The 144,179-nt window shown below is 31.2% G+C and overlaps 1 protein-coding gene and 1 long non-coding RNA gene across 2 annotated transcripts; both read left to right on the top strand.

Moving 5' to 3' along the window:
• The first annotated feature begins 3,803 nt into the window (after positions 1-3,803).
• LOC132742676 (uncharacterized) lies at positions 3,804-82,231 on the top strand. Its single transcript, XM_060731141.1, has 41 exons — positions 3,804-3,949; positions 21,071-21,175; positions 21,961-22,215; positions 24,497-24,577; positions 25,061-25,179; positions 28,147-28,213; positions 28,677-28,706; positions 28,974-29,024; positions 29,250-29,344; positions 30,939-31,048; positions 32,354-32,475; positions 34,427-34,593; positions 34,966-35,109; positions 37,532-37,688; positions 38,145-38,347; positions 42,467-42,659; positions 42,934-43,140; positions 43,590-43,826; positions 44,096-44,128; positions 46,589-46,807; positions 47,157-47,235; positions 51,425-51,576; positions 52,197-52,454; positions 52,957-53,103; positions 53,679-53,858; positions 58,479-58,583; positions 59,115-59,231; positions 59,410-59,589; positions 60,619-60,815; positions 62,027-62,211; positions 62,519-62,575; positions 63,362-63,564; positions 68,877-69,020; positions 69,873-69,989; positions 70,219-70,731; positions 71,404-73,303; positions 73,442-73,971; positions 74,731-74,858; positions 75,402-75,450; positions 76,254-76,501; positions 78,296-82,231. The coding sequence occupies exons 1-41, from the start codon at positions 3,898-3,900 to the stop codon at positions 78,497-78,499; spliced, it is 8,340 nt and encodes a 2,779-aa protein (XP_060587124.1). The 5' UTR covers positions 3,804-3,897; the 3' UTR covers positions 78,500-82,231.
• On the top strand, positions 55,513-57,091 carry LOC132742672 (uncharacterized). The gene is made up of 3 exons (XR_009627459.1): positions 55,513-55,722; positions 55,889-55,988; positions 56,671-57,091. It is a non-coding gene; the product is annotated as an uncharacterized LOC132742672 (long non-coding RNA).
• Positions 82,232-144,179: the final 61,948 nt, after the last annotated feature.

A 144,179-nucleotide genomic window follows, 5' to 3' on the forward strand; every position in this document is an offset into this window, starting at 1 on the left:
TTCATATACTGTACATCCGTCCAACACAACTGAGGCATATTCTAATATTGGACGCATGTATGAAATGTAGATTTTATTTATAATTGAGCGTTTCAGTTTTAATTTTAGTGCACGCATGGAAACGTAATAGGCTGATGTAGTAAAGTTAATTATATGCTGATGCCATTTTAAATATGATGAAAAAGTTTAAAATTATCATAGTTATCATTAAAAGGAGAGTAGGCTAGCCAGATGTATAAAATGAAAAGATATACCGTTTATTTGAATTTAAACATACAAACCAGTGTTTGGATCACTTATCGATAATTTTGATAAAGTAACAATTAATGACCGAAGTACTGTCGATCTTATAACATCATAACCAGTACAACAAAGCAAACTAATATTGAATAATAAGGTAACTGCTTGGAATCAGATTTAAAACTATAAATCAGGAATTATACCTAACAATGCATTGAGTCTTAAGGTAATTACCTGGTAGGTGACTTCAATACTGAACGTCTGGCAATAAGGCCAACATAATGTTATTGGCCTTTACCATATTCAGATACTATAAATCCGACAGGAAACAAACAAAGCAAAAACTCGTGGGCTCATTATGCTTCGGTAACGAATAAATTTCCTTTTTACGTCTTCAAAAGCGTAGAGCGAACATGAGTATAATAACAAATAAATAACGGGTTTTGAGTACATGTATATATAAAATGCTTGTTAACTGGTAAATGTGAAAATATTTGTCATAAAAGCAACAAAATGTAAGTAGTAATTTGACTTCCATACAAAGCACTTAGCCACTATAACTGCACATGTTGCAAAGTAGAAAGAAGAGAGAAAACAAATAGTCAGATATGAGTATCTTCTTGGAAAATTTAACATTAAAAAAAATAATAATACAAGTATTTGTTGACATAATGAGCCTTTAAGTCATAAAGTGTTTGCTTTGCAACTGAATAAAATACTGGTCGATACAGCCAAAAATTTTTTTTTAGGTCAATAATGATACAGTTTCGAAAGTTTCGAAAGTCTTGCATGATGTTTGTTCTTTTGCAAATGTACGGAAATGTGTTATTTCAGTCGATTATGTTTCTATTGACATTTACATCAATGGCTATGAAATGCCAACGTGCATACTTTGCACGAATTAATTTGTGATTATTATGCCTATCTTTATGGCATTCTAATATCTCATTGTATGTGTTATAATACCTATCAGCTCATTAAACATGCAATGAAGATAAATATCGTGGACTGCTGAGTTTGTTTTAGCGTTACATATTCTCATAAGTTTAATTGATCTTCTATATTAAGACTTTAAAAATTTTGTTGGAGCACCACATTAAATAACGAATTCCGATGTATGCCGGTCAAGCCGCTTAAGATATCGGCCTAGTAAATATTCGTACCCTTTGTTCTATAGTAAATCAGTTAATTTTGAGACTTTTTTTCTGGATTGCACTGGTCTTGATGAATCAAATACTGTCTTCAACTCTCAACAACAACACTTTGAAACAAATGCGGCCCGAAATATAATATGTTAGCCATCTACTTTTTATCTGCAATCTTCATTTTGTTGTAACTCGGTACAAAGTCACCACTTTAAAACTTCTGACCGCTGGCGGAAAGTACATCATTTATCATTCCGCCAAACAAATAGGTCCTTGAGAATAGGCCTACACAAAAACAAATTACAAAGTCATCAAATATCACACAAAAACGACACAGCCGCAAAAAATACACTTTAATTGCGACCAATAAAATTAGAGGTGACTAAAATTGGGCCACTTCTGAATAATATTTAAAAGAACTACTGTCTAGACTCCAACAGGTTTGTTCTAACTTCGTAGCGGGATGACACCTTAAAAATGGCACCACATTGAATAGTACTGTATTTCTGTTTATAGCGGATCAAGCGCTTGAATGATAAAATGCATTTTAACCAGCGAAAATGCACTCTACGATGTCTTAATCATGTTCAAACCGATTTATATAGGATATTGAATGAAAAAGGCAAGAATTAGCGAAAGAATCGACTTTGAAAATATAAATGAGGCTACAAGTGTACATTTTCGATTCGATTTGGATTCTTTGCGCTCGAAAACATGAAAAGATCCAATAATTATTTGTGGGAATTCAAAATGTGCTATCACTGTCATGTTACACATCAGTTTATACTCCTGTTTGCCTTGCATTTAGTTTAGGCAATATGTTTCATTCTGTGACATCCAGTGCACAATGCATTAAAATTACTTCAGTTAAAATGAAAGGTAATAATACGATAAGAAAACAAGGATAAGAAAACTCACACACATCTCAATTATAAATGGATCAACAATAGTAATATGATAAAAGCATTCAATTTAAGTACGTTTATTTGGAATCAAATTGAATTTTTCCGTAATTGCTGTCATTATTTTCCTTGTTTTCATATTATGCCTAGAATCCGTGACTTTAATTTAGTTCTGTGTGATAATAAAACAAGTACAGCATATTGTCTTCGTGAAAGGATATTTTTATACAGAAACGTTTAAGGCGTCCATTTAGTTCGATTATGAGGTGTAAATCGACTAATTTTTGTTCGATTGTAGCAGATGCTTTAACACAAATCTGTTTGATATATTCACAAAGACTAAACCATTTTTTGTCTTTCTTAATCAATTTTCTAAAATCGTTTGAAGTTTATTAGTCAAGGCGATTTATTGTTAAAAAATGTTTTGCAAAAGACGAAACGATACATTTTCTCCTGGACAAAAATTCAAGATATCGATAAAAGCTTTGGCGAAATAGACGTGTTTTAAACATTTTTTAATAAAATGAAATTGATTTTTGATAAAATGTCCAATTAAATCGAATTTAAATCAGTTGACTTACACATCATGATCTCAGTTATTGAAGGGCATTTAACGTTGATGTATTTTTACCAATTTAAGGTTTGTTTATCGTCATAATATGCCAAAGGTTATTGTTATTTAGTCTTACCTGTAATAAGACAGATTCAACAAAAAAGACACTTTTTGTACGAAACATTGTCTCTTCAATACATATACTGAGAACACGAGCGACTTGACATTATGATGTAACGTTTAAACATTCATAATATCATACACCCACAGTTTGTAATATGTTACATAATATAATGAAAATATAATGTAAACATGTTGTTTATTACCACCTTCTATAGATTACGACTGTAATTTTCTTTTTTTGGTGGTTTTCCATTTTGATTTTTAACGCAAAACTATTACTGAAATGCCCTTAGAAATGTACTTGGGGATTCACTACCTTTTCAGAATCATCTTAATGGTTGGTTTTTACACCGGTCAAAGTAGTATTTAATCTGTAAATTACCGCTATCACACTACCAACAGGACAGGAAGTATTGGGCGATACTTACGTTCGCCACACTAGAACAAAGCTAACAAAAAAAAACTACAGCATATTATTCCAATTTAATCGTTTCTTTTTACACCATACTGATAAAATCAACACAGCTTATCCCTAACCATCCAATTTAATAATTAACATGGGTTAAGCAGTTTCCGGTGTTTTTATGATAAAAAACCAGATAAATACCATAAAGGAAAGGTTATCTTGTTACTGAATTTATTGCGTTATTACGAAACAGCTTGTTGCGCTATAACAAAATTAACAACCTGACTTATCTGTAAATGCAATATTCCTGTATATAATAATTATTATGGGCAAGTCATTATAAATCCCCAATATGACCGAGGATAGGGCGGGAAATTAAATGTCAAACCTTATCCCAGACAGAACACTGGCACTAGTATTACTCTGTCAGTTGATCTTGTTCTTCCAAGGTGGAACAAACAAATAATGTAGTAGAATCAAATGACAATGATGATCATTTTTAGCTTAAGTTATCAGAGTTAAGTTATAATGAACGGAAAACTAATATTTTGTGTCTTCACAATATATGTTTTAAAATCAGGTAAGTTTAATTTATCATTTACTCAAATGGTATCAAGCTGTATCTAATGAAATATTTCTATAAAATTTATAAAAAGTAAAATTATGTAGCTTTCATAATCTTATGGTCGATTCTCGAGAAGGTTATAACTTGGATTGTCTGATAATTAACAAACCTGGATACTATACATTGAATTTAACATAATAAAATGTTCTTTAAAAAAACATAAATGATTATACAATTACAATTAAAGTCGAATCAAATAATCATAGGAAGTCGCATTATATATTTGAAGGAAGTCGAATTTTATACTTGAAAGAAAGGATTAAAACGGATGACAATGGCTTCCTTTCGTGAATTTATCAAGTGTATCAAGTTAAATACAGCTTAATTATTTTGAAGACAAATATACATAACTATGTTATAACGATAGAAAAAAATATGTATCACTTAATACTTTAAAGTAATGCCTACATGAACAGGTATAGCAGTACTTGAATGAATGAATAACAAAATAAATAAAATGAATGAATAAATAATAAATAAATGCACCAAAAAGTAAGATGATAAGAAAGAGAAACAAAAAGAAAATGTTATAATCTCACTGTCAAGTCTTAAAGCTTTTTGTTTCTAAAATATACGTACTAACGTTCCTGAAAGTAATGGCATTATAATCTGACTAATGTTCAGATCTATTAGTCTTCTTATTTCTTCCATGTAGATCTGAGGACATGTATGACTAAATATGTGTTGCCTTCTCTGCAATTCCGATTTCTCGAGAAAGCTATCTTTAGCTATGCAGTAAAACCGATTGTTTCCAGAAAGGCATTTGAAGAAGTATCAAAATACCAGTCCGATGATGTTAACACATTATTGATGCTTTTCGAAAAATATTTGAAGTAACTTCTTGAAAATTAACTTGAAATGATGAGTCAATTTTAATAGGCAAAATTGTTTTGCAAGTTTACCTAACGACTCTATGGACTTATGGACAACTTCATGTTTGTTTTCTTCCAAATAATTTGAAAGTTTCTGTTACTGTAATTAAATATGTCTGTTGTAGGTAGCTTATTACGTAATAAAAAATTATTTAACATTGAAAATGTCGTCGGCATTTTTGGTATACTTAATAAGTTATCAATAGTTTTTGCAGGTTATAATTTTAATAACAACAATAATAATATCTTTATTTAAAGAAGGTTACATATTAAGAACATACAATAGCAATGCTATGTATCTTATTTCCAATGTGGCCTTCTGAAATAGAAATCAACAACAACAACAACAGATCATGCATATGAAGAAAAATGAATGTATAATATGTATCTTTTAGGATCAGACAACTCATATACTTCGACAGACACTCAACAATTTGTTTAAACATATTCGTATAAATTGCATCATTTGTTCGTTCATTCATATGAATATCAAGATATGTTTTGAATTTTTCTTTAAAACATTTAAGGTTATTAACCCTTGTTAACCCATATTGTTAAAAATGGCCGTTTTCACTGAAAAGCCTCCTGTTAAAAGTTCAAACTGCAATGAAACTATGACAAATGCTTCAATACTAATCAGACTTGGCACAAATGTTGATTGGACCATTGCCTTTGTAACGATATGCTCAGTCTTAAATTTCCTGTTACCATGGCATCGAAGGGACATCACAAAATTGCCAAAAGTCACTATATTGCCTCGATTTTTTCCATCAAAATTCGTTTTAAAGTGCTGCAACTTCTCAAGGAATTGAGATAGAGTCAAAGGCTTTTCAGCGTTGGTTACACGTTACACTATGATTGACCTGGGGTCATTTAATTTTAAGCTTCTCGCAAGTCCAAAATTTTCTTGGCGATGAGGGGGACTCCGTCCCTTTCAATCCCCCAAACAGAAAGGGGCACATCCCCGTTCTGGCAACCCCCTGATGAATCTTTTGGATGGGGGCGGCGCCGAAAAATGCTCACTTTTTTTAGCAACAATCTCAAACAAAATCGTGTGTTTGGGGCCAAAATAGGGCATTTTTTTCACTATTTAAGGCCTAAAAAGGAAGGGGTCAAAAGAGCGTTGTTTCGCGTATATATGAGGTAAAGGGTTAACATTTCGTATATTTAAAGGTATACTGTTCAAAATGTCCATGCCGTTATAACAAAATGTGTCTTTAATATAATTTGTTTTAGGTCTTGTCCATAACACAATATCTTTTCGTGACCTAGATCTAAAGTTATATATTTTGGTGTCGGATAAAGTCATCAGTTCTGTCATATTAGTCGGTGCCATGTTATTTAAAGTTTTAAAAACAAGAACCGCCGTGTGTTATTTACATATGTCAAGCAACGATAACAAGTAAAGAGCTTCGAATAGCTTCATTGACAGAAATCTTTGTGGTTGCTGTAAAATGAAAATTTAGCAATTCGTTTTTGTGATTACAAACATTATTTATGTCGTTTGTGTTTCTTTTACCCGATTTTATACAACAATAGTCAATAATGGACAATATATAAAAAACACCAGAAAATCTTTGCACCACCGGGATAGTGGCAAACTTCACTACCATTTATACTTGCCCTAAACACTTAAAATCATTTCATCCGATAGATTTGATGTTAATTATAAATAATTGACTTCATTTGAAGCTATTTTAATTTTTTTTAAAATTTGTCCGGGCGGAAATTCATGTATTCCGCCCGGAATTATGCTGTCCGGCCGGAATTTAGTTATATTCCGATTGGAAGTTTTTCCAACATTATTATTTATTCTAACGGGAATTTCAATTTTTCCAGCAACGCTTAAACTATAAAAATAACCATTCATACATTCTATAATGACTTTCTGACTTGTTTTGAAGAACTTATTCTCTAAAATAAAAAAAATCCCGTTTTGAAAGCAGGAAAAAATTCCGACTGGGTTTTTACAGAATAATTTTAATAAGTATAAAAGCGATAATAATTAAAGGCAAATGATAGTTTTCGATAGAAATTAACATAATTAAACACGCTGAATGACCAATAAGGTGCTTTGAAACAAATGAAAATCCGATTGGATTTATTTCCAATTATTTTTGTTGGAAAAAATTCCAACTGGAATTTTTTCCGATAAAAGTTCATCAAATGATTCATTTTCAAATTATTTCACAGTTATCCATTTGATTTCCATTTAATAAGAGATTACGAATTATTTATATCTATGATGATAAATAATAATAATAATAATAATAATAATAATAAAAATAATAATAATAATAATAATAATAATGAAAACAAGGAAGAAGAATAAAATTCCATGATGCGATTATAATTTATATAATCATTACTTTTATTCATTATCATTATTATAATGATTATTATCATTATTTTATTATTATTATTATTATTATTATTATCATTATTATTATTATTATATTATGATATTGATTATTTTTATTTTTAGTATTACAATTATTATAATTATGATTATTATGATTATAATTATAATTATTATTATTATTAATATTATTATTATTAATATTATTATAATTATTATTATTATATATATTAAACATATATTTTTCTATTATTTATTATTGTTATTATTATTATTATTATTATTATTAATGAATATATATTTTTTATTATTTATTATTGTTTTAATTATAATTTTTATTTATATTATTGTTATAATTATTATAACTTTGTTATGATTCTTATGATTATTATTATCATTTCATTATAATATTATTATTATTATTTTTTATTATTATTTTTTTATTATTATTATTATTTTTTATTATTATTATTATTATTATTATTATTATTATTATATCATTATTATTATCATTATAATTATTATTCTAATCATATATAATGATAATTATTATTCTTATTATTATTATTATTATTACTATTTATTATTATTATTATTATTATTATTATTATTATTATTATTATTATTATTATTATTATCATTATTATTATTATTATTATTATTATTATTATTATTATTATTATTATTATTATTATTATTATTATTTTTATTATTGTTGTTGTTGTTGTTGTTGTTGTTATTATTCCATTCTTATGAACAAATTGTTTTTATATTCTATCACTATCTAATATGTGGCTGCAAAAAATAAATTTATATTGATCAACAAATTATAAAATCATTATTATTATTATTTTATTTAACAATGTATTTCTATTCACTATCATAGAAAAACGGAGAGATATATATAGGAATGCATTCATTTATCGTAATGTATATACGCCGTATGTTTCTCTACAATAGGATTTATGTTTAATGAAGATACTTTTCTGAATAAATTAACACATAAAAATTAAAGATTATGAAAAACACCGATTTGCTTGTATTGTCCGAAAAATCCCTGCATTTCTGAGGTATTGCATAGAACAACGGACAAATATATTTCTAATCACGTTTATTTATCTTAAAGAATACATGTGTCCTTACAATATGGAATGTGTTTCAAAAAGACATCTTAACAAATAAAGTCAAACTTGATTATTGAAAATTATGAAATACACTGATTTGTCTGAATTTTCCGACTTTTCTAAAATTCATGTATGTTAGTATGGCTATTTCAGCAAGCAAACTGACAGAGTTGTTTCCGCAACAGAAACATAGTAACTAACGTCCTTTGTAAGATTTGAATATCAAGAAAAACACTGTTTTTCTTTATTAGCCGCGCGAGTGCCCCCCCCCCCCTCGTTATGAATGTATCTCTGGACAATATCACGCTTAAACGGACAAATATATTAATGTTGCCTTTAGTTGACTTTAAGTTTCCAGATGTCCCTACACTATGGTATATGTTAATAAATAATGGCACACTTGATAATAAAAAAATGAAATACACCGATTTTATATGCATTGTTCAACTTTCCTGAAATATGTAAGTATGTGTATTATAGCAGACAAACTGGCAGAGTTGTTTTAAGATGTATTTCAGTATCTTGACATATACATTCGTCTCTTCAATATATTGAATAACTTATGCCTTTGTAGATAACGTCCTGCGTAGAATAAAATATCATGAAAAGAGTTTTTATTTGCAGCGCGCGTTTATCCAATTATTTATGTAATTCTTGACACTAGCATGGATAAACGGACAGATGTATCTAATAATACATTCATTTATCTTAAAGTACATATGTTAAACAATCTGGTAACTATATGTTTCATAAAGACATCTTTACAAATAAAGCCAAACTTGATTATTGAAAATTATGAAATACACCGATTTGTCTGAATTGTCCGACTTTTCTAAAATTTATGTATGTTAGTGTGGCTATTTTAGCAGGCAAACGGACAAAGTTATTTCCGCAACAGAAACATAGTAACTAACGTCCTTTGTAAGAATTGAATATCAAGAAAAACACTGTTTTTATTAGCCGCGCGAGTGCCCCCTCCCCCTTCGTTATGAATGTATTTCTGGACAATATCCAGCTTAAACGGACAAATATAGTAGTGTTGCCTTTAGTTGACTTTAGGTTTCCAGATGTCCCTACAATATGATACTAGTATATGTTTCATGACGATATCTTAATAAATAATGGCACACTTGATAATAAAAAAATGAAATATACCGATTTTATATGCATTGTCTGACTTTCCTGAAATATGTAAGTATGTGTATTATTGCAAATAAACTGGCAGAGTTGTTTTAAGATGTATTTCAGTATCTTGACATATACATTCGTCTCTACAATATACTGAATAACTTATGCCTTTGTAAATAATGTTCTGCGTAAGAATAAAACATCATGAAAAGCGTTTTATTTGCAGTGCGCGTTTTTTCAATTATTAATGTAATTCTGGACACTAGCATGGATAAACGGACAGATATATCTAATAATACATTCATTTATCTTTAAGTACATATGTTAAACAATCTGGTATATGTTTCATAAAAAATATCTTAACAAATAAAGTCAAACTTGATTATTGCAATTATGAAAAATAAAAGATTTAATTTGATTTGTGCGACACACATGTAAATTATATCTATTATAACAAACAAACGGACAGAGCAATCTATAAAAGCATTTATTGATCTTGAAGTTTACATTCTCCCTGCAAAATAGTGAATATTTCACAGAAATAGTTTACGTTAAAAGTAATCTATGAAACTTGTGAAAAAAAAACAGTTTTCATACGCCGCGTATAAGTCATATATGTGTATAAACTAATACGGACAAATGAAGAAGAAATAGCTTTGATTGCATTGTATATGTATGTCTCTGCAATATGAGATAGTTCACGTTAAAAGTAATCTATGAAACTTGTGAAAAAAACAGTTTTCATACGCAGCGTATCAGTCATATATGTGTAGAAACTAATACGGACAAATGAAGAAGAAATAGCTTTGAATGCATTGTATATAATTATATTTCTCTGCAATATGAGATATCTTCAGAACTCTTGCTATGCCAAAACACAAGATCTCAGCGATACCGTTTTTGATCGGTAATTAGCAGACGAATTGTCAGCGACTTTAATGATTATTGATCTAAGATGCTTTCGAATAACCTTACGTATTGGTATATAGGAAAAAGTAATAATGTAGACATATATGTATGTGTGTAAGATAAATAATTATTGTATCATAAATAGTGTAAAAAAAACGCATTCCTATAAACCCGGTTATTTTGAAGATGATGGTGATTTTTATTTTTAAATGTATGTCATATTCATTGAAATAATTTGTTTCAATACATTTAGTCTAAAAAATACGTTTTTTTGTACATTTTTATATTCTATGTAAATGTCTTTTATGTACACTGGTCAAACTAAAATAAATAAACGTGATATTATTGTAACTGGGGACTTTAATCTAAATATCCTTCAACATTCAACATCACAAAAAATTACAAATCTTTGTCAACAATTTAGCATTACTCAACTTATCGACGAGTCTACACATTTTACTGAAACGTCATCATCTGTTATTGATCTTCTTTTTACAAATAGAAATGAGGCAATTGTTCTTTCTGGTGTTGGCGATCCATTTCTGTCAACACAGGAGCTTCGCTTCCATTGCCCAATATTTGCAATTTTCAAATTTCATAAACCCTTGCCAAAGAAGTATAAACGCCATATATGGAGATACAATGACGGTGACTATGATGGTTTCCGTCAAGAGTTATCGGTGTTTGATTGGAACTCGATAAAAAATGAAAATGTTGATGAATTTACTTCTAATTTGACAAATGTTATATTGAATTTAGGGAAAAAGTATATTCCTAACAAATGTGTTTCTATAAACGATCATGATAAACCCTGGATAACAAATGATATCAAACATAAAATTCGTCAAAGAAGAAGAGCCTATAGAAAAGCAAAACTTACTAACACTACTGTTCATTGGAATAAATTCCGTAGGTTAAGAAACCAAGTTGTTTCTTCTATAAAACAGGCAAAAGATCAATATATAGATTCTCTTTCAAACAAATTAAAGAATTCTGCTCTTTCATCTAAAGATTTGTGGAAAATATTACGAGGTTTTATTTCTGATAAAAAGTCTGTGGGAATTCCCCCTTTAAGTGATGATGTTTTAAATGAACTTGTCTATGATGACAGAAAAAAGTCAAATATTTTGAATACTTATTTTACAAGACAATCATTAATTACTGGCTCTGACAAAGAAGTCCCAATCTTATCATCTGCTTCAGCTAATCCTCAATCATTGGAGTCAATTACAATTTCCACCTCTGAAGTTGAAGATGCAATTAAATGTCTAAAAATTGGAAAAGCTTCAGGACATGATGGTGTTGATAACATACTTCTAAAGGAGTCCGTTGAACACGTAAAATAACCTCTTTGTGAATTATTTAATTCGAGTTTACAAAATTGTTATGTTCCATCACCTTGGAAAATTGGTAATGTATGTGCAGTTTATAAAAAAGGAGATCGTTCACTTGTGTCAAATTACAGGCCTGTATCCTTGTTATCAACAATAGAAATTGGCTCGTGCAATTCAATCCTAATAAATCTGAGTCAATGGTAATTTCTAAAAAGATGAATAAACCACACCATCCTCCATTGTCTATGTCTAATGTAAGCATCCCTGTGGTTGAATCTCACAAGCATCTGGGCTGTTTTCTTTCAGAAGATGCTTCCTGGCATGAACATATTTCTTACATCAAAAACAAGGCTTGGTCACGAATAAATGTTATGAGACGTCTTAAGTATTTGCTTGATCGTAGATCATTGGAGGTTATATATTTTGCTTTTATTCGACCAGTTTTAGAATATTCTGATGTAGTTTGGGACAACTGTTCAAACTATGAAAAGGAAGAACTCGAAAAGATACAGCATGATGCTGCAAGAATTGTAAGTGGATGCACTAAACTTGTTTCCATATCGGAGCTCTATCACGAAATATGCTGGGAAAGTCTTGCTGAGCGCCGTCGTAAACATAAATTAATTTTATTCTTTAAGATGATAAATGGGATTTCTCCTGAATATCTGTGTAATCTTGTTCCTAATACAGTAGGTGAAACAAGTCAGTATAATCTTCGTAACTCAACAAATCTCCAAATTATACCTACAAGAACTTCTCTATACGCTAATTCTTTTGTTCCTTCAACATTAAAAGAATGGAATGAGTTACCACTCAATGTAAGAAATGCAAACTCATTAAACAACTTTAAGTCTCTCCTAAATCAAGAAAGTAGCAAAAGCAATTCTTTATTCTATTACGGTGACAGGAAATATCATATACTTCACACGCGGCTCCGGAGAAATTGCAGCTCTCTCAATCAACATTTATTTTTAAAGAATATTGTTCAATCGCCCCTTTGTCAGTGTGGTGAAATTGAGTCAACCTACTACTATTTTTATGAATGTCAAAGATTTGATAACATAAGACGTATTCTGTTTAATACAGTATCAAATATTATAGCTCCTTCATTAGAGATCATCTTGTTCGGAACGGAATCCAAATCAATTGAAGCAAATGAGATTATATTTTCTGCAGTTCATAAATATATCAAACTAAGTAAGAGGTTCGAAACATGATTTATTGAAACATCTTGTACTCATTATCACAGTCATTTTTTTACCATTAAATTTGTATTCTCCAGAACCAGCCAAAGCAAGTCAGTTCTTAATGTGCTAGGATAACGTTATAATTACAACTAATTCCCCCAATTTATTATATATGTCTGAATATGTATGTATCCTTAAGGTTTTTTTTTCTCTAACATATGTATATCTAATATATGTATATGAATTCATACACATTGTCTCAGTAGATTGATGACATCACTTTGTTGTTAATTCAAAATAGAGTCGGAGAAGAACTATATAAGATTTAATATCTTTCGTTCTAATCCATTTCATCATTGTATATATTGAATGATTGTATATTATGTACTGTGTATGATTATGAATAAAATATGTTTAAACTAAACGTGATTTTGATGCAAAATAGAAAGAAGTACGTAATTTCTATGCATCGAATACTGAAAAACTTCGTTAATGACGTTTACGAATATCACATTATATTTAAAATAAAGAAAATATTAAAACTGATTTTTGACTGCAATAAAAATTGCACTGTTAATTATTCGATATCAACCAAAGACCAGAGCAATGGCGGAAATGTTTCTGTTGAGGTTGTTAAGATGTGCGTTTACCGCGGGACCGGCAATATAGTTGTAGGAAATATCAGTCTTTCTATTCGCCATCATTTTCTGGAAAATATTTTGAAAGCTTCAGACAACTTAATCTTAAGAACCTATGGGGAAAATAATTTGCATTTGTTACAGCAAGTTTATTTTCCCAAATATCCTTTATTTTATGTGTTTAAGTTCACCGGAAAAAGATATAAAATATCCTTAAAGCCACAATAAAATTTATTTACTGCCTCGTTGCTCTCATTTGCATTAAGACGGGAATCGCTGGACCGTCGATATGCTACCAATCAGATAATTTTGACCATTTTAGAGGTTATCCAATGAAATCAGGTGATCACGCGCTGCCTTTTGCGACTGGTCAATTAGTACATCTTGACCACGCCTATCAGTTGATAATAATTAGTGGTGTGTATGTATTTTAATTAGTTTAAGACATTAACATAATCAATGCAATCTTTGATTATTATTATGCAAAAATTTCAAGTATAATGGCTTTAAAATTATTAACGTCTATGAAAACGCGCAGATAAATATAGTCGTGCACGCAAAGTAATAAATGAAAAAATAAATAATAAATAAATATATATATATATATATATATATATATATATATATATATATATATATATATATATATATATATATATATATATATATATATATATTAATTTATTTATTTATTTATTTATTTATTTATGTTAATACGTACTAATAAACTTTAACCTATACTTATTTAATATTGTATTGTAAAATTTGGTTCGTAAGAATAGCTATTTGTTTTAATACACCTTGAACAGAATGACGTTCGAAGACATTGCGCTGGCACCCTTACTTCACGATATGCAGACGATATTTTACTTCTGCTTACTTTATACATATATTTAAACTGCCACTTATACATATTATAAATGCATTGCAAACCAATTTTCAAACTAATTTCATATCAAATTTCAAAACACACGATATTGTTTTCAATAAAGTTGTTGTCTATGAAAATACCTGGGACTTTAAATTTTCAAGAACTATTTTATTCATGTTAAGATACAATTTTCTCATGATATTTACTTTTTATCTTGTTCCTATTGCCATACATTTTGTTTTATCTGAATTTAAGGCCATATTATTGATTTTCCACTATTTTTCAATGTTATTTAAATGATATTATAGTTTTACTTCTACTTTTGATATATTTTCTCCGGACTCTTAAAGAGTAGAATCGTTTGCGTATAAATCATTTTTTATATTATAACCAATGAAAGCTAGGTCATATATGTATGTTAGAAATAATGTAGGTCCTAATATTGAACCTTGTGGAATACCGGAAATTATTGTCATTGTCTGATATTGAATATTACCTATCTTAACCAGTTGTATTCTGTTTGAAAGATATGACTTAAAAAACTTAACGGCAGTTTTAGAAAAAAGATAAAGCTTAAAGTTTATGCAAAAGTATTTCATGATCAATCAAATTAAAGGCTTTCTTAAAATCTAAGAATACAGACCCATTAACTTTTCCACTGTCAACATCTTTTAACTAAGTATCTACTAAACTAATTAGTGCAGTATTACAAAAATAATTATTACGAAATCCTAACAAAAATGATTTTTACGAAATCTTAATTTTTTATTATGAATTATGTTTTTGTTTTCAAAGAATGAGTGTAATTGTTTGGCAAAATGGCGCTCAAATATTTTGGATATAGCTGATAAAATTGATATCGGTCGATAGTTATTTGCTTCATTCTTATCCCCCGATTTAATCAAGAGCCCGGTTTGAGCCGGGTGATACTCCCCGAATAGGTTGTGGACACAGGAAAGTACACCTCTTGTAGTTTCAGAGTTATGTCCCTGGAAAAAGTTCAAAGTGCAATAATTCCAAAATAAGGCAAGGCAAGGCAGAGTAACTGTTCTTTCCACTGCACTTCTACTCAATGTGATCTATCAACCTACAAAGTTTCTTGATGATATCTCTTATGATTTCCGGGTTTTGTCCCGGACAACTTCAAAAAGTAAAAATAAACAAAGGGCAATAACTCCAGAATTAGGCAAGGCAGAGTTATGATTATTGTGCACTGCACATCTACCCATATATATATATATATATATACCTACAAAGTTTCATGTTGATATCTCTTATAGTTTTACAGCTATGTCCTGAACAAATTTTTCTAAAAAGGGGAGATAATTTAAAAATGAGGCTTAACAGAGTTTTGGTTCTTTTGCACAGCACCTCTACTTGATGAGATCTATCTACTTACAATATTTCATCTTAATATCTCTTATAGTTATAGAGTTATGTTCCGAACAAAGTTCAAAGTGTTAAAATTATCAAAGGGCAATAACTCCAAAATTAGGACAAAAAGAGTTATTGTTCTTATGCACTGCACATAAACCCATTGAGATCTATTCACCTTCACAGTTTCACGTTGATTTCTTTTATAGTTTTAGAGTTATGCTCTGGACATGATTTTTCTATAAGGGGAGATACTTCAAAAAAACCGGACAAAATAGAGTTATGGTTCTTTGACACCGCACACCCCTCAATGCCCCTCTACCACTGTATGAAGTTTCAACAAATTATCTCCAAGGGTTTTCAAGTTATGCTCCGGACAAGACAACAGGCAGTCAGACGGACGGACGGACTGAAAGACGGACGGACGAACGGACAGACGGACAAGGCGCCGACTATATGCTCCCCCGAAATTTTTCGGGGAGCATAATAAAGGTTTAACTCTAGCTCTTTTTAAATCATGCTGGAAAATGTTAGCTTTAATACTATTATTGATTCAATTATTGGTGTAATATAATTTCCACAATGTTTGATAATGTTTGGCCCAATTCAATCTAATCCTGTAGATGTTTTAATATTCAAATTTTAAATAATAAATTTTACATCAAACATTAAATTCATTATCTTTTAGCTTTTGGTCTAAAGTTTCTTTCATGTTTGAAATATTTGTATTTGAAAACTTTGGTTTAGGTATGACTTTCGACATATGGACAAAATACTTGTTTAATTCATTTATAATATTTACATTTCCGTTAATTATTCTTCACCTGTCACTAGTCTGTCTGGTATTGTAATACAACCTTTTTATTTAGATTTGAATCGTCCTTTAATTTTTCCCCTAAAAATGCCGGGTCTTTGTTATTTTTGATAGCATTGTTAAAGGAGTCTCTATTACCTGTTTTTACTATTGATGATATTTTATTTCATCGCGTTCATATATTAGATATTTTATCTCATAAGTAAACCATTCCGGTCGTTGTTCCCGTTCGATACGTTTTTCTTTTATTGGTGCATGTTTTTACAATATAGTATTGAAAAAGGAGTATAATAAGCTTAGAGATTCAATCGGATTAACTATGTGCTCGACTAATTCAAACTCAGGTAAAGCAAGGTCTACCTGAAAATCAATTTCATTAAATTTCTTAAAACATCTATATTGAATTGAATTATGTTTATTTATCAATTGGGTACATGATTTCGTTGATCTTGAAACACATATCGGATAACGATCACTTAATGCGGTATCAGAAACAAACGATTCGACAACATATCTGCTACTGTTTGTACAACCATGATCTATAACTTTTTGGGTACGTTTTGTTATCCTAGCAGGATCTGTGATAAGTTGTTTCAAATCATATTTCGTTATCAAATCACCCCGTTTTGTATTGTTATATTTTTTCTTTTTATTCATTGGATAAAAGTTTATATTGACATTTCTAGAATATGATATTCTATATTTAATATATTTATTATGCTAAGTTGTTTCTCATAATCGTCAGTCCAAGATTGAGGTACATTTAGTGGGCGATATATAAAATTTAAAAGAAAAGGCTTGCAATTTGGGTAAATAATTTCCAACCAAACATATTCTAATAAGTCCGTTTCTATATCGTAACGTCGCCGATATGGCACCTTGTCAGCAAAATATAATACAAATCCCCCGCCTTTGTGACAACTTTTGCGGTCCTTTCATTCGTATGTGAAATTGTTTATATTTAATTCATCGTCTGTTGTATTATCACCAAGAAATTTCTCAGTAAAGCCGAAAATATCACGTGAATTTGATTTGTTTTATAGATTGTATTTTATTTCGTCCAATTTAGGCATTAAGTGATTTACGTTAAAGTGTGCTGTATTTCAAACATAGAATTGCACAATTTATTATCTGGAAAGTTGTTTGACTTATGGAGCGTGGGATCAGAATATACTGTATTTATTGTATGGAACTGATTGTTCAAGAGAAACAATTTGATTATAAGATGCATTAGTGTCTATAAATTTTCGTTGTATAACTATCAAAACGATAATTTTTCGCGTATTTAAACATATGTGTAAAATATGAATTGTATAATGCAACATAAAATCGTAGCACACATTATAAACAAGAATAAAATAAGGAGTGTACATGCCTCCAATCATAATACAAGTTTTCCTGCAACCTTATAGGAACATATCGCAACCGACGTTTTCTTTTAATTGAAGTAATTGAAAAGTTCTTGTTTTTGACTGAGATATATCAATATATCTATTTCTTATTTGAGATATACCAGATATGTTAATGTAATATTTATAAGAGAAATCAATGTCAAACAAGATATGTTTGTAAAACATGTATGCCCCCTATGGGCAGCCAATTAGTCATTTGATCAGGTTATTATGCATGACTTCTGACCCTGAGAACAAACAATTAATAACGGTTATCTAGAATCTACTGGTCATGACAAGTCACAAGGTAATAATTATTGTGACCCCATAGGCTATGTGCATCAATTTAAGTTATTACAAATCTTACCAAATGCATAAATTTTATGAATCATGTAGGCCTCATTAATGACAGCCAAGTTGTTATATTACATAAGACCTTCAAATGTGTATACCAAAAGCATTTTTAGTTTAATATAAAAATATCAACCAAGGCAACTTGAGTTGTTGAGTTATTGGTCAGAAACCGTCATTAAGCACAAAATCAATATGACATTGACCCCTTGACCCCAAAATCAATAGGGGTCATCTACTGGTCATGACCAATCATCATACAAAGTTTGAAGTTCCTAGGCTTAAGCGTTCTTAAGTTATTGATCGGAAACCGTTTTTACTTACAAGGTCAATGTGACCTTGACCTTTGACCCCTTGACCCAAATCAATAGGGGTCATCTGCTGGTCATGTCAAATCACCATACCAAATTTGAAGTTCCTAGACCTAAGGGTTCTTTAGTTATTGATCAGAAGCGGTTTCTACTTCCAAGGTCAATGTGACCTTTACCTTTGACCCCTTGACCAAAAACTCAATAGGGGTCATTTGCTGGTCACGACCAATCATCATACAAAGTAAGAAGTTCCTAGGCCTAAGCGTTTTTAGTTAGTTGATCGGAAACCGTTGTGACCTTGACCTTTGACCCGTTGACCCCAAAATCAAAAAGGGTAATCTACTGATCATGACCAATCACCATATCAAGTTTAAAGTCGTTAGGCTTAAGGGTTCTTTTTTAGTTATTGATCAGAAACTGTTTTTACCTACAAGGTCAATTTGACCTTGACCTTTGACCCCGTAACCCCCAAAACAATAAGGGTCATCTACTTGACATAACCAATCACCATACTAAGTTTGAAGTTCCTAGGCCTAAGGGTTCTTTAGTTATTGATCGGAAACCGTTTATACCCAAGAGGTCAATGTGACCTTGACCTTTGCGTAGGAAGGTATTATAGGAATGGCCTTCGTCTGTCTGTCCGTCCTTCTGTCAGTCCGTCCGTAATTATTTCGTGTCCGCTCCAAAACTTTTAAACAGCTGATTTTCTTTTTATAAATAAATTGGCACAAGTGATCACCATAATGAGACTATCAGCAGAGTGCAATAATTGGGATGCCTACCCAAAAGTTAAGGTAAAAATTAAATGTCAAGTGTTTAAAAGTCTTCATTTCATATTAAATTTCATTATTTCGTGACCGCTCAATAATTTTCAAACATCTGAAAATGTTTTGAAATAACATGTCACAACTGATCACCATCATAAGACGACGTGCAGCGCGCAATAATAGGCTTGCTACCCAAAAGGTGAAGAACACACTTTAATGAATTAAAAAGTATACATTTCGTGTCCGCTCTATAACTTTTTAATTACTTAAGTTAAAAAAGTAACTTGACACAATTGATCACCATTATAAGAACATGTACATAGCGCAATAATTTTAATTGCCACCTCAAGGTCAAGGTCACACTTAAAGGTCAAATGTATAAAAGTCCGCATTTCGTGCCCCTTCATAACTTTTAAACGTCTGTTTTTTAAAAAACTTGGCACAAGTGAACACCATTATGAGACAATGTGCAGAGCGCAAAAATATGGTTGCTATCGCCTAGGTCAAGGTCACACTTACAGGTGAGGTGTTAAAAGGTATCCAGTTCGTGTCTGTTCCATTACTACTTTTAAACCGGTGAAAAGTGATTTTTTTAAATAACTTGGCACGAATGATCAAAATTATGAGGCGATGTGCAGATCGCAATAATTGAATTGCTACACCATAGGTCAAAGTCACACTTACAGGTAAAATGTAAGAAAGTCTACATTTCTTGTTTGTCCATAACATTTAAACTGCTGCAATGTTTACAAGAAAGCAGAAATAATCAACATTATGACACCATTGGCAGAGCACAAACATCAAGTCAAACCCCTAAAGGCAAGCGTCACACTCAAAGGTCCATTGTAAAAACATCTATTTTTCATGTCCGCTCTATAATTTGTTGACAAAGGTTTTATAATTACTTGCCACATATGATCACCACAATATGCAATATGACACAATCTGAAGAGCTCAACATCCAGGTTGGTACTACCTATGTCAAGTTTATATGTTCATCATATTTTTATTACTTTATGGAAGATTTTAAATAACATGGCGCAAATAATCAGTATCACGAGACTATGTGCTTATGGTATTTATTGCATAACATCAAGGTCGTGGCTGGTAAAAATTCGATAAGTACACATTAATGTTCATTGCGGAAGGGGATTTAGCTGTCCTTCAGACCGCCTTGTTTATATTTTTTCGTGTCTTGAATTATTTGAATCTACGTGGTTTTACTGCTTTGTTGTTATCATTGTGATTTTCAGTGTTTTTTGTTTGTTTTTTACATGCTATATTAGAGGCCTCCGTGGCCGATTGGGTTAGGTCATTGAATTAGTACCACTTGTTCCTCTCTGGGGCAATTCCGACCCCCGCCGTTTATGTGTGAAAGCTATCAAGCAAATTAACGGAAAGTTATTGGTTCTTTTCAAGCACTCGTTTTGTTCCAGAAAAAAGTAAAAGGTGTTTCACAAGGTTGTTTTTAACCTGTAAAGCTTGAAAGTTGTTAAAAGATATTATAAGCGCCGATGTGATTAAAATCCTAACAACCTTTAGTATAATTTGCAGAGATCTTATGAATCAAAATGCGCAGATATTGTCTCCTATGACTTTAATTGTATCTAATCCATTCAAAGGTAATGTTAAGCTTTTCTTTACAGTTTTTGCACAGCCGAAGTATGTTGAGGAAAATACGAACTTTCAATATTCTAGATGCAAACAGATATCAGACACTATCCTGTGCGAGGCGCTTAACATAAGCAAAGGTAAAATAAAAATGTATATATTTGTGTATATTTATCTAATATACATATTAATTTAAATAGTCCGTATTTGTTTTGCATGTTTTGACCTTGTGTATGCATTAATATTTTTATAAAGTAGAGAAATACAGAATCCCTAAAGAAAGCAAAACACGACAATATTGAAAATGTTGCAGGCTCGGTTTGATTGAGCCTGTTCATGGACGGTACTGGAAAGTGCAAGTTACCGTCCACGCCCCTAGCACCGGCTTAAGCAGAAGACCGATAATTTGTTTTATATGATATTAGTTGTTCTCATGCTTATCCAAGTGGTGCTAGTTTTGTTATTAAAACAATGCAAGTGATATGTTAAGAATAAGATTGAACAATATGTGTTTTTAGGATTTTGAAAAGTATATGATGAGGTATGCGTTTGTGTTTATGATATATAACATATATTATATATCTAAAATATGTGGTGAAGCTTGTACTATTAAACCACATTAGCTGAATTGATATCCCGAACAGTATGATACAATCTTTTTTATAATTGTTTTTAATGCAAACCAGTTTGATAACTTAAGATCGATAGTTTTTATCAGTTGCTCAACCTTCTTCAGCAAATAAATCTAAATTCACACTAAAGGAAAGCATATGAGATATTCTGCTGCCAAAGCAATGACCATGGGAAACAGTATTTAATCTCTATCACTTTTTTTCATAATATTAAGATATGTTTCAATATACGGTATTACTAGTAACACATTATAGTCATGATAAGTAAATAAAATGACACTTCTGTAAAATAGGGATTCGGCAAAAGCCAAGTCTATGGCCTCCAGGTCCATTCGCAATACCTATGTCAAAATACGGATGTCCAGAGTCAGAAAGTCATGGATGGACAAAGGGGGTTTTAGATAAGAAACAGAAATGGACAAAACAGAAGAAGAATAAGAAAAAAATACAGTTATGTGTTAAAGTGCGTGATGATACTGAACTAGACAAGGAAAGTTGGATTCCTGGAAACTATACCATTTTCAAAATTGGAGAGAAATGCCCGACAGGTTTTCATTTTTGTTTATTTGTTTAAATTAATATGATCAATTTTATAGATTACGACGTTTCAAACACATAATTGTGTGAAAATGGTTTTATATGGATGAAATATTAAATGAAATTGAAAACAAATCCTGCATTTGGAGAAAACACCGTTTTAATTTCACGCTTTCGTTCAAAAATACGGGTAGAAAATAACCTTTATTTGTATTGTTTCTGATAGAAAGCAGTCGTTTTGTAGGGATATAAAATAAACGATCTTAACGGCTATATACAATTTGCTGTTCAGCTTTTGTATAATGCGATGGAATCCCTTACACATTGAATAATTCTTCGTCAAACAAGTTACACACGCAAGTCATGTATATGGATGGTGTTCGTTCGTTGCAACCAAATAACAAAAATATAGTAGATTTGTTGTGTTTCAAATGTCAAATAAACTGTTTGAAGTTAGCCATGACACCTGGCAATCAAATATTTTAGTATACGTATATTCGGCGTAAAATTTTGTGCACCTGGTTGGTTGTACGTCCGTCTGTCCATCTGTTAACTTGTTTTGTGTCCGGTGTATATCTTTTGAACTGATGAAAAGAAAGTATTCGGCAGAAATCCTAACCATAATGAGACGAAGTGCCGAGCACAGGTTTGACCTGTCTGTTGTCAAGTTCATACTTAGACATTTTCAAGATTATGTGTCCGCTCTGTATCTTTTAAACAGATAGAAAGAAATTAAAACTGTTTGGCAGTTATTACTTATAATGAGACAGTGTAAAGAAAACTGGCTCGGGCCTCCTAGATCAAATTTGGCTCCGGCCCGGGGATAAATTGATTTATATACTTATATAGAAGTTTTCTTATCTAGTCTGTATTTTTGAAACAGTGGAAGAAAATTTAAACTATTTAGGAGAAAAGCTTACCATATTGAGACCATGTTCAGAGAACATGTTTGACCTTCCTCAGGTCAAGGTCAAACTTAAAAGTGATGAACATTACTTAACTTATGCAATTTCACTGAAAAACAATAAGATATAAATGATTCATTATATGTCATATTATAAGGCATTTTATCAGACATGAATAATGTCTGCAGTACCGGCAGTTGTTCATTAACAATGCTACCACTGTTTTGCCTTATTGTGGGCCGTCTGTCTCTAATTCAAAGATTGGTGTAGGTTTAATGACTGTTATAACGTTGCTGTATCTGTGTTGTCTTACCTTAAAAAAATAAACGTTCAGAGGAAGAAATACTAATATTTAAATTGCAAAAATATATATCTCATGACTACCAGTGCATTTTTGAATGGGTGAATTTTAAAAGCTTTAATCAAAGGGAGGAAATAATAACACATTTTCATAAGCCCAACAATTCTATATTTATGTCAAAGCTTACTTATTGTGCATGAAGCAATGCCTTGTTAACATCTACAGTAGGTATAAAAACCATGCTCCTGATGGTCAATATTGGTCCTGCCCCAAAGGTCACAAAGATAGGAGAACTTATTTTCATGTGAGCACTCTTATGTAAAGCTCCAATGTCCAGACCATAGTTATTTGGCATGCATCATTACATAGAAAGCACTAAAATAGTTCCAAAAATCATTTCACTGATGTTAAAAAAGGGCTGTGTTCAGTGTTTTAAGGGGGGTGTAGATCTCACTTTTTTTGGCTTTTTGAAAGTAGTTTTGTACAAATAATGGCCATAAGATGGATGTTTCTTTGAATATTGATTTTGTACGAGTATATGTAAAGGGAGGTAATAAGAAATAGAAGAAACATATTTGTAAGCAAAGTTTTTTTTTAATTTTTGACTCATTATTAGGCATAATTCTTTGTGCTTTTGAATTTATGGTTAAATATTATGTGTTTGTTTGTTTTTTCATCACTACAAAACAAACATAAGTGTTGTTTTCAGTCAGATTATAAAGTGAGTGTCAATTGCATGGAAGTAAATTGTGACCACTCTGAGCTTCAAATTTAGCCCTTTAATGACATGACTGGTACTAGACAGCGAAAGCTGTAGCCTAATAATACAAATATCTCTATTCATTTTACAAAATCATTGATTTTAGTTTGCATGTATCAATATGAATCTTAATATTGATAACTTAAATAAAACATGTACCGGAAATAGTAAAAACGGGTCTCCTTGAGCTTTTACAAAAAACATGATTTAATTTACTTTATATTTTAATAACTTACACAAAATTGCACTGAGGCTTATATTGCTATGCATGTGCGTTGCTGTTATACGTAATTTTTTGTAATAATTACACTTGTAAATCATTTCAGGTTTTAAAGATAGCCAAAAAACAACAACGTTCTTTGAATATCGGTACGGAATATTTCCAAACATCTCTGTTATCAAGACAGGTATATTTTTTTTACAAATTTAGCATATAATCCGCATGAATGCTCTACATAAATTTATAGTAACCGATACCGTTGAACTAGTGGTTAAGGCGTCCGCCTTCGGATCGGGAGGTCGAAGGTTCGAGCCCGACGGGTAGCGTTAATTCAAGGATGAATGTTTCTCTTGGGACTTGTTCCGAAATGGCTGCTTCGTGAGCCGCGAGGCAGTTAAAATGAATGGTGACCAATTTCTATCCGCCTGGTACCTGGCATAGTGGTAGGAGTTGGGAGGGACATGGTATGCAACCAAAGATGTCTTATAGGTCAGAAATGGCTGGCCCTTTCAGTAGGGGTGACACTATTATAAACAAGACCATTAACAGCACATCAGCTATATAATCCAGTACTTTGTTAATTATCATAAAATGATAACATGTTCGTGTTCAAAGAAAAGCTGTTTTGTGAAGTGAGCCGTATATTTCTATCAAAATGATTTTATTACAGCCAAATCAAAGCGGAAGAAACTGAGTATAGAGACGTGTGACAAACTCTATACGGGATCAGATGATATCGGAAGCAACGTTACGTTTGGAATGTTGAAAACAAATTTCAAATTGATAAAGGTAACGCTAGTAAACGGATACAGACACTTACTTTGGGTATAAGTGCTTATCGATTTATAAGGGACAGGCAATGTAAGAATAAAAAAATGATATCAGAAAAATAATACTATTAATAGTAAATTTGGAATTTTTCTGAAATTAAACGCTTGATACCAAAATTTAAATCGCTTAATCACTGATTTCTATAAATCAGTAGGCGCGGATAGATTTGTGTATTGTCCATATAAACAGGTGCGCGTGATGCCAATACCCCATATCTATAGATTTACGATAGATAATTATCCTGTTGTATCGAAATATAATTACATTATAAAGTATTGACCAGACAAATTAATTAAAAACAGGATGAGTAAGGAACAATTTTGCTTTGGTTCAAAATAAGTGACAATAACAAGGAACAAAGATCAACGGTCTACTTGAGCACAGGTCGCACCACTTCGGACCAGTGATGCCCGTTACTTCAAACAATGGAACGTTCATTGAAGTCTCATTTTAATGTAATTAAACACTATTTCACAGATTTGTTAAATACATATCTTATTTTTAACAAATTTTCACAATCAATAATTGCAATTAAATAAACAAAAGCATCAAACGAATTATGGGTTGTTAATGACTTAACGGCGATAATGATCCTTATGATTATAAAAATCCTACTTAAAAGTATTCTTAATAGTAAATAAAGTCTTGCAGTTTGATTCTGAATTTCAAATAAAAATGTGTAAATATAAGCAACTGTTTTTCAAAGTAAACTGTGCACAGGTCTGTGATCAGATGTAAACGTTGCTGCGTGATATTTATTTACATCTGTAACTTTACATTGTAATCGATTTGTATTTATAATAATGTTTCTTAATATTGTGTCATATAGTTTTGTTAATTGTAGTTGATAAATTATCATAACAAAGGTTAATATGCATAAAATATAATGTATATTATTGGATTAAGTTGAGATAATACGCTGAAAAAAGATACATGATCGGCGACGTACCCGATATACACATACAAAGGACAGCTTGCCTGGCGAAAACTAAATTCCAAACAAAATAATTTATCGTCAATTTGAATGAGTTTCTTTCTCATTAACTTAAAGTACACAAATTAGAGTGAACAATACGCTCGTAAATATAATGGTTTATCAGTCATTGCCTAAATCATATGATCAGGAATCATCGGCAAGCTTGTTCATCGGGCAATTGTTTATGAATGTTGAGGCGTATTCAATAAGTTACTTAAAGCATTTCAGTTCAATACGATGTTTTCATACATTTTATAGATTACAGTATATAAAGAAAAAACTGAGTGGTAGTTAGTAAATTAACGTAACAACCATTATCGGAGAAAAATTCCGATTTGACAAAGCATCCATTTTGAATCCGAAATATTCGATAATTCCAATATCGGTATCTACATATACTTGTATCATAGTTTGGGAACCTTTCTGTTGAAAATTGTCAGAGTTACGAGGGGTGGGCAATATATTTTGTCCAATTATAAATAAAAAGACAAATACAGTACCAGGACACTTTATTTTTGTTTATTTCCTTCAAAGTATTCTCCTTTGTGAGAAACACACAACTTTAACCTTTTCAGCCACATTCGAAATGAATTTTCGAAGTCCTTTTTAGGGATGCGTAGCAGGCACTGATGAATAGCGGATCCTACGACACTTCTGCTTCTATATTTCCGACCTGAAAGCTTTCTTTTGAATCTTGGAAATAAAAAACAGTCGGCAGGGGCAAGGTCAGGAGAATACGGGGGGTGAGGAAGGATTTTCACTTTCTCTTTTGCCAAAAAATCCTTCACAATCGTTGGGGTATGTGCCGGCGCGTTGTCATGAAGTAGACAAATACCCCTGAGTCCAGTAGCTGGGCGACGTTTACGTAAGGATTTTCTCAATTTTTTCAAACTTTTTGTTTGTAGAACCTTCCTGTGACAGACTGCCCCCTTGGCACTGAAACTTGAAGTAAAATGTCATTGATGTCGAAGAATACTGCTTTCATAACTTTCTTGACACTCAGTGTTCTTTTTGCAATTGTTGGCCTTCGAGCGTTTCTGGTGGCCCAAATTTTATTGTCTATCTTTCTATGTGGCTCGAAAAAGTGTACCCATGTTTCGTCACCCGTTATAACATTATTCAAACGCCGACGGTTAAATTCTTGGAACATTTTTAACAATTTCTTGGCACAACTGATACGTTCCTGTTTTTGTTCATTGGTGAGTAAATGAGGTATCCATCTTGCGGTGATGCGGCTCATTCCTAATTCCTTCTTTAGAATTGTGCGCACTGACCCTTCTGATATCCCAACCATCTTAGCTATGTCACGAGAAGTGTGCCTAGCATCCGTTTCTAAAATTTGACTGACATTTCTAATGTTTTTAGGGGTCACCGCAGTTGGTTTTCTTCCAGATCTTACCGCGTCTTTGCTAGACTCAACACCAGTTTTAAACTTAGCAATCCAGTTTCTAACAAGTCTATAGGAAACTTCACTATCTCCATAAACTTGACAAATTTCATTGTAAATTGTTATCGGTTCAATTCCAAGTTGATGACGCACTTTGATATAACTCCGGATTTCAGAGGAATGCAAAGATCGTTTCCCAACCATTTTTTTCGTTAGTGGGTATGACTGACTGCAATGTTTTAAATCGCATGTATATCAAGTAAAATACATTAGAATAAGATAAACCGGATATGTATGTAAAGATAATGCATTGAAGCGTATGATAAGTATAATTTCATGAGAATTTCGTGCAGAAATTTAAAACAATCCGTTACTGGACAAAACTTATTGCGCACCCCTCGTAAATTGTATACATATGCATGCACAGTGCGTTAACTGGAGTGCAGGTATTAGTTACCCGCACTACAGATCATGCCCATTGATTGGCTCATATTGAAATTAGTCATTTATAAAACAATATTATGAAAGATCGATATACAGTGTATAAATATTTGTCTTTCAGAAAGGAACTCAGTGTCCTATGTCTACTTCTTCTAGACAGAAAAATAAATTCTGCAGCATTGGCTCAGGTTACAGCATTTCACGTATTTTTCTTAATTTTACATAACTGTTTATCTATGTAACGTTCAAAGCTTAACACGTGAATATATAGAATACTTACTCATTTTGTTAGGCTTAATGTTGTTGTCTAATGAGGAAGTAATACTAACACATTTAAAATGTAATTTTCTCATCTGTTTCTTACTTCACATTCAATGAAATAAAAAAAAACAAAAAAAAATAAAAGAAATTATCAGGTTTGGATAGCATGTGTATATTGTCATGCAATACTAGTATTCACAGTTAATTTAACATATAAAACAAAAACGTGATATAAAAGCACAACTGTTTATGTATCTTATGTTAACGTACTGTCGAGACAATGGATATTTTGAATGTACTCACCATCACGTCATAGCCGCTCTTGTTTTATATACTTTGATTGGTATCATATTATAAACTTTATGCTACATGAACATTTGTATATTTTAGTTGCTGATAATACAGTTGGAAGGGAGGCGCGTATGTATTTAATTGCTTGCTATCTTTCATTAGAAGTAGAAGAAAGGAATAAAATTTACTATTATGATGTTGATGTGAAATGATTGTACATGTCACATGTAACTTTATTTTATTGACTACAGTTATATGTTTTGTTTCAGTTATTAAGTAGATATATAATATATGTATATCTTCAAACTCAAAATCTTACTTTCGAAAGGATTTTAACAGCCACCTATATAATTTTTCTTATGAATGTGTGAGTAATTTATATTTCCTATTTCATAGTGTTGATTTCGGGCTTCAACTTGCACTTGGAAACTAAATCGAAACATGACGGTATGCTTTTATCAAATCAGTTAATTATTTTTTCAAGTCTAGTTATATACCATACTAGTTAAACAAAATAGTCCAGCGTTAGATATAAGTCAAAGTTCAGCATCAAACTATTTAAATAGCTAGTGTTAATTAAGCTACAGCTAATTCATTGCTATAACAATTAAAATATTCTGTTTTGTTAATGCACAATTGTGATGTCATTATTTTTTGATAAATTAAATGAAGATTTAACGACTACTTACCGGAAATGGTATCAAATTGATTTGCGGCGTTCTATGCATGTGTCCAAAGTTGAAATGACTTTCAATGAGGAACTCGAGGTGAGTTTCTGTTTCTTTAATTGTTTACAGCAATAATTTTATAGCACGTGCACTTTATATCAAACTTTTTTTTTTTTTTTTTTTTTTTTGGGGGGGGGGGGGCTGGGATTTACGTCGCACCAACACAGTAGAGGTATGGCTTTCTAGATTTTCTTGTGCCCTTCCTGGAATTATTTCAGGCACGAACGGGCACCTTGGAAGAACCACTGACGTTCCGTAATCTTGCCGGATGGCTTCCTCATTAAAAACAATCCAAAGTCCATGTTGGGATTTGAACCAAACGCGGTGAGGGAAAATTGATTTTAAGTCAACGGTCTTTACCAATCGGCCACGGAAGCCCCTCCATATCATTGTTAATTTCTATTTGTTACAAAACCATTGTTAAAAGACAATCGACTCATATTAGGGCTATGTCTGCTAATAGAATTACGATAATCAGGTATATGTTAATAACGTTATTTTCAGATTTGTGCACGGTCCAACCAAACACTTGGACAAAAATTTCTCTGTACGTGTGTACTGCTAAAAACGTGTATTCTTTTGTAAAAATGTATGTTTGATGTTGAAACTCGTAATATATGATATATCAAAATTGAAAAATGACATTGACTTCTTGAGTATAACTTGAAAATGAAAACAAGGATATATTACCACCTTGCCTTATATGATCAGTTTTAAATTTTAAGACATTTTAAAGTTTCATATTTTCTAAGGTTGTGTTTAACTTGATTGATTTGATAGAAAAAACTGTTATGGTCACATGTAACTTTCAGAGACATTCCTGTATTTATTTTTGGCTCAAGTCGTCTCATTTTATATGTGTTTCTCCGAGACATTCTATAACAGTATATTCATAACTTATTTTTTATATCGGTCTAAGCCGGAAAAACGTCAAAGTGATCTTCCATAGGAAAAGTTTCCTCAAGTATTCTTATTTTTGAAAATATCAATCGAACTCTATCATTTGGATATTCTTATAAAAAACAAGACTTGAAAAAATGTTGATGAATTTCTAAGTATCTCAGCATGAACATTCACATGTATATGTTATTTTTTCTAGAAAAATATTCATTATCTACTAATTAAAATATATGTATTATATCCGATCATTTATCTCATACTTGCCAACCACACCCATAGTCACAGTTTATTGTTATGCCTACCTCAAAACAAATACTATAAACGTAATTATTATAATTGCATACCTTTTATCATGGATCAATGCACATTAATTTTAAGGGCCAACATTTCTTTTCCTATTCCGTTTTACAGTAGTATACGATAAACATGTTTTGCTGTGCGTATTTATTCTCATATTCTCGAGTCAAACGATTTCATCACTTATTATGTACAAGACACGTTTAATGCGCATGCTATATCCAAAATGTGGAAGATAAACATGTGCGATGCTTATCACCTGAGAAATATGACGTTAACTTAGGTTTATGTGTGTCTTTACCATTTTATCCATACAGATTAAATTACATGAGAAAAACATGTATTTTATGATCACAAGTGCACATAATTGTACACAAATAAGAACATTTAATTTTGTTTCATATTCTATATTTTTATTTTCTCGTTTCTTATACAGAACTCGTTAAAGCAATGCTGGTATAGTCAGATGAATGCTGGATTTCTTTATGACGAAGCACTGAAGTGCATTCGTACAAACAAGAATGACAATGATCGCTTGGTCGTAAGGTGCTGTAAAGACCTACTGAGGATTTTTTTCTCTTTCACAGCTAATCCGCGGGTACAAACAAACTTAAACAGTTACGAGTTTAAATTTAGCGCAACAAGTCGACCGGTAGTTCACCATAAAGCCGAAACGGTAGAAATTTGTTTCTCGCCTATTATCGATATAAACTGAATATTGAATATATTGACCAAGTGTGTGTTAAAAGTTTCTTTGTACCACGGGATTAGAAGTGAAAAACAAACATGCATCGAGTATCTCTACTAATGCTTTAATCAAAATAGAGACACTAAGAAACCATAAAGAAAGCCAAACACGGCAACATTGAAGGTGTTACAGTCTTGATTTGATTGAGCCTGTTCATGGACGGTACTGTCAAGTGCAAACTACCTACCACGCACCCTAGCACCGGCTTAAGCATAATTCATCATTTAAAATGAACTGGTACATTCCATGAAAAGCGGCTTAAACTCAAGAAAAAAAGATGTGCTCTTAGCGAAAAAACTATGGGCGGAACTAAATAAAATTGAATTTGATAGGGGATCAAAGGTCATGAAGCCTGCATATCATAGATAAGACGTAAGGCAGATTAATAATTAAAAATAAATAGGGATTTTACTTTCGTTAGAAAGGTTAAATATGTTTTGTTATCTATTGATAAGATTTAGAGAATATTGTTTGCATCTTGCAGGCTTTATGTTAGTGCCAAAGTATAGTCTTTATTCGGTTTTAGCAGGTAAACGGCTAAATAAGACTTTCTTAGTATAACTAGATTCATCTATATATTAGGCGTCATTTTTCCGACCTCTCCCTTAAAAGAAATACAGAATGAAATAAAGACATAAAAGAGCGATTTTAAACATAAACATACTTTTTAAGATATCAACCTCATTTCATAATAAGAAATCAATGTTCAGAATGACGTCATTAAGATACAGTGACGATATTGTTGAAATGCTACATTTTGTAATATCGGCACTTACAATAAGCAATTTGCAATAATTCCCGAAGGTCCGTGTGAAACACTATCAGTTAATATGCAATTTCAATAGTCTCCGTTAATATGCAATTTCAATAGTCTCCGAAAACACAGTTATCACATAAAAGGTGGAGTATTAATGGGTCACCCAAAAAGGCTATCTAAACAGATTGTTTTTTTTATTCATTTATTTCATTTTTAGATTTTCTTCAACATTTAAGAAAAGAGTTTTCAATTTGTGGACTAGTTACACATTAAGTTGTTATCGCCTATATACCTGACCACTTAAAACAATACACCATTTAGGAAAATTGATATTCTTCTATTTCAGGCATATTCGTGGCCGTTACATAGCCTTTGATTTCCATTACCTTACTTTTGCATCGATGGAATCGAAATCACAACTGATGGATCACCTATCATTTAAGATCTATACAAAGGATTTGGAATCCAGTAAGATGTTCTTTATTAAATTATGATGGACATGCATTGGATATTATAGTTCCTAATACAAGGGCAAATTTATCCTCTAAAATGAATACATTGTCCACCTTAAGAAAGAATAGACATGTGTTAAGTAATAAATGAATAACGGATTTATAACATGTTGGATGTAGATAATTAACACATGAAGAAAGTACTATTGACCTTAAATTGTTCGTTATAAATGTAGCAAAATATAAACAATACGGAATTTTGACTTCCAAACACATTGACAAATCACTATAGCTGAACTGTTTGTCAAAATGTATCAGAAACAAAATATGGTCTAACGCCAATCAAAACCTTTTGGGGGAAATTATAACAGGTCACCAAATTCCAACACTTTATAATTATATAAAAACAAGCATTTCAGCGTATCAGCCCTTTTTTCTATGAAATGAGATGTTTTTCTTCTAATTTTACACTACATTTTGAGAATTTGTTGCAATTAATCCTTATGCATTAAGATCTTTGAAGCCTTCGTGATAGGCTATACCTGTATGCATAGCTTAAAGTCTTTTTAGTTATCACCTCTCCAAAACCAGGAGATGAGTCATTTAATTTACACTCTGAATATCATGTTATTAATAGTTAATTTTGAAAATTTCATTGCAATTATACTTTATTTAATTAAATCCTTATTATGTATCATACTTCATATATGATTTTTCATGACTTGTAGTGTTTGTAAATGACCATGTATGCGTACCTAGTAGTTTCATTATTTAGTTATCCCTTCTCAAAACAACATGTGAGGATTCCTTTTATTTTACACTCTGGATATCATGTTTTAAAGTGTGAATTTGAAAATTTCATTGTAATTATGATCTATTTAATTACACCCGTGGAATGTGTAACATTAACATTTTGTTTGCTTTACCATGACTTGAAGTGCTCATAAACGGTTGTGCATGTATGCATAGCTCACAGGTTTTTTTTAGTAGCCACTTCTATAAAACACCCACTGACAGTAAGACGCATAGACGATGAAATAGAAATAATATAGCGTTTATACTCCGCTAGTTTGCATATTTTTTTCAAATACTGATGTACTATCATCAGTTTAATCACTTTGATTCTCTTTCACAATACAATTGCACCAAGTCGACTGCCATTCTTTACGGAGTTGTTGAAACTTAATCTCTTTCAGTATCAAATGCTTATTTTACTCAAAGCTCATTTAGAATATGCTTGTTGTTAACGAAACAATCATATTGTCTTGATATGTTATCGATTTAGTTTTATCACACAAACTATACCACGGCGAGTGTGTAGTAAATCCATCAAAAACAAACAATAATTGTCTAGATTTGACTATTTCAATCCGTTAAATGCCAACTCTAACCAAACCAGAATAAAAAAATTATTACTAGACAATAACAAGATGTACGACAAATGAACTCAAAAAGGGGCATCTATGGTTTCCGCTATGTCATTTTTGTCGGGTTTTCTATAAGCTATCCTCACGTACAAAGCTCGAAGCAAATGTGTAGACTCCCGAGTAAACAATATTCAATTCCCTTACAGAAATTTTTGCTCAGTTGTGTATTTGCTGAAAAAATAATCAAATATTCGGCAAGCATTTTTGATTGAGTTTAATATCAGTGTAACGAAACGCTACATGCTTTTATCAGAAATAGAGCGTTTATGCTGTCGTTTCACTATATGCGCTTAAATGAAAAAACCTTTGAAATTGTTTCCTGTTTGGTATTTTATTTTAAATTACAGAATATAACGTTCTTTTAGATTCAGTTCCTACTTTATTGATCTTGTCAGTGGCTCGCATAATATGATAAATCCAAGTTGTTAAATGTAATAAGTATTGAAACTAAACGTATTTTATAGTTATAAGAGATGTATACATTCGCACTTAAAGGTAGATATGATAAATAACAAATTAGTGTTACACTTTTTTTTACAGTGGATGGAGTTTTGTGTAATGAAGACCTTGGAATGAGTGATTGGAGTATTCAAAGAAATCAAATATTTGCCTCATCATGGTTAGAACATCATGAACCGTTCGAGGCAAGACCTTCCTCAACTAGTTGGTGCACTAACAGAAGGCAGGACCAAATTCCCTGGATTATGGTTTGAAAATCTAAATTCCATTATATCGCTAACAATGAGGGTTTTGCTTTTTAAATTATATATATGCTGTCACTTTTTTACAAACATATTTTAAAAAGTCAAACGCTAGACTCATGTAAATATTTTATAATTGCTAATATCAAAAAGTTGTTGTAGATTGTATTTGTTGAAACGTACAGTACTTTATTACCAAAAAAAAAGATTAAAGCTACAATATTTCGCTGTTTGTCATCAAGTTCCAAACATATCTTGCACGTTTTGTTTAATAGTTTTTTTAGTTAAACGGTAACCTCAGCCATTTTCAAACTTTCTTTGTCAAGTGTAAATTTATTTGCATTAACATATAATGTGAAGTGTTTTGATGATTTTTAGGTCGATTTGAAATCCAGAACAAGAATTGAAGGAGTTACTATATATGCTTCAAATGAAACACACGATAATTCGACAGGAAGCTGGAACTCATTCACTCTACTGTATGGGAACTATAGAAATAATTTAGACATTTATCCCAAATTGGTAATGTATAAACCAAACTTGAGATATTTCACATTTTTGTCAAACTTAGTTAATTGCCCGGGAGATGGAAATTTGGAAAACAATCTAACCTCTTTTATCTCTTTTACCTCTTTATGTATGTTATTAAATCAACTATAATGACTTTATATGCAGCTACAGTCAGCATATAGATTTTTTGTAAAGTGTTTAGGATGAAATTTTTTTTTTTCAAAATTAGTTTACACATTTATTTTAGCCGTTTATATATTAAGAATATTTGACATATCATTTCGTTCCATATTACAGGTGATATGTTCCCTATATTTAATTTAAATAGACACTTTTTGTTCTTTTTTAAAATATATTGGCGTAAAGCTCATACAACACAAGAAACTTAATAATTAAAGACTAAGTAACGGATTAAGGCAAGTGATTTAGGATTACCAAAATTAATTTACGATACCTCTAACCTGTCTACGATGAATGTTCGGATATGAATGTCTCTGAAACGTTTACTGTTATATTGCTAAAACAAATAAAACAACTAGGAAATTAAGGTTATTAGTTAAATAAACATGTTAGGCATACATTGAGTTCATGTTTACTTTAGCTGTGTTTTAAAGCTCGGTATACATTGACTACTCGTAAAAAGTGATACAAAAATGGTTCTTAAAATACTAAAGTATGCCATCAAAAAAAGGTCTTAATTCAAAAAGTTTTGGCATAGAGTGTAAACACATGTTTTATGGACAACAGGAAATGCCCTTTTCATCTGTTATTCGTTGGTTTAATTAATTCAAATGTTGGTTTACTTCGACAGAAAATACACCCTATGACTGTCGGTCCCCAAAAAACAACGTTTGTCAAGATGTTTGCATAAGTGAAAGAAATAATATATACCAATATGAGATATATGATATATATACCAATGCAAATATTATTGCTGGAATCTCATTAGAAGTACATCATTAAGCCATTCTCAAACCTTATTAGTTTTTACAAATAAGAAAGATCATTTACAGATGAATTAACTGAAAGACGACCGGAAAATGACTCGCGTAGTATGTGCTGAAGTGTTGCCAAGACATTTTTCCAATTCAAATGCATGGTCTATTATAAATGCCAACACTTTTTACAAACATGTGAGCAAAAACAAAAATAATCAATAAATGATTTTGGCTGTGTCAAGTCTGGCTTTGCAAAGGACCATGTATTGCAAATAAGTCATCAATATTTAGAACGTAATGTATACAAGTGTCTTTAAGACGCTTGGTCCTGTCAATCAGGTCGTAGTTCCAAAAAGAAAACCAATTAATTCGAAATTTTACAAGACAAAATAAAATGATTCTTTGAAAACAAAAACAAATGATTTCGAAAAACGTTTGACCTGTACCAAATTGCTGCAAGGCAACTGACAATCGTATAAAGCGTTTAAAGTGCAAGATTTTAAAAAGCAAACAATGTTGTTATGCTCCCCATCCTCTGTTTTTACTAGGACATTGTGGTCGGGGTAATACAGATAAAATCAACGTCCAACAGAAAAAAAGATTTTCTTATCAAAGTTAATTTAATGATTTTATTTCCAGTTTAAAAAAAACAACCGTACATATAGAGGATATTTGTTTAGTTCAGAGTAAGATCGGAATATATTTCACCGAGTGAGCACCAAAAGGTATATTTCACGAGTGGCGCAGCCACGAGTGAAATATGAACTTTTGGTGTTCACAAGGTGAAATGTATTTCGATCTTACCCTAAACTAAACAAATTTTCTTTTTATTATATGCAAGGAAACGTTTTAAAAGACATTAAACCTAATACTGAATGAAAAGCGCGCCAAATAATAATACAACATGACGTCATTTACGACGTCACGTCATAAAGTTGGTTCCCAGTATTGTGCACGCTGGTATTTCACTGAAACATCGTAAGGGGCTTAAATTCAAAACAGTGAAATTATCAAAATTGTAATTTCACTGTTTCAAACAATGAATTACCAGTTTTATATCACTGATATATTTCTATAAACCACCGAAAATATATATTTACAATGTTAATGCATGCTGCTTAAATTAAGGTATTTTTGGCATTTTGGAAATACAGGGATGGTATAGGTATATTTCTACACCTGTCTTCATAGAAGAAAATGCCGTCAGAACTAGTGTATGAAAATGTGTACATCTGTTACAGATAAATCCGTTGAGAGAACAAAATTAAAGACAATATAATGAAACATGTTAAGAGTCAAATTTGACATGTTTAGATGCCATCAATTTTGAACATTCCTCGTATAAAAAACAGCAGTTTTTGGTAAAAAAAATTGTCCTCAAGAAGTTTGTCAAAGCGAAGATTTATGATGGAAAATCTATTTACGTGCTTGAGTGAAAAATGTATTTATGTGTCTATGCTTGCATAATTGTTTCCATTGTATGCTTTATTTTATAGCTTGGAACTGATTATGACCAATCAAAGCATCACGAGCATAGATCCTTTTTGCTTATAACCCCAGTTACAGCTCGTTATATCAAGTTGCTTTTACTTGAAGGTGACGCGGCGAACAAAATATGTCTTCGGTTTGAAATTCATGGATGTAAACTTTCAGGTATACATATTCTTTTTTATATCTTAATTCTTTATGTTTCCGCATGTTCAATCCAAAGATAATTGTCCAGTGATAATACCTTTTGATTGAATCAACCCCATCATGTTATTGCAGACTTAGCGCAAAGAGTCACCTTGAAGCTTTTTCTCAAATACACGCACTAGATCTGACATGATGTCAACCTAAAATGAGATCGGTACTGTATACAATACTCTTTTTGGACTTCGTTTGACTTATTTATTTATATATTACGATATTGTTTTCTTTCAAGTCCTACGGACACCCTTTTAATTGACATAAAGCTTTTACATTCAAACTTTCAGAGTACAATTGCAAGGATAAAGAAATTTTCTTTTAAATATCAAATATTTTTTACATTTTGTGACTTTGAAGATAATAAAGAAAAAACAAGAACAAAAAAGTAACCTAATATGGAATAACCTATGTTTTATTCAGGTGCTGTAGAACTGTTTCCAAGTTTTATAGAGGACAATGCAACGATAATAACAAACGCACTATATGTTCAAAAGGCTTCATTAATAATGTCTTTAGGATATCCTTTTCAAACAGAAAGTGGCTACTCTTATTCGTGGATAATAGATTTTAATCGCCAGCATTATGTGAGATTAATCTTCACAGAGATGAAGTTGAACAAAATGGTAAGACTTGATACTATGTATACATTTAGATGGTTCTCATACGTAAGAAAATTGATTTAACAAATTCTGTCAAGTCTTGACAACAGTTGAAATTTAACAAATGTTAATCTAGTCAAAACTATTTGTGACACATATGTTCCGAAGTGTGATAAACTATAACAATTATCTGCTAGAAGGCTTAAGGCTTCGCAAACAATTATTAGTACTGTAAAAACATGTATGCGACCTTTAATAAGAAATTTGTAATGTTAATCTCACCTGACCACAACGTGTTCCTGATGTGATAGTGTTATCCCCCAACGTCCATCGTGCGTCGTCACCAATTACTTTAAACAACATCTCCTCTGAAACCTATGACTGCACAAAAGCAAACCGTTACAGACATGATTATTGGGTAGTCCCAGTTCAGAGTTGTCCGAAGGGTTCCGGTCTGTTGAACAAGTAGGTCACTGGACCAGAAAAGAGTTTCAAAAATGCAAATTATAAAACATTCTTTTGTTTGAAATCATCATGCCATGAGCTTTGATATTTTGTATATGATATCAGCTTAAGGTCATTTACCAAAGTCGTTAAACTTGTTTTCCTAGTGTCAAAATTTGCCCTATCCGGTGGTCATAGGTGTTCCTTATATGTATATAGTAAAAACCTAAACAGTCTTCTCATGAATGACAACGGATAGAGGTTAGATATTTAACATTAAACATTGTATAGTGGATCCCTACCAAGAATTTCAAATCGTAGACTTGGGATAGAAATTAGCACGGCCAAAATGGGTCATTGATTTTCAAACAATACACATATAGTTAACACTTAAAACGTCATTTTGTCTGACGGTACACGGCTTAGAGCTTTGATATTTGGTATATTGTATCATCTGTAAATCCATTAATAAAGTTGTTCAAATTTTGCCCTATTTTTCCAAAATTGGCCACAACCCGTAGAGTCATATGTTTTCCTTATGTGTATGAAGTAAAAACAAAAGTAATCTTCTCTGAACTGACAAAGGCTAGATATTGTATATGATGGAACAAAACATAGTTTAGTGGACTCTACCAAGATTGTTGACTTAATACTTCTGGGTTTAAAATTTAAAACCCGGGGTTATTGATTTTCATTATGTATATTTAGTTAACACATTAAATGAAACAAAAATCTTAAAAGAAAAGAGCTTGAACTTAGATATTCGGAATGAAACATTGCCTGGTATACCTTATCAAGATTGTATGAAGAAAACCCTTTGCTCAAAGTTTAACCCTGCTCAAGGGAATCCAGTGACCCATTTTCTTGTACGTTGGTGTACATCCATGAAATATGTTGAACCAAGTGGACAGTTTGAGATGTAGAAATGAATTATAATATTAGCTGAAGTGACCAACTTTTGTCCGTTTTTATACAACTATGAAAGTCTGATCATGTGCACAGTTTTAAATGTTAAAATGATGTACAGCTTTGTAATTAGTACCACGTACACAGCTTTAGATGACAAACTAAACTGTGATATTAGCTGATCTTGATAATATGACCTCCTTTTTTGTCCTGTGATGTACATCTTTAAAATTAAGATCATTTGTACAGATTTGGATGTAACTTGAACTTTGATATCAGCTGACCTGCATTTTTTAGCAAAGTGACCTTCTTTCTTGTCCTTTGATGTACATCCATGAATTATTGACATTTGCACAATTTCAGATGTAGTATTGAACTTAGCTAACCTAGATCTTTTGTTTTTTTTAATATAAAGCTATACCATTTTGACCAGTTGCACAATTTCAGTCGTATAACTGAAAATCAAATGACCTATATATTGACTTAGTGTCTTGTTTTTGTGAACAGCTATGTAATTAGGACCACGTATAAAATATATTTTAAAAAATGCATGAAAAATGATATATTGACAAACTTTGTTCAAATTCTTGTAATGAAATCTACCTTTCACTTCTCCCACACAAACTGTCACTAGGAGAGCACTTTGGTACTAATGGCCCTTTGATTAGGAATATTTCCGACGGCCAACGAAATGCTCTTTGGTTATTTTGACCGTATCACCTTAACTGCGAAAGGGATGTCGGTCTGAAAAAATATAATTACAAAATTATATCTTAATAAACTAAATAATGCATTAAAGATTATTGACGATAAACTTGAACCGCTATATGAATTTTCGCCGTACAGTAAATACAATGCAAGCTGTGCAGAGCGAAGTTCTGCTGAATAATATTGCTCTAGAGAGGTTAATTGATTGTGAATATTTACGATAATGTTTCCTTTTAAAAAAACAAAAAACAAACTGTTGCTGTAATTGCTCTACAGTTGACTTACTTTGCATGTTGAAAATACAAGAATATATGTGGACTTAAAGCCATGATCACTAAATAATTGTTTAACCAAACTAAATTACACCTTTATAGTTATGTCAGTAGGAACCAGTTATGAAATGCCAAACATGTCAGATGTATGGTGATGTATATGTATCAGATTTTTCTTTTTCTTTACAAAACCAAGACCTGATGTTTTTTGTATTCTTTTGCAATTATCTCTTCAACATGTTATTCATTTTCACAAACATTAACATGACTAACTTACCTTTTTATACTTACAACAGCAAACACAAGACAGGCTGTTTGGCACACTAACATTCCATTTGCCTAATGTCTGTGTATATATATTTATCAAATCCTTCCTTAGAGTGTCAAGCACGAAAACCACTGAAGCCGGTGCTTGTGAATTTTAAACATTTTTCGTTTCTAACAAAGAAATATCTCCCCGTTTCAGAAGTGTGCACATTGTGTGACTGTTACAGAGATAATATTCTTATCAGCCCGATAGGCGCACTGCTTATCTTAAACAAAAAACAGCAGAATACAGTGTGTGACAGCTAATCTTTTACTTGAATCTAAAGCAATCTGTAACAGTTGTAATGACTAACCTTCTCAAATAATATAGAATGGCTTTAAATAGTAAAAGTAATTTAAAGTGAATAAATAACAATATTTTATTAAGCCTTCAAAATGTATACATTACAGTTTATGTTTAATACGCATTATTATACCCTAATGTTTTCTTTTAAACATGAAAACATTCTAGAAGACACGACAGACAAAACGAAAAGCTCAAACTGTCTGCATTAAAATTATATTGGTTATGATTGGCATGTACGTGTATTCATATGCCACAGTTACGTTTGTGATTATTCGCTTCCAAGCTTATTCAGTTCATTTTCTTAACATCATTTGCTTTTGTCCGTCATGAATTTCGTGTTTGAATATCAACGATAGGCTAAAGTTCTAAATGTATCGCTAAGAGGATATGGCTATGCGAATTAGCCAATCACGAGCCGAACAACTTGCGACGTGCGATCTTTTATGTAAATTATCGGAAGGATTGTCATTTTGTAGTTGTAATCGCTATGCAATTACCACAGACTATATGTAACGAAGTTAAAATAATGATTCAGAATCAGCCTTAAATCTTAATCTGTAGAATGCACAAAACGTTGTTAATTCGTTTGAGTGTAAGAAAATAAAATTCTAGACGTTTGCTCGTAAGTTTACTGTTTTATTTCTTTGACCTGATTATATTAAATCTTACCACATTTTATATGGGCTGCTCATTAAGTGAAACCATGAATTTCATTTCTTTTTTCGAAGACGTGTCATAATTTCCAAAATATGTGCACTTTATTTTCAATCTGTAATTGTGTTGTTATAGTTGTCCTTGAAGAAGATAACGTAAGAATCATAAAACGAACACCTGCAACACTTTTTGTTCTAAAAAAAGATATTTTAAGTATTTGTGTTAAAATTTCAAAAGGAAGTTTTTGTTTAAAAACTGTTTTGACACCTTTCTGGTCACACCTTGGCGGTCGGTTCAAGTAAACGATGAATCAATGGTTCAAGAAAAAGGACCATGGAGCTAATTATCGCGATGAAATTTCAATTGGCGACACCAGAATAACAGGACCGATGATATTTCTAACCGAGCGGACGCCATAAGTGCAAACAAGGTTTGAACAAAAAATACGATTTTAAAAGTGTAAAAAAAATGTAGATTAAATATAAATTAATAAGAGATGTAATGAATATAGAGTCACGGTCAATAATCATTTTCTTTTCACTTCAGGTGCAAAATGATGATGACAGCTGTGTCGACAAACTCATTCTAGGAAGTTATTTTAATGGGACTGAAATAAATAAAAAATTTAATGAAAGAGTATTTATTATTGAAACAAAAGAGACGTTTTTAATAATGACATTTCATCCATGTTTACATAAATACAAAGCAAGTAAATTTCGTGCAGTTGTTAGTAAAGAAGGTAGGTTACCTTATAATCAAATTGAAGTGAGGATCTTCGACACAATAAACATTAACAAGTATAATTATGTAGCTCAACTGTTATAAAATAGGATTATCATTTAGACAAACTTCAAGCAAAGTTTCATTTATTGGCTGGAACCTATGATTTTTTACTTTATTTTTAAAGATATGCAATTTATCTTTTTCATAATTTACTTTAGTACCTACTGTGACAATTATTATTCTTCGTTGTTTAGTATACATTAAACTAATTATTTGAATTGGTGTTCAAGATATTCCAGCTTGTTTATTCATCGGTCCGAGCGTAAATTGGAGCAAAGGAAGGAAAGAGATATGCAGACTTCCAGAAATGATACTCACGTCAATGTCTATTTTGAATATTCCGTTTGACAATGTTGAAGAAAAATATGAAATTCGGGCTAAAAATCATCATGGCATCGAGATTGAGTTTATAGACTTTTATATTGTATGTCCGACAGGTAAACGTCGTTTTCCTTAATTTAACTGCATGCAACATTTTTTACTGAATAAACTTTCTTCTCCTGATGATCTTCATAGCTTTACAATGGACCCATTGAAAGTTCGTGATATTGATTTTCTTGATCGCAAACAAATCTGTTGTCAAACTAATAAATACTTTGTAGAAAATGAAAGGGAATTTCTCGTTCTTCTGAAAAGATGTGTTGATGTTAGTAAAATCAATATAATCATACATTTCACAAACAATTTTCAGTAATCTTAGGAGAATATTTATCAAATATCTGCGTAATAGACTTAAAAAGCTGAAAAGACGGATAATGAATTATAAAAGCTGAATTATACGTTATGAAAACTAACTTCACTCGAATCTCTGTTAACAATACATCGTCAACACAATCGTTTGTTTATTGAACAATATGAACATTATGAACATCTTTTATTTTTTTAGAAATATCCGAGAGTCGCTCTCGCTTCACAGTAATTGAAAGAAATGGCGACAAAAAAAATACATACTGCAACACAAATAAACCTCCGGAAATAATCAGCTCCGAAGAAGGCACTTTGTTGATTGTATTTCGTAAATACGAAGACCCGACTAAAGTCTTTACAGGAAAGGAGGGATTTCGATTACATTATAGGACAAAAAGCTACTCTTTAGCCAACTGGACAGAAATTTCCGAAAAAGGTAGATTCATTTGAATGGACATATCTAATATATATATATTCAAGTAAAGTTATTCATATACATTTCAATAGTAATTATGTCACTTATTTCCATTTTCAATAATGAACTTCTTGAAGAATTATACATTGCGAGTAATACACATGTATTTACAAAGATAGCAGACGCGTCGTTACGTAAGAAGTTTAAACAATGTTTGTCTCGTACATATCTCATTAGTGTCATACAATGATTTCTTTAATCACTAAAAATACTATGACTTCACATTGTAGATGGCGACATGACGGGTTCAAATATATCAACAGGTAATTAACTACATTTGAGATCCATCTTGTCTAATTCCTCCTTTAATCTCATTTTGTCAAATGAGTTCGGTGGCACAAATGTGGCATGTGTGTGTTTTTATTTATTTCGTGGCCACATGATACTATGTCGTGGCCACGAGTTACTAAGTCGTGGCCACGAGATAGCTTAGTCGTGGCCACGAGATACTATGTCGTGGCCACGAGTAACTATGTCGTGGCCACGAGTTACTAAGTCGTGGCCACGAGATAGCTAAGTCGTGGCCACATGATACTATCTTGTGGCCACGAGTTACTTAGTCGTGGCCACGAGATAGCTAAGTCGTATTCGAGAGATAAATAACCAATCAGAAAGCACCATTTATATCAATTTCCCTTATTAACTAGATATGTGCTAAGTCGTGGCAACGAGATACTTTGTACTACTCATTTACGGTGGCACACATGTGACATGTGTGTGTACTATGTCATGGCCACGAGATAGCTAAGTCGTGGCCACGAGATACTATGTCGTGGCCACGAGATACTATGTCGTGACCACGAGATACTATGCGTGGCCACAAGATAGCAAGGTCGTGGCCACGAGATACTATGTCGTGGCCACGAGTTACTAAGTCGTGGCCACGAGATAGCTAAGTCGTGGCCGAGAGATAAATAACCAATCAGAAAGCACCATTTATATCAATTTCCCTTAATAACTAGACATGTGCTATAGTACAAGGATGTCCCTACTTCACCAGCCTGTAAAAGTGTCATTTATACAAATGAATGACTTGCCAATAATTTTACATTTAGCGTCACTGCGACCCTGATTTTTGACCCAATTACCTCGAAATTATTAGATGTCATCTTCTAATAAGGTGCAATGATCTTCTTGGGTTATATAAACCATGGCTTATCCCTTCTAAATTATTCATCAGACAAGGATTTATCTTATAGGCTAATATCTATCTACTGTCCATGGACAGTTTCCCTTCCAAATAAAAAAACCAGGACTTATTCCTTCTCATGATATCATATAAATAAGGTTAACAGGCCGAAGAACGTACAAACTGACCAATTCGATCACACAATTGTCCCAACAAAGAGCTCTAGTCAAAATTAATGTCTGATGGGCCTTGGAAGGTGACTTTCTAATATGATCCTAAAGACAAGTTCAAAGTGAATTTCTTCAGTATTTTCAAAGATTAATGTTGCATGTAAAAGTAAGTTATAAAGTTTATAAATTTCATAATATATATATAGTGTATTCTGATAAGTTAATTATCTCGTGGCCACGACTTAGCTACCTCGTGGACACGACATAGTAACTCGTGGCCACGACATAGTAACTTGTGGCCACGACATAGTAACTCGTGGCCACGACATAGTAACTCGTGGCCATGACGTAGCTATATCGTGGTCACGACTTAATAACTATTGGTCACGGCATAGTATCTCAAGGCCACGACTTAGCTATCTCGTGGCCACCACTTAGTCACTCGTGGCCACGACATAGTATCTCGTGGCAACGACTTGGCTTTCTCGTGGCCACGACTTAGTAACTCGTGGCCACGACATAGTAACTCGTGACCACGAGATAGTATCCCGTGGCCACAACTTAGCTATCTCGTGGCAACGACTAAGTAACTCGTCGCTACGACATAGTATCTTGTGGCCACGACTTAGCTATATCGTGGCCACGACTTAGTTATCTCGTGGCAACGACATAGTTACTCGTGGCCATAACATAGTACACACACATGTCACATGTGTGCCACCGTAAATGAGCTGGCTATTGTGTGTTTGAATACTCTAGTATCTCATGTGAGAAAATTATCCAATTTGCTTTGAAAAAGATCGGAAATTAATACCTTACCTGCTCATCAAACGGCAAGCCATATAGTTATCATAAAATATTGCGTGTCGTTACAAACATGCAACTAATTATAATAAATTAATCAATTTATGAGTGATCGTCCGAAAGGGCCAGTGTTAATGATAAGAACTCAATTAATATTGAAGCTGTATGTAATCTGAACTGTGTTATTTTTATTTAATACTTTGGAGAACTGTCATGCATAATTATTTCACTGTATAATAAGTTTGAGCATATGTTTTACTTAGTTTATTTGTTACATTGTTTTAGTGAAAAACTGTCATTGAAAAGCCACCATTACTTTTCAGTTGAAAACATTATTGTTATTTGTATATAAGTATTGAAATGGGAATAAGCAAAATAAGTAAAACTAAGTTTTCGGAAAATGAAAAGTTGATGAAGAATAAGAAAACATTATTTTAACATAAATCAAGGGCAAAGGGCAATAGTTTAATAAAGTCATTTTACATCGTGACTATCCCGTAACATAGGAATCTAGAATAACGTGGGAACTGTGAAGTAGTAGCTTATATTATACGAATTAATACTTAACATTTACGAAATGTGATAAGAAGTCGAAACGAAAGCTCATGTTACTTTTGCAGTTTGCTCGCGGAAATTTAAAAAGTGTTACAACATAGTTTCATCATCGATGTCCTGGTATGAAGCTGGTACTGCGTGTGGGGATAATGATCAGCTTCTTGTAACCATACAGTCACCAAAAGAATTACAGTACATAAACTACCTACTTCGTGAACAGAGGTACATTGATGGAAGAGCTGGGATTAGTGATTCAAAAGGTTCAAGCTATAAAGCACACATTGGTGAGTTGACTTTTGAAGCTATGACAACATTTTAATTTCTGGCTTCACTTACTCGGTTCATTTATGTTGTGTTGTGTTTTATGCATTTGTGACAGAATAAACTTAGTGCAAACAATTTATAGATTTTTTACGATTTGCCAGTTATAGCCATCACTATAATACATTTTATTCAATAGTGTACACGCACGCACGCCAATGCTTGAAACCTCTTTTACTATGTAAAGACATCCACCCTATGTTATGAGCACTCACTGCGTAACCAGTCGCAATGTGTACTTGAGTGATACGAAATACTATAAACCATGTTCTGTGTTGTGGTGATTGATATATAGATTTATTCATTTTTCAGGATTAAAGCGCAAAATGGTTACAGATAGACAAGAACAATTTGTTTGGTTGAACAATTATGAAGTAATTTTTTCGCCATGGTAACTATGTTATAATTATGCATAAACATAATGTGGCAGTGATATGTATAGATGTATTTTATTCCATTAAAAATACGTGTCATACAACAACTACAAATTCAATGTCAACATTAAAATATGCAAATGAACATGAAAATGTATACCTAGCAACTTTCGTTGAAACATTATTTCGCTTTTATTATATGGATGGCATTTTCGCGGCGACAAACTGTCGCGCAATAATAGTGGCCGCAAACTTTGCGAATATTAAAACCCTTATGTGAAGTTCAATTATCGTGTGATTACTGACTGGCCTTATGTATGAAAATTGAAAAAAAATATGTAGAGTAAATAGTGTTTTTTAATTTGTAAAAAAATGATATTTTAAACAGCACAAAGGACATTTTAACTTGAAATATGTATCAGTTAAGTATAGGTAAACAATATTGATTAGTCATTATAGTCCTTTATAATGACATGATGATAATTAGATAATTAGAATAATACCACATATATTACAAAGAAAGGAAACAAAGCTGACTTGTTTCCATTGTGGTCCTTGGAACTGATCATGTGACACCAGAGAGGCAAAACAATTACTATTACCAGATATTGCACATAAAAGTTCAATCACAAGTTGCTGAAGTTTCTTATACAAGTTATGATATAGTCACATCACAAATTGCGAAACACATATATTATTATCATAGTTATGACAGAACATGTCTGACAATGAATAGGTACTACTAAAATTATACACTGAACAAAAGTAATATAATAATAATTATGATAATAATAATAATAATAAAGTTAGAGTAAAATGACTGGATAAAAAGGACTAGACAGATATTGATTGCATAAAATGTTCCTTTAGTTTTTTATTGAAAAAGGTCATGACTTGTTATGGACCTAAGATGTGTTAATTACATGCCTCAGTCCGGATAACCATTATATACAAATATCTTCATTCCGAAACATTTTAATAATTATATGCATTATTATCGTGTATCTTATGTACATGACCAAGGATAAAAAATTCATCTTAAAATGTACTGGTAATCAACCAACATCCACAAACTTAACCGTTCCTATACGAGTACTGAGATTAAGTATAAATCTTACAATCTTATTTTGTGTGGCCTAAGGTTTATCTTTCAGATTTTGGCTCAGCCGCAAATACCAGGAGGCACACACATAATCAAAATGACATTGTATTAATGTAGAAACTTAAAGATATTTCATAAACCTATTTAAAAAGAACTTTTTCTGTACAAAAAATAATAATTTTTGCATTAGCCTTCTTAGTAACCTGATTTGCTAAAGACCGAACGGAAAGATTTATGATGAAGGTCAGCACCGCAATATTCAGCAGATTTGGTGGATGTAATTGTATGAAGGCTATTCGTGGCCAAAAATCAAGCCTTTGAAACTTGACAATGCAAACTTTGGTTATTCTAAACATATTAGTAAAAATCTAATTGTCGATCCGAGAGTTACATACTGCACTGGTATTAAGCATTTTAATTTTCTCGATTTGATAAAATTGAAGCTGTAAACATACAACTAAGATAAATTGCAAACTGTATTTATGAATGTATAATTTCAAATTTGCGACATGTAGAAATGTAAACGATAGAACATACATAACACCTTTAATGCTGTGCATCATGACGTTGAAAATGAAACTGCATCAGTTGACACACCCAGGTTACAAACACCACACTTTCCTTTTACATTCTAACACGATGAACATTTGTAAACGATTTTGCAACTTCCATATATGGAATTTCACGGAAATAAACGAAAATGAACAGGCGGGGCTAATTTTCACGAAAGCAGAAAATAAAGAGACGTAACTCTTGCTGGTTCAACAATATTTCAAATCATTTGGAATCTGTTATAAATTTCACATACATCAACTGCATTTCAGTTGACTTTGAACATCCTATGATTCTGTTAAAACGTATTTTAGTACAGGATATTCAAGTAATACAAATTGGTTAAGATACAATGTAACAATGTAAAAACGTTTATACTGATAATGGGCATAATAATATGCGAAAACTAAAAATGATGAATTAACGTAAAGGTATGTTTCCCATATATAAGGACACAAACCACATTTTTAGGCATCGATAGGGTTTGTGTGCCTTCAAACATTACAACAGTAGAACGCAAACGCATATATTTTACAATCAGCAAACAGTACCAAAATGCGATAAATGGAAGTCATTTTAGCAACACAAAAAGAAGAGCTGAACAACAAGCCTGTGCCTTCTTTCTCTTAAGTACTATATTGGGTTGTAGAAAATCCCAAATTGTTTACTTAGAACTATTTAAAGTTTACTATCGATAACTCCGTTGTATAACCATATACTTGTAAATTTGTCCCATTTTAATGATAAAATAAATTTTAAGTGTATCCTTGCATCGCTGTTTACCTCCATTGGGAGGTATTTTGAGCCATAGGATGTGATTTAGCCTTTATTTATTATAAAATATGTAAGCTGACGTAGGTTTAGGTCTTCTTATGCATTGTACTGAATCAATAACAGCCCAAAATCTGTGTATACATGCTGTCAATAGCTGCTACTTAGACTTGCTGTCTTTCTGATCAAAAGCAGAGAAATATATTTATGTACATAAAATATTACACAGAATATTTTTAAGTTTTGTAAGTGATGGCTTTCTTAGAGATAGAATAAACAAGGTATACATAAATTGCTAATCAACATACATACCTTTTGGACTCATTTAAATATTGTTATTGAAAATAATGGTAAAAGTGGGAAAATATATCTATCTATACAGTAAGGTTAAAATAAAAAGTTCTGCACGAAAGGGTACATACAACTTTGGTTTTAATTTTACTATTGTTAAAACAATTTTCTTGTCAAGTCATAAACCATGATTAAGGTTACTAATGTAATAGTAAATGCTACTGGTAGGAAAGACAATAGCCAGAATTTGGTCGGTATTAGTATTTAGTCAAATTCTCTATCAGATGTTGACTTGAAAATTTGAAAGCTTAACTGTCAATGTTACTCATTCCTATGCAAATTGTAATCCCCTCAGTAAAAATTATTTGTCATTGAATGTAGTCTTATCACTAGGTTTTACTTCATTGAAAAATATTTAACATCAGGCAGTATGTAACCTGTTGAGTAAAACAGTATAATAATTTAAAGTCCGCTGATGTTGATTGTATTAAGGCATAGAATGACAAACATGCAAGTGAATTATGTTTGGTGAATAACTTAACACCTAAAATGTGTTATTTACGGAAACTACGCCAGTGCGTGTCCTTGTTTCCTTCCTGTCGCTAACCGTAAATACCGAAAATGAGCGGATAAATACGTTTATTTACGATGATGTAGTGGGCAGAAAAATGGGCGGAGCTTATTTTATCTATTAATGAAAAACGTGCAAAGCGCTGGATTATGCTTATCAGGATTATGATGGCTTGACTTTTTAAAGCTAAGAAAGTAACTTCTTTTTTGGCGGCGTGTACACGAACAATGAGTTTTCTGCATGTTATGATGAATACTTTTTATTGCTACTCTCAGACTACCAGTTAATGTTTTGTCGTTTAACAAAATGTATTTTGTTGAAATACATGTTTACAATGTTAAATCGGCAAACTCAATCCAAGAATGCAACATTGGAGTTTACATACAATGAAATACAATTGAATTTTGCCAGTTAACAAACTGTTCAACTCAGATCAACAAGGCTGGATTTTTGGCAACGAATAGCCTCAATAGTAATTGTTGTATCATTACATACAATATCTAGTTAACCTATATCTAAAAACTAACTTTTTTCACATTCATCTTTGGTCATGTTTTAAATAGTTGTGTTCAATAAATTAACCTGTAAATGTTTAAGTTTTTTTCTGACAAAGAAAAAAAGAAAATTAAACAAACAGACACACAAACTCAATCAAATAATAAATATTAATACAACCTATCAAAACCGAATCAGCAGCAACAGCATCAACAACCACAGCACGACTATTAAACGCTTGTTGCACGTATTTATGCCAATTGTTTATCAAAGTTTTAAAAGCAATCAAAATTATTTTGTTTACACCAAATAAGTAACACGTTTTCTTCGATTCATGTTTTATTTTGTATTAGATGTATTTTCGTTTCAGTTAACTTGTGCTGAACATATTTTTGTTGAAAATGTCCTCGTTCAAACATTTCAGGGCAGTTGGTGGGCCAACAGTTGGAGACTGTACTTGCACAAACTTTCGGTCATTTATTATGAACAGAACATGGGAATCAGAAGATTGTCACAATGATCATGCAGATTATTTCATCTGTCAGTCGGATTATAATGAAAAAAGGAAAGCCAAATGTAATTTACTTTTGTTCATTTTCATAGGTCAATTTGTGCAAGCTTGCAAACAAATCGAGCATTTAACGTTGTTGCGTCATAAATAAAGGTCTAATATGATTATATCTTAGAATTTTTATTGGGTAAATGGGACAAAAGAAGTAATTGATCTTTTTTAATTGACGCCGTTCCTGTACATTATTATCATTTTGTATGTTTTTCTTTTGACTTTTCTCTGATTGAGTCATTAAATGTTTAAATGTTTAATGTCACCAAACAATTACGTATTGCGAATGCCAGACAATAAAGAATTAAAAAGGTTAATAAGAAATATATGTGTATGATTATTTCGCATTTGAACGTTTGAATGTACTTTAGCAAATAACATAAATAACATTGAATATTATATCAAAGAAATGTACATGTAACTCTTTTATTATCGTTTTGAAATTACTTATTGTTCCTTTTTTATTTATGTTTGTGAGTTTTAAGCAAGCAAGGTATTCATGTATTGGTGTGTATTGTTTCAGTAAAAAAAACTCAAACAACAAACATTCTATTTGTTATGTGCAGTTAAAATACATAAATGCTATAGCTTACCTGATTTTTAAATAAATATATTGTAACATATTTATTTACAGTTGTCTTAAAGAAAAGAAAGTGTAAGACTTTGTATAAAAGAAATAGAGGAAAAATAGATTACTCCTACTCTGGGAAGTTGTGTCAGAATTGGAGTAATCTAACGAATAATGCATTGATACATTTCAATAAAACATTTGGCAGACGAAAAGAAGTTTTAAAGAGAAATTCTACATTATGTCAAGATCCATCTCGCTCTGGATTAATGGGTTGCTACGTGAATGACAGCATGTCGACGTGGGAGCCATGTTTCTTTTCACGTATGCTTTTGTTGTTCTAAAATGGTGTTCAAAATGAGTTTAAGCCATAAAAAAGAACTCAGATTCTTAATCGCACTACAATAGATTGACCTTTGTCTGAACATTTTATGATTATTTAACATTCTCGGCAGCATATGATAAAAACCTTCATTCAAAAATACGTTTTCATGTAAACATTACAATGAAATATTCGATATATTGATTAATTTTTTGATTTACATATTTCGTTCCTGAAAATAAGAACTGATTCGAAACATGTCTTGCAGATATTGTGTTTTAAATATCAATCACAATCAACAATCGAAATCATGTTTTGATAATTTTCTTTGGAAGATATTTAAGTTATATCCATATATTAAGAACACGATCACGATTCTGTGATTTTCATGTACATTTCTTTTGAACCAAAACAATTTACGTATTAAGTTTTGCCTTTTTTTATATTAATTAACAAGTTTAAATTTACACATGTTTACCCAACAAGGACTTTTTCCAAATATAGAAACTGGTCTTGATTCTATGATAATGGACAGTCCTGATGATTTTTTTGTATGCAACTCTACGGGGCGCCGTATACCGTTCGTGAATAAATGTGATAAAATGTTTCATTGTGAAGACAGAACCGACGAAGTGAATTGCACCATGGAAGGTAGGAACAACGTTATAATTTAGGAGTGTTTATAATGTCTTGCGTCAGTTTCATTTAAAAAAATAGTGTAATATATTATGCACTTAATATAGTTATATATTATATACAATTAAACAGGGGATTAATATTGTGTTAAAGTACAATACGAAGGTGTCCTAGAAAACGCCCCAAACAGCAAATGTTGAAGACACTTATTTTTTCAGCGATCTTAAAACTTAGAAAGAGGAGACACATAATTTATAATTTCAGTTAAATATATTCAATATTTTGTGTGGACATGCTTAAACGTTGTATTCTTTGTGTAACGCATCATGCATTTCTCGTGGAATTTGAAAACAAAATCACAAAAGCCATGACAATACGTGTGTTTTTGCATACGTATTGTGTTTTTGCATATTGTTTGGCTCTGTGATATGATCAATTTGGTAGGAATCTGTCCATTTGGTGTCTTTACAATAATACGTTATACTGGCACAGACACTCGAGTTACGATAATACTTTGAGATAGTGGTCACAATAAATTGGCATTCATTTTCTCTATTGTATGTAACACTATTCGTTTTTTTACTATTTAGAACACGATCTAACACAAAACGTTGAATTACACTCCACAAATCTAAACGTAACGGACTACGAAGGAGAAAACTATCATCAATGTGGTAGTAAGGAATGGATTTCAATGGCTGCAAAATGTGATACTGTAATAGACTGTTTAGATGCATCTGATGAAGTTGACTGTATTCGACAAAGTACAGGTGACAAAGGCTTCTCTTAGTAATTATTTTAATTTGTTTGTTATGTAGGTAGTTTTACTCTTTAATTAGTTTAAAATGATTAAGTTAGAATAGTGTGGGTAAAAAAATGATGAATTGTTGTTATTGCGTTAAAAAAGAAGGTTATGGCTAAACAATTATACATATCAGTGACGATTCTTTAAAAGATTATTTTGTTCATGATCACTAGAAATATGTTAATCGCATAGATGTGAAATTCTATTTCATTATTATGTCACTTTTTGTTTACTTGTTCATGGCTTTTTATGTATTACATATATGAGCCGTGTCACGACAAAACCAACATAATGGGTTTGCAACCAGCATGGATCCAGACCAGCCTGCGCATGCGCGCAGTCTGATCAGGATCCATGCTGTTCGCTATCAGTTTCTGTACCTGTAACAGGGTTGGTAAGCGAACAACATGGATCCTGATCAGACTGCGCGGATGCGCAGGCTGGTCTGGATCCATGCTGGTCGCAAACCCATTATGTTGGTTTTGTCATGACGCGGCTCATATTTGTTTAAATGTGTTTATCCATAGCTATGCCGACCTTTATATTCCAATCAATCGAATGAAAGATTGCAACATAAGGAACACAAGATAGTGTTGATTGATCGCATCTATGTGTGCGAATATATATTTAGTCAAGATTCATTCCCAGCAGGCACTCGACGTTGTTTCAACGTTGAAACAACGTTGAAATATGGTCGTGACGTTGTTCAACCAATATTCAACTATGGACGACCATACGGATATATTGCCAATGTATATACAACGTTGATTCAACGTTGTTTATGGTCGAAGTTTTACATTTAGTTTAATCATTATATTAACTTTTATACCACTAATTTTGTGATATTATTCCTTTATTGGATTAGTCTGTAAGTGATTTTTGTCAGGAAAATTTGCGTTACAATCTTTTTCCGTATATTCAAAAGTAGCGCTTAAACAAATAAAGTTGGAAATAATTTTTCACTTTCTATTAACGCTTTTAATATTAGTTAATATGTTTTGTTGTTTGTTGTTTTGTTTTTTTAGTTCTTTATGAATAATATTAATTAATAAATTGATATTAGTCAAAACCCCGTTTATAAAATAACGCTGGTTAGGGGAAGTAATTGTTGCGGTCTATGATTTTGTTTGTTTTATTATGATTATCGTTCGTGCTAATGGTGGCGCTGTTTGGAAAATTTGAAAACACCAATTTATTTGGATTTCGAAGGTATAACCATTATGTTTTACTTTAGTTTACTGATTATTTTCAAAAATATTATTATTTATTCTTTAAATTCTACTTTAATTTACTTTATGAAATAAATGAGAGATATAAACACATGATTGACCTAATTGAATGATTTGGGTTCGGTAGGCCGTGTAAGCATGAAGTTATTGATGTCCTTGGAAATCTATGATTTTACAAATCTTGTCTTTCTTTAATTTATTTTTCATATTATTAAACATTTGTCTGTACTATATCCTATTTTAATTTAATCAATTTTAAAAATGAAACCTTTAAAGTAGTTCGGCCCACTTAATTTACGTCCCAAGACGATTCGTCAATATATATATTTAAACTATGTTTTTATTTTATTGATAGTATAATACAGTGTTAATTAGTTTGAAAAAAATACATTATAATGATTATTTTAAGTTAAATAACAAATTTGAGTGTTTAACTATAATGTTTAATAGTCGTAAATTTAAGGGGAATAATAAATCTATTTCTATTTAAAGTATTTTATTGTATATTATTTTATATTCTAGATTCTGCTCCTGGCTGAAATTTAAAGTATTGCAGCTGTAGCCTGTATACCATACATTCAACATGAAAAGGACTGTCAGGTTTGTTAAATTGAAATTTATTCTTATTAATTTATATATTTTAATTTCTTTACAATACAAAATATAAATTTTTCAACTACTGGATATTTATCTTGTCTTAAAATGTTTTTTTCGGAATATTCCTGTAACATTATTAATATAAAATTTAAATGTTTGTTGATTTCAGGATGCTGCATAAAATGGTCTTAGCTAGAGCCTAGAATGTTAATTTCTTGGGAATATGCTGCAAGGAACTGACGGGGAGCAGTTTTCCTTACTAATCATAGGTGAGACTTTTAATTAGCTTCTTTTTAAAAGATTTTGTTGTCTTATATACAACAACAACAACAACAACAACAACAACAACATTTTATTTGCATAAATGTTAGAACAACATTATAGCCATAAAGTATATACAGTGTTTTTTTCTTTATATAACTACTATTCTAAAACGGTACCATTCCCAATAGAAAATAGACATTAAAATTCCCAATTTCCAATGTTAAATTCCCAAAATGGCTGTTCAAAATGCCCACAAGGCCAAGTGATTTTTCTAAAATCATTTAAATCCAACATATTCATATAAATCACCACTCAATAGTTCTATCTGGACAGTAGAAGCTGTTAGCTATCTTTATTCATGATGTCTAATCTTATTTGTAGCTGAAAAAAATGCATTAAAACATCCCAATTTTAGTCAAAATAACGCATTTTTTCTTCCCAATCATTCTGGTACCGGCACCATTCCCAAGGTAGAGAAAAAAAAACGCTGATATATAATGTTTTTGGGTCAGTATTTGCTGTCAATATCAAACTTAGCTATGTTTCAATTTCTATGCTGTTTTATGATGCAAATCTTAGAGAAAAGCATTTTAAGATAAAAACAAATCACTAAGTTGAGTAATTATATGTATAATTTGAGATTGACCAAGTCACTTTTAACTACAAACTTCTTATTTTTATTTACAGAAGCAGTAAGAGACAGCCAAAGAATTCCTCAAACACTTGACATACCCAGAAAGATCTTGAAGAAAAGATTGGAACAGATTGTAGCTTAATTGTTAAAACTATTTAAGTGAATTTAAGCTGCACTTGAACTGCATTTTTGAAATAAAATATCTGAAGTATTTAATATTGTCTTGATATTTTGTTAAACCTGGTTACTTTGCTTTATATCCAAAAATCAAAGTATGGTGGGTTTTCAACGTTGAAATGACATTGAAACTTCAACGTTGTGCCAACGTTGAAGCTGCAACGTTGTATCAACGTTGAAATTTCAACGTTGTTTCAACTTTCAAATCCGAATATAAATCCAACCTTATTTCAACGTTGAAATCTGACCATAATTCAACGTTGAAACAACGTTGATGTGCCTGCTGGGTTATTATCAACAAATCAACTGTCGAAAAAATTGTAATGTTATTTTCTAATTAAGCTTTTTCTGGTACATGTTTAACCTCTGATTTCTCTAGTAATTTTATCTAATGTGTGTTGTGTTTTTATAGATTCGTACTACAGATAAAAATATGTTATTTTATCTCATATAATTGTACTTTTGTCTTATTTATACTTAGAGGATATATACAATAATACACGATTTAAAGTTTACATGAACAGTAGTATAAATTTACGAAGTAGGAAGCACTTAATGCTTCGTTTATTCTATTATATTGTCCTGTTTTTTTTCCAAAGCGTTTTGCGCAGCTGGATTTTGACTTTTTCGTCTCCTCGTCCTCGTCTTTGATAGGTTGTTATTAGTTCTCACGTGGATTACCGGGATAACCGTGATGAGTAGATAGGACACAGAAATGGATCATCCAAGGGGCATCCTGGTTTTTGTCGCGGACTCACCTGATTCTTATCTCGTTCATAATTGACATGTTTATTTCCGAACATTAGATAAATAAAACTGGGTTTGGCAGAAAGCCCCTTGAACATGATGAAAATAACCAGAGAATGTGGAATTTGTAATCGACTCCAACAAATTTTGATTTTAAGGTAGATCTGCAAAGAAATTGCCTTTATGTCTCTGTTTTGCTCATTTGCTAGATAACAATCACATTATGGTAAATCTGTTCTGTAAAACTTTTATCTGAAGATATTAAAAAGAGATGGATTATCGATGGCTTCAGCGAAGTTACATTTGAAAGTCTATGGGTTATAGCTAGGCTAGCATTTTGTTTGTAGTGTTCATTATCTCTAAGACGCATTTTGATTATCTTTCTAGAAGTATCCATCTATGGAAAGTGTCCTTCCTATTTATATTTTATAGGATCTTAAGTATTGAAAGATTATTAAAAGTGTGAATTCGCAATAAACATTAAATACGCGGGACCTATTTTAAACCAGGAGCATAATTAAATGTAAAATATATACATTTTCAAATTGAATATTTTGTATGTGCCTAATAACCTAAGCCTTTTAAAAGTAACATACTCAAAAGATTTTAAAACGTTATTTACATGTATTATACTAGTAGCTAGTTCTTGAAATTGAAAATTGGGTTTGATAGACTAGATTTTGACTGTTTAAGGGTATTTTTTGCAATATTTGTGTTATCTGAGGTCGTTTTACGGAAAAGTGTGACGAAAACAACATGGGAAAACATATTATAGTATATTATTAACATAATTACCTCGAAAAAGGGGGAAATTTATCAAATGACGTGTAGGTCAAAATTTACCTTCCTTGTTGATTTTCACCATGGCTCTCTGCAACAGTTTCATATTGCATATTTTCGCTTCAACTAATATGTAATCATTCAATCATTACTTTAGACTGCAGTGAGAACGAATTTACTTGTGCAGATGGAAGCTGTATAAAACATAGTTTGGTCTGTGATTTCAAACGAGATTGCACGAATGCAGAAGACGAATTTTGTGGTACGATTTTTATGATAAAGCATGTCTCAAACAAATTTACTTGTCATATTGTTAAAAATGTGGTTGGTCCGATGCATGGTAATCTTTTGTAAGAAAATGAAATTATGCATTTCATAAAAAAAATTTTTTTTATTCGTATACCAATTTATGTGAAAAAAATAAGCAGGCATTGATATCTAAAATGAGTATATTTAAAACTTTTATAATTGTAATTGCCTGAAATTTATTTATTTTCTTTTATTATATATTCAGATGATTGCTTAAAAAATAAAAGTATAACACAAATAAAGTATTGACGTTCAAAGACAATGCTATTAAACACTAGGACATGTAAAAAAAAAAAGAAATTGTGCTGGGACAATCGAAAATGTTTCATGATTTTTTTGTGAATAATTTATCTATATAAAGACTTATTAAATAGGATTTTCCAGAAAATTTAAATATACATATCACACATGTATATTACTTTATATATTTTACAATTTTATTCAAATAATATTACTTTTTTAGCTATTTTTTATTAATTTGCAGAACTTCGAAACTGTAGTCACAATGAATATGAATGTGGCAATAAGCAGTGTATACCGGACAGCAAAAGCTGCGACTCAATCCCGCACTGTATAGATGGTAGTGATGAAAAAGAATGTTGTAAGTTAAACTTTTAACACTTATATTATTCCAAACGAAATGTTTTTACATTCTTAAATTCATATGCATTGTGGCGCACACATAAATACATTCTTTTGATTCAGTATACATACACATATGCTGAAGGATGTTCTTTGTTTATCATATTACTAGTGTCATTTTCCCTCTTTATTTAAAGGGGAATGTCGGGAATCTTTTCACTGTGATGGTGATAGATGTATAGATAATAAACTGGTTTGTGACACAGTGTGGGATTGTAAAGACGGTAGTGATGAAAGTGATTGTACGACGGACGATGATTCATCGTGTGAGAAGTGGTGGTACAAAGGCTATTTTGAATCTGGTCAAAGAGTTATTGGTAACATTATTTATATTTCTTAAAGGAAACAACAAAGATTAAATGTATATGCTTATTGGGCATATGCTGTTGCCCTCCGTACTGTTAAAAGTTAATATATATGACTTGATGTAGTATTGAAGGTACGACCCACCTAATGCATTACCTCCACTTTGAAGGGTACTCAAATAGGCTAGAACTACTGTAAACTGCATTGAAACTGAGGGCGCGGGTTTAAGCCCCAGAAGAGGCAACTTTGTTTTCTTTCTTTTTGTTACTTTTAACATTATTTATGTGTCTCTTAGATCTCTTTTGAGAAGAATGAAGTGTTTCATTTAATTATAAAATTATTATTGGTATTTATTGGCTAAATTGTGCCAAATTTATTATCAAATACGGTACCCGATATTTTCAAAGAATAATAAAATAAAAACTAGACGGTAAAAGTATTATATATTTAACACGCGCAACCAATATACTTAAAAAAAAACATTTATGCTATTTTTGAAGACAGTCCCCGATTTGAGAAAATTTTAGGAATATAAGGCCCTCCAAGTAGAAAAATATCAAACAACTACTTAAAATGGGTGGGGAAGGGTAACATTTATATACATATTTTAAACATTTTGAGTAGAAACAATAATTTTGCTGGGTCATTTGTTAGCTGAATGCTATTATTTGTTTCTTAAAAATGTTCTTCAGGATAACATTTTTTTCATAATGATAATATAATAAATTTATCTGGAGTTTCTCGTGTCTGAAAAGAACCCTTCTAATAACCAAGTTTTACTAATAAGAAAAATCTCCATAACTCGTAAACGATACGGTAAACTATGTTTACATTTTGCAGTCTTGTGTTTTTTAAGGTAAATAACTGACCAATGTTGTCAATTTTATATTTTCTTATAGTGCCCATTAGGGGGCTCATACTTAAATCATCTGAATGAAAAACCTGCAATATACAACAAACTTAGGGTACCTAGATGTAATTTATTAATTAAATCTGAGGAGATGTCATAAAAATGTATTACCACGCCAAAAACATTTCAGATGGTATGAAAGTGTATTGTGACTATGGCTCGAGAGGAGGTCTTCCCAGAAAAATAACTACAGAAATTAGAGATTTAGATTTGGATGCAAGCAGCAACACTTTATACACAGAGTCTTCAAAGGCAAAACATCTTACTTTCACAAAATATAGTGAATTTTATGAGTTTGTAACAAGAATGAATACATGCACAGTCGATGTGAGTATTACATTTGTTTCCTATTTCAAAGTTTGTGCGGTAAATTGTGTGCAATTTGTTTTCAGGGTGCCGATCGAACGTAAATTCCACTTTGTCCAAAGTTTTCAACTCGAATCTTGTTCTGTTCTTTACTTTTTGTTGGCATGAAATATATATTTTTTGTAATATTCTTAATATTGTAACAACAAAATAGCACGGTAGCCCCTTTGTATTTTATGCTCTTTTAAGAGGAAAATAATGTTCGTTAGCATCGATCTACAGGTTTTTCATATATACAACATACATGTCTTGAACATTTAAGAGTATATGCTTTTATATGTCACTTAAAACAAAAAATTCAAAATTGTATGAACTATGCCAAATGTTAGTGTAGACAAAGCATGCAAACATTTCAGAGAAGGACTATCCATCGCTTTATTAGCTGGGCAAGGCACTGGCTTGTTCAGGCATACACTAAATCATATTTTATTAAAACCTCGCTTTGACTTAAAAAAATATAGCACCCGCGTATGGCGCATGTGACAACATAAAAGAGAAAATCAAAGTATGCATCTCAAATCCGTTTAAAGAATAATTTACCCCTTAAAAAGTGCTTTGCAGAATGCACCTACTTTCCTATTGATTCAAACCGAGGCAAACGTTCTTAGGAAACGGTATTACCGTACTTTTTATGGACACTAGGCTGCGTTTGTCTTGTATTTCTAGCAACTGATTAGTCATCCTATAACATGCTACTTGGATTGAAGTTACTGTACTTGCTAACCCCAACGACTGAAATATTACGATACTGGTTAACAAACATTGACTATTTTAGGATACTTGTAAATATATAAAACAGCTAACCAATACTTACTTTTCATACCTTTAACCGGTTAACCGAAACTAACGATTAATACACTATTCCTGAAGGCATATCCAATAAATGATTTACAAACCCGGCGTTGCAAATACGATATTTTGGAGGCTCCAGGTTTAAATAGCAGCCCACCATATCAAAAGTCATAGAGGAAGATTTCAGATTTTTGATCCTTTGTTAATGCACAAATGAATTACAACTAAATAATCAATTATTATGATTTGAAGGTAATGCCAATCGTTTATTTGAAAAAAATTGGCTAAATTCAAAAAGTGAATGTCAGTGTAGGCTCCATTGATTTCAAGTATTTGATCGTGTCAAGACTTTGTTTATTTGATCAAACTTTCATTTATAGGTGCAAAGTACTTGTCACCTTCCGGAAGACAGCGCTTTCATGTACGACGAAATGTATCCACACTTTACAAATACATCTTGTCAATGTTCTGTACAGACATTAAACCTAAGTAATGATGTAAATGATGACTATGGTGGCCCTGCTGATTATAAAATATCCGAACCTTCAAGTCAAACATTTCATGGGTAAAATTATCTTAGTTGGACATACTTTTCAATGAAAATAAGTAACAAATATATTTCAACTATAATTGAGTTTTTGTGAAATTAATTGACATGAATATAATGTACTTCTGTCTAGATTGCACATGGTAATAATCCCAAACAAAACCAAAATTGTTATGTTTCAAATTATTTGACAATTGGCAAATAGGCCGACATTAAAGTTCTTCATGGTTGTCATTTCACCTCAATGAAAATAGGCTCTTATCTTCACCAGTGTTTTTAATAATTCCTCCATACGCACTATTATCATAATTCATATCTTTCTCAGATTTGGCATACAAAAGAGTATAGACTTTGGACATGTACGTCCACAAGAACTCAGGAGGTAAGTGCCTAAGTATTCTGGTTTCGTTTCAGATGTTGATATTTGTTTAATAAAAGTTAATATACAAAACAGTTGCTGGCGGAAATTGCACACCTCGCACAGCGTTTACGCATTTTAGTACCTGTTCGCCCATTGTACTCATCACCAAAATAAAAATTTTCAACTTTCAGGCCTAATCAGAGATAGCTACAAAGTAACCAATAACAGAACAGTACGTGGTTTTATACAAGGGTTCCCTGCGGTCTAGTTTTACATATAAATTAACGTTAACTGTATGCCAAAATCAATTTCACTGCTTTAACCGAGCGTTTAAGTTGTCATTTTCTGAGCCAATTATACTATTTTGGTCACGTGATCATGCGTAGTGTGTAATTTTATTACTGTTAAATGTATTTGTACATTTAAGTAAAATTCAGTTGAAGATTGCATAGATGTGCTGTTGTTAAATGCATTGGTCGTAACATGCAGAACTGTTTACTATTTATAAGTTAAATTAAATCATATTGACTGTAAAGCTTTGCAGCATTTATGTAAAATGCATTTGTGCATGCAGTAAATGGCATCCATGTAAGATGTATTGTTTTAAAAGCATTGCTGTAAATCACATTGAAACATACCTGATTTTTTTTTGTAAAATGCATTGTTTTAAAAGAGCTATCTTAATGACATATTTAATTACTTACTAGATTTTCTAAAATATGATCAGTTATGCTTAATCAAAAGTGTGTTTACTTTTCAATAATGCATACATAGAATATTTTCATAGAAAGTTGTTCTTTTGTATAGATATCCAAATAAAGATTCAAATAAACAAATTCACACTAAAGAAGAACCACAACTCAAAGCTTGTAAAGAAGGTGGCATTGTACGGAGTGACCGTGCTTATTACTCATTTGACAAAAATAAACAACAGATAAATGTGGAATTTAATATGATTGAGAAAAAAGTTCCAGTTGACATCAGAATTAACAAAATTTCGTGTATTCAAGGTAAGACTTTTAAGTCTTTTATTTATTTTGCGAAAAAAATACTTTAAATGACGCCGTTGTTAGATTGTACAACTCCGACTTACATATCAATGATTGAAAAATATGAATTGATATTTATATCATTAAAACGAAAATATGCGGAACTAATATTATTAATAATTCAACGACCAGAAAACGCATACACAGGCTCTCTATTTAAGATATTAATTAGACGACTGTGACATCCGTATATAACTTGAACAGCAGGTATCAATAAGATTTTATTACTATTGTATAACCTAATATTACACAATTGGTAAAGTGCACTTCGAGGGGTGAAAGCGAAAAGGTTCGAAGTGCATTTTCCAAAATTGTAGAGGAGAAGCAAATAACTGTCTCAAATGTTTGTAAAATAGCAAAATTTCCATAACACTTTGATTTTAAACATAAAAATGTTTAAGAAACATGTCAATGATAATAAAAATTCTAGAAAAGACTTAAATATTTAATCAAATGTAGCTTAGAAGTGTTTCGCACTTAAAATTTCTCATATTTTGATTTTTATTTTTAAAGCAAAAAGGTGCCAAGTGACATTTTGATAAAACAAAAAACATGTTTTTTCTAATCTAATTTAAGATTGAGCAACATTTTGTCATTTCAAATTATCCAGAAAGAAATGGAGAATAATATGCCAGATAGAACTGTTTCGCATGTACCTTTTATTTTGATTTCATATTTTAGGTATGGGACATTCTCTTACTCCATTTTCAAGTTCATAAAATTTTAAGTGTGACTGTGTTTAAATTAGAAAAAGAAAAGAATGTGTTTAAATTAGAAAAAGAAAATAAAGGTCATAATTGATAGCGTACAAAACTTTTAAAAAACATGATGAGCATAAATTACACCTGAAAAACAAAAAACAAATGTCATTTATTTAATTTGAACAAGCTGAACAATACAAAGTATATGGACAGATGTCCTACTCGCCCCGGCGTCCACGTCCAGATTTCAGATTAAAGTTTTGGTGCAGTAAAATACTTACAGTGACATTATGCTCATATTTTCATAGTAAAGCTGAGCTGAACTGACTATATATTTCAAAAGACTGACTGATAAAATTGGTGACTGACCAACTGTTCATATTGGAAAATGTTTAGGATAAAATTTAAATCTGCTTAGAATATAAAAAGACTCCCCTGCTTTTTTATGAAATGAACGTTACAGGTAAATTATAATGGATATTTACGAAAATTTTGTTTGAATACATGCGTTGTTTATTGTCAATGTGAAATAAATTTTTATATTAAAAGGAATTATGGCAAAATGAAAAATTATTTTGACATTCGCTTGTTCTATCATTTATACTCTTGGATGGGCATAATATCACTTTAAGGTATCAACTTCAAACTTCAAATAATATTTCTACGGCCTAGGTCAATTCCTATGCATCAGAACTCCAAACAGGTGTTAAATAGACAATAAACACCGCTTAGACCGATATAATTTCTTAATCATTACACGTAGTGTGACATGGTACATAACTTTAGCGTCACTACTTCCAAAATCCCCCCCTTGAACTTTGAATTAATGCTAATAAATGTTATTTTTTTAATATGACTTCTTGTCATATAGATAAGAGTTATAACACGCAAGCTCCTGTATTCCCAGAATTATCACAATTTTAATTTTTGAAATTCATTTGTAAATTGATTTTTTAGTATTATCTTTGTTGTTATAAATGGTATCTACTCTAGACTTAAGATAAATAATTGTTCTTTGTCATTAGTTACATCATGCATGACAAGGCTCATAAATCTAGCTTCTTTTTTCAAGAGTTGTTTCAACCCTTTTTGCTTTAATCATTTTTGTTTTCGAAGGGATCGACTTCAGATTTCGAATTGCTGTCTTTCCATTAAAGAAACATTTATTTTATTGACAATGTCATTATGTTGTGCAAATTATAGAACATTTGACTACTTTCCTGATACTGATACAGAAATATATATTTATATCATAATTGATTTTTCCTTTCATAGTTTCTTCTTCCTTACTGTGTCCAGTATTTGAATGTCCAGCTTCGCTGTCTCCTGTGACAGCTCTTGTTTTCTTGCATTTTTTGTCACTCTTCAATATTCAAAATAAGACAGTTACATTCATATTCTTTCATATTTGAAATGGTTACCTTCAATAAGATATTTATTCATGGAAATTAATGTCATTTCACCCACAACTATTTTCTTACAATAGTGTATACATTAATTTTTAAATAACTTAAATATCATAAGAGGCTAAATGAGGTCATCCTTAGCACATAGTTCCATTCTAAAATGCGCCAAAATGACACTTTAATTCTTTTCATAAATAAAATGCGTTCAAATGAGGCAACTTGTCTGGCATCCCCATGTTGTATGGTTATTTAGAATATGAGTCTGATTCTAAATTTGATACGGAAATTCAGATTCAGCCAGTGAAAATGATATCACACCCAGTGAATATGATTTTATAATTTGTTCTGATTACCACTGTTTGAAGCAGTGAGATTACAGCCAATTTTACATCAAATAATAGTGAACACTATTCGCTAAAAACGTTTTGGACTTGTCTGAAACTTCATTCAAAGTGCAAGAATATCTTTGCAATAAACAGTTTCACAAACAGTCCCAGAATATATTTGAACTGAAAATATATTTTAAAAATTGTGCATTACATATGACTTGCACAATTTTTTTAATTATTTGCGTAAAACACTTCAGACACCCCCATGTAGCAACAATACATAAAATAGATGTAATGTCTCAAGGCCAAGTCCCAAAGGCCACTTTCATTAGCATAAGTGTGACCCATAACTAAACTATCATTAACATTGTTTATACATCAAAGTCACTCATAACTCCACCTAAATTAACATTTTTCAATATCTCAGAGGCACACATAGCTTCATTTTCATTCACATTACTTAAAGAGACACTATGCTTATAATTTCATAGTAAAGTTGAGCTGAATTGTCTTTATATTTCAAGAGATTGACTGTCAATATGGTGTTTGGCCAACAGTTGATATTGGAAATTGTTTATGATAAAATTATATATCTGTAAAAGACGGCCCCACTCTTTTTATAAACTAAGCGTTATAGGTAAACTCTACATTTAAAATATTTATTTACAGAAATTTCGTTTGGATCTGTGCGTTATATATTGTTTATGCGAACGTTATTATTTAATTGAAAGGAATTATGGCAAAATGAAAAGTTATTTTGATCTTAACCTGTTCAGTCACTATATACCCTTAGAGGGCATAATGTTACTTTAATATTTCAGTGTCACACATAGCACCAGATATATTTACACAACTCAGTTTTTTAGACTCACACATAGCTCCAAGTTCATTTGCATTGCCCAATATATCAAAAAATAGATAAATACAGAATCCCTAAAGAAAGCCCAACACGGCAAAATTGTAAATGTTGCAGGCTCGGTTTGATTGAGCCTGTTCATGGACGGTACTGGAAAGTGCAAGTTACCGCCCACGCCCCCTAGCACCGGCTTAAGCAGAATTCAACATTTAAACATGAAATAGTAAATTTTTGAACTTGGAAACATCCGCAGATGTTTTCACAATATCTTGTATTTTTATCTATAACCTTTCCTACTTTATCATACCCAGATTTCTGATTATCATCAAAAAGTCCCTTTTAACCATTCTTAATATCTCACTGTCACCTGTACACTGACTTTTAAGAAAATCACCTGATATCGTATCGTCATCTAAAGTTGTGGCCTCACTTACACCTGGCAGAGCCAAGGACCACACCGGTAAGTTACTGGGATGATCCAGGGTGAATTTTTTGTTGCAGTCTCACTTACCCTGGCAGCACTAAGGTAATTCCCGACTAACACCCAGGATGCACCCGCAGACCATCCATGCAGAGCCCGGGTGAAGCTATGGTTCAGGCCGGTGCTTACCTGGTCATTTGCACATTTGCATAAATACCAATATAATCAATGTCTTATTATTTTATGAAGTGACAAATATAGTGTGGCATTCAAAAACATGTATTACGAGGTACAGGTTAAAATGTTTTTTCACTCCCTCAATATTTTGGATAAATATGTGACAAAATTTTCATTTTGGCATCATCATCTAATCGGATAAAGGATGAAATCAGGTAAACTGGAACCTAAAAAGCATTACCACTTTAGATTACCTCTTTATTTGCTAATAAATTTAATTCTACATATTTCAAAACAATGATCTCAATGTCAGGTCCGTTGTCGTAGGGGGAATTCTTATAAACAATCATCTTTTCTATGCATTCAATGGGCATCTAAGCCATAAAGGCATTATTTATGTTTCTTAAGCTATTTTATATAATTTCCCTTTAATCTTAAACTTTTACTACATTTTTATGTAGGGCATGGACGAGAAAATGATACTTCCGGTCGATTTCTCATAGCAACGGATCGCGTCGCAAAAAGTCTAAATAAAAATATGAGTCACATTTAGGTGCGAATTAATGCTTATTTTAATACTCAAATTTGTTTGTGACGGCACTTCTGCGCCTGTTGTTCGTTTATTTAAGATATACTATGCTCAAATTTGATACGAAATAAATATTGATAATAGCTTTTTGTAAAATTTAATTAAACATGTTTTCACTTCACGCAAAGAAGATATTTTCGTTTAAATTTTTATACACTAGTTTGTCACAAAATGAACACACAGTGTCATTAAAAAAGGCAGTTTTTAAGGGGGCGAACTTTACTTGACCTGCAATATTGAATACAACTTCCCATACATAATTCATTTATTCGTTTTTTATTCGTTTATTCAAATTAGACATCTTAAATATGACTTTTTAAAGGTTTCAATAAATTCATGAATTTAAATATTTTACTCAATGATGAGCATATTATATCTTTGAAGAAAATAGCAGGGGCAAAGTCAATAAGCACAGTTTAGCATGTAACGATTTGGTGTCACTTTTGTTTGTTCATTTCATTTAGTTTTACGTCACACCGACATATTCTAGGTCATATAGCGACTTTTCAGCTTTACTGGTGAAGGAAGACCTCAAGTGCCATTCCTAGCATTATTTCGGGCACGAACAGGCACCTAAGTAGAACCACTGACGTTCCATAAACTAGCTGGATATCTACCTCAACTGAAAGAATCCAAAGACCCCGTCGGAATTCGAAACTACAGCGGTGAGAAGCAATTGGTTTGAAGTCAAGGACCGTAACAACATGGCTACAGACGCCCCTATATATCTGTAACAAGTTTTCATTTATGAAAAAACATTGATATGAATTTAAATATCAACACTTTTAAAACAGACTCTATGGATGCAGTCGATGATAATGTGTATGTTTGTTACGGGGACAACATGACGATACCAAAATCTGAGGTATGTAACTATGATGTAGATGCAGCCGGTTATATGACTGGATGTAGGTCAGGAATTCATCTGCAAGACTGCGGTAAGTCAAAGGCAACTTAGTATTAAATACAATTTATTTTGTTAACGGTATGTGAAAGTTTTTGTTACTTAAACCTACATTTGAATCACTGTTGTCAGTAAACTTTTAAGGTATACTCTACTTTTAACATCTGTGTCATCTTCTAAGAAATGCTTAGTAAAGCTTTGAATAAAATCTCATTCCATCTGCATAATTACAGTGAAATAGATATAAATATGATGTGATTCTACATTTCCGTACAAATCAGCAAAAATACCAACCAACTAAAGGTCAAAGCTCTTGAAATTGAAATCGCTTATCGTTTATCAAATGAAAGTTAAATGCCCAACAACCTAATTAATGATTCTACGTATTTACCAGACGTCCCATATTAGATTTTTTGGTCAGGCTTGTGTAACACAAAAAGTCCAATAATTTATGTAACGTATGTCAATACTGTCGGAAAATCCTTATTTGTTTTGTGATTTAAGCAAAGCTCTCAACTCTGTTCAATAGATAATAATGCCAATATACATAATTTATAAAGTGGAGTCAACTCTACGATGGCGAAAAGTCAATTTTGAATGTAACCTTGAAATGTTCTGGCATGCATAGTCGCCTATAAATTAAAAGACTAAATGGAAAGTGTGGTTACATAAAAGTTACAAGAAATAAATTATTGTTAATTGAAGCGCATCATGGTGCTCCCATTCTATGAGACTCTAGTTTTAACTAGGAAGAACACTTATTAACAAATACTTCCCATGAAATGAACTTATTTATGTACCATAATGGAATTTCAACAAATGATTAAGCATAAATTAATTGTCAATTATATTGTTTATCCAGTTACTAATGACATTATTGTTTCAGGGGATTTCGTTTGTCCTCCAAACACAGTAAAATGTCCAGATAGTTTTTGCATTGCTCTTCGATTTGTATGTGACGGGATTGCCCAGTGTCCTGGTGGACAGGACGAACACAATTGCTGTAAGTAATAAATGTTTATTCACAAACATTTTAGGTCTTGTTTTTGTTGGCTTATAATAACTGAGCAGTTTCAATTTTATGTCTATGTACTATCGTTTTATTGTGTCAAATTACACAGAGCTAAACCATAATCAAAAAAAAGTTGTTTTTTTATACAATATAGCATACACTTGATAACGGAACCAGCCCGCACAAATTGCATTACTGATTTTCTTTGTTGTTATTTCAGCATGTGTTAGTAGGGACAAAGAAGTAACTGTTGTCATGTTAATAGAGGATACAAAACAACAGACACAAAGTAAAAAAGCCGCAGAATTATTAGCAAAACAATTCAAGCATGGAGACATTAAAGTAAAATTACTTTACTACCAGGCGAAAACTGGATTAGACAACTTTCCTCTTATACATCGACTGTTAAAAGTACGTGAAAGAAACATTGACGAATTAAGTTCCGATTGCAAATATAAAACTATGGCTAGAAATCTTCTCCCATCTTTAAAGTTTGAAAACATTGAAACCAAGTTTGTTATATTTATTGAAGATAGTGTTGAGTCATCTACAGTCGCTGAGATCATGTTTTCTAACATATCTAGACCAGAATTTACCATCTACCGTGTGATCAGAAATTTAAGCTTTTTGACTAACATTAAACACACGTTCGAATTTGTAAAAGATGTGCGCATCAATAAATGGAGTTCATTACATTTGATAGGATACAGGCATTTTCCAGAAATATGCACAGGTAGGTATAATAATAAATGTTTAGGCGTTTATGCATAGGTCAACACTCAACAAATAATTGAGTTGTAAATTACGTCCTATTGATATATAGAATGGTAATATAATTTTCAGGCAACGTTCAACCATACCCATAATTTCGTTTGCTTTCCCCCAATCGAAATTTACAAAATATTTGTATGTACACCTTGAAAATCTTCAATTGTTGGCACATTTTTGTATTTAATATAATTTATCATAATGTCTTTCATTACAATGGCAATCTTAGAATAGGGCTCTGTTATAATTAATAAGGCAGCAATTATTTTAGATATGTTATGTACATAAGTTATTGATATATTTTCATTTTATACGCTACATTTTAACATACCGATTGCAATCCTTTTTTCCAGTCAACGCGCAATTAATACAAAATGAAAGGAAAGCCCGATTCAAAAAGAATGTCCAAAATGGCAAGATTGGAAATGTTGCAGGCTTGGTTTGATTGAGTCTGTAAATTGACAGTTGTTGCTATTGCAAATCAGTCTATACACCCTCTCACAAGCCATCATTAAGTATCATTGAATGTTTTTAAAAATGTGTTCATTCACTACCAAAAGCAAAATATATATCGAGTTACGAAATCGAGCATGCATTTTGGTATCAACATCAATTTTTCTTTTTTTTTTCTGTATAGATGTTTCACATGTACCGTGTGTTGGTGGATTTAGATGTTACTCTAGCAAGCAATGTATACCTCTCCACCAAGTATGTGACGGCATAGTTCACTGTTTGAATAATGATGACGAGCATTTGTGTGGTTTTAGATGTCATTATAAATGCAAGTGTGTAGACGGCGCTGTTGATTGCCGAAAAGCAAATTTGAATATTTCAGATATACGTGATATGGCAATCAAAACTCGAAGCGCCGACTTAAGCTTTAACCATGGAATAAAAGATATTTTATCGGATAAAAACATCCAGTTGCCTTTTATGTTGTTCCTTGATGTGTCAAACTGTCGTATAGAAGTTGTAAGCAGTATGGCATTTTCAGACATGAAAAATTTATTGAAACTCAACATTAGCCACAATAAAATAAAACAACTTTCCGACAACGTATTTAGAGATCTTCGTCACCTAGTCGAGCTAGATCTTGCTGGAAATTCGGAATTAGAAGAGATATCTGCTTCAGCATTTCAAGGTTTACAAAGTATAAAACTAATAAGAATATCGGGAACAAAATTAAAGAACATCGCAACATTTACATTCTCAAATTTGAAATTGGATAGTATTGATATATCAAATAATGAAATTCATAAAATTGAGAATTTTGCTTTTAGTAATACGTCGGTAAAAATGATAAATTTTGATGGAAATCCAGAATTGGAAGATATATCTTGTTCAGCATTTCAAAGTATACAACGTATAAAAACAATAAAAATATCGGGAACCAAACTGAAGAAAATCGCAACATTAACATTCTCAAATTTAAAATTGGACAGTATTGATATATCAAATAATGAAGTTCGTGAGATTGAAGATTTTGCTTTTAGTAATACGTCTGTACGAAAGATCAATTTTGACGGAAATCCAGAATTAGAAGAGATATCAAGTTCAGCATTTCAAGGTTTACAACGTATAAAAACAATAAAAATATCGGGAACCAAACTGAAGAAAATCGCAACATTAACATTCTCAAATTTAAAATTGGACAGTATTGATATATCAAATAATGAAGTTCGTGAAATTGAAAATTTTGCTTTTAGTAAAACGTCTGTAAGAAAGATCAATTTTGACGGAAATTCAGTATTAGAAGAGATATCAAGTTCAGCATTTCAAGGTTTACAAAGGATTAAAACAATAAGAATATCGGGAACAAAATTAAAGAACATCGCAACATTAACATTCTCAAATCTAAAATTGGACAGTATTGATATATCAAATAATGAAATTCGTAAAATCGAAAATTTTGCTTTTACTAATACGTCTGTAAAAAAGATCAATTTTGATGGAAATCCAGAATTAGAAGAGATATCAAGTTCAGCTTTTCAAGGTTTACAAAATATAAAAACAATTAGAATATCGGGAACGAAATTAAAGAAAATAGCAACCTTAACATTCTCAAATTTGAAACTGGACTGTATTGATATATCAAATAACGAAATTCGTGAAATCGAAAATTTTGCTTTTACTAATACGTCGGTTAAAAAGATCAACTTTGAAGGTAACAATATACTCGAATTCCATCAGTTCATTTTTTCAGATGTTTTTGCTTTGACTGAATTACGTACACCGGCGTATAAATTTTGTTGTAAACGTCCGTGTTATGTCAAAGAAAGTAACTGTTACCCGTCAAAGAATGAGTTTTCATCTTGTGACGACTTAATGAGACATCCAATTCTGCAGGCAGTTTTATGGCTGGTCGGGATAGCTTCATTACTCGGAAATCTTGCATCAATTGTGTACCGCGTTGTGTATGACCGAAAACGACTTAAAATTGGTTATGGAATATTTGTTACGAATTTGGCATCTGCAGATTTCCTAATGGGAATACACCTTATTGTAATAGCGTTTATTGATTCTATTTATAGAGGCAGGTAAGTTACATTTCTGCTATCATCTTTTTCATTTAAGGTATTTAAATTTTACATGATAAAACTAATATTTTGTATATCATTTATCATTTCCGTAGTCAAGTAGAAAATGTCAAATTAAACATCTAATCTCTTTAACAGGTATATTTACATAGACGATCAATGGCGAAACAGTAATTGGTGTACCCTTACCGGATTTTTGTCAACCGTATCTTCTGAAGCAAGCGTCTTCTTTTTATGTCTTATAACAATCGATAGACTTCTTGTTATCAAATATCCTTTTGGACACGTAAGGTTTACACCAAAAAAAGCTTATATTTGCTGTTTCATTTGCTGGGTCATTGCAATATTGCTCGCGGCTATTCCTATTTTCCACACAAGTTATTTCAAGGACAAGTTCTACTCCAGAACTGGAGTATGCATTGCATTACCCTTGTCACGTGATAAGCCTCCGGGCTGGATGTATTCCGTTTCAATATTTGTCGTCTTAAATTTCATCGCCTTCATCCTTGTTGCATTTGGTCAATTGTCAATCTTTTTGGAACTTCGGAAATCTAGCATAGGTGGCAAGAAAACACAGAAATCAAGAAAAAGGGATCTGCAAGTAGCGAAAAATCTTATCCTTGTTGCAACAACCGATTTCCTTTGCTGGTTTCCAATTGGATTAATGGGTAAATAAAAATATCAGTAACCTACAAATTGATTAAATATTCAACAACTTGAATAAGTTAATATCTGAAATGTAAAATAAAAGTGCATTCGTTTTCTTAAAGGATAACATCGGTTATATTGTTTAGTGATAATAATTTGAATGACATTCTTTATATCAAATATTGTTACAACATGTGGAATTATCATGTTTAGTTAAATTCATGTTCTCCCTGAAATGTATGCAGTAAACAAGCACGAATTAACATACCTTGACAGAATCCCCTTTGTCTACTTAATTTTAAAATGGAAATGTTATTTTGATTTTTCTTAATGTAGTGGATTCTCCACTTAATTTAACGTGACAAATGCTCATTGTTATTTGTTCGAAGAATATAGGCAAGGAAAACATTTTTTGTTTTTTTTTATAAAGGCGTCGGGGTCACACTCTGGTTTAGGTTGAAATTGGTGTTCTTAAACTACTGAATGAAATTTGTTTCAACTTGACACACGCTACTCTTAAACAAACGTAATAGCAGGTCACTCACTGTCCCACGCTCAAGTTCTGACACAGATTTTGACAGAAGTATGGCCCTTTCTTAACTTAGGAAATTCTATATTATACAGGATATTGTTATGTTATAAATCACTGATGATAGTCGTCTTGCTGACAGATGTTGTTGAACTTAAGTTAATGATGTAGATTCTCCCTTTTTTGTGTGTTAAGGTTAAGATTGCATTATATTATACAATTTAAATAAATATGACTTCTTTTATTTCAGGAATACTTTCATTGAATGGATATCCTATTTCTGGAGATGTATACGCATTTACTGTAGTGTTTATTCTTCCTTTTAACTCGGCATTGAATCCCTTTCTGTATACACTTTCAGCAATAATTGGCAAAAAAGTACGAAAAAACACACGATATATTCTTATAGATTAGCTGTATAGGGGTAATAGCATGTAATGCTTCCTTGGAAGGAAATGGTTCTAAAAGTCAGCAATATGACAATAATGAAGTTAATGACCATAAGCATTTCCTTTTTGGCCGGATTTATAAGAGTAGTTAAGCCGACAATGTTTAGGTGACTTGTCCAGCTATATTTCTGGAGGATTGTTTCCTTTTCGTGCAATATCGATTAGACACGAGCGGGCACATGCGTAAATACGCAGAATTTAAATAATCACACTTATGATCCATAATTACCACAACAGCAGTGAGAAGTAAGTGGTTCTGCATCAGCGGCCTTATCCTCTCGACAACAGTTGTCGCACTTACTCTAACATTATTGTCCATGCTTTTTGCTTTCTTTTGGTTAGGTATAATTCAGTCACAAATATACATATATAATATGCATGATTGCAAAATTTATACCTATGCATAATTTATTTTATAATGAAATGTCAAGTATTTAGCATGGCGTTTAATGAATACTTTATTCATTTTCAGAGCTTCAATCCAAGTCTTCATGAACAGAGTAATACAGAAAACCAGAAAGGTAAATATGTTTACAGTAATATATACTGTTTTTAAGTAGGAGAAACCAAATGTTTATGTACAGGGAATTTTAGTTTAATTGCTGTTGTATAGGTGTGCTGTTTTTGACAGTGTGAAGTATAATACTACCTTATATAAGTGATACTATGTATTCTTCCTTAATGTGTCTTAGACAACTATGATAAACTAAGAAAATTATATATAAATACTAAAAAAACATTATAAAGATATGAATAACAATAATTAAAATAACAGCAGAATCAATTACAACAAAAGCCACAATAGCATTAACATAAAATTGAAAAAGCACTAAATATCTGTTTGGTAACGACAAAGACTTTTTTATTTACTGAAAGGTGGATATTGAAAGAAATCATTTATATGTTTTTTTGTTTCTTGTCACGATACTTCCATGTCCACAATGTTATGATTATTCCAAAAAGCGAGTCGATCAATCAACCTACCAGTCCGTCTCCAGTCCGTCTCCAGCGCCTCGTTTAATATTTACAAAACAGCTATGTTACAATGAGTTCTGGGACATCTGACTTATCATATTAAGATATTTTGGCTGCAGGGATAATAGTGATATCATTTTATAAAATGATATAAATAAAAATAAATGACATGTAATAATTAATAACTTGAAAAGGAGAAGATCACTCAAGGGAACTTCAAATCCACGACATAACCAATATGAACACCAAAATATATCACGGAAATCATGTGAAGACTGAAAATCTTATTATCAAGGCCATTTAAACTCATTTACATTTGAATTTCCGATATTTTTTTTTCATTTTTCAGAAATAGGCTCAGCTATATTGCAGTACACAGATAATTGTCGATCAGTTAGAACTAAACGAGAAATTGTGCCAGGTGGAAAGATGAGAAGAATTAAGGATGTGCTTGACGATGATGAAAACATTTCTGTAGCAAGTGTAACTGCGATATCCTATCAACTCGCTAAATATCTCAGACTTCTACATGAATCATCTCTTGGTATTGAGAAACTTTCAGAAACTAACACTTTCATCCGATATGGAAAGAAACATGTAAGTGTAATAATACTGTATGCAACTCCAATTGTTTTTTTCTTAAACCAATGTTGAAATGTAAATTCATCTGGTCATAAATTTCCACTTTTTAATTAATGGTATGTTTTATGTCATTGTTTTGTTATAATTATCGTTTTGCCCGTCTGCAGGCATGTTTTAATATTTGTGTTTGTTTGTGAAAAAATAAATGGTTACCGAAATATCTGACAGTGTGTATTCTAGCCTGCAATGAATCTAGTAACTGTACACATTTTTATAATGTACATATTAAAGCAAATTCTTAAAAGCTTAACATGTCAAAGAGAGCGAGGAAAATTTCTTTAAAAATGAAAATATAGATACTTCAAATTTTCTAAAAGAAAAATATTCACCTCAATGTAATGCTGTAACTGACGTTAGATAAATATGACTCAAAATAACAAGAAGGTACCTAGCCAATTAAGTCTGCTTTTACAAGCATAGGTTATTTCGGCTGTTTTTGAATTCAGAAAGAAATGTTAGCCCTGTGCTTGTTTAATAATGACATTAGTAACGTGTCCAAATTCTTATTTGCTGTGAAAAATTTAATCACGATTTACATTTATTGGTTTGATCTAGGAAACACTGTTAAATGTGTTTCTAAATGAAACTGTCGTATTTCGGCCATTGCAATTCACTCTGAGGTATTCATGTGCACACATCATGTTCATAAGCTCAACACTGGTGAATTAGGGAGTGTTTATTGTTATTTAGTTATTGCAGGTTTTTTTATGAACGATTGATCTTCAATGTTATAATTACACTTGCATTTAATCACATATGTGATATAATACAGTCAACTAGGGACCTAATTATGCATCATTTAACCCCCGAAATTAGAGGAAAAAAGAACAATAAAAAGGCTTTACAAATTATATGTTTTTGTACTTTTCGCTTCCTTTGTAACAAATTGTAACTAACGTCAAATGTTAAAGGTCTCAACTATTACAGAAATTTAACTAGAAATTTGTTTCCGAAACTCTTGTATATTACATTGTGTATTTAGGAATAAAGACGTGTATACGTTTCAAAAAGATCCTTAAAAGTGTTTACATGTTTTAGACTGGCCAGTTAGTTTCTCTGCTTTCATTTTGTAAATTAAAAATGACCAAAAAGTCAAACTGTTCACCGACAAAAACAAACAAAAACTTAAAGTAAATAAAAGTTTGCCCCTTCACAATTATTTGGTTGTTACCGCCGTATTTAACCATAATCCGCTCAATAGTCACTTGACAATACTTGTACAGATCACAAATGTTCAATTGCACGCGTACTGACTTTAACATGTATCTGTGGTACTGCTAGTAATATCCATGATGCTTTGTCCACTGCACATGTGTTCAGTTTAACCATATTTATTTTAGTCGTTTAGTCGTTTGAACATTTTAGTGCTATTAATTTATATACAATTAAGTGCATTGGAATGAAATATAAACGCTCTGGTTTGTCATATACACTTTCGCACCAAATTGCTAAACAAACACGCAGAGTATTATATTTGATATAATTAATGATTCGAACATCTTATGCACAAATACTTAATACTTCTCCGGCAAAAATGACTTAGACATCTTTAAAATATGTACGACTGACGAAATGGTGTTTAAAAATTATAAAACGATAAGCATACACCTTGCAATATTTATTATTTGATACATATCGTAATGAGTGTAACCTTTTGAAAATTATGTTGTTTTTTTTCAGTCCTAGCATCTTATGCGTTTTATTCTTATCTATTAAAACCTTAAAAAATCATTTTTTCATTTTTCATAGGCTGAAAAACGAATTATTCTTGATACGAAAATGACACTTGTATCAGACGATCGAATAAAAGCTGAAAATATCTACCAATATGGATGTCTTTTACGAAAGATGATTACAAAATGTAAGGAAAACGACAGAAAAAATCCCAAACGAGGGAAAACTGCAGAACTTGTAAGCATTGACTTTAAGAAGAAGAAAATTAGTTTAGATTAGGTCAAATGTTGTATGAAGAATAAAAGTATGCGCCATTTTGACAAAAAAGAAGGAATTTCCTTCTCAATAAATAAAAATGATGTAAATAGTACATGTGCGTGATGTAAAAGCAATTGTGTTAGTATAAACTAATTTATGTAAAAAAAAAAGAAAAAAAAGTTTTAAATTTATTGTTAGTATAAATGTTGTAGTTTAAATTATATTGTTGTGATAAACGTGTATGCTGTTGTTAACAAAGAAATCATTGCTAGATATTGATGTCACTGTCATTTAACTTTGACAATAGCTTACAAGGAAACCTGCAGGTTATCATAAATTTTTTCTCGGAAGTGATCTTTTGTGTCTCAAATAGTGTTGATACTGTTGGTTATTGAGAAAACCTGTCTGCCGAAATATTTTGATTAAATTTATTCAAATATTAGTATTTTGATTATTCTTGAAATGTAGTTTTTTATATGATTTTTATACATTGTCTGTATATGTTTGATCTGTTATTTGTTTTATGATTAGGAATACTTTAAATGAATCATGCTAAATGCAAAATTTTTTTAATATAATAAAAACTGCTCTAAATGAAAAAAAAATGTTTTGGTAATTAAGTATAGACATACACAATATATGAATAACGAAAACAAATAAACGTAATGCGTTTGAATCTGAATAGCAAATAAGCCATTTTGAAATAATTGCTGTTATAGATTGATACTGTTGATTAAGCTGTTTTGCCATGATGGATGTTGATAGTACTTGTATTTGCATACAAATAACTCTTTTTTAATATTGTAAAGGTTAACAATATCTTAATGAGTATTAAAAACTGATGGTGACAACATAAACAGTAATCAGTATGTCTGTCATTTTTAACTTTTTTTATAGCTATCAAGCTTTAAATAAGGAGCTTGCCTGGAACAGAAATAGTGTTAGTTTATTTATGATCCACTTAAATATAGCTTTAATGTTTCCATAAATCTGTATATTGTTTTGTATTTTTTTTAATATAAATTTTACAAAGTTTTAACATATATATATATTGTCAGTGATAATTCAATATATTAGCTATGTATCATGTATATGTAGGAAGTAACTTTGATGACATTTCAGTTATTTAATTATTGTTCTAGAAACCAAGGTCATGTGACAACTGTTTTAGAATTATTCTAAATTTTAAATTTTGTTTAAGCTAATTGTTGTGATTAACGTTGTTAATATATGATTCATATGTTAATTGATTGTTTTAAAGTTTTTTCAATATTTTTTGGAGTATATATTATCGGTTAGCATTGTTGCTATTGTTTCTTTAAGGATCAAGTATCATCCAACAGAGATCGCTCGTTTAAATGTACATCTGTTTTTTGAGATAGTTATATATTCACTCATGTATTAGTATTGTCTGTGTTTTATGATGTTTTTGTCTAATCAGACATGTCAATAAACCACGTGCTGTTATTTACTACAATGTTTATTAAATGTAACGTAAATTGAATTAACATTGCATTGTTCAAATTTCAAGGTTATAATATTATGAATATTGTTTTTGTCTCTTTAAATAATGAATATTTGCTTATTTAGAAGAAATTATATTAGATTTACGGCTTTATGTCATTTTTCTATTTTTGTCTTTTATTGTTGAACGTATGGTTGGTATTGATGTATATCGTTTTGTTGTTTAAAGATGTTGTGTAGTAAAAAAGTTGTTACAATTGCAAATTTTGTACAAATTATGCATTCACATTGAAATGACATTAATGGGGTTATGAAAATGTTATTTCTCGGTCGGTGAATTTGTTGTGCATATGTTTGGAGCTATAAGTTAATGAATTTAAATCTGTCATGAGGTATCATTTATTTGAATAAAACTGTGCTGGTGACAGTTGCACTCAGATCGTATACAGAGACATTGTCGAGTTAAGCTGCAATATTTCTGCACTAGAATGGTAAAGAATAATATAGCATACTAGTCAGGAGAATCGAAAGTCGGATCCCCTTGCCGATTTGTAATGATCATCTTTGAAAAAAATATGAAGTTTTGAAAAATAAAAACTACGCGCACAGATGATACGAATGTTTTATGTAAGAATGGCTCCTATGCACCTTTTTCGTACGTTTACGTATTCATCCGCCATAGCATTTGTCGAAATGTCGCGATTAACCTGTACGTGGTGGGTAGATTTAATTAGTGTATTTTGATTTAAAGAAACACATGATATACCATTCACGAAAGTATAAATTTGACATCCTTTGGGAAATCGAATGTATTTGGTGTATTGTAAATTAAACCACATAATAAAATTCTATTTAAGAATACCAATTGACATACGATTATAACCAAATCTGAAATAATGCAACAGTATTGTTAATTTCGTAATTTATAACTATAAGCAAATAAATCATCTACGTTTTTTTCTGATATCTCTAACATTAATTTTACATTTAAATAATTAGCGTTTTATATGATGTTAAGAAAGTCACTGAACAAGTCCCTCCATTTGCTTACTATTTGTTTGCATACAAGTAGCATTGGTGTACTGCACCTGTTTTGCATCAGCATAGTATTGAAAAAAAAGAATGATTGTGTAAATTTATGTTGTTTATTATGTATCCTTTTAAATAGGTAAATTTTTAATTAAACACTAAATGAGCATTATGAGTATGATAAGTGTTCTTTGTTGATATGCGTTGTCTTATGACCAATTCTATACGAGGGCCGTCCCACAAGTCAGGAACTATGGCTGTAAAACAAAAATATTACGTCTAAGCCTGAAATAATTTTGCACATGTGGTTCTCGATCATTTTCTTATGAAAAACATTTTTTCAAAAAAGTATGCATACATTAACTATCGAAGTATTAATACAGGCCTTAGGTAGCATATGCGGCCCACGCCTAAAATCGTCATTTTACCATCCTAACACATAATCTTCAAAACAGAGTTAGTAGTAAATAACATAATAGATTTGTGTTATATTTTTACTATACAATTACTGTATGTCTGATGTGGTATGAAATCGTTAGACAAATATGTTTACAGTGCATCTTTTACTTATTATAGTGTTTTATAAGAGCATAATAACATGGCGACGTTTGACGCTGACGTGGCCCAGTAGATGACCATTTATTTTGCATTTGGTGCTTTATGAAATCTAGGGGTCATGTGAAAGCAATTAAAACCTATTAAAAAGGACCAGAAAGTTTTGCAATCGTTGATATTTAAGTATCATAACCTATGACAGGTGACGAAATAAAAGAAGCAAAAATGGTATACCCATAGTTATGTGATTATAAAAAATGGAGAAAATTGAAAAGATTATTAAAAAAGACAGACATCAAACAGTTTGCAGTGTGTTAGACATTCAAGGTTGTAAAAAATTAAATGTGCTGACATTTTAAGTATGTCTCATATAAGAAGGTGGATTTACATTTAAATGAATATCCCTGACATAGGTGATACTTTGAAAAAAGAAAACATTGACATAATGTCACGTAACGTTAATATGACGGTGGGGCGTGAGTCTATTGCGTTACTAGATAACCTTATAATTTGTGTGGCGTTATCAAATTATCTAATTTTTTGTGCATGTTAACTTAGCAATAGAATATTAAATATCAGTAAGGATCGTTAAGAAGTTTTTTTTTAGATTTTTGTATCTAAACGTTTTATGACTTATTTGGACAACCCTCGTATTTGTTGTAGTAATATGATTCACTTTGATTTTTAAATAAATATTACTTCGAAGCACTTGTCTTATCTTTTACTTAATTACACAAAAGAAGAAACTTAAAGTTCACTTCATGGTATTACATGTGTGATTATAGAAACAATACCGTGCAAATACGATCAGAGCCAACTATCCACACTACAAGGTCACTTGTTCGACTGTTTTATATCAGTTTAAGTTGAGGCCATTTGTTTCACATTGTTCAACGAACTTGCCCCTATTTGTTCAAGGTAAATTGCCCTTTTTGTAAACAATTAGTCAAAGTATTTATTCGAAATGGAGCAAACATCTTCATTTAGCATGTCTGAATGTTACTAATGTTATTTGTGCCACATTAGGAACATTAGGAAAATAATGCTTATCAAATAGTCGATATCATATAGAAAGGGGCGACACATGCCAAATAGATTAAGATCATGGTGTCTTACATAATTTTTTATTTTTCGATTTTTTTTCCATCCAGAAGTACACAAAAAGATGTATGAAGTGACTGAAACATCTTAGCGTTAGGATAATCGACTTGAACTTATAATATATATCATAACCGAAGATAACACATTATTGCCTATATATTAAGAGCCCAAAAATATCAGAGCTGAAAGACATAAAACGTCTTTTCATTTTATCAAGCCGTAACTCTTAAATTTGTGACTGAAACTTCTTCGGATTCTTTTTCTCTACATGAAAATTGAAATATAGGACAAACAAAACCCCAACAAAAGCACCAAATCATCGAGACATTTAAGTTGGAAAAAAGTTCAGTCATGATGTCGTTGCCGTTGCCATCTACAAACCACAAAATTTGCCACTATTCATTTCAATGATTGGATTCTTTATAAGACACAATCAAATTTGTGACAGAACTGGCAGGTTTTAAGCTTGACGTTTTAAATAACATTGAACGTCTAAGTAAAAATATTGCAATGTCCTTTGATAATTTTATCATTAATTCACAACTTAATTAATCATTTTATGACGGAAAAGAAAAGTTCAATAATACAAACATGAACATATACAGTCAAATGAAGCTGACAGTTGCGTTCTAATAATTGATTTTTGCTTGAATTGCGTTTGTGAATAGGGGTTAGTTGTACAAAATCAAACTTTGGACACAGACCAAAGGCAATATATAATTATCATTCTTACGTACTTGACATAGCATAAGGTGTCTCATTATTCCATGTGCCATTATACGCTAAAACAGCTAGATTTAAGAACAACATTAGATATAAAAAACTCCTGCAAAGTACACCATTTTAATATATTGATCAAGAGTAAATATATATGGAATCAAACAGAAGACTCCCAAAAACAAATTGTGAAAAAAATAAAGATCTAAAAGAGAGTTACAATTATTTTATTATTAACTTTAAATTACTTTTAGTATCAAGTCAATCTCGTGTACAATTACTCCTCACTCCACTTCTCATAGTAGCCTCATACATGTAGTTATATTTTGAGTTTCAAGTTAATGCCTTATAATTATATGAAATACTTAATGAGTAACTGTCTGGACAGAAAATAAGTATGAAAAATAACAAAGGGCAAAAACTGAAAAAATATGCACGGTAGAGTTATCATTCCTGTGCGCTGCACTTCTCTGCAATATGATATTCCACCTATAAAGTTTCAAATTGATACCTGTAATACTATTTGAGATAATCTCCGGACAAAAAGTAGGAAAAATTAAAAAGGCAATAACTCAACAATAATAAAGGGTAAAGTAATTATTCTTGTCCTCAATAAGATCTATCCACCTATGAAGTTTCCTGTTCATATCTCAAACATTTTTTGAGTTATGCTCCACTAAGGAAATAATAAGGATGAAAATAACAAAGGATGAAAATAACAAAGGGCAATTACTAAAACATATGAAGGGCAGAGTTATCGTTATGGTGCACTGCACACCTCCTGAATGAGATCTATCTACGTATTAAGTTTCATGTTGATATCCCAAAGGTGTTTTTAGTTATTCTCTAGACAAACATTAAATATGAAAATTAGCAAAGGGAAATAACTGAAAAATAATGCAAGGTAGGTAATCATTCTTTTGTGCTGCACTCCTCAAGGGGATCTATCAACCTATGAGGTTTTAAGTTTATACCTCTAACACTTTTTGATATATTGAGTTCCGGACAAAAAATATAAAAATAACAAAGGGCAATGACTCTAAAATTATAAGGGGTAGAGTTGTCATTCTTGCGCACAGCAATTCTTTCAAAACGAGATTTTTCCATCTATGAAGTTTCATGTTGACACCTCAAAGACTTTTGTAGTTATGCTCCACTCAGCTGAAAAAAGTATGAAAAATACCAAAGTCAATAACTAAAATTATGAAGAAGAGAGTTAGCACTCTTGTGCACTGCACACCTTTTGGGGGAGATCTATCCATCTATTAAGTTTCATGTTGATATCTTAAAGGCTTTTGAGTTATGCTCTGGACAATACTAAAGTTTGAACAATAACAAAGAGCAATAACTGAACAATTATGCACGGAAGAGTAATCATTTTTGTGCAATGCCCTTCTCCTCTTTATGATATATCCACCTATGAAGTTTCAAATTGATACCTCAAATACTTTTTGAGATATGGTCCTGACAAATATGCGGGAGGGACGGACGAAGGACACATAGGCGAGCTTAGACTTTTCCTATACTTCCAACGCTTTTCGGCGGGGGATAAAAACGTAGATTATCGCGACATCAACGACATTATTCCGTACCACATAAATTTGACATCAATTCAGACTCCGGATGAATTAAGTTGACTATGCAAGGGAGTAAACTTGTAAAACATTAAATTAATCGTGCTTTAAAAGTTAACCTTCTTGAATATGTCGCTTTTGTTAAATATTATGCAATGAGTGTAAATAAAGCATTTTATGTCAATTTTTACTACAAGAATATCAAAAAAATAAAAAAGTAGCGCTCAACAACTCTAGTTAAATGACTGTATTATAAAACAGAGAAAATAAGAATCCCTTAGGAAGCCCAACACGGCAAAATCTAAAATGTTTTAGGCTCGGTTTGATTGAGCCTGTTAGTGGACGGTACTGGAAAGAGAAAGTTACCGTCCACGCTCATAGCACGGCTTAAGCAAAATTCAACATTTAACATGACATTGTACAATTTATTTTGAATTTTGAAGCATCCGCAGATGTGTTATTATGGCGGTTATCATGGAACCTTCAATGTGACACGTAAGTGTTATTCTATGAAAAGCGGCGTATTGTCCCCAAGTAATAAAAAGCGTGTGCCCTAAACAGGAAAAAAACAGGCGGAACTAAATAAAATGGAATTTTGAAAGAGGACCAGAGGTTATGAAGCCTGCATATCACATATAAGACGTCAAAAGACAAATTAAAAAGAAGGCCGCATATCCCAAGAATTCAAGTAAGGAATACTGGAACCACCCAACAAAAAATAGCCGAATAGAAAGAACTAAATTACCACAAGCACAACAATGCCGTGTCGTGTTGAACGATCTTTAAGGATCGGAAATATAACACCTCTGATTTAATGTACGGGGCGACTTTTTACAGGATCCACACGGCACAAACAACGCTGATGTGGCGATAAAATAAAGAAAATAAATACTCCTAAAGAAAGTCCAACACGGCAAAACAGAAAATGTTGCAGGCTTTTTTTGATTGAGCCTGTTCATGGACGGTAATAACATCTAACACCTTAACTTGTACAATTTTGAATTATGACATCTGCTGATTTGTTCATATGGCGGTTATAACGGAACCTTCAAAGTTGATCAGTGGATTAAACACAATACAAGTTCAATGTGTATCCAGATGATGTAAATTCGAAAATGTGATTTATAAAGATGAGTGATTTTAACAGCAGTAAATAAAATACTGTTTTTTATGCATTTGCATCAGCTATATTTCAAGCTTTTGCAATGAATACTGATAAAGTCTTAAATTTTCCAAATTATCGCCATTCACTTTATAATCGATGCAAATGTCTTTTTTTTTCAGGACGCATGCGGGCTTTTTTCACATCTTAATAATTTGTTAAAAGATATGTAATATTTAAACATACACTAACACATGTACAAAACCAAATCTTTGTTTCCTTCGAAATAGATTAGGTATACATACATTTGAATGTCAAAACCTTATGATAACACTAAGAACTACTTTAACTAAGAACTACTAATAACTACTTTAATATGCCGTTATTTCTATAAGAAACCAGACAGGGGACACACATACGCATAAATGAATAGAAAATATTTAAGAAAGACACCTACATGTATTGTAAAACTTTATAACCTGTAATTCAATAAAAAAATGCGGAACAGATCAGACCTTATAAGTCTACTTTAATGATACAAAAGAATCGTATTGATATATCTGGATTCATAGAGACTAAGACATTACTAAATGGAATGAAACCTCACAATTTAAAATGCCAATTAAAGCAGCACACCTACATACAAACATAGAAAATGTTCCTAAACCCAATAAGTGTCTTTTTTTTCTTTTTGTTATAAGCCGTTCAAGATCAGCGACAGGGAAAGGTCACCAAAATGTAGAACCACCTTAGTAACCCTAAAAAGAATATTTGTTTCTGGATGTTTTTATTTAAAAGTTTTTTGCTCATTATTCAGTCTCTGAACTTAAAACATTTTCCAAATAGACATGTCGATGTATCAATTTAGACAAAAACAACATATATCTCAGTTGTTTAAATTTACTATTGACCCGATACAAATCTTTACAGACACATTAAATATGTTTATCTTGTAATGGAATAAACATTTCATTACATGGAATAACTGGTTTTGTACCAGATTCAATAATGGTCTTTGTCTACGAATACAAAGGTTTAATATGAAAAGTCGATGGAAAAACAGCGGACTTGACATTTCTTATATTTTGTGATACATTTTCTGTTGTGTAATTCTGATTCAAGCTGTTTAGTACTTTATTTTTTATTAAGAAGCAATAATTATATCAGTCTATAACGTTGTTTTTTTCCAAATTAAAAAAACGTTTTGCTTTTCATAGAATTGAAGTAAAAATGACACGGTGGAGTGCAGTATGTGTGTAAGAAATATCTAAGGATCAAACCTGAACATTATATGAGATCATCATTGAACAAGTAAATCGATTTGACAATGCGTATTCATTATTGTATCATAGTTTGGGGACCTTTCTGTTGAAAATGTGTCAGAGTTAAATCAAATACATAATTTATACGTACATACACAGTGCATTAACAGTTAACAGTGCGTATTAGTTATCTGCACTCTAAAGCATGCCCACTAATTGGCTAATTTTTGCTGGGGTTTGCTTATTGTGACGGCATAGGAAGGGAAAGCGACAGAAATATCATATCCAGATGCTCATTGATTGGTTTCTTTTTTTTGTTTTGGTTCTTATTGTGATAACAGGGAACGTGTGTTACTATGATACAAAAGTAAAAGAACATCAAAACACTAGGCAATCTGTTTAATACTGGGGGCTACGCCCCCTCGTACAAATTAGATAGTCTCGTGTTTCGATGCTCTTTCTATTACTAATCTTGGTGTTTTACATGTTTTATTCCCTTTCCCGCTCTTAGAACACAGTCCTCTTAAGATGCAATTTGCAATTTCAGAAGAGTAATTATATATGACAGGCGTAAGGCTGCTCTATTGATTGGGCATTTCCCAACAATTGAGCTTAATTTTATTTTTTAGAGATTTCAAACGTGTTAAATGTATACAATTGAAGTGAAATCGTATGGTTCTTTATAATTTAAATGTCTTGATACATATTTATACCTATTATTATTTTTTAATTTACTTATGTCATAAATGAAATTAGAAAAATCGAATCGCAAACAGTTTACAAGTTCTAGTTTCCTAATTATTCTAGTTTTTCAGAAGGTCAATGTTGTGTGATGCTCTGGGAACCAGAATACTATTTTCGCTTTTCCCGTGGTTCTTAATGACGAAGATAAACCTAAAATATAAGGTAGTGTTAGTGTTTTGCATAATACAATACATCTTTGATATTTACCAATTACATGTACTATATTTATCTCAGTATTAAACACATGAATGAATTATTAGTTAAGTAATTAACAATTTAATGTGTTTTCGGTTTTAGAGTAATATTTATTTGTACATACCGACTACTACTTCTACAGATATAATCAAGTCAACCTACCGAATTCTTAACATTTAACCTGAATTTTAAAAGGATTTCTTGTATACTTTCTGTTATTACGGCAATAAGAATTCTTAAAGAAAATATCGTCATGTATTTTGATATAACACATTTAAAGGGAATAGTTTAATACATTTTCCCCATTTCATCATTTTCTGTGATCAATCTACTTTGAAAAGTATTTAAATGTCAAAGCAATTAGACAATTTGCCAATTTGTATACTTTTAGTGGATGCAAACTATTACCGCCCGCCAATGGAAAAGATAAAAAATGAATGCAATGCAATGAAAAAGAGTTGAAGGTGGAAAAGGACAATTACTTACGTTTGTTCTGTATAATTATGTCAGCTCTAAATAGAGCACTTATATTGTGAAAAAATCAGTAATAAGGTATTTTTTTTTCATCAAAGCATTATTAATTATTGGCTATTAATTAAATATTGCAAAGTAATATATGAACGAGCCGAAAATGAATTAATTTATGAAACAAAAAGTTAACTGTTCACATACATTAATCATTTCATTGTTTACTTGGTTCACAAAAAGATATGTACTAATCAAGATAAATAAAGTAATATACAGCGCAATTACACAGAATTATACTTTATTCACTTTAAACTTGTTGTAAGAAAATATCATATGAAAATATCATAATTTACTTTAGAATTAGGCATTTAACACATAATAAATGCCCGTTACTTTTTTGAATGCCTTCATGACACATATAAAAGTCTGACAGTAAATCCACGCCTGTCATAGCATTCGGTAATTTACAATAATTATTGAAGTTTGTTTTCGTCATTTTTCTAGGAAATACTATATAGAATTTTTTTTTATCTAAATGTCCTCGACATCAAACCACTCGCCCCTCACCGCTGTGGCTTTGACAGGGACTTTGGATTCTTTCGTATGAGGAAGCTTACGGAACGTCGGTAGATCTACTCAGGTGCCCGTTCGCCAAATGACTTAAAACGGTGTCGGTGTGACGTAAAACCCAAACAAACAAACAAACATGAACACAGTTTTTGAACTACATTAATTTTGTTTCAATAATACTTACCTTTATAAAAGCATATATTAATATGAATGTCTGACGGAAAGAATGTACCGTTTGGATATATTTTGTTCGATTTGTATGGAATTAGAAATCATTTTGTGTTTCTTATGGTGAATTTAAGATAAGTATGCGTTCAAAATGACAAAATGATTACTTTCATTGTTGATACTTAGCATTGATATACGTGCAACGTGTATAAATCATATCTAGTATTTTATAATGTCAATTTATCACATTGTTTCCTTCTGTAATCTCAATGTATATCTAGGACATGTTTATGACAGATTGTATTGTTAAAATTTACTCAGAGAGTATTAACCTCAATTCAATAGTTGTTTTATAAACTATCGCGCTTTAGACTTGATTACTTATAGTGTTTGGCGCGATATGACTAGTAATTTAAATGTACATTTAAAACTAAGCAAAGAAACACTTAAACAAACAAACAAACATCACTTTTTACTTAATCAACCAGCTCATCAATATGGATGCAATATATGATTCAATGTTTAAGATGTACTTCAAACTTAAATCAAGTTAGCTCTGAATCGTAAAGTATATTTTTCTATAAAAAATATTGATCTTGAAAGAAATTGAAATAAAACATTTATCGCAAATTAACTTTCCCTGTTCAATCTCAATTTCATCTACGTTTAAAGTATGTTTTTGTTCGTGTTTAACATGGTAACATCAAATTTCAATTTGAGTTAACAAAATGCAGGTTAGATAGATAGTCCCAATGATGTTCCCTTTGAAATAGCAAATCAAGGTCAATGCTAACGCAGGTTATTGTTGTAAAACAAAGCTGGCACGTTAGATATTCCAAATACATGTTTACATTTTATCTGCTTGTACATGCATGCAGGACAATGCCATTTCATTTCTCGAGGATAAAAGCAACTCACAGCATGCCAACAGAAGTTCTTAAAATGATATTTTTAAAGGAAATGCAGATAGTCAGCACAATCGTAGACTTTAATATGAGATTATAAACAGAAATTTTGTGTTATAAACACTAAAGATTACTTTTTTATCTAACACATTTTGAATGCCTTACACCTGAAAAAAAGAAGCAGAATAATTGATCCAGCATCATTGTCAATGTGGAACCTATTTAGAAGCTATAGGAGGGTATCAAAACACACTTTCAAATGATTCTCAGAAATAAAATAATGGTATGTGTTGAGGTGTTAATTGAACTTAAACAGAAATAAACTTCCCTAGCATTAAACTTCCGAGTATAAGTGGCATAGACTAGCAACGTTTTCTACTTAATTATTTAGCCAGCTAAAAACATTTAAAACTAGAAAGTCATTTTTGTCTTTTCTTCACAAATATTAGAATATTTAATGGCCTCAGTAGAACAACCACGCAACAGAAGTACTTTTAAACAAATCCAGATTTGTAGGCACATTAACCAAAGGAAACTAATCTTCCCATGCGTTAATGTAAGCACTTACAACCTGTTGAGATAGACATTAATCACAAGTCCTTTTAGACATCTCAACAGCTTGATATGTAAATTATTCCATAGAGACGAATCGGTAAATAAATTGCACAGTTTAGTTTCAATGACTGTTGTCAAGCACATCTGTGCAAGGTAATTGTATGAATCTTTGTTTTCAAAAATTAAGTGGTTCGAATAGAAAAAAATACCTTTTAGTTTGAATCAAAAACAGTAACAATACATTATGTAATGTTCGAAGTATAATTATTATCTATATAATAAATGTTTCGTTGGATCATGAATCCCTTACTTATAAGAAGCATTCATGTATAGTCCTATTGGATTTGTCAAATGCGATATTATCAAAATAATAATAAATTCCCGCTATATATCAAGTAACATTATTGTAAACTTTTAACGAAGCTTATGTTAAATGTATAAAACTATCAGTGAGCATATCTATGTATTTCTTTGTTGTTGTCATTTTAAGTGTATTATTATCAAAATATGGTAAATCAGATCAACAAGGAAAGGTGGCGTTCAATGAATGCAACCACCACACGACCCAGCAACAAAGAGCAGCGGTCAGGAGTCCAGGGGGACCCTCAACAAATACAGGACAGGTTACAAGGCAGAGCATACATGATAATCACTTAAAACAATTTCAAAATGATAATACTATGATATAACAATTCGGAAAAAATGGTCTACTTTAAGAGTGAAATTTATTGTTTGAGTAAGATTGCAATTCAGTTTCTGCAAAATTCTTCAGGTCGTTGTTTATGACAATAGCTCGACAAGAATGACCGTTTCGTTTAACTAAAACTACTTCCACTAATAGAATTTCGGATGTTAAGGTCATCGTACAGCAATAACGTACATAATACCTCCACTGTGTACTACAAAATAACTAACAATAAAAGCTTGCGATTAACTGACGGATAAACTAATTTCATTAATGCGAAATTCTCCAGTTTGCTATTCATTGTACATATCGGGACATTTCATTTTTGGTAATCAAATACCCTATTACCAATCGGAATGATCGGCTATTATGGCCGAGGAAAAAGGCTAGTGAAGTTGCAATTTCGCTCTCACAAAACCTGATTTCACTCCATAAAGGATGTCGCATTTAGGCGCGGACGCCAAAATTTTTGCGAATGTTGTTAAATTTATAACTTTACATATTTGTGTATTCTGCTTAAGTCAGGTGTGAACGATAGCTTGCTCAAACGGCTGCCATCGATGAGCAAGCTCTATCAAAGTTTGTCTGCAACATACATATGTTTTGCCCCCCAAGACCATTCAGTTTATTTGTCCTGATATTTGTAGCCATATATATATATCTGACAAATGTAAAAGTTTAATATAAAAGAAATACACTCTGTAAATGGGTCATTTGCCACTTGGTACACACAGACTTTACATTTGAACTTTAAATCTCATCTTAATTGGGTAACAAAAAAAATCTAAAAAAATTTAGAAACACAATATAAGTATTGAACATGAACATTTCGGATGTTTTAGCAAGAAAAGTTAAATACATTACACAAATTTATTTGTCTGTTGTGTTAACAGGATCAGAAGCATATCAAACTGTATTTCATTACGGATACTGATGACTTATTTGTTTTCAGAAAGTTATCAGAATGAAATCTAACAAGAAAAGTTAAATACATTATACAAATTTATTTGTCTGTTGTGTTAACAGGATCAGAAGCATATCAAACTGTATTCTATTACGGATACTGATGACTTATCTGTTTTCAGAAACTTATCAGAATGAAATCAAGCATCATTCATTTAATTGATAAAGGAATAATTGTTTGATTTTTCCAAGCTGCGATATTTTAAGATTCCAGTTATTTTTCAGAATATGTATTTATTCAGTTGTATAAATATATATGACCGACATTTCCTGACAATAAGAAGGGTAACACATTCACATCGATCTGTTTTAAATATATAACCTACTTGAAATAAAAGTGAAGTTAAAGTAAAACGAAATGCATATTAAGTGACGTACAAGCAAAACGAATGTATATGAATCGACAATTCGTATGGTTTAACATGCTGAAAATTTAAGAGTTACATTTCTGTTGTAATGAAATTTCGCTACATGGCATTGTCTATAAGACACTTATGTCTATGAAAAATGGGTCAGTCGCTAATTGTATGACATTAAAGCAGTTTTAAATTACGGCAGCGTTACTTGAATTATACAAGTTCGTTGTTACTGCATAGTTGTGTTGCTTGCAACAAAGAAACTGCGAAACAGTGATCACTTATAGGTCGTCCGTCCGTCCATCTATCCGTCACTGTTTGGAGTTTGTATGAACTTCTCCCCTTATAACACTATAATTGCTATTTCAGTGAAACTTTACAGGATTGTTTGTTAGTTCTTTCAAGAATTTGCTGAAATTATACGGGTTTGCAGGTGATTTTTGACAGATTGATGGCCCTTGAATTAAAAAAGATGTGTTTGCCTGTAAATGATGTTCGTGTCTGCTACATAGTAGCTGCAACATGCACTTGGTTATCATCAGGCGACATAAGCGATCACCTTACTAGTTTGTGTCTTAAGCAAATAGAATATGAACTTCTGACAAAAAGTTATTTCAAACAAATAAGTCATGTGGCTGAATGTTCAAGCGTTACACACATGTTACTCAGAAAAGCAATTGCATTTTACGAAAAGATTGTATCTTGTAGTGCGATTATTTTAACAAGACAAGCTTTATACGGTATTACTATTTTAATTATAATAATAAGTAAACGTGAAAATGTCCATGGCTAAGAAAAAATAATTATTTTGCAAACGAATCATACCAATCGTTTGAAACAATTCAAAAGGCATCAACAACAACACAACTTAAAAAAAAAGAAACGTTCAACAAAGAGTCAACCTCAAAAAAAGTCATAAGGTTTCCTATAAGTTAATACTCCCAAGGAAAAACAGTAATACTTATTGAAATAATTCCATTCAATGTATAAGTATGATAGATTATTGCTTGATATTAAGTTAGTTTGGTTTAGTTTAAACATATTTTATTTCAAACAGTTTCACACAAACATATTTTACATATAATCATTGATATATAGATTATCTTTTTCTTCAAAAAAGTACAAGTAGGGTAGTTGTTACACCATATGTATGCGTGATATGTCGATATAAAACATATTTCATATTTATATTTTACTGATTTAGTCATCCAAGTTAAATTTCTTTTTTCAGACGATATGTTTATGACACAGGCCATAACTTAAAGGTTTTATGTTTGCTTCTGTTGTAGCAAGTGTTTTCGTTTCAAGGTTAATGGACTGTTATGGGTGTTTTTATATTCAAATAATATGTTATAGAATTATAGACTCTTTCATTAATTTCATTATAATAAATCAAAATTACTCCCTTAAACACTTAATACATACACTCCGGATTCATACCTTTTGCAAACGAAGTCTCTGGCGTGATTCGAAAGTAATAAAAAAAACGGGGAACAATCAGAGTAAATAAGTGTAGGTAAATAATCAATACATCAGAGTTAATATAATTGATTTATGTGGTTCTGTTCAAACGAAGAAAAGATCATTTTAAATGGACTTAAACCACAATCAAAATTAAAAAAACAAATTCAGAGCAGTACACAAACATAAGAATTCTATATTTAACAGTTATCTTTGAATTCAAAAATATTTTATTTCCCAAGATCAGCCATATGCAAATGCCATCCAAAATTAGAACCAGCTTAGTAAACCTTATGACAATATATATTTTTTCCGAACGTGATTTCTTTAGTTATTCAGTGTCCTAACCTAAAACATACTTAAACTAGACATGTCGATGTATCAGTTTAGACACAAACAACATATATCTTAGTTATTTCAATTTACTTTGACCCGCTAAAAATCTTTACAGACACATTTAACATGTTTGTCTTGTAATGAAATAACAAATAATGGGTTTGTACCAGATTCAATATTTATCCATGTCTACGGTTACTATAGCGTATTTCTGAAAGTAAATTACATTGTTTGATGTACAAGGTTGGCGTTAAACATAGAAACGAACATGTTAAATAAAGTCAAATTGATAGTTTAGTATATGTGTTAGAAATAAAGATACCTTAGGATCAAATTTGAACATATATATTATTAAATAAACCGATTCGATGTTTCTATATTCATTACAATCTCGGCTTTTTATTATCTTGGCCGCTCACATAGTTCTAGTCAAACGTAATTTGTAATGTCAGAAGAGTAATTTGATATGACAGGCGTAAAGCTGCTCTATTGATTGGGCATTTCTCGACATTTGAGAATTTTGTTGAGATTTCAAACGTGTTAAATGTGTTCAATTGAAGTGAAATTATATGCATTATTGGTATCTTATAAATTAAAATGCCTTGTTACTTATTTATGCCTATTGTTTTGTTTTATTATTATTATAGCTGTCATTCGTGAAATGAGGGAAATGAATCGCAAACAATTTTCAATTTTAGTACAATTCAAGTACTTTCGTAACAGTTGTAGTTAATCAGAAAATCAATATTTGTGGGATGTTTCGGAAATGAATACACTATTTTCGCTTTACAATGAAAATATAGGATAAAATATATAAACTATTTTAAGTATTTTTCACAATACAAAACATTTTCGATGTTGAGCATTAACTATATTTATCTCAATATAAAAACACAAGAAATGTTATTATGTATGTCAATTATAAAGAAACCCCGTAATTCCATATAATTAGATTGTATATTCATGCTCATTTTTATCGTATATAGAATCGGAAATAACAGTGTAGACGTGGTTTTTTTGTGACGGGATTCTAGGATCAAAGCATTGCTAAGCATTGGCTAAATTAAATAATGCAAAGTGATATTTGAATGAGGCAGAAGAAAAATAACGATAGGATAACATTTTCACTTGTAATTAATCATTGAGGTCAACATGATTAACCGAAAGAAATTAACCACATCTACTCAAGTTTGTATTTCAGCTAAATCAAAGACACTAAAAGCTTAAACGCATTTCCGGAGCTCAATGACACATATTTCAATATTATATACATGTTAAAATTGGTTTGGGAAATTACCATATGTTATATTAAGTTAATATCATTTTCTTAAGAATTAAGCAATTAACAAATTAAAACGACCCATTACTTCCAAATCAATTCATAAGGATTTTATGGGTTTTTTTATTTATCATATCAACTGAAGAAGCTCAATAAAGCAAAACATGTATTGATACACAGTGTTGGTTAATGAACCTTACTTTCCAATTTATGACACATAAAGTCTAGTAATAAATCTACGTCCGTCAAAGTAAATCAAATTTTACAACTGCATTGTGGCTGTGCTTAATGTTTGTAAAACACTGTACAGAAAAAAGCTTGATATTATCTCAATGAACTCGACATCAATTAAATTCTTGGTGTAACATTTTTTCAATATATTACTTTTGTTTTCATATTACTTTTGAAAATATATAATTAGAATTTGTATTTGACGGAAAGTGTACAATTTCGACATTTATAGTTTGATTCGTATTTATCTAGTATTCTTTTTTTGTGAAAAGTTCTAATTAGTAAGATTAAGATGTTTATGTGTTCAAAATGATTATTTACATTTGGTATAATTATTATTGCTACGTGTCAATGCATATTAGCCAAATTTACTATAATATAATATCAATTTATCCCAGTGCATCCTTGTTTAATGTCATATATATAGGAAAGGTTCATGAAACATTCTATTGTGTAAACTTACAAAAAGAACCTCAGGTCTGTACTTAATTTATAAATTCACGTAGGTTTAAAAATTAATAGTGGTTGGTGCGGTATGACCAGTAAGTTGTCAATGCGCCTTCTAACCCAAGAAAAAATAAACAAAAAAAAAACGTTGGTACTCTATCAACCAGCGCATCAATATAGATGAATTTGGTTTTTGAATCACTATTTTAGATGTACTTTAAAATGAATTAAGTTTATAATTAAGTTCATATCTAAAATATTTAATTGCCACAGTAGAACAATTAAGTAATAACGTTGAAACAAATCCAAACTTGTAAATGCATTAGCCAAGAAAACAACGAAAGCACTTAAAATCTGTTGATATAGACAATTATCACAAGTATCGTTGGACATCTATACAACTCGATATGTTAATTATCCTATAAAGTCATATCAATAAAATAAATGTCATCGTTTAGTTTCAATGACCGTTGTCTAGCACGATTCTACTAGGTAATTGCAAAGTTTTCGTTTCAAAAACCATTTGAATGCGCCAAATAAGTAATAGCTTGTATAAAAAAGATAATGTTTTGTGCAAGAACAATTAATTATTTGCTATATAAAAGTTATTTTTAATCGGATCATAAAACTCTAACTTATAAAAAAACATGTATGTATAGTTGTTTCGAGATTTGTCGTCAATTGCGATACTAAATTATATCAACATAATTATAAAAGGTATTACTTACTTTACACTATGGAAAAATTAACATAAATTTAAACTAGTAAATTTGACTTCTATTCTCAATTGTTTCTGTATCTATAATAAGTACTTAATAAAAGATATATCTTATCTTTATTATACCCCACCACAAAATGTGGGGTCGGGGCTATAACATATTCGCTTTGTCGCGTCGGTCGTTCGCTCCTTCGGTCGGTCGGTCCGTCCGTTTCCATTTTCGTTTCCGCTTTATAAATCCTATACCAATTGAAGGATTTTCTACAAACTCGGCTTAAATGTTTACCTCAACCTGTCACAATTGAAGGTAAAATATCAAACAACCAAAAATTAGACAGTATGTCGTGTCCGCTGTGTTAGTCCTACACTAATCAATATTGTCTTTAAACTTGGCGCAAATGTTCACCTTAACAAGAGTATGTGCAGAACCTATGTTGCCCGTGTGTCAGCTCAAGGTCAAGGTCACAATTGAAGGTCAAATATCAAACAATCAAATATTAGACAGTATGTCGTGTTACAGTGTAAGTCCTACACGAATTGAAAGATTTTCTTCAATCTTAGTTCAATTTAACAAGGTTATGTGCAGAATCCACGTAACTCTTTTGCCGGTTTAAGGTAAAGGTCACACTTGCAGGTCAAAAATTTACTCAGAAAATATTCTTAAATTCTAACATGTGTTTAAATATTTCTGAAACTAGAAAAGGTATTTGCTTGAAACTTAAAATATATATGAAGTGTCACAATTAAAATATGCTGGTCAAGTTTCATAACTCTGTATTGCATTTTACCAAAGTTATGCCCATTTTCAAGTCTTTAAATTTACATACAATCAAATATTAGACAAAATGGCGTGTCCGCTCTATAACTCCTATCCTAATGGAAGAATTTTCTTCAAACTTTACTTTAATGTTCACAAGGTAATGTGCAGAATCCATGTTACATTTGTGCCAGCTAAAGGTCAAGGTCACACTTGAATGTAAAAAATTGACTTAGAAAATGTTCTTAAATTAACATGTACTTGAATAAGGATATATAAGGTGTCATAAGTAAAATATGCAGGTCAAGTTCATAACTCTGTCTTAAATTTTGGCAAAGTAATGCCCCTTTTTAAGTCTTTGTAATTTACATACAAACAATACTAGAATCCACTCTATAAATACTATACTAATGGAAGAATTTCATTCACACTTTACTCAAATGTTCACCTCAACAAGGTTATGTGCAGAATTCATGTAAGCTTTGTTCCGGCTAAAGATCAAGGTCACACTTGAAGGTAAACATTTGACTTAGAAAATGTTAAGTACATTGGGAAAATGAAGGTTATTTGTAACTGTTTCGAACATGATTTGACAATATATATTTATACTAATACCTGTACAATCAGAGATAATTTCGTTTTATGTTTATGTATTTGTGTCACTAAAGTTATTCCCTTAACCACCTTTCCAAGTCGTCTTCTGTCAAGGACATTGGTGGGGGTATAAATCGCATTCAGCGAAAGTCCTAGTTATTTTTACATTCACCACATTCAATGAATTATTTTTTTAACTAAACCTTCCAAATGTTCATTATTATCTCGAATGACTCCTGTGTGAGTTTTTAATTTCAAGACAGATAAGCTTTGTATCATTTGTTTTCTGCTTTAAGTAGCTTTCACACGTAATTACAATAAGAACAGGCAAAGCGTTGCTCAACAGCTATTTAATATATATTCTAACTCCATTTACCATAAATGTGTTAGAATTCTTAGTGTCTGAAATAATGATATCAATGAACCGCCTTTAAGTCTAGAATGCTTTAGTCATTGGATATATATGTTTTTTATATTAGAAACGTAGATGTAGGTTTACGATAAGGTATTTGAATAGTTGCTTAATATATTTATAATACTATGTATTCTATACACTATTATAGTGTCACATGGGAACACATTGATTGTATTCTATAGCGATATAAACTGATTAAAAACCTTTCAAAAAATGAAAAATTGTTATTATATTAGCATATGTCATAAGAAAAAAAACACAGAGAGTCACCCGAACACCGACATCCATAAATCAATTTCATTGAAAATATTAGGCAGAAATTTGCTATAACGATTCATGTTGACGACTGCTCAAGCTCTACGGAAATTACTTCATGATTTGTGACAAGTATTAATCCCGACGAACAGTTTAGTGCGTGTCAAGGGAAAGCCTTTTTTGTGTTGAAAACAATGTCTAGTTATTGTCGTATGATGGAATGGAAATACATCTACATAGATTGCGTCAGCTTATCCATTGATAATGAGACAACTCGTAGCCGATATTTATATGTAATGAATCGTAGTAGAAAAAATGAATATGAGCAGATACTGGGCGTACATTTATAATTTCTTGCATTACGTATACGAACATTAATTGAATGGATTTATAAGGTATTTCTTTAGATTTATTTTTTTGTTCACTTTCTGTACATTGACAAAGAACATTTTAATTAGTAAAATCCTAGACATAGGCATTCCTTTTACTTTTGAAATTTTGATGTTGATCTTATCATTATTATTCATTTGTAAAATATATAATATTTGTTTATGTAAATAGTTTAAATTATCATTTATTTTGTTCATTGGTGTTTTCATATTGTATAATCCGGTGACACCACTGTACCATTCCTGGCTTGTTATAATCAAATCTTTATGTGTCCTGATCCTTTGGCTAATTTTGGAGAATTGTATGAAATTCTACGGACTGTTTCACATCACCCTTTGTGCGACTTTGTTAAAGGCATCACGACATGACTAAGTCATGGTTATACCGGCTTGTGTTTCATGAACATTTTTTTTTGTATTTGTGGCATTGATGCTTTTAAGGTTTTATAAAATGTTTGAAGAATATGCTACAAATGCTGTATAAAATTAAATTATAAATAAGTATAAGTATAAGTATTCACTGTAAAAAATAGAGAGAGCTTTATATCACCACTTTTGTGTTGTTGAATATACACAAATTGTATTTTGTAAATGTTCGTTTGGTTGAGAAGTCTAAAAAATCGATTTTGATTAACGAGCTACATATAACCATAGCTAAAGTATCTGAATCTAAATATGTTTCAAAATGTCAAAACTCTAAGACTGCATTTCATCCTTATATAGAATTTCCAAATTTAATCTCTCGGGAAAAGTGCATTTTACACTGCGACAAATTGTACCATATTTAAAACATTGTTATTTTGTTTAAGAGACAACTGCGGCAGACGATATCTTTACAAGGATGTAATTATCTAGTGCGAAAGTATCATTTCGTCTAACTTAATGGTGTAATATAGACGTTTAAATTGATACTGTAGTTTCTTTGAATATATTAAAGGGAATAAAATTCTCGATTAAAACAATTGCTGCTAAGCTTTTATTTTTAATTTCATTAGCATTGGGAAAAAAACACACTAAAATGTATCATATCTTACGAATATACGTAGTTAGTGTGTGCAAATACATATAAAAACGTACAAGACGATGTTACATGAACTATGTTGATTAATATCTGCTATTTTACTTATTTTCTCTATAAAGTTTATATCCGACACTAAAATGAAGAATAACCTATTTAAAGGAATGATAAAATTTAAACTTCATTTCACCATACTTATTCCTTAAACATATTGAGACTTTCAATGTGTCTGGTCCGTTAAGACATCGGGTGAACTTCCCTCTTCTGTGTGTTGCACAAGCTGGCATTTGAGTAAAACCACATACGATCTTTAAGGTAGTAAGATAGGTTTCTCACATGCACCGATCCAATGTCTTTGACGTGATGTGAATTTGTGGTGAAAAGGGTGAAATAATTCAACCTTGACGACCTTAACGTTCTTCCACTAGCGCCTCTTTAGGTAATTATTGAATTCCGTATGTCAATTAATCGATTATAAAAGCTACTTTCGGAAACGCCGGCAAGACTGCAAATTAAACAAGTAAAACTTAAAGTATATACTGATTGAAAAAAGAAATATTTGAAGAAAAAAAACTTCTAAAGTTTCCTGTACAATCGGATATTTTTTTATTTTTCGTCTGCAACTGTCAAGCATGCTGCTATATTATTTATAATTCTTTTAGTTTTTTCTATTTCATCTTCGCAATCATTGTGTTGTTCCGGTATTATATTTCCTAATATAATAAAACTTGTCTTTTGTTTTTGATACGCTGACTTAAAATGTTATGACCCCTTTGTTTTAAAGTTTATTTGCTTATTTTTTTGTGTTTTGATATTTTTGTTCCATTATGTTACCTGCACACTTTGAGACTATACCATTAAGTTACAAATTTTATATAATCTTGTACATTCCGGGCCTGAACGATTACTTGCAAATATGGCTGCCATCGATGAATCTGCTCATTCAAGTTCTAAACATTTTAAAGTTTGCCATGTCAGACGAATTTTAAGGTGACCGATTCATTCGTTTTTTTTTTTCAACTGTTACTTGAGCAGAAATACTTGTCCTTAAATATAGTTCACATTCACAAGTATTATTATTGAAATACTGTAAGCTAATGATAAAAAAATAATAACGTTCTGTCGGTTCCAGCAACACAATAATGCAAAATTATGATGCTTATACATATCTTAGCCTGCCTTTTACTGACAATACTGATGGAAAATAAACATTCATATTAAAGTTCAGACGAAGAGCCTAATAATAAGGACAATAGCACAGCTTAAGATGGAATTGCATTTATTGAATACATCAAACGCATTAATTGATATAAATAAAGATATGCTTCAAATAAATTGTGAATGTAAAGTTCAGTGAAATGTCTAGTAAGTAAAGTACAAACAGCATGAAGACGTATTAATCGACATTTCGTATGAACACAATTACTTCCTAATGGAATTCGCTTCATGGCTTCGTCTTTAACACAATTATGTCTTCAAATATTCGGTCAGTCGCTAAAGATGTGACATTAAATTAGTTTTAACAGCAGGGTTATATTGATTCCACAAGTGAGTTGTTACATTCTTTTGTGATGCTTGCTACAAAGTAGCAACGAAAAAGGTATCATAACTTCGTCGTCTGTTTATCTGTCAGACTAGCTGTTGGTCCGTCACATTTGCGCGCATGTGACAAGGACTTTTGCTGTTGGATTGTTATTGACTGAGTTATGGCCCTTGTCGAAAAATGTGTTTAGGCTGTTAATAATTTTTGTGTCTTCATGTCTCCTGCTTCACATTAGCTTCATGCAATTTGTAATCATTACGCGACAAATTTGACCACTGGTGTGTAATGATTCTTAAGTAAGGATATAAAGTCCCAAAAAATATTTCAAACAAGTAGTAAGTTGTGTTGCTGAAAGCTCAAACCTTGCACATATGTTATTAGTGTTGCGCTTTCAAATGCCAAGTGTGTCATTATTTTCACACGAGACAGTTGATCAGGCAATACCGCTCCACGCCCGTTATTATAAAATAAAGTAACGCTAATATTCGATTGATCAAATTTTATGAAGTTTTGTACTGACTTGATACAAAGTCTGATCTATTGCATGCTTTTTGTTCATCATTTACTAAGAAATATACAACTGCAAATCCGGTAAATGTAAAACTATTGTTTGCTATTGATTTCTTGTTCATCTTTGTAATACTGAAATATGTGCATATTATATTTTATTGTCAATCACAGGACGACTGTAATTTCAATTGACACGGCTTTAGTTATAATTAATTGCAATTAATGCAAACACTATTTAAAGTATGGAATCATGCAATCAGTTTAACGTCTCGAAAGCAAAATTCAAAGTAAAAAGTAAAGTAAATAAATCAACACCAATACAAATTGAAATCAAATGAGGGACAGTTTAGGAATATCACGTGTTTGGGTATGTAAGGTTCCCTTTGACATAATTCTTTAAACCAGTTGACGGGGAACAATTCTCCTCTTATACTCTACATTTTGCCAGACAGAAGAAAAAACAACATTATTATATTCTTATTGTTTATAAGTTTAACATGTTACCTTTTTGAACAGCAATAAATCTGATGTAGGTCAGCTGCTAATTATTACACATTTTTATGGCCGATATAGGCACGTATGAAAAGTGAAATATAGAAAAACAAAGGATTGCCGTTCCGGAGTTAAACAATTTTACAAAACGATTGAGTCTGTTTACGCCAATATGTAGTAAACTACTAAGACCAATAAATAATTTGTCTAATTATTAAAAGTATTAATTCATTAATTGTCAATCTTCAAAAAGAAAGTTTGTTTACTGGAAGAAGTGTCTCGTCATAATATTTAAATACAATATTTTTTTCTCGTGCAAATCTTTTTTCATCACGTAAATGTGTAAGTGGAAGATATATGCGTTTTCCTTGCATTGATATTATAGTATTAATTCTATCAGCCACACAACGCGGAACAAATGTAAAACGTGGGTTTCATACAGACAAAAAAAAAACTAAATGCAAGTACACCGCAAAATTAAAACAAAAACAACAAATCGAAGCAGAACACAGATCTTCTATTTTTATCTTGATACAAAGATCCCTTAACCCAATATTTTTATAAAACTTCCTAGATCAAATTAAGGCAAAGGTTATCAATATGCGGAACCAGCTTAGTAAACCTAAAGTGTGTATTTGCTTCCGAGTGTGATTATTTTTTTTTCTCGTTAAGTTGTTTCCTCGTTATTCAGTCTCTGAACATATCCAAATAGACATGTTGATGTATCAATCTAGACACCAGCAGCATATATCTATGTTATATCAATTTACTATTGACCCGATAAAAATCTTATCAGATACATTAAATATGTTGTCTTGTAATGAAATGGTTTCTTGTAATGAAATATGTATTTCTTTACAAGGATTAACGGGTTTTGTTCATGATTCAATATTATTATTTATCATTCTATGGATACAAAAAAATAAATATGAATAGTCGAGCAAAAAATAAAACAAGAGGGCCATGATGGCCCTAGATCGCTCACCTGACTTATCAAACTCATCCAAACAATTACCTAGACAAGCATTCTGACCAAGTCTCATGACAGGTGAGTCAAAAATGTGACTACTACAGTGTTAACAAGGATTATCCATATTTGAGCAGTGCGACCTAGTTTTTTACCCAGGTGACACATATTCAAACTTGACCTAGAAATCATCAAAACAAACTTTCAGACCAATTTCCAGGATACTTGGATCAAAACAGTAGCAACTAGTGTTAACAAGATTTTTCTATTTTTAGCTCCGGTGACCTAGTTCCACATGCGATTTCGAACTCATCCAAGCAATTACCTAGACAAGCATCCTGACCAAGTTTGATGATAATTGAGTCGAAAATGTGATCACTAGAATGTTAACAAGGTTTTTCCATATTTGGGCGGTGTGACCTAGTTTTTCATCCAAGATGACCCATGTTCGAACTTGACTTAGAAATCATCAAAACAAACTTTCAGACCAATTAACAGAATATTTGGATCACAACAGTAGCCATTAGAGTGTTAACAAGATTTTTCTATTTTTAGCTCCGGTGACCTACTTTTTCATCCGAGATGACCCATGTTCAATTTATTCCCAGCAATGACCTAGACAAGTTTCCTGACCAAGTTTGATGACAAGTGAGTCAAAATTGTGACCACTAGAGTGTTAACAAGGTTTTTCTATTTTTAGGTCCTGTGACCTAGTTTTTCATCCGAGATGACCCATGTTCAAACTCATCCGAGCTATTACCTAGACAAGCATCTTGATCAAGTTTGATGATGATTGATGCAAAAATGTGACCGCTAGAGTGTTAACAAGGTTTTTCTATTTTTAGCTCCGGTGACCTACTTTTCATCCGAGATGACCCATGTTCGAACTCATCCGAGCTATCAAGTAGACAAGCATCCTGACCAAGTTTGATGATGATTGAGGCAAAATTGTGACCTCTAGAGTGTTAACATGGTTTTTCTATTTTTAGCTCCGGTGACCTAGTTTTTCATTCGAGATGACCCATGTTCGAACTCATCCGAGTTTTCACCTAGACAAGCATCTTGACCAAGTTTGATGATGACTGATGCAAAAATGTGACCGCTAGAGTGTTAACAAGGTTTTTCTATTTTTTAGCTCCGGTGACCTACTTTGTCATCCGAGATGACCCATGTTCGAACTCATCCGAGCTATCACCTAGACAAGCATCTTGACCAAGTTTGATGATGATTGATGCAAAAATGTGACCACTAGTGTGTTAACAAGGTTTTTCTATTTTTAGCTCCGGTGACCTACTTTTTCATCCGAGATGACCCATGTTCGAATTCATCTGAGCTATCACCTAGACAAGCCTCTTGACCAAGTTTGATGATGATTGATGCAAAAATGTGCACGCTAGAGTGTTAACAAGGTTTTTCTATTTTTAGCTCCGGTGACCTACTTTTTCATCCGAGATGACCCATGTTCGAACTCATCCGAGCTATCAACTAGATAAGCATCCTGACCAAGTGTGATGATGATTGAGGCAAAAATGCGACCGCTAGAGTGTTAACAACTAAATGTGAACGGACGACGGACGGACGACGGACGGACGGACGACGGACAATCATCGATCCTAAAAGCTCACCCTGAGCATGCTCAGGTGAGCTAAAAAATGACTTGTACTTACTATAATAGTTGTGATACACTTTCTGTTATGTAAATCTGTTATGTAAATACATTTATCTGATGTATAAGGTTAGCGTTATACGTAGATACTAGCCTGTTGAAGTTTAGAGTATGTGTAAGAAATACTAATATCTCATTAGTTGTATAACAATATCGGCTGTTTTTATTCCTTGGAACTCAATTCTCGTAAAACGCAATTTGTAATTTAAGAAGAGAAATTTGATATGACAGGCGTAAAGCTGCTCTATTGATTAGGCATTCCCTATCAATTGAGAATGTTGAAGAGATTTCAAAAGTGTTAGATGTGTTTAATCAAAGTGAAATATATTGTATTATTCGTATCTTATCATTTAAATGTCTTGATACTTATTTAAACATATTATTTTCGCAAACAATTTTCAATTTTTAGTCAAATAAACTACTTTCTAAATCGTTCTAGTTAATAAGGAAAACAATTTGTGCGTTATGATTCGGGAACGAGTGCACTATTTCCGCTTTTCCCCAGGTTTAAGTTATATTTAGTTGTGCATACCGATTCTAACCTAAACATGTTAAATCCAGTTGACCTAGCGAGTATTTTACATTGCTCTTAAATTTTAAAACAATCTCTTGTATACATTTGTTATTTTGGTAATTAGAAATCTTGAAGCAATGCATTCACTAAATTTTATCATATATTTCTAAATTTAACATTTTATGAAAATATTCCACATTTTATCTTTTGCTCTGATAACTCTTCTTTGGAGAGTATTTAATGTCAGAACAATTAAGCAATGTGTCATTTGCTTGGGCTCTTTAGTCGATGTCGACTATAGCCGCAAAGGAAAATTGATAAAAGTATTCAGTGCAAAAACGAACGTATAATATTTGAAGTTGGAAAAAAACACAATTACTAACGTTTTGTCTGCATATGCCAATTCTAAAGATACTATCCCACACGTTGTGTTTTAAATAAAATATCATCTAAAAGATGATATTTCATCACAGGCTCGTGCATTTATATGAAACTACATGATTTATACGTGTCTTGTCCAAAGGAAAAACCTAACCGTTTTTGCTATGTTTATGATACTGTAAATTTAAAATGCAGCAACGTTTTATTTTGTAAATATTTAATTTAATCATACACACACCTGTTTACTGGTTGCAAGTAGATCTGTTTATGGAGGGTAAAACAGTTTTGCCCTTGGTAATTATTAATCGGTCTTTCGATTTCTGCAAAATATATCATATAAATCATCCTTTAGTTATAAAAAGAGACAAAAAGAACACGTATCGATATATTCGTTTAAAAAATGACATATATAGAGTAAGTTCTAACTGCCGCAAGATGTCTTTCTAGCAACATGTTCACGGGTGTGATAATAGGGTTGTTTATCTCTCTCGAATGAAACATAACAAGAGTTATGTCGATTTATCTCGTGAAAACAGCAAATTTTAAAGCCATGCATATTTGATAACTGTAAACAAATATTTTGATGTTTTAGACTTGTTTTGTATTAAATATGAAAGAGTAGTTTAAAGAGAAACTGTTATGTCATATATTGATACTGTACATCCATTGTTCATTTGTACCATGTATAACATCGAACACAACAGTATAAATGTTGCATTTTTGTATTGCCACGAGATTCTAGGATAAAATGTTAATAATCTGTGACTGTATTTAACAATGAAAAGTAAATAGAATGCATTTTGTGAGCTAAATAGCACGACCTTTTCTTCATTCATGTTAAATTTGGTATGGGAAATGATCATGTCACAGTGTGAAAACAATGTGCACCTTAACCAGGACTTGAACCCCGGACCGTCGGAATACCATTCCGCGGTTCTACCGACTGAGCTATTCGGACGCTTGCATATTTTATTCCCTAAATAGTTAACAGTTCGGAACCTTGACATAATTTCCCGCTATTTTAAAATACATCCCAAAATGTATCAGGCTTACAGAGCAATGCTAATTAAACTCTGAGCTATATGCAGTCACGGCTTCACGTTGGGTGCCAAATATCACAGGGTGTGAATAATGTGCAGCCTAACCAGGACTTTAACCCGGGACCCTCGGAATACCGTTCGGCTGTTCTACCGACTGAGCTTATCGACCGCTTACACATGTTCTCTAAATAGTGAGCACTTCTGAACCGTGGACTAAGTTAACATTTGCTTAAGTATTAAGCATATAGCAAATTATGAACGGCCCGTTTCTTCGTTTTAATCACGGCGCATAAGCAATATTTTTACTGCAAATGTGTATTTCAATCATGTTAAAATCTGCAAAAGCCATACTGAAATTACTTTTTTGAGTTTGCTTTTATGAAAGGCTTTATATTATTTATTTGTGAAGAGGTAAAGTGTACCGTGTGGACATATTTAGCTTGTTTCGTATTTGATAAGATTGTTTTGGTTTGTGTAAAGCTCTAGTGCTAAGGTAAAGATTTGAATGTGTTTAAAGTGGTTACTTTCATTAGCTATTAAACCAAAGAGCAAGCAAGCAAACAAGCACTCACTAGCCCATCAATATAGATACATTCCATAAATGATTCAATATTGAAGATGTTCTTCTAACTTAGTTAGCTCTGAATCGTAAAATTCAGTGCTCTGTAAAAAGAAATCTTGAAGAAATTTCGAATATCAACTTACCTACTTGATCTAAAAATCGTCTTTTTCAGAAATATGTTATCGTTCGTGTGGATACATGGTAATATAAAATTTCAAACTTAATTCACAAAATGCAGTTTAGATAAAGAGTCTAAAATCTACAGTAATTATTTTCCGTTTAGTTAATCAAGTTCGCTAAGAAGCAAAGTTATTGTTCTATATGCGACTTGATTATTAAAGATTTCAAATATATGTGTTCCTAGTGTATATGATCACATATGTAATTAAACAGGCAAATGCACTGTCATTTTATTTATTGAGCATGAAAGCAACTTTTTGCATGAAATCAAAGGACTTTGTTTTATTATATCTTTAAACGGAACATATTTGGTTTCTGCAACTCTTTTCTTGGCACATTCAAGTAACTTTAGTGTTTAACCTTCTTCTTTGTTTTGTAAAACTAATCCTTAACTAAATAACAAAATAATGAGCATTATCTGAAAAATACATATTGTTTCAGACTACTGAGTGTCAATGTCTGAATAGTTCTTGCAATGCTACTGATCCTCGAAACAGTGTGTGCAAAACACTTCTATCCAATTAAATACTGTATTTTACAGCCAGTATGACATAATTACAGAACAGTCTGTTAGATTTTTGACGTGCTGTTCTAAATATGGGCTATGTTGATTATGCCAATGAATTTTTAATAATACTTAGTACATACATCTTCGTAAGACTACTTTGTCTAAAGTTGTAATTTACTTGTTGAAAAATATTATAGATATATTTCATTATTAGTTTGTTTGTATTTTGTTTAATACCGAAAACGAGCAATTTATGTATACACCGTATAATCTCGTGTTATTTATTTATTTATTTATAAGTTTTTGTAATTTTATTGTATTTATTTTTTTCAAGGAGGTTTAGGATTTTAAATTTAGAGGCATTTCTAAATGTATTCATATCCAGACATTATTGTCTTTTTTTTCGAAAATATTGAAATATTTAATAGCCACAGTATAACCATAACGTGACAAAAGTTATGACTTTTAAACAAATCCAGATTTGTAGATTTTTATATTTGAAGACGCATTAGCCAAAGAAACTAATCTCTCTATGCGTTAATGTAAGCACTTACAACCTATTGATACATACATTAATCACAATTCCTTTTAGATATCTCAACATATTGATATGTAAATTATCCCTGTAGACTCGAATCGTTAAAATAAATGTCATCGTTTAGTTTCAATAACCGTCGTCTAGCACATTTCTCTTAGGTAATTGTATACTAAGTAAGTTTTCGTTTATAAAACTAACTCGAGTGGTTCATAATTGAAAATATCTAACTTTTAGTTTGCATCATGGAAATCAATACTGTTTATACTAGAACAATCTATTATTTGCTATTATACAAAATATGTTTTGCATCGGATCACGAATCAGAAGCTCCATGTATTATAGTTATTTCTTAGTTTGTTGTCACGTGCCATTTTTGAAGAGCATAATAGCATAATTATAAAAGGGTAAAAGATACTCTATGAACAAATTAGCATGAACCTAAACTAGTAAATTGAAATTCTCGATTAATTATGCTTCGTTTTCTGTATATGTGTCAAGTGGTTATTAGCATTAGATATATTTTATATTGAGCCCGTATGATTTACATTAGCTGTAATTCTATAGTTCTAGTAATTTTACATTTCACCTGCAGTTATATTAAATCTTGTGTATTGTATTAAGGTAATGCTTAACGGCAATAAGTATGTTTCAAAAGTTAGTATTTCAACATTTGTCACATTTTATGCAAAAATGTTTTACTGAATCCAAATGGCTATAATTCTCTCTTATAACTCCTTTGTGAGTATTTGATATTAAGACAAACAAGTTCTGTGTCATTTGTATCAGGCTTTAAGTAGCTTTCATCTATAATCGCCCATAAGAGACAAGAAACAAAACAAGGAAGGACAGCTTAAAATGATACTGATTCGGATAAAATTCATATTTTCTTAAGAGTTATTGGTTGAAAAAAAGCGTAAGCCCCGTAACTGTCGATCCATTTTGTTTGTTTTTGATCTAAACATCCCTTTTAATGTCGATTCCTGTAGTTCCTATCTCATTTTTTAATGTTCTTTATTATTCAATGTACTTATAATAAACACGATCTACCCAACTTGTTATTTCAAAATAAGATGATGTTCATAAGCGACATAGATTACTGAGAGACAGAAAAAATGGTTTCCTTATACACCAATTCTATGTGCCTTCCCGTCATTAAAGCTTAAAGCTAAAATACAAAAGTCAATGGATATATTTTTTTATAATTTTGATTTAAGAAACATGATGGTAAAATTATAATAAGATACTGGAATTGTTGCTTACATTTATAAAAATATATATTTATTTCATTTTGATATAGTCCACATAGGATTGGATGTTACATTTATTATATAAAATAGCGTTATAAAATTGTACTACGTGAGATTTCTTTTAACTAGCATGAGAAAAAAGACACAGTTACCTCATGTCAGAGAGTTACCGTAACACGAACAACCATAAATCAATTTCAAGAAACATTAGAAGAAATTCGTTGTTACGATTGACTTCTGCAGAAGCCATACGGAAATTACTGCTCAATTTATGACAAATAATTGTTTAATGCTTATCGGCGAAAAGCCGTTTTTGTGTTGCAGAAAATTGTCGTATTATGTTTAAGTGAAAAACATGTATATCTAGATAGAAAATGTTATAGCGCATCAAAAAATAATGAGACATATCATGGCCGATATTTATTCTTAACAAATGGTAGCAGAAACAACACATTTGAGCAGTTGCTATGCGTACATGTATAATTCTATGCATGGGGTCAATATTCGAAATTAAATGAAGGGATAGGTATGAAGTGTACGTGTGTTATGGTTCATATTACACGCTTTTTAATTTTCAGATTATCTTTTTGTCCTCTTTCTGTGTATAAACAATTGAGAATATGATGGTATGTACATGAATGTACAATGACTATCAACCAGTGTAGCAAAAAAAAAACATTTAAGAGGGAATCGGTTACATATAAGTTTTGAAAGAAAGACCTAAATATTCACGTTATGAAGACATATGAAATAGAAAAATTATCAAATATGTATTTTGTTAGTTAGGTATACTACTGAAATATATTAGCCAAATTCAATTATTACTTACTTATAAGTATCCTACAAACAATAAATTAATGGAGAATTATAGTAAATTATAAATGCTTGTAAGCCATGATCCAAACAAGTCAAACTTCAGATACACAGATACACAATAAATGTAAATTTTTCAATTGATCTGATAGAAATTCAAAAAAAGTAAATATGGGTTTCAAACAGTCATAGGAACGGTACGCTCAAAAGCATCTCATACATTAAATGGAAAGACCATTCAAACATTGTTGCTCCTTCTTTGATAAAAAACTATAAACATTTTGTCTTAGACTAGCCGCTAGGCGATGATTATATTGCAAAACTAAAATTAATGTGCGGTCGCATAACATGTCAATAATCATTGTACCGGCTTTATAAAACTGTGAAATAAACTTTATTACAGTTTACATTAAATTAATTCTTAAGGTTGCAGCCGTGTATAAAGATAATATAAACGTCAAAAATATACAATGAAAAACGGCATTGCAGACGCCCAGTATTATGAAACACCATGTATCTATCGAGATATCGACAACATATTGTCATTACTCAAATATGCTCGTGACCTGAAAGTAGACTCATCAATTACAGATACTAATGCATCTGTCTGGTAATTTGAATAGAACATTTTATATCAAGCATTAATATGATTCATTTTTATATCGATCTATGCCTAAAGAAACATGAACAAGTTTGACTATACAAAGCCTATTGTAATTTCAGCAATTTAAACAAACTTGTGGTTAAGTGCACATCGCATAAACTGATTACACATTGAAAAAAGATATATAGAATACCACGTTTCGTTCAAATTGTATTTTATTTCCAATCTCAATCTCTGCTATATCAGATTGTTTATGTCTGTACTGGTGAGGAAATTTTAATTGAAAAAAAAAAAAAAAAAAAAAAAAAACTCAATCACATTTAATAGACTTAAAAATGGAATACATTGAAATAAGAAAGCTTTCATTAAGCATGCCAAAGAAAGACAAATTGCTTTTCTGGACAGCCATCTATATAGGTAAATTGTAAAACATTATTTTAATGTCATACTTTATATTATGACAATTATTACAATTTCTTTCTCTGTTTTTTGTTTTCCTTTTTTTCCCAAAACGATCAATACAACAAAGAAAAATGAATATGGCAACGTTTTGCAAATACAACAACAGTCTCGACTTCATTATTTTTATTACAAGTAAAACTACATACTAATCTTTCTTGTCAAAGCATTGCGTATTTTGGTGTGTGTATTGTTTATGTCACTTGTGGATAACTTGTGAAATACTGGTAAGTTATCAGGAAAAGTCGGTTATGAGGACAAACCACCGATGATTAAAGAACTTTGATTTACAAATCAAAAGGCTGAAAAACAAACAGTAAACCACCGATGATTAAAGAACTTTGATTTACAAATCAAAAGGCTGAAAAACAAACAGTAAACCACCGATGATTAAAGAACTTTGATTTACAAATCAAAAGGCTGAAAAACAAACAGTAAACCACCGATGATTAAAGAACTTTGATTTACAAATCAAAAGGCTGAAAAACAAATAGTTTCTTTTTTAGAATTATATATCTTTTATATCTCTGCTTTGACGTAAAGTGTACCGCTATGACATATATTTTTATACGTGAATCTATAAATTGGTCATTGATAAATGAAATTGCTATTGGTTTAACACAATCAAGTAGGTATTTCTAACGAACGTTATGTATATTCAGCGTTAATCGAAACAAACCCTAGACTAAGTCGATCAACAGAACAGTACCGTGACATGTTTATTGAATCACTATAAATTATGGACATATAACTTGGATCATATTAAAGAAATCATTGCCTAAAACGGATAAAACGGTAATTATTTTATTATTTTGAAACTTTACATGTAAATGTCTGATCTATTTCATTTATGTATTTATTAGTAAATAAATTAAAAAAACGAAAATCTTATAATTTGTGTACATGTAATAATTGTGTTATTATTTCATTGTCGTTATGATTTATTTGTTACAAGTATCAATTTCTGTAAAAGTATAAATTAAAAATTCAATTTCACATTGGTGTTTTCATTTTCTATAATCCGCTGACACCACCGTACAATCCATGGCTTGTTATAACCCAGGTATATATGTGTTGTGATGCTTGGTTTAATTTTGGAGAATTGTAAGAATTCTTCGGACTGTTAAATTTCATCATTTGGAAGTCTAAAAACTTTCTTATCACCCATTTTATGTTGTTAGATAATTAAACACAAATTGTATCGTATAAATGTTTATTCGGCTAAGAAATTTGACAAATCGATTGATTTCTTAGCTTAATATAAGCTTTGCAAAACATATAGATCTGAATATGTTAAACTCTAAAACGTAGATTTTCTTAGACTGTCATTTGGATCCCTTAATGGAATTTCCAAATTTAATCACATCGGAAATGTGCATTTAAGACTGCGACAAGATGTTTTATATCTAGCACATTTCATATTTGTTTAGAGACAAGTGCATCAGACGACGACTTATCGATGGCTTAATAATCGGTTGTGAACAAATCTTTCTGTTTTAAACAAAGGTGTGATGTAGACATCTTAATTGATACTGGAGTTGCTTTTTAAGTAATATATACTAGAAAATCTTCGAATTGAAAAGCTGTTGTCGGAATCTATAGGAAAATAATCGGAAATATACTTTTACTTTTGTCGGTTCCAGCAAAACAAAGATGCAATATTATCAATCTTGTTTCGGTCAAAGATGTGCCATTGTCTCTGTCTAGACATGATTGCTTCAAGGCCAGTTGATTGATATTTCCTGCTTCAGTGCATATGTATCTAATACATGCTATTGTTGACGACTTAAGTACGGTGTACATGCTTTTTTATAATACTGTGCAGTACAAGTGCAAATGTCAGTGATTATTTAATGTAAACGAAACACACCAAGTAATAAATAGGAGGAAATCCTCGGATTGGAAATGTTGTTTAACATTTATTTTCTATTTCCCAAGAATTGATACAAATATGTCTCAAAAGCACACACACACTGATAGCTTTTTCTAGAGCAGAGAGAGATAGCCTTATTATATTTTATCTTCTCAAGTAAATAAGACCAAAATACCATAGGATAATGATTGGTAACATATTTTTACTTTTTGACTGTTCCAGCAAAACAAATATGTAATATTATCAATCTTGTCTCAGTCAAAGAAGTAGCAATGTCTCTGTCCCCAAGGCCAGTTGATTAATATTTCCTGCTTTAGTGCAGATGTATCTGATAAGTGTTATTGGTTACGACTAAAATACGGTGTTCATGCTGTCTTATAAAATTGTACTCTTTTCTTGTGAGTGTCAGTGATTATTTAATGTAAACGAAACACACCATTCTCAAAAAAGGGTAATTTGCTACTTTGCTACACAAAGACTTTTACTCCGATGTTTGTTTGTAAAACAAATATCTAGAAAACAAACACGCGCACCATCATGTGATTTTCTTTTCAGTTATGCCGATTTCGGATGTTCTGACAAGAATAGTTAAAACACTATACAAATCGATCAGTTACAAGTGATTTACAGAATCAAAATCATATTAAAACGTATTCAGTACGGATGTTGGTGTCTAAATATTTTACAGAAACTTGTCAGAATGACATTCAGCTTTGTTGATTAAATGGATGAATGAATATTTGATTTTACTAAGCTGCTAAATTTATGTTGCAGAACTTCAAATGATAGATAGGATAAAAATTAATATGTATACTTATCTTTATACTTGATATGTATTGGCAATAAAAATGGGAACATATTAAGATCAAAGTTCAGATTATATCCTATTCATAAGATCAATAGCACACATATAATATAGATATGTATTTATTGAAAATATCAAGCGTATTTACTGTTCGACAGATATAATTTACTTGAAATAAATTGTGACGTTAAAGTCAAACGAAATTTCTAGTAAGTGGAGTACAAAGATAATGAACATTTCGTATGGTTTAACATGCTGGTTACTCTTAGAGTTACATTTCTTTTCTAACGGAATTCGCTACTTGACATCGTCTTAAAGACACTTATGTCTTCGAAAAGTTGGTCAGTCGCTAATGATGTGACATTAAAGCCGTTTCATCTCACGACAGGGATAGATCAATTGTATAAGTATATTGTAACATCATATTGGTGTTGCTTGCAACAGAGTAACGGCGAAACGAGGATCACTTCTCATTCGTCTGTCCATTCATCTGACCGTCACAAAACTGGAGTTTACTTGAACAATTCCTCTTGTACCACTATTGCAATTACAGTAAAACCTTACAGAATTGATCGTTAGTGTTTGTGGAAATTACACGTGTTTTGCAGTTGAATGAGTGTTGACTGAGTTATGGCACTTAAATTAAAAAAGATGATTTTGTTTGCTAATGATTTTCGTGTCTCCAGCTACACAGAAGCTGCAACATGCAATTAGTTATTTTGATCACCTTACCATTTTTTGTCTTTAGTTAAACAAATAGAATATGATATCCCGATAAAAAATTGTTTTTCAAACAAATAAGTCATGTGGCTGAACGTTCAAACGTAACACATGTTACATAGTGTTGCGCTTGTTACAAATGCCAAGTGTGTCAATAAAATGTGCCTATTTATGTTCTCTGCTATTTTCTTGATATTAAATACCTCATAAATTATAATATATTTGTTTCATAACAAAATGATTAAGAACAATACTTATCAGGTGAGAAGCATTATATCAGTACATGTTATGCAAAATGTATAATTGAAATGAGCAAAAAATCATAGGTTGAAACGTCAGAAATTAATTACATTTCAAGGAACGATTTTGCTGTATAACACGATTGTTCTAACAACAAAAGCTTTATACGGTGATACTATAATTACTATAATAATAAAAATAATAATAATAATAAGCCAAGGTGAACATTTACATAGATAAGAGAAATTGATTATTTTCTTTTTTGCAAATGAATCATAATACTCATTTGGAGGAATAAAAGTGATATACTGGAGGTTCACAAGGAGGCGTTAGTCTTAACGCCCGTCTCATTCATAATTTCATCCAAAATTGAATGTCTTCAGAACAAACAACAGATCAGCAGAAAATCATGTAGTTATACGACAAATATGAATGTAATCTCAGTGACGTAAAACATCAAACAAATCGGGACAAAACAGAGTTTCTATGTTGCGTCGTATCCGTGTGGACTATTTTGCAAGCGCAATGCAATTTCCATTAAATATACTGCAAATATAAATAATAACTCAAAGAATGGAAGCTTTATGAATCAAGTCACTGACCTCTCGTATAATAGGCAATCACTAAACAGCATTTGCTATCGCAACGATATATCCATTAAGCTGGGATGACATTGAAGGTTCCGTGATAACCGCCATATGAACACAAATGCGGATGTTTCAAAATTCTAAATTTTACCAGTTAATGTCAAATGTTGAGATCTGCTCTAACGGGTGCTAGGGAACATGGACAGTTATTTGAAGTACCGTCTATGAACAGGATCAATCAAACCGAGCTTTCGACATTTTCAATTGCCGTAGTGGCTTTCTTAATGTATTTGTATTCCTCTCTTTTGTATCGTCACATCAGCGTTGTTTGTGCCGTGTGGGTGCTGTAACATGTTGCCCCGTACATTTAATCAGGGATGTGATACTTCCGATCCTTAAAGATCGCTCAGCACGACATTATTGCTTTTTAGTTCTTTCTATGTTCTTGCTGGATGGTTCTAGTATTCCTAACCTACTGTTGAATCACCGTAAGGATATGTGGCCTGCTTTTTAAATTCGTCTTTTGACGTCATCGGTGATATGCAGGCTTCATAACCTCTGATTCCCTTTCAATATTCCATTTTGTTTAGTTCCGCCCAATTTATTTTCGTTTAGGGCACACGCATTTTTTACTTGGAAAACATATGCCGCTTTTCATTTAATGGCACTAACGTGTCACAAATTGAAGTTTCAATGATAAAATACTGCCGATGTTTCAAAATTCTATACTTTACCAGTTAATGTTAAATATTGAGTTCTGCTTGGGCCGGTGCTAGGGGGCATGGACGGTAACGTGCGCTTTCCAGTAGCGTCCTTTACAGGCTTAATCAATCCAAGCCTCCAACATTTTCAATTTTGCCGTGTTGGGCTTTCTTAAGGGTTTCTTATTCATCTCTATTTTTTCTCAGAAAATTAGTCATATACTCTATGTTAATTCTCATAAACTACACGGACAAAACCGGAATGGGTTCAAATACTTAAATGAGTGTTAAAATGTATTTATAAATGACAGGTCAATTAAATAAGTTTATATTTTCCTGTCCGTTCCGTTAACTAGTGTAACCACTTAAATGCAACACTGTGTAAGTACGATGTACTATGTGAGGCATACTGTATGTACACCGTTTATAAAGGATTTCCCCGTTCTATATTAGTAAGTTATTATGTATACGTTGTCTGACCTATCTGTGATATTATTTACAGAAGCTGATTTATAGTGTTTGCATGGACTTGACATGTTATATATAAATGATTTGTTTTTATATTTTTCAGACTTCATTGTGGTACGAAATTGGCCGAAACTTTGCACGAAGTTTATATTGCCTTCCAGATGTCTAGAATGTTACACTTTGAAGTATGTAGCAGGAACATTCGTGCTTTCCTTGGTGGGGTATTTCCACGTTACTTGGGAAAAGAAATCATATGGAACAATATTTTTTCATTTAATTTGAAACGGCAACATGTTTATTTTAGAAATTTTAGCAGACAAGTAATAGAAAGAACACCGAAACACGAGGCTATCTGATTTGTACGAGGGGGCGTAGCCCCCGAGTATAAATCAGATTGCCGAGTGTTTTGGTGTTCTTTCTCTTTTGTATCATAGTCAAACATGACAGCACGTTCCCTGTTGTCATAAAATGAAACCCCAGAAAAAATTAACCAATGAACGAGCATTTGAATATGATATTTCTGCCCCTTTCCCTTTCTCTGCCGTCACAATATGTAAACCCCAGCAAAAATGAACCAATCAACGGACATTATCTGGAGTGCGGGTAACTGATACCCGCACTCCAGTTACCGCAATGTGCATGTATATGTATACGATTTAACTCTGACACTTTTTCAACAGAAAGGTCCCCAAACTATGATACAAGTTCATATTACGGTAATCATAGAAACACCATATGTGCCATTCCATTAAGTGTTGCGCATTGTCCTCGAGTAAAAAAAAATGCGTGTGACCTACAGGAAAAATAACGGACAGAAAGAGAAAAATTACTAGTGTCATTCCTTTTACAGTTGCACATTGTCATCAGGTTAAAAATGAGAGTGACTAAAAAGAGAAAACAACGGGTTTAAAGGAAATCGTACCAAAAATTTAAGACTTTAAAATTAATTTTTTGTGTTTATAAAATTTTTAAGGAGACATTTAATCGGTAAAATTAAAGGGATTAAATTTTACATATTTCCTTAATTTGAGAAGTTCAATTACTTTTAAGAATTTTCGAAACAATTTTCAACATGATAGTCTTTATTTTAGACTGTAAATGTCTGTTACTACTACTGTCCATAAGATCTAAACTTATTGCAAGACAATAACGCTGTTTTATTACTTTAATTTGGTTGCCATTAAGTGCACGCAACATGAAGTTAAATTCTTGATTAATGTACCTAATCATGTACGTTACTTTTTCATATTTTACAACATACACAACAATGCCTACATGTATCCTTTTGTCAATAAGCAAGCAACTTAACTTTAGAATCTTATTTTAAAAAGTATATTGAAGAATGTTTGTGATATTCCGTTTAACTTTAATCAAGAACCTCATATAACATTTGAAATTATAATTCAACAGCATCAAGATTATATTCCAAACATGATCACATTTACTAGCTCGTAGAGAAATATTCTTAAAGAATGTGTCTGGCAATGAATTAGAATTTCCCCTTACTTACAAATTGGAATTAGTTTTCAATCTTAAATTTTGCCTATGTCTCAAATATCAGATTGTTCATTGTTTGCATACGATAATAAAAAGTGTGAAATTGAATTTGCAAAATTCTATGGAGAGGAATAAATTTAAAACTGGAAGAAATCATTGAATTGAACACTTGCATGTTTTATAACAGGTAGGAAGAAAATTGATTTCTTTTAAAATGCTCAAATGGCACTGAATTGTCAAAGACTCTAAATATTTTATATTTTATAAAATGTAAAACAATACGATGTACCGCATTTTGCTGGTTTCGATTCGACACCGATTAATAAAGCGCTCAAAGAATACATAAGGCAAACATTCCAAAAACAGATTTACAGTACTACCAATTATCCATCCATGCGCTTGGCTATAATATTGAGTAGTTTTCTTTCCGATATTAATATAAGTTTCACCTTTTCTAGTCTTCCAAATTTATGTATTTTATCTTATACATATTGCTTTAAAACATCTACGAAGTAATGCTAGTAATTAAGTATATCACATATTAATAAATCTAAGTATTTTAAAATATTGTGTTTGATAATTTCATGATTGCATCTTCTTGTTAAAAGTATGAAACTATTATATATTTATACCTAATTCTTTTAATCTATTAATCATGTTCAATAAATGTATTTAATTCATTTAAAAAAAATGAAATGTATATTTCAATACTTAATAAGAAGTCAATTCATAAAAAAACATCTTTTAATTGATCTGTTTATTTTATCGTTACTCTAAAGCTTGACTTTACGCAATCTTCGTATTACGCTAATGACGTTATACCGACATATATAGACATAATCTCGTTTATATATCTATGACAATTAACTGCACAATGCGGTTGGTCGTTTAAATCGTTCATGTTTCATTCAATAGACAATGTCATTGGACTCGAGTCGATGTTATATTTATTGAAACAAACGTCAACGACAATGAACGTTTCATTTGCAAATACATGTTTTGATTAACAGACAGCTTTTAAAGATTCACCAAATAAAGAATATTGTTTTTATTTTGACCAGTATACAAAATGGTAACTGTATGCAATTTTGGTAAACTCAAAGTTTGTCAACATTTGCCATCCGTATTTCAATTCTTAGAAAGCGCAAGAACCTTGATATCAGCTACTAAGGCCATACATCAAAATAATCTTCGCCTGACAACGTTGCTATAGAATATTCATGAATGTATACATTAGCCATAAAATAACCTCAGATCAATTTTCACTGTCACTGTTGTAAATGCATATTTGACAGGTAATTGCGCGGCCTGTCAAATAAGCTTGTCTATATTATTTGTATGCGTGTAGGTCAATACCCGTCAAAGAAGTGATAATTATGTAACGATAAAATAATCAAGTGCATAAAAAACTCATTATGACTACAACCCATTATGGCAGCAACATCTCAAGTGTGTTCCGTTGTTTAATCTGGAAGGAAATTTCACAAAACATGTGCTTATGTAACTTTACCTCAATAATGCCTGTACATTTTACCTTCAAAATTGTGTTAGCATTATGTATCTTTACATGTGTAATTATTATCAAATTATAAGTGTTGGGACTACTTAATGTTTTATATAACATTCATATTCGGGGCAAATCACGCCGACCTTTACTCGTGATAAGGTCGCAACGTGAGTTATCCATACAAAAAATACGTAATAGGAATTATACAATAAGGAAAACAAATGTAGATCTACCGTGACGATATATCTAGCATTTTCAAACGAAGAGTGTTGATCAATTGGTTAAATTATTCACGTATTATATGCAAGGACATGAAATAAAAACTTTTCAGCTAACGTAGAAAAATTAATAAATCAAGTTTATACAAGTACCAACAAAATGAATAAAACCCTAAACAAAAACGAATCGATTGAACAAATTATGCCCGTCCTAAATTTAATGCAGTGAGGACACAAAACGTCAGAAAATAAAAATGCTCTAAGTAAATAATAAAATATAAATGTTACAGAATAAAAAAAGCATGTAAAACAGTTGTGCGGTAGAAAGTAGAAAGTTATCAAAATGGAAGCAAAGGTAACCAACATAATTTCATCTTTTACTAAATAGATTTGTCCATAAGCTATATGTATTTTATTCTGTCTCTTACCAGACAACATGCTCCCAATAGACAATTCCATGTATCATTCTAGACATTGACACCATACATTTCAATGTTTTCAATGTATTGGTGAACTGATAAAGGTCTTTATAGACTCGTAATATTCAGTTACTTATGCATCTGCCTTGTAATGAAATATATCATTTCATTTCAAGCACTAATACGAGTATTTGTTGTATGTGGCTAACGAACTGGGGAGTTGTTGCACAATATCTAGGTAGTTGTAGCAATTCATGCAACATTATCATAAAATGTAGAAAGTTATGTGCACAACGCATGCACAAATATTTAATATAAAAGATGATATCAAAACAACTGTATTTTATGTAGGAGAAAAAAATAAGGCTTGAAAACATTTAATACATATATAGATATATTTGAAAAAAAAAACGTTTAAGAACATACTTTAGAAAACATGATCGAAATTGAACTGGCTCGTAGAGAAATATTCTTGAAGAAAGTGTATCGCAAAATATAAGAATATAAGTTATTTGACATTCAATAACCTTAAACCTGGAATAAATTTGAAATTTGAATTATTTAACCAAGCATGTCTTTCACAGTGTTAAAATGCCGTTTCTAAAAAAAACGCTTATATAATTGAATTTTTGAAAAATATTTGAATGTCTTATTTAAAATAGAGAAAAAAAGAATCCCTAAAGAAAGCCCAACACGGCAACATTGAAAATGTTGCAGGCTCGGTTTGATTGAGCTTGCTCATGGAAGGTATTGTCAAGTGCAAACTACCGTCCACGCCCTCTAGCCCCGGCGTAATCAGAATTCAACATTTAACATGAACTGGTACAATTTGGAATTTTGAAACATCCGCATATGTGTTCATATGGCGGTTTTCATGGAACCTTCAATGCGACACGTTTGTGCCATTCCATGAAGTGAGGCATATGTTCCCCAAGTAAAAATATGCGTTAAAACATGTACTACGATTTTCATCAGTTTTTTATACATGTATCTATATTAAATTACGGCTCATTAAGGAAAAAAATATGGCAACATTTGGCAAATATGGCACACAAATAACTCGAAACAGGCAAAAATATCGCAATGATGAAAAGTCGAAAGTAACAAGTAACAAGTCGAACGAACAAAATCACTGTGTTTTAACCATCGTACTTTCAACCTTGTGACATATGTGTTACACTTCCTGTTTTTGGAATAGGAATTCTCAATTTAGAAACCTTTGGTTTGCTTATAACATTTACCTTATAACTATATATAGACAGCGATCCAGAAGTAATATGTTCGCTTAAGAAGTGAACGGACTAGCATTCGCATTCCGTCCAGGCAACTCCATTTTTATGGTCTTCTTTGGTTATGATAACATTCTTCCCAATAGAAATGACAAAAACATAAATGCAAGTTGAAAAACAACACACGTGCTAGCGGATCATAAGGTCTTAAAAAAGGACTTCACATACTTTTTGAAATTGATATAAGCGTTGCACAATGTGAGAGGCAAAACATAAACAAGCAAATTAAAATACAATCTGTTGAATATCAGATTAAAGTTGCACATGTTTGCATGGTTTTTAACTAAAACAATGTCCAGTGTAAATATGCATATTTTTTCTTGACGTTTAATACATTTATTTTATATTTATCATAGGAAAGATCATTTATACTAAATTAATATAAGTGATATTTGTGAATTGATTGTCACTTGGATAACACCAAAAAATTTCAAGGAATTTATAAATACTTATGGATGGCACTATATAAATGTTATATAATAAATGTTACTGTGTACGCAAAAACGTGTTATGCTTTTATAAATATCACTCTTAAGTGTAAAAATACAAATTCGTTCACTTCAATTGAAAAAGAAAAATCGTTTAATGTAAAAGCAATACATTCATTATGTGTGCTTAGTAATTTGCAACAACTAAGCTACTTAGTACACAAAGAATTTACTTTTAAACTCAAAAGTTAAATTCTACGTTGGTAACAAACAATCTTAACTATTCTGAGTTTTTTCCAAGACGAATTTGATAGAATATACTAATTGAAAAATCTGTTGTTATTTATAGAATCAGAAGCATAATTATTATAATTTATCAAAATGCTTTTCATAATTGATTTTGGTGTCCACATTTTTAAAATTACCTGTCGGAATTCCAGCCAACATCATTGATTGAATGGTGTAAAGAGTTTTTGGTTTTATCCAGCTGCGCCCATTTTAAATTTTAATTTTATCTTCCTGAATTTTAATTTAAATGATAATGTATATTTAAATAAATATTTAAAACAAAAATGTATTGGTATAAAAATGGTAACACATTTAAATCAAAGTTTTGTCAGTTGAAGGGTTAATAGAACACTTTGAGTATTGATTTGCATGCACTGAAAAATAATTCGAACGTATTTAACGGATTTAGACATAAACATGCTTAGAAAAAACGCAAGTCAAAGGTCTCGCAAGTTAAGTACAACCGGCACGAAGACATATGAATCGATTTTGCGCACTGATAACTCGTATGGTTTCATTTCTTTTCTAATGTAATTCGCTACTTGACATCGTCTATATGGCACTTATGTCTACGAAAAGTCGGTCAGTCGCTAATGAAGTGACATTAAAGCACGACAGGGCTACATAGATGTTGTCACAGCATTTTTACTTAAGTAACGGAAATAAGATAAAAAACCCAAATATAAAATTATAATTTCAAACAAGTAAGACTTTCTGTTGAAAGTTCCAGCGTTGCACATATGTTTCTAAGTGTTGCGCTTGTTGCAGTTGCCAAGTGGAACAATAAAATGTGCCCATTTTGTGTCCTACGTTATGTATGAAAGACCTTAAGTAACAAACAATTTAATATTTCTGTTATATTGTTAGAGACAAGGTATGCAACATCCAAAGTACGAAAGATAATTATCAACAGATCCTCATTTACAAGCAGGTTACCAAAGTAAAGCCCGAAAATAAGAAATCACAAACGTTAGTAAGATACGACAAATGTTCACGCTTGAAATGCATAAACGGAAATACTTACAAGGAAAAGCACAAATGCAGACGTTTTATTTACTTACTTGTTTAATTGTTTAAATTGATCCCTTTTTGGTGTTTTTGAAAAATAAAAAAAGACCGTTTTTTAGAAGTAAAAAATTTCCCAACCTGGAAGTATTCTCGCAAAAAGGTGCACGGTTCTCCGTGGATATTACATTGCATAACAAATATATTTTAAGGTCAAAATCAAAGCGACTAGCGACTTTGATTTATTGGTGGCAACTCATTAAATATACTTTGAAGCAAACTTTTGTCTCTTATAAAAATATATAAAATATATAAATGTCACGAGCATTACTGCTATTTTATTTCTTTTCAAATGCATTGTTTAAAGATAATACTATGTCAACATTTTGTCTTCCGACACACACATAAAGGGAAAGGAATATTCATTTATTCGCCGGTTACATACTTAAGAGATAAATTGGTATGATGTCCACAAGGTTATTGAACTACAAAGGCATGCATTATCTATTGTTTGTTAATGTCAACTTCCAACTGTCAATATCAATATAGAATGTATACGATCCAGTGCATTAAAGACACTCGGATTTAATATTGAACTAATTATCTACATCTATATGCTCAATTAACGAATTTTGTGTAACAAAAGAAATTAATTACATTTGGTAAAATGTAAATTCAGATTAAAGTGTATGCTTAAATATTTGATATTATTATCATTTTTCAATAACTATAAGGACATACAAGGGCTGTCCGAAAGGTTCCTAGACTAGGCTATAAAATTATCATAAGCAGTCATATCAGTTTGATGACTTGATGTTGTGAGAAACAAACAAATATTGAAATTAACAACTTGTTAACGACGGTTAAAATCAGTAAAGATTCAACCAAACATCGTTCAAGGAAATTTGTGTTTAATTGCCAAGACAGATTAGGAAGCGAGGATGAAAATGTATCGGTTACGAATCGCTTCTGATGACCGAAAATAATAAGACTGAATTATCGTAGATGTCGTTATAAAAGTCTTTGAAAACGACAGACGTCTCACTGTAGAGGAAATTAAAGGTACCGTTGTATTTAAATAGAATGTGGTATTTGAAATACACGAGATAGTGGTAATTAAATAATGTAATCAAACGAAGGAGACATTCTTCATATTAGCCCTTTGCATGATAAGAAAAAAGTTGCCTGCTTTTAATGCCTTTTGGGTATTCTCTTAATTGTTTCGCAGAAGTATAGTGATAGTAATAAATGTCAAACACCAGTCCTATGTATCTTTTAGGAAGTTGAGGTTTCCTGCGTCTATTCTAGTATTTATTAACTAATTTTATGATAATGAGTACATACTTTGAGAAACATGCGTCCTTCTTTGATTTTGAGTTCGTATCACTGCACTATATATACCTAGTGACAGGATTTGGTCTATTTACAAGTTAGACTTGACGCCTGGTATTGACAAATTAATTTATTAATTTATTAATTAATTTTATGTAATTTAGGGCTTCATATTTGTCAAGATAATTACACATTCTGTCATGATGCCAATATTTCTATGTCGTTTTCTGCAAACCCGATTTCTAAATAATAAAGTTTGCTTCATTTATTCTTTTAAAATCTATATTTCATTTCTCAGTATTTTTTTCTGTTGTTGTTGTTGATTAACTCAAGGCGGAAAGGTCGTCATTGCAGTACAGATAATGTACAAATAGGTAAACGCATTCTATCAATGTTTTTTGATATATGATTGTACCCATTAGGAACATTCGGATAAGTTGTTTGAATACTGTGTTGATCATCATCACTGTTGTGCAGCGTTCACCCGAAATAACCTCTCAAGACATCGGACACGAAAGTAAAAAGGTTAACCTCGGGTTCATCTGAGGCAATGTTCATCTTTTTTCCCATCATAGCTATATCTATATCGACGTTTCCAAAATTAAACAGTTTTGTGAGGCTTAAAGTGTATGGTTTCCCCAAGACTACAATCAGTGTCACTTTCAGATTTATTAAGACATCAAAGTTGTCCCTTTTCTCTCATGATACTATATACTGTATCTAAAATATATTAGTTATCATTATATTTCAATATACTGTCTTTTTGTTTTAACGATGTTTACCTTTAAATAGCAGAGGGCTACTGTGGCAAATATCTGCAACAAATTATGACAGTTACTTATATTTAATTTAATGAAAAATACCATTATGTGTTACATGTACTGTTTTACAAAAAGTGATTTGAATCCGATCAAATTAATAAAATGCTCAAAGTCAAGCTAACTCACTTAATCTACCGCAATAATCGTATTTCTCTGTATTCATGCTTATTGAATTTTCTATTTGACGTTTACACATATCAATTATTGAATGATCCGTCATTTAAAGTAGACATTAAAAATATTTGTTGAAATAAGGTATAACCACTTTCCGTTGGAAGTAATCAGGTTAATACACTAAGGCATCGTTGTCTATTGAAAGAAGTTTCTTGTTTGGAATATTTTAGTGTTTGACCTAGTTGTTTATCTTCTCTTGCAAAGTTTTCTAATTTATATCTTGAAAACATAATCAATTTTATTCTGAATTTTAAATCACTTATTCTCAAATAAATACGGCAAATCTAATTATACTGATGTAAAGATATAAATTGAAACATAATTGAGCGTCTACAACTGCAAATAAAAAAGCCACTAGACAGAGAGGTGAATCCTTTTCGTTCGCCAAATTCCATTTGTTATTGTTTGTGTTTGTTATGATTCAAATTCTGATATAGGAAATGTAATAGTTTGTTTCATAATGCAAATATATATAATTATTATGTTTAAGTACAATGGAACAGAGCTTACTCCTTTCTCATTATTCAATTACAAGTATTTTAATGAAGCCGATGTTCACAAATATGAAACTACAATAACAAGAAAAAAAGGAAAACATTAAAACTGTTTGTGCGATATTAAAGGTTTTTAATATTGTTCGGATATTAGCATATATTGACGGAAGGCAAACCTATCCGGTATTCTTTGATAGTAATTATCAATTACCAGTGCCTGTTAACATATTACAAGCGGTGTAAAACAAATTACCATTACAAATGAAGTACTATATCGGTAAACGTGCAGACATATTGCTTTGCCCGAATATCGAACCAGCAACCTCCCGATAATAAATCCGATTAGTTTGGTTGTTTTGTTTTAATGCCGATTCAACACTCAAATGAGGTTTTTTGACACGACGGGACTGGAAATATGCTTTTCAGTTTCATGTTCCTTTTGATGTAATCTAGACTTATAACATGTGTGTGATATATTAGAATTATCCTGAATGTTTGTTCCGATTGTGAAAAAGGAGCAAAATTGAAAAGCGTTGCAACGCTTTCACTTAAATCGGGCTAAAATAGCCATAAATATGAGTTTCTATTTATTCTGAGTATATTTGAAATATATAAGTTGCATATATTTTTGAGTTATGCCCCAGTTTATCTTTGTAAGACATTTTAATATTTACGTTTTTAGTCTTTCAGTAGAGTTCCTTTAAGGTTAAGCTTAAGGTAAAATGTCTTTAGTCTCAGGTCACTCTGTTTTTATCACACAGGTTGCAGTAAGACACGTGTTTTGTGTATTTATTTGTATGGCGATATAAAAGGTACAAGTTTAAAATAAAACAGAATTGTCTGCTCTGTTTATAATTTTTCAATCTAAATGTATTAGGTTAAAATAATAATACACACTTCACGGATTGGCGACGCCTTTGTGAACACAAAAAAATCAGAGGTGGTGATTATTAAAATGCTATAACAACTCTAAACAAAATTGTCACTCCACAAAGTGACGTTTACGGTCGTTCATTTTTAAGTGATTATTATTTGATTGATTAAGCTAGTTTGCTTCACTTTATTAATTTAACATTATAGCTGTCAATCTATTAAGGGTACTTGCTAGTTACAAATTATGATTTTCTTTTATACCAATATGCATCGCAGATATATATTAGAATCCTGCAATGTGAATGCACTCCTACATGTACTTTTGGCTTGTTTGTCATTTTTGATCATTTGTGTGTCTTGAGCATGCATTTCTTCTTTTAAATTCTGACTCGTTCTGTTCAATGAAGTAAACAGACTTCGTTGAAGTCGTTCATTTTTTAACGGATAATAAGGGATATGATTCTAAATTCTTTTAAAATTTGGGGATGTCAGAAAAACATTCATGCATAATCGGATTGGTATTGTACATGTATAACAACGTTACTCCAATAAAAAATAAGAATTATAATCAGAAATTGAAGTAGTAGCACGTAGATTTATTTTGGTAAATCGTTAAAAACAAAATTCTAAATTTAAAAATTTGTAAACCGTCAACACGGATCTCGAAATGGTTTGAGTTATATCCAAAACACTAACAATAATATGATGTTTTATAATAACGTTGGTGGAATATAAAGTACATGTTGATTCTTTTTCTGCACAGGTTGAAAGAAATAAGTCGATGTTATAGAGGTTCATTGACATCTACTTGTTGCCAATTGTTGTAAATGTTGATAGGTCAATTGCCAATACGAAACGTTCAATGTTACACAATTATTCTCACACAGCTCAATGTAACCTAGAAATAACTTGTCGTGTGAATACAACGTCTGAAATGTGTTGAATGTACAAAACAAGATTGTTTTATCTCAGATTTTTTTTTCTCTTGCGTCAGTTGCCCAATTTATATTGTCACTTTTAATGATTAATATATGTGTTACATTTTTACAAGATACATGGCGTGAGAAGTATGGTAAAATAGGGTAAATAAATGAGTTTGTATTTATATCAAATGTTTTTTAATCGATTTTGTCTATTATAATGTGTATGCCATGTCCGAAACATTAGGCAAATTAGTATTGGGACAGTCGTTATCTGGCGGGTGTTCCTTTATTATTTCAAAACGTACATTTTATACTTTATCAAATGTGCCTATATTTGTTCCGATTCTAAATCTTATTTAATAGTTTCTGTTCATGCTAACAACATTATTTATTCCTATCAATGCGCACATTAAACACGTCAAATGTTGATCTAATCTAAACCGCGATTTGCTTTACAACATATTCTAAGATGAGAAATAAGGTAAACATTACAAATATTAATCTGCGGTATTAGGACAAGATGAAACTTAGCGCTTGAAAACGCTTCTGAACTTTGTTATTCCCATTACAAAGCATACACAAGCTTTCATTTAAAAACGGAAAAATCATAAGCGAATAATTGATTTAACATTCGTTCAAACTAAGAAAAGTGTATGTGATTCATGGTATTAAAATACCAGTAAAACCTGAAAGTCATTTTTAATATAGAAAACATTCACATGACCAGATTAGTCGATTAAAATAATAATACCATCGCGTGTATTCGTTAACAAAAGATAATGTACAAATGTTTTTTTTTTGTTAAATCTATTGACATTCAGATTAAATCCGACAGTAGGTATATATATATATATTAATTCCTCTACGAATCTAGACTTGTAAATTGTAAAAGGCAATTAAAGATATAATTTTATTGCATAGATGTTAGTTGAAAATACTTAGTCACTTTACAATTGTATATATTAAACTGGTTTTTGTCACGAAGATGAAATGCCGTAAATCTTATTGTATTTGCTTATTGACTTCCTGAAAGCGGAAGCGATGTCCTTATGTCAGTAGATCTGTAGCCGACACAATACAAATCTATTAATGTTATGTGAAACAAAACAAGTGGCACAACAATAATGATAAAGCAATGTTATAGCTAGAACTTCTAAATATAGTAATCAAAATGACAATTAAATTTTAACAAACTGATGATAGATAAATAGGTGACGAAAAAGGTTTTATTTAATTATGTTTGAAATTAGGCGGTAATTTGTTTTAAAATCTCATCAGATATTATTTTTAACTACTGTTACTATAAAACTGACTAGTAAAAGTGAGTATTCTATAAAGCTTTTGTTTCATGCTCATCAATTTCCCACTATGCAAATTTGTGTTTGTTAAATGCGCACTTACATGACTCTATAGTATTTTAAACAGAAAGCTTAAACTGAAATTGTGTAATGATAAATTGCAGAAAGAAATACAATGATTCATTTAATAAAGCATGTTTCGGAGTATTTCTTACAAGATATATCTTAATTTATGTTACTTTGTAACCAGTTATAAAGAAGAAAGGCTATCGTCATTCTAATTCCGATACTTATTTAGAGAAAAATGCTGTGATAACATTATTTCAACTCCTCTTTACTCTTCTTACAAAGTACCTGATATGACACTTTTTCTAATTGACCTTTCAGTGGGATTAAGTTGATGTACGATATCTACGAAAATGTTCAGAAGAATCCAATGGTCAGACAAATAAATCTAATCAAATAATGATATTGTCAGATTTCTAGACTACGTAAAATTACTTTATTCGTGATTTTGAATGATCTTTGTTAATTGCAGTTATGTAAGAGTTTTTTTGTTGTTTTTTTATTTGTTTTTGTTGTTGATTTTTTTTCTATTATTATTGTGCAACAATATTGACCTGGCACCTCATTAACTTTCGTAAAGGTCATTTGAATAAACACTGACCGGTATCTATCGAATATATCGACATATTTGCTTACTTCATTGGTCAGGGAGGCTTGGTGTATTGGTATAGGTGTCGGACTAATGATCTGAAGGTCACTGGTTCGAATCCTTACCAACACCATGTTATGATTTTTTTTTTTAATTTACTTGCAAAAAATTAATTTGAAATCGGTTTACTACAACTGGTTTTAGAATACATTTTAAGTGGGTTTTTTTTTTAAACACAGTCATATATTTTTATTGTATTATAGTATCTTTCAACGTTCCTTTTTTGACATTATGTAATCGTATATGCTTTAGCGCTTACATGCTATAAAGATACAACACAGATATTACACACAACAAAAACTTTTGCAATAGATCTAGTTTTAAGAAAATGGCAATTTTAAAATTAAAATAAAAAAAAATATTCGCTAAATTAGGATTCGAACCTTACCAGTTAACGTTTACATTCCTCAAGTGAAATACCTTTACCAACTGCGCTAAGAGGGATTTTTATTTGACAATATTGTAGCAATATGATATTTACATTTATATCGATTTACAAAGTAGATCGTAACGTTTACGGAATATACCGACTACAGGGTCAAATGCAAGAGTGCCAGGTCAATGTTGTTGGACAATACTAATATTATTATAATTATTATTATTATTACTTTTTTGTTTTTATTATTATCATCATTATTATAATTATAATTATTTTTATTATTATTATATTATTATCATCATTCTCCATGATTGGGCATGAATGTATCTTACCACATAAACCTAACAATTACATGTACAATGTTTATTAATAATTACTTTAATAAACAAAGCAGCTTGGTTATATATAAAAACATGTATCGTGTATCAGAACAGTCCAAATGAAGAACACTAATGCAATGTCAAATGCTTTAAAATTTCAATTTATTTCTACATCAAAGAAATTAATGCCTCGTGTGCATTCATCAACAAAGTTGTGTGACAGTGACAGCTAGGAATCACATTGTCACTTATACGTCATGGCTTCCTTTGACATTAGAAAGTTTTCGAGCGAAAGCAATTTATATTGTTTATTTATCGTCAAGCACCTCCTTTTTCGGTCATCGCCCTTGTTCCTTTTCCTAAATGATATAAATGGTATGATACTGGAGTTAGATCAGAGAAATTTTGCAGTGGTTTTTAAACTGTGTTCACTTGTTTTTCCAGAAACATTACTCTAACAGAAAATGTAACTACTTTATCGTTACTAAATATTCTTTTCACAATTACGTGAGTCGACGTACCATAGCTAAAGTCAATTGCTTTCATCTTTATTGCTCGCCATATTTCGATACAAATATACTAGTAACATTTTACTTGTAGACGAACATAAATATTTCGTAACTTATTTGAGGGGATTGATTTGAGGTACATGTTACGCTATTCTATATAAACATCTATTATCAATTTGAAATATTAATTTGCTTGTTTTCTGTGACATTAATGTATCACCGTATTTGGTTTGCAAAACAAAAATGTGATAAATAATCATTAAACATAGTAGTACACTCTTCAAGTGTTTATTGTTACGTTTTGCTAACTTATATATTGTTATGGATATTTCAACGACATGCTGTGCTAAGTAATTCATAATCGCTATTCAAATCAACCAGCACATTATGTTTATTAAAGACGGAGCTGTGAAATAAATATTAAAAATATTAACAGGTTCTGCTGTTGTTTTAGTTTTTTTTTTACTTTTTTACAAATATATTAATTTGAAAACATTGACAAGTAAATGATATGCAAGGACGCCTTGTTGTTGCATAATGTAGACATTATCAAACACTGTCTTACATCGTATGCTTCCTAAAGTTTATTGTTTAGTAAAACGTTTGCTTTTCCTATCACACGTATTACATGATGTTTCTTTAGTGTCCCCAGTTCACTTCAAACATTTTCTGTATATACTGTTTTGTGTAAATCGACTTTTACTTACATTGCGATCGCCAATAAATATACTCATCCCAATCTATCATTTTTTAAGAGAACACTTACACTTGTTAAATGTATGTGCTTTTAAAAACATCTTGAGCAAAGAAAAGTGACAACAACATATCACGTTAAATTCACATTAACAACGATTAAAAAGACGTATTGCTTTAACTCTAATCTATTAAACATGCACACTGTTTTAAAATCAATGGTATCTTCTACTGATTAAAATTAAAATTAATATGTTTAATACGGAATAACAATCCTAACTTGATATTTAGAAGAAATTAGTAACAGTAAAACAACTAAATGCGCACATTTTATTCAGTGCACTGCATTTGCGAGGAAAAAGAGTTAGTAAAAATACTCTTGATTGTTGTTTACGTTCAGCTGTCACGAGGTATGATGGTAATAATTATAATTTTGTTATCTGTTTAACTTCTGTTTTATGACATTAACTGCACAATTCAGTTTTTAATCATGCAGCCTGGCAACATCAATCTTACCGGGAACTGCCTTTGTAGGCAAACATATGCGAAATATAATATTATAAATGAGGCAAATACTATAACATATCTGAGTGTCGAATTTCTTTCGAAATTATGCCGAGAGGATACATTTTATTTATTGTCAAAATAGCGTGCAATTAAAACGAATCGTTGTCTGGCGATGGATTTAATTAACCACTGACAATAAAATAGGAGAAGAAACATTAATTTTCAAATTTAGAACAAAGTGTAAGGCAATCCTAATCTTTGGCAATTAAATTTATCTCGGACATTTGATTTTATATATATCGTCTTCGATTAGGAACCCGTTACTAATTGTCAAATCACAATGTTTTTTTTTGTAATTAAAACAGCTGCCAATCACTTCTGATTTGCAAATGTTTTTTATTAATAAGAACATCTTAAAAGCAAAGTAACGTTTAAAAGGTATCGTAAGGCATCTTATAATTTAATATACCGAAATATACATTTTCTAAGCATAATGCGTGATAACACGCTTGAAGTCCATGATTGGATGATTAACTGCAACGTATATTACCCTAGTTTTACTATAAAAACCCTAATGACGATAAATAAGCATCCTTGTGAAAAGCTCCTGCTTTAAATATATATAACCCTCCCTTCTTTCGTAGCAGCATGAACATAATCAAAGTGTAACTGTACTCCACACTACTTTATATTCTGTTTTCTTATTAATAACCATTGACTGCATTTGGTTTGTTTTCCCAGTATAATATATAAAAAGTATAATGCATTGAGGAACCTGTCTAGAAGTTGGATTACTATCAATGACATAACGGTATAACTGATGTAATAGTCAATATGGTATTGTCTCTAAATGGATTTATACAAATTAATAAGCTAATGAATATTGACGACAACTTACTTTTTATTGACGCCCTAGATACTATAGCTCATGCATTGCAATAGGGAAAGGCCTTGTGGTGTTAAAAATAATTGACAAAACTACTACTTGCTAAATGTGAAAATACTTTTTGGAATGTTATAGATGACATGGTACTAAAATGTTATAGTATCAAACATGTTTATCTTAAATTCATAGTAAAATGTACAATTGCATATTCCATTCCTGATTGTTAGTTGAAATGTCAAAGGATACTGAAGATCATTTTTGGTATTAAATCAATTTTGTGATTAAAACGTGATTTAATCACTGTGTCATTGTTTCGATGTCATGATATATGTATCAGAATGTTTTTTTTTCTGCAGAATCGTTATCGTCATATATACAGCAAACTAATTGCTCAATAAGTTAATCACATTAATGAATTAATAAGTGGGAAAATGTAAATTAAACATGCTCATGATGCTTGAATTGTATTGATATTGATAATTTTTTTCTCGGTTGTCCCAAGGATTTTAAACCTCGTAAAAGCATACGGTGTCTTTTCTAAAAGGAATACAAGCATGTTTTGTATAATGCAGGAAAATATCACAGGCTTATGATGACTAAGCTTTTAAGCTATTTAATACGGTCAGGTTTGAAAAGTCTTTAAAGACACTACTAAACATGAAGTGATTTAAAGAAATAAAACTAATTATAAAGAAACTGATATAAGTGCTTGACTATGAGTTATTACACTAGTTTGTGTTTGCTGTAATTACATTATTATTAACTGCAACGCAGAAAAGATGACATAACATTCAATTTTATATTACAAGAACAGTCTAAGACTTCCAATTATATATTTTTGTTTTCAACTTAGATGAGTTAGCTGAATTTGATCACTAATCATACAACTTTTTATGCAATAAACAAATAGTTGTAGAAAGGACAATAACAATAATCTAACATTTTGTTAATAACATAATCGTATGTCGATTAATCTGTAGTAATAAGCTTCGTTCACTATGTCGATATCAATTTTTTTCTATTGTATTTAGATTTTTGATTGAATGGACATTAAATAGAGAAGCACAGTTACGAAGATTACTACTTAATACAGATATTTATTATAATAATTGCTATTTGTTACTCCTCTATTACTACAGTTGTAAGTCCTAATAAAGGTGGATAGTCGTCTTTGTGAAACCTCATGCTATAATATTTATATAATCCTGCTATTATGTCATACCAGGATAAACCTAATCAAACTGTACTCGACATAGTTTTATTGTTTTCCTTAACCACAGAGTAGAGTGAAGCATTTGCTCAGTTTCCTCAGTAGAATATATGAAAAACCAAGTGTATAAGAATGAGAAACCTTTTTAGATATTGGATTACCATCAATGGAATTACGGTATGATTGATATAATAGTCATTGAGGTATTGTCTCTAAAAGGATCTATACAAATGATGTAGCTAATGGAAATTGACTACAACACAATTGTTTAACGACTGTCTAAATATTCAAGGTCATGCATGACAATAGGAATAATGTTTGTTCGTGACAAAATACACGACAACGCAACTTGTTACTAAATATGACAATAAATTATAAAATGGTATAGGTAACACGGTATTGCACTTTTATACAATGCAGTAACAGTCCATGTGCATCTTGGAGCGTTCCTTTTAGTGATATTTAATGTTATTAAAATGTTCATAGAATAAAGTCAACTTGCTTAATGAAATCAATATAAATCAACTTTATTCAAGAATAAATGTGAAAGTGAAAAACATGTTTGGATTTTAAGTTTAAATTATTAAAGTATATTATCAGAGTTATCTAAAATATATAAAAACATATTCTTGCATAGCAGACTCGCGTTTCCATGAGTTTTACCCATGCCGGAAATTTCAGATGGCATGGGGTTGCAAGACGAGTCGTGTGTCATACAACAACGTCATTTTAGCGCAATTTATGAATGAACCGCGTTAAAATGGCGACATTTTTGGAGGAAAGTATATGCTTAAGTTGACGTCATTTCGCCGCTGTTATTAAAGTTGTAAATTTATACGTTATTGTAGGAAAATAGTTATGGATGAAATGACATTAATTTCCATGAATAAATATTTTATTGAGGTGAACCATTTTGAATATGAAATATGAAATAGCCTCGTTAAGTTGATTGAATTCTGTGTTGGTCATCATCACTGTTGTGCAGCGTTCACCCGAAATAGCCCCTCAATACATCGAACACGAAAGTAAAAAGGTTTACTTCGGGTTCACCTGAGGCAATGTTCATATTATTTTTCCATCATAATTTAATCGATGTTTCCAAAATAAGATAATTTTTTGAAGCTTAATATGTATGGTTTGTCCAAAATTATAACCCGCGTCACTTTCAGATTTATTTATACATCACAGTTGTCCTTTTCTCTCGTGATACTATATATTGTATCTAGAATGTTAATTATCATTATATTACATTGTATTTATGTTTTCACGATGCGGGCTACTGTGGCAAATATCTGCAAAAGTTATGCGAGTTACTTATATTTAATTTTAAAAAATACCATCATGTGTTACTGTTTTACAAAATGTGATTTGAATCCGATTAAATCAATAAAAAATGCTCAAAGTCAAGCTAACTCAATAAATCTAACGCAATAATAGTATTTCTCCGTATCCATGCTTATTGAATTTTCTATTTGACGTTTACATGTATCAATTATTGAATGATCTGTCATTCAAAATAGAAATAAAATTAATTTCTTGCAATAAGGTATTACCATTTTCTTTTGAAAGTATTCAGGTTAAGACAATTAGGCATCGTTGTCTATTGAAAGAAGTTTTTTTGTTTAGAATATTGGGAGTGTTAACCTAGTTGTTTATCTTCTCTTGCAAAGTTCTCTAATTGATATCTTGAAAACAAAGTCCATTTAATTCTGAATTTCAAATCACGTATTTTCAATTAAATACGGCAAATCTAATTGTACTGATGTAAAGAAATAAATAGAAACATAATTGAGTGTCTACAAATGAAACCCAAAAAGCCGCTAGGTAGAATGGGGGATTCTTTTTCGTTTTCCAACTCCATTTATTATTGTTTGTGTTTGTTATGATTCAGTTCACTCAATTCAAATTTGGATATAGTTAGTGTTACAGTTTTCTTCATAATGCAATTATATATGTTTAAAGTACAAGGGAATAGAGCTTAATTCTTTCTAATAATTCAACAAGTCTATAAATTTAGCCGATATTCACAATAATGAAATAAAAATCTGTATGAGCGATATTAAGTGTTTTTTCTTAATTTTCTTTTCGGATATTAGCAAATATTGACCGTTGGCCAACCTATCCGGTGTTCCTTGATTGTAATAACCAATCTTTTGGCAAGGGACTGTTTTAATATCATACATTCTTTTTTAAATAGCAGTGAAAAAACAAATATGAGGTACACTATCCGTATACTTGCAGAAATTTCGCTTCGCCCGAATATCGAACCAGCAACCTTTCGATTAAAAGCCGATTATTTTGTTTGTTTTTTATGCCGTCTGAAACACGTTTAAGGTCAAATTTCATTTGTCCCATGTCACTTGGTTCTGACACGAAACACAACATGATACGTGTTTTGTGTATCTATCTGCATGGCGATATGAAAGGCACACGTTTACAAAATACAGAACTGTCTGCTCTGTTCATAAATTTTCGTCAAAAAGCTATCGCTATTGAGCTTATTTGGCACACAAAATGCAATAAATATCCGTTATTAAATGGCAATTAGTGGTATGTTTACAGGTCAAACTTAGCGTCTGGTATTGACAACTCACTCGTTGCGGTCGTAAATAAAGGGAACATATTTGTCAGGAATAATTACTCATGCTGTCATGTTACCGAAATCTCTATATCGTGAATGGTGAAATATTTTTGAACAATTGTCAAACGCTTATTTGAAAGAAAATATATCCAAATAAATATAAGTTTTTTTTGCAATTAACAAGATAACATGCACACAATACCTATGGAGGGCGATCGATGCCAAAATTCCAGTCATGTAATGTGTTCCTTTTGAAAACTACTTTTGAAAATGCGAACGTGTATGTCTAGCATTTTTAATGTATTCCTGCACAACAAATGATATGCCTCTTAATCCAATCTTTTAATTGAAGGCACCCGCTTTTAAATAACAAGTTTACATGTTAATCTCAACAACTGACATAACATGGAGAACAACAACAAATTTACAAGTTCGTATATTCCATTGCATATAATACATAAGCACGTTTGCATCTATCTGTACCTGAAAAATACAAATGAAATGTAACACTCGAATACAGAAAATAGAATTTAATAAAACGTGTTTCCAGTCGTAGAACTACAACAGTAGTACGTTTACACAGTAACACGTTTAAAATGACAAAAGTAGATTTACAAAGTTAAACGAGTTTTAAGTCATGCATGACGCCCCGCCCCTCTCTGAGTACTTACGATCTTCTATTACTTACGATCTTCTATTACGAAATGTACGGACAGGTATAATACCCGTCGCCTCTCTCCTATTTCTCAATAATGTGAAGGAAAACACGGCGTCCATTCTAACTTTTTTTTTTATTTCCTATAAAAAGTCAAATATTTTTTGTATCAAATGAAAAGATTACTCCATAAGTTTTGTATGAGTGCCTCAAAAATAAAAATAAATTAAATAGATGTATTGAAATTTTTGTTTCAAAATTGATCATTTTTTCCTCTGAAAATAAAACACTCTCGAATTAGTAAGAAAAAACACGGCGTTCCCTCCAAACTTATTTATTTTGTAATCAATTTTGATAATTTTGGATTGAAATTAAAGTGTGCTTCATACGATTTATAATATATAATTATATAATGCCTAAAAATAAAACTGAATTAAATCAAAATGAATTAATTTTTTCGTTTTAAAGTTTATCATGTTACTTTCTGTAAAATAGAGAAAATAAGAATCCCTAAAGAACACTCAAAACGAACAAAATTGAGAATGTTGCAGGCTCGGTTTGATTGAGCCTGTTCATGGACGGTAATGGAAAGTGCAAGTTACCGTCCACGCCTCTTAGCACCGTCTCAAGCAAAATTCAACATTTAATATGAACTCGGTACAATTTTGAAACTTCCGCATATGTGTCAATATGGTGATTATCATGGAACCTTCAATGTGACACGTAAGTGCCATTCCATGAAAAACGCATATGGTCCCAAAGTAAGAAAACAAAACACACTCTGAAATTCAGTTAGAGAAACATGGCGCCCCCTACTTACTTTTTTTTTCATTGTCAATTTTGATAAATTTAGACTCAAGTAAAAGAATCCTTCATGGACTTTCTAGTGATGCCTTAAAAATGAAAACTAATTACGTATTTTTAAAATTTTTGTTTCGAACTTATCGTTGTTTATTTTTTCTCTCTTTAAAACCACACACATATATTTGGCAAGACGTCGCTTCCTTTAGATACTTTATTCAAAAAAGAAAATGAATATTGAATGAAAGTTAAGACATAAGCTTTGGACAAGTATATTAAAAATCTTGAAACAAAGTGATCCCTCGGAAGCATTAATCACAAACAAAATTACATAAAATATGATAAACAAGATTAACAAGGAAAGGCGGAGTTCAATGAACGCAACCCCCATATGACCCAGCAACAAGAAAACCAGTGGCAAGGAGCCCAGGCGGACCCCAAACAAAAACAGGACAGGGCAAAGACAGAGCACGGACAGGTTATTCACTAAATGATAAATAATTTGTAACTTATTAGGAATTCAAAGGAATTGCAGACTCGGTTTTATTGAGTCTGTACATGAGGAAAAATGAATAAGTGCAGCTTCCCTCACGCCCCCTAGCACCGACTTGAGCGGTACTCAATTCTCAACACTTAATAGCGCTGGCATCAATGATCCCGAAGGACCTGAAAAATATAACAACACTGAAGTAGAGTACGGGGCAACTTTTTACAGCTGCAACACGGCACTTGACACCTGCTGTTGTGAAGTATAAAAATCTTGAAACAAAGTGATCCCTCGGAAGCATAAATCACAACAAAATTACATAAGAAATGCAGACTCGGTTTGATTGAGTCTGTACATGAGGGATAATGAACAAGTGCAAAATGTTTTATTTACACTGAAAATACCATATGAAAGATTGTACATATGTGCTACGGATAAGTATTTTCATGATTTCGGAAAGGAAATCTCGGTGGCCGCCTTAAAATCCTACTTTTGCAAATAGTTTTTGTTGAAAATGAAATTTGTGCCAATACATTTTTCAATGATACCAATAAAAATATTGGATGGTCTTTAGATTATCAATATATTTTACTCCCTTGAAGTTGGTCATTGTTTGCCCTAAAAATTTCCAAATCGCCGATGTTTCTCAGGAAAACACGATGTTAAAATAATAAGTTTATGCATTAAAGTTATCTTCATCATAAAATGGTAAAACCAGCAATTTTCAAGTGATGTTGCTAGTGACAAAACTTTTGTAAACAAATGAAACAAATATATGTTATGAAAAAATGCGGTATGTTGTCCTTCGGTTTATAGTTAGAAATATGGAGAGGCGCCTTTTATACCTGTCCGCCAATAAAGTTCGTAAATACTCCGAGAGGCGGCGGGCGTTTATGGCTTGACTTAAAATCGTTTAACTTTGTGAATCTACTTTTGTCATGTTAAACATGTTACTGTGTTAAAGTAACTCTTATAGTTCTACAACTGGTAACACGTTTTCTGTATTTAAGATTTACATTTCATTTGTATATCTCAAATCTATAAGTGTGCAAACTTGCATATGTATTGCATGCAATGGAAGATTAACGAACTTGTAAAATTTGTTGTCGTTTTAGATGTTAGGTCAGTTGTTACGATCTATATGTAAACTTGTTATATAAAGGCGGGGACCTTCAATTAAGAAGATTGAATTAAGAGACATATCATGTGCTATGCACGGGTACAATAAAAATGGTAGGCATACAAGTTTGCATTTTCAAAGGTCATTTTAAAAAGGAACACTTTACATGTCTGGAATTTTGGCAACGAACGCCCTCCATAAATACCTACTTACTTATTTAAAATTATTGATTAAATGAGTCAGATTGTCGATACATTATTTTTGTTTACCTTTTAAAATATTTAGTTTAAGAGAGATGATATACATTTTTATAACAATTTTGCATATAGGTGTTGCAAACACGTTTTTTAATCTTTGTTACCGTTATTGAGGCTCTTTAAACTCCAAACTCAAAAATTACTGTATTAAGAAAACTTGGGAGACTGAATTTAGATTTTCCAAGGTGCCCCGTAACTAAGTTCTCTCATCCTACACAGCTTAATCTTAATGGTTATTTAACAGATTATATGGTATTCATGTTAGACAAACACAATTCACTCTAAATATAATATTTATTAAATCTTTTTGAATGACAATTAGTAAGTAGAGCGATATGAATTTCAATACAATTTTCAAATACTAACAAACATTAAGATATTACAAATTGTGTAAGTTAAATGTCATCTTAGAAAAAAATATGTAAAAGTTGTATCACTACTCGTTAATCAGGAGTTCTTGAAGGACAATTACATTGTGAAAATGTAATTTAGATATATTGTATAAAATCAATTCCAATATCCCCCTACCGGTCAGTGTTCCTTGAATTATATAGAACATGTAGAACGTTCATGAAGATATCACGAGTTGAAAATATTCCCCGTTACCGTTATTACGGTCCTGCATTGTCCGACACATAACGTAACGCGTAAACGTACATAATAGAAACCGTGTCAAAGTAGAGTACCGCAATTCAACAAACCTTGGCAGACTTGTGCATGTCAGAACCTAGTATCGAAAATTTGTTCTTACGACTTAATTAAAAAGAAAATAACCCGATATTTTTCAGATCATGATATTTTGGAAAACAACAGTGTTTAATTAAGTATACTGTAATAATAAATCTATTTTCCAATCTGATAAGATTGGAGGCTTTTTAATTAAATCATTAAAGTCTACATACAAACAATACAGTTATGTAGTATTCAGAAATTGCGATTGTACATAATTATGTTAAAAAGTATTATATCTTATAAAATATTTGCTACATTGGTACAAATCTTAATATATTAAGTTACAGAAATAAATAACCCTTCACGGATTGGAGGCGCTTTTGTGCACACAAGAAATCAGAGGTTACATGTATGATCATCAATATGTTATAACAACTCTGAACTCATTTGTCACTCCAAAAAGTGAAATATACGTTCGTTTACTTTAAAGTGATTACTATTTGATTGGGAATCTATTAACAATATAGCTGCCAGCCTCTTATAGGCACTTGCTAGTTGCAAAATATGATTTGACTTTACAATACTTCCAAAAATATTATTTATTGTTTCATTTTATGACTTACGACATATTTATAAGAAATATTTACTGTGCCTTGTTTTGTTAAACGTCAAAGTGACATTATGCATATGGTTTTGATTTAATTCATTTCAACAACGTAAGTAAATGACGTTGTTTGACCAGAAAATTGATTAATACAATTGTTTGGATACTCTGTGAGCAATACGTAAATTAAAAAAGAAGGAAAACAAACTGTCTCTCTCTTTCATGAATCAATCGTTACATATACATTTTGAATGATATGTACAGGCATTTCCGTTAGTCACATGTGAAATTTATGACTCAACCAGATTGTAAAATATATTAAAATCATGGCAACATGTGATTTTTTAAAATTTTAAATGCACTCTTACTATTGGCTTGTTTTTCATTTTTGATCATCTGTATGTTTTGAGTATTTCTTCTTTTAAATTCTGACTCGTTCTGTGAAATGAAGTAAAACAAGACTACGTTGAAGTCGTTCATTTTTTTAAGTCTGTTATGAGGCCTGATTCTAAATTCTTTTAAACTTTAGGGATGTCAGAAAAACATCCATGCATAATCGGATTAGTATTGTATAACAACATAACTCCAATAAAACATAAGAATTATAATAAGAACTTGAAGTAGTAGCACGTAGATTTATTTTGGTAACTCTTTAAAAACCAAATTCTTAATTAAAAAACAAAATTGTAGTAAAACGTCAACACGGATCTCGAAATGGTTTGAGTTATATCTAGAACACTAACAATAATATGATGTTTTATAATAACGTTGGTGGAATATAAAGTACATGTTGATTCTTCTTCTGCACAGATTGGGAATATCTTGAAAGAAATAAGTCGATGTTTTAGAGGTTCATTGACATCTACTTGTTGCCATTTGTTGTAAATGTTGATAGGTCAATTGCCAATACGAAACGTTCAGTCTTACACAATTATTCTCTCACAGCTCATGTAACCTAGAAATAACTTGTCGTGTGGATAAAACGTCTGAAATGTGTTGAATGTACAA

Source organism: Ruditapes philippinarum, unplaced genomic scaffold (genome assembly GCF_026571515.1).
Source record: "Ruditapes philippinarum isolate M1 unplaced genomic scaffold, ASM2657151v2 ctg866_1_1_1_1, whole genome shotgun sequence".
NCBI classification, from domain to species: Eukaryota; Metazoa; Mollusca; class Bivalvia; order Venerida; family Veneridae; genus Ruditapes; species Ruditapes philippinarum.

Coding starts and splice junctions, on each gene's coding strand:
- LOC132742676 (XM_060731141.1), top strand. CDS start 3,898: ATGAACGGAAAACTAATATTTTGTGTCTTCACAATATATGTTTTAAAA. Junction 35,110..37,531: donor TAGACATTTATCCCAAATTG/GTAATGTATAAA, acceptor TTTATTTTATAG/CTTGGAACTGATTATGACCA. Junction 69,021..69,872: donor AATTCATCTGCAAGACTGCG/GTAAGTCAAAGG, acceptor TTATTGTTTCAG/GGGATTTCGTTTGTCCTCCA.